Source organism: Esox lucius, chromosome 11 (genome assembly GCF_011004845.1).
Source record: "Esox lucius isolate fEsoLuc1 chromosome 11, fEsoLuc1.pri, whole genome shotgun sequence".
NCBI lineage: Eukaryota > Metazoa > Chordata > Actinopteri > Esociformes > Esocidae > Esox > Esox lucius.
The window spans coordinates 20,883,110-21,027,288 of NC_047579.1; the positions used below are offsets into that span (position 1 = coordinate 20,883,110).

The window sequence follows — 144,179 nt, forward strand, 5'->3', positions numbered from 1 at the left end:
TGCATTGATTTTGAAAATAAGTCTGATCAGGCAAATAAACTAAAACATTTTAAGGATAGAGCTCACACAAAGCCATTTATTATCACATAGCTATTTTATTAATAATAATGATAACAGAAATCACCCAAATGGCCCTGATCAAAAGTTGACATACCCTTGAATGTTTGGCCTTGTTACAGACACACAAGGTGACACACACAGGTGAAAATTGCAGTTAAAGGTGAATTTCCCACACCTGTGGCTTTTTAAATTGCAATTAGTGTCTGTGTATCAATTGTCAATGAGTTTGTTAGCTTTCTGTGGATGCACTGAGCAGGCTAGATACTGAGCCGTGGGGAGCAGAAAAGAACAGTCAAAAGAACTGCGTAACAAGGTAATGTAACTTTATACAAATGGAAAAGGATATAAAAAGATATCAAAAGTCTTGCAAATGCCAGTCAGTACTGTTCAATCGCTTATTAAGAAGTGGAACATTCAGGGATTTCTTGATACCAAGCCAAGGGCTGGTTGACCAAGAAAGATTTCAGCCAAAACTGCCAGAAGAATTGTTCGGGATACAAAGAAAAAACCACAGGTAACCTCAGGAGAAATACAGGCTTCTCTGGAAAAAGACGGTGTGGTTGTTTCAAGGAGCACTATACGATGATACTTGAACAAAAATGAGCTGCATGGTCGAGTTGCCAGAAAGAAGACTTTTATGCGCCAATGCCACAAAAAAGCTCAGTTACAATATGCCCCGACAACACCTTCCGACGCCTCACAGCCTCTGGCACACTGTAATTTGGAGTGACAATTGCGAAATAGAGCAATATGGTAAGAACCATAAGCGCTATGTTTGGAAAAGGGTCAACAAGGCCTATAGTGAACAGAATACCATCCCCACTGTGAAGCATGATGGTGGCTCACTGATGTTTTGGGGGTGTGTGATCTCTAAAGGCATGGGGAATCTTGTGAAAATTGATGGCAAGATGAATGCATGTTATCAGAAAATACTGGCAGACAATTTGCATTCTTCTGCATGAAAGCTGCGCATGGGACACTCTTGGACTTTCCAGCATGACAATGACCCTAAACACAAGGCCAAGTTGACCCTCCAGTGGTTACAGCAGAAAAAGGTGAAGGTTCTGGAGTGGCCATCACAGTCTCCTGATCTTAATTAATATCATCGAGCCACACTGGGTTCTTGCAAGACAGCCAAAGACTTTGCATGACCTGGAGGCATTTTACTAAGACGAATGGGCAGCTATACCACCTGCAAGAATTCAGGCCTTCATACAGTAGACAACTATTACAAAAGACTGCATGCTGTCATTGATACTAAAGGGGGAAGTACACAGTATCAAGAACTAAGGGTATGCATACTTTTGAACAGGAATCAGTTCATTTTTTTCTTTGTTATGTTTTATGATTGTGCAATGTGAATCCCATAAGAAATAAAAGACATGTGTTTTGCCTGCTCACTCATGTTTCTTCACAAATGGTACATATATTACCAATTCTCCAAAGGTATGCAAACTTTTGAGCACAACTGTATACAGGTTTTGGAGGAACATATACTGGCATCCAGACAATGTCTTTTTCAGGGAAGGCCTTGCTTATATCAGCAAGACAAAGCCAAACCACATTCTGCACGTATTACAACAGCATGGCTCCGTAGTAAATGAGTCCGGGTGCTAAACATGCCTGCCTGTAGTCTTGCAGTCTTTCCCCTTTGAAAACATTTGGCGCATTATGAAATGAAAAATATGACAAAGGACACCCTGAACCGTTGAGCAGCTACAATCCTATATCAAGCAAGAATGGGAAAACATTTCACTTTCAAAGCTTCAGCAATTGGTCTCCTCAGTTCCTAAACGCCTACAGAATATTTTTAAAAGAAGAGGTTATGCAACACTGTGGTAAACATGCCCCTGTCACAAAGTTTTTTGAAACATCCTGCTGGCATCAAATTCATCAAATTTTTCCAAAAACAAAGACATTACTCAGTTTCAACATTTTATATTTTGTCTGTACTATTTTCAAAGAAATATAGGGATAAATAATTTGCACATCATTGAATTCTGTTTTTATTTGTCTTTTAAATTGCCTCACTTAATACAGTTACGAATACCCTTTATATTAGTTTTATAGTGCTGCTAGTGGTAAAAAACATTTGATTACAGAATACACTAAATATATGTGAAGTTTACTTATACGTACAGTCACCTCAAAAGATATTGGCACCCTTCATGAAACTGAGTGAATAAAATAATGAACAACACAAATAATGAGTCATATTTGGGCCTCAAATATAAGAGGGAGCCATATACTTTCATTAAACAATACAGTTTCTCAAATACAAAACATTTTAGTTTTGAGTAGCATTTGAGTAGTAAGATTGTATCTGGTAAACATAGGTTTCAAAAGTATTGGCACCCCTACAGTCATTATGTGAATCCTCCCCTGCAGTGAATAACAACATTAAGCCTCTACCTTTAAAGTCTGACATGACTGCAGCAAACATTTGAAGGGATTTTGGACAACTTCTTCAAGCAGCACATTTCAAGATCCTTGATAGGGTTAGGTTTGTGCTTGTTGACTGCCCTCTTTAATTCAGGCCACAGGTTTTCAATTGTATTCAACTGCGGAGACTGAGATGACCATTGTAAAACAGTGATTTTGTGGTAATGCAACCATTTCTGTGTTAGTTTTGAAGTATATTTGAGGTCATTGTCTTGTTGAAAGGTCCATCCATGGCCAACTCTCAATCTCCCGGCGGAGGCAACCAGGTTTTGGGCCAAAATATCCTGGTACTTAGTGGAATTCAATATGCTATCGATCACTTCCAAAGCATCAATTATCAATACTTTTCCTGTGGGTATCAGATGCTTTTCCTTGTATGCTGTTCCCTTTTGTTACCAAACATGCCAATGGTGTGCTTGGCCAAAAGGTTCAATTATTGTCTCATCTGACCACAACAGTCAATTCCAGTTGTAGCTCTGATAATGCTTGGCAAAGTATCGGGGAGAGGCAATGTGTGGGTTGGGATTAGTAAGGACTAATTTCGTGCAACCCCTCCAATGAGCTTGCAGAGATGGAGGCTCTAACATGGAGGGTCTAACAGTTTATTTTTATATATATATCTTCAGACTTGGTAACCCCAAGATTCCACCAGACCGTGCAGTTCTGAATCTGTGAATCCTGGTTCCACCTTTGGCTCTTTTTCTATATCACCATGAAAGGGCCAATATGCATATGTGTCATCGTCTATGCAAATTTGCAACCCTTCCAGACTTCAATTATTGCCCTGACTGTATTTCGAAATGTAAATGCGTCATTATATCCTTTACCTGTGTTACCTGATCTGTGTTGCAACCACCTGTCTCTTTTCAGCTGATTCTCTTTGGTTTTACCTATAGCAAAGAATGACGTGTACAACTTCATATTTACATATGTGCAACCTCATATTTATACCCCAGGGAAACACAAACTAATGAAAACGTAGCATTACCGTTTCTGAAGACTAAAAAGCAATGAATTTCATGACTGACTATTCTCTGATTTATGTAAAGTTTCTGTGTGTGATAGAGAAATAAATGGCCTCTACTACCATACAGGGGTCCGGTTAAATGCTTAGCCTGTATGTATATTTCAACACAAAACTGTGTTAGCATTGCTAGCTATGTTGCCCTTTTGTCATCTGTACAATAGCCATGTACTCCACATTTGATACGAAGAACCGATAACATTCCTCTCATATGACACTTATAGATTTCCCCTGGCATAAGGTAACCCATAGATATCATCAATGATGATTGGAGACATTAACAATTCTTATTTTGCTTTATGTTAAATATTCTTTAGGCGTGCCAAATGTTTTGCAAAGAAACTCAGACTAATCAATGAAATGTTTTGAATTTGAGAAATGATTGTGATAAAATAAAAGTATATGATTCCCGGACTGGATGGACTGGGACCTATGTATAGCATAGTGCAGCAATTTAATTAGATACTATCAGCTAGGTGTCTCGATGTGTCCATCATGGTTATTTTAGTCACTGTGGAGGCAGTTGACTGGTTACTGAGGTCCACACCACTGGGAATGAAACTGCTCAGGTGGTGTGATTGTTTTTACCCTGATTGAGCTGCACTTGTGTGTGTGTGCTCTCTGCCTACCGGGGGGTTTTTTGGGATTCCCAGATTTACTAGGGTTTCAGCCCTGTACAGTACATAAATCAATGTGGAACCTTCAGAGAACAGAGTAGTTTACTTACCTATTACCTTTTATTTGTTAAAATGTTACGCCCTGTCAAATACGTATGGATTCCCCTTAAGGGACAAAGAGAAGTTCTTAGGGAGTTGTTTTAAAAATAAAAATAAATATCCTTATGCAAATAACTAGTCTCTACTGCAGGAGGTAGGCTGGAAAGGTGTGTGAGCTCAAACAGGCCTTGACTGTGTATGTGTGTGTGTGTGTGTGTGTGTGTGTGTGTGTGTGTATGTGTGTGTCTGTGTGTCTGTGTGTTTGCAAACACGTTTAGCCAAAAGCAACTGCTTCACACTGGCCAAACAGCTCAATTAAATGAGGAGTGGGCTTGAAGGAATAGCTATGTCAACAGGGCACAAAAAATGACATACACTCTAGCAATGATCAAACATGCAGACGCATAAACAGACCAACTCACATAGAAAAAGAAACTCACAAACGCCCACACGTGCATGTGTGAATGAGAGAGAGAGTGTCAGGATGCAGTTCGGTCATGAAACTACTTGTTTTTGTATTGGTGTGTGTGTGTACGTTCATCCGTGTGTCTTTTCCGTGCAACATCAATACAACAGTGAAAAACATTATCTTGTCCTGCAGGGACAGATTCAAGTGCTTTGCATAAAAAACAACAACGACCGTGTGACGGGGTTAAGAGGTCACCAGGCTTGTTGACCGGAGGACTGAGAATTCAGATGGTGAGACAGAGTATCTTCATGTATGTGTATGTTTCTGTGTGTGTAAGAGAGATAAATGACAAAGCCTCTACCACCATAAAAGGGCCCTGTTAAATGCTTAGCCTGTATGTATATGTCAACAGAAAACTGTGTTAGCATTGCCAGCTATGCTGCTGTTTTATCATCTGTACAATAGCCATGTACTCCACATTTGATAGAAAGAACAGATAACATTCTTCTCATATGACAGCTATAGAAATCCCCTGCCATAAGATAACCCATAGATATCATCAACGATGATTGGAGACATAAAGAATTCGTTGACTCTAGTGTGTTTGTGTGCTAGAGAGAAATACAGGATAGAGACGGAGAGACATGGAGAGAAGAAGGAGAGAGGAGAAAGTGGGCCTGGCAGACAGTCTGACTGACTGATAAACATTACCTACAGGTGTGTGCTTCAGGAAGGAGAACAGGTAGGGATTCATAGCACACCGCTACTGTGGACCAGAGAAGACAATGAGGTCATAGCACACCGCTACTGTGGACCAGAGAAGAAGATTAGGTCATAGCACACCTCTACTGTGGACCAGAGAATAAGATGAGGTCATAGCACACATTTACTGTGGGCCAGAGAAGAAGATGAGGTCATAGCCCACCTCTACTGTGGACCAGAGAAGAAGAGAAGGTCATAGCACACCTCTACTTTGGACCACAGAAGAAGATGAGGTCATAGCAGACCTCTACTGGGGACCAGAGAAGAAGAGGCGGTCATAGCACATCTCTACTGTGGACCAGAGAAGAAGATATGGTCATAGCAGACCTCTACTGGGGACCAGAGAAGAGGCGGTCATAGCACATCTCTACTGTGGACCAGAGAAGATGAGGTCATAGCACACCTCTACTGCAAACCAGAGAAGAACAGAAGGTCAAAGCACACCTCTACTGGGGACCCCAGAAGAAGAGAAGGTCATAGCACACCTCTACTGGGGACCCCAGAAGAAGAAAAGGTCATAGCACACCTCTACTGTGGACCCGAGAAGAAGATGAAGTCATAGCACACCTCTACAGAGAAGAAGATGAGGTCATAGCACACCTCTACAGAGAAGAAGATGAGGTCATAGCACACCTCTACAGAGAAGAAGATGAGGACGTGTGGCAAAAGTAATCCTGTATAGGAAAACACACTACATGTAGAGATTAACAGAATAGAGAATTTAGGATTTTTAGTTTTAGAACAACATTTCCAATTAGCCTTCACACGTGCATTAATGGACACACACACACACACACACACACATGCACACAAACACAGACTACTTAGTCCACTCCAAAATGTCAGCCAACCACAGATCAGTGTGTTGAGTCACTATAGGATGGAATCTTTTCATATTTTTCTAGTAAAATAATTGGTCATGAAATCCCCCTGAGCAGACAGAGTGGAAGCTCTGCAGTCAACAAGACGACAGCGGCTCAAATGGAGGCGGTGCCGGGTTTGGGAGCGACAACAACGTTCCTCGCCAGGACTTGAGGATACAGAGTGTTTGAGGTGGTCTGGCCAGCCGGAATTCTGAGCTCTGACGTGAAATTTGAATGGTAGAGTGATGCTGGATAGAGAGACAGAAAGAATGGGAAAGGAAAAACATTAGAGGAAGATAGACAGACTGAATCACTGACTGACTGACGGACAGACTGAATCACTGACTGACTGACGGACAGACTGAATCACTGACTGACTGACGGACATAATGAATCACTGACTGACTGACGGACAGACAGACTGAATCACTGACTGACGGACAGAAAGACTGAATCACTGACTGACTGACTGACATACTGAATCACTGACTGACTGACAGACAGACTGAATCACTGACTGTTTGACGGACAGACTGAATCATTGACTGACTAACTGACAGACTGAATCACTGACTGACTGACTGACAGACTGAATCACTGACTTTGCACAGGGAATGATGTGGTGCGAGAATATGCACTTGCATCAATATTTTTGTGATATATAGTGAAGCTATTAACTGAATGGTGAAATAGGAAAGAATGGATTTCTCAATTGTAATTACAATAACGTAGACCCTCTGGCACTGCTAAACAACTGAAAGTTAGGAATAAACCAATCCATCTTTGATTTCCCAGACTAAAATCACATAAACAACACATGAAATCATGCCCCATAATGTTCTGACACATGATTAGACGTCTGTCGATAACAGCGTCTCTATCCTTTTTTTTCTGACAAAAAAATAAATGTTTTCAGATGATCACTTCTCCAGAAACCAGACAGAAAGGAAACACTCATTTTAAACATGTGAGTTCTGCTAGGAGCGCTCATAAAGGTCATTTTTCAGGCATAAAGATGTCTGTACGTGTCAGATCTGAAAGTAAAACCATTTCACTTTCTTCCTTCTACAGTTACCTTTCTCATCTCTCTCTCTCTCTCTCTCTCTCCACAGTCCCAGCTCTTGGCTACTTTGGCACTTCATCATTCGGTTTCCATCGTGGCTGCCCAACCGCCCCGGTCCCACCCACTCTTCCACCCCCCAGGCCCCTCCTGGCCCTCCCCCTTGCGACGGCACCCAGTATTGACGCTAATAATTACCCCTGAATGGATGTGCAGATTCCCATGGATGTCCGTCGAGGCCCTTGGCCTGTTCTTCTGTGCCCCCCCCCCCCCCCACAAAAACACACTCTCTCATCCCCACTCAAAAGGGATTAGGAAGGGGAGGGGGAGGTGGAGGAGAGGGGGAGGCAGAGGAACGAAAGACAGAGGTAGAGTTTCGTGCTCTGATTCGGGGCTGGCATGTCCGTGTCAGCAAATTGACGAGGACGAAGGTATTCAGGTGGGTTATTAGTCACAAGCAATGTCGGACACACCAGCGATCTGCTCTTGACAGAACGCTAGGTCTTGCTGCGCAGATCCTAACGAGCCGCTTCCCTTTCTCGGGTTGATGGGATGACGTGTCATTCCAGACACCACCCCGGCGAGGGGGGAAGGCGAGGGGGACCTTGCTTGTTTACAGAAATTGCTTATTCATAAAGGTTTCCGACACAAAGAAAGGAAACGCATATATTAGGAGGCAACGAGCCGATTCCCAGATTCCCACCCTTTTCCGGGTGCAGGCACAGCGGTGTAGCTAGAACGCGCCAGTCAAACCCACGCACCCTTGCCCATGCCAGCTGTAACCGATACCCAGAGAGAGCTCGTCCAATCTGGCAGAGGTCTGCTCACTGAAGCCCTGCCCGTCTCTTCAAGGAACACCGAGCCAGCCGGGGCATACCACAATCACTCACCCTGCACAACCGCATTCAGAGAGAGGGAGAGAGGAGAAGGCCGAGTGGTTTGAGGGGAGCGATGGAGGGAAGAGAAGGGAGCAAAGTGAATGTGCCACAAAAGGACGGGTGGAGGAACAAGATAGAGGCTGAATAGCAGAGGGGAAGAGACGGAGAGAGGAGAGAGGGGGAACAGACTACTAGGGGAGAAGAAATGTACTGTGGAAAAGAAAGGGTGTGTGCCACGAGAAAGAGGCTGGAAAGAGAAGAGCGAGAGAGAAAGAGAGAGAGAAGGTGAAAACCACATGGTAAACAATAAGGAAATAAAAGTTGACAATGTCTTCCGCATTGAGTTAAGGCCAGGATTCAAAGGAGGCTACCGCGTACCTCGCCCTGTACAACGATGACAACCATTAATGGAGCACTTGAGATCTGGGCCCAGGCCAAGACCAAGTGTGGTAATTGTGCCGTTTAGTCTTTTTGGATGCGGATCCCATTTGAGGAAATGGTTTGGAATCTGGAGCTCGCTTCGAGTTGGGGTGTAAAGATTCTAGGGGGTGTTCGGGAAGGTTTGGAGCCAGCTAGGTTTGGCTCCTGGCCTCACCATCAACCTCACCACCTCAAATTATCCTCATTACCAGTTCTTCCAAGAGGAAAAGGGCCATTTGTTTGAGTGTGATGCTATGGTGTGCTGCGCTTTGAGGCTTGATATGGTCTTGGATGCAAACGATGGAGAAAAATAGGAAAGTGCAATTAATTAGCTAGGGTCAGATGTTATGTGCGGGGTGTGTGTGGTGTGTGTATGTGTGTTTGTGTGTGTGTCTGCGTGGAGTATATCAGACACATCCAGACAAACAATGATGTATTAAAGTTCAGAGTATGTTCTCCCTATCCATCACTGAGATGACACTGAACTCAACTGGACAGACACTCAAGGAACAGATTAAACGTTGAGACTTGTTCAAGGCTCATATTGTGATAATGAAGCAGTTCATAGTAATTACTTTTCCTCAGTGATTTTTTGGACCAATCAGAAATGGGCAAAGGTAGCGCTTAACGAGGTGCAGGGATTTTCAAGCCTGTGTTTGACTAGATTGGGCAGTAACAAACTGAGATTTGTCTGTATCGTGAACATTCATGAGAAAACCTCTTTGGCCACAGTAAACATGGGTGACATTAGTGGAGAGGTTTGGCTGAGAGTATATGGCATTCCCCAAGTAGAAGAGAAAATTACCAACTTTCATGAGTGATTTTGACTTGTAGATTACGGGGGAAACTGAAAATTACTCACTTTGGAATTCCCTGTATTTATTTGAAGACATTATTTATTTTAGTTTGCATTTGTCAAACAAAGATCCCAGGACATCTTTTTTGTCTTTCTAGACAAAATGTTAAGTTGTGATGATAAAATAAACCAATATTGTAAATAAAAGCACTAAAGCCAAATTCCAGTGCAAACCAAACCCGACATTTGACTGGATAACAGGACCGAAGGCGACAAATAAGTTAGGATTTCTTTTGAATAGACATTTGAGTCCTGATTTTTGTCATGCGATCAGTTGGATCCGTGATGAATAACAAAGGGTTAGAGGAAGGAGAGAAATTCCATTCAGTAGCTTCTACTAACTCTGGATTTTTCTCCCACAAACAAACACACACTGAAAAGCAAACCTCACTACTTTACCACTAACAAGAACCAAGTTACTCTGCCTACTACACTAGCAACAAGAATGACATTAGCCAGACTATGTTAGCAGCAACAAGAAGAAAGCTAGCCTGATTGACTGCCTCCCTTTCTTCCTCCTATCCTAAGTGCCTCACTGGGCCTATTAAACAATGCAGTCGGTAACAAAAGACAACATACTCTCTAGTGCACTAATTTGGACCATTATTCTACGAGTCCTACCAGCACTACTAGTTGAACGTAGTGCACTAACATGGACCTGGGTGCTATTTTGAACCTAGTACTCAGCTTTGTAAGTAAGCAGTGCCAAGGTCTGCCCGTAGGCCCCGGAATCAGAACTAACTAAGGCGGTTGTCACGGCAACCCCACATCCACCAAGGGGCAGAAGCGGGAGGGGCCATGATGTCATTCCGTGGCACTGTGGGGGCCAATCAAACCCTGAGAAAATTATGTCACCCTTTGTCGCGGCGGTCCATTCAGCCCTACAGAGGAGCAGTGAATTGAGCGCTGCCGAGAGGTCACTTTCCCTGTGTGAGAAAGGGAGGGGAAAAAAACGATTGGGGGAGGAATAAAACACGAGGTGGGCAAGTAGGGGAAGTGCATTGTGGACATGCTAATGTTGTTGACCGTGGGCAGGCCCATAAAGATGTCATGAAACACAAGTTCTGAAACGACGGAGCCAAGCCCCTCACACCCCGTTCGTTATAAAAGCGATGACCTCCGCCGCCCCACCATCCAGCGCCTTCATATGATCCATTGGAACGCTTTGAACAGCTTGTCAGAAAGTTGTCAAGCGCGCGTACAAAAGGCTGAAGCTCGGCGCGTTTTGTTTTATCTTCGCGGTGGACAACAATAAGCGAGCCCCCTTGAGGAATAATTGCAAGCCCCTAGTCACTACGGAAAGCACAACTCCCCCTCTACGGAAAAAGCCCTACCCACTACTCGATAATAAAACATCGTTCAAGGAGACCAGCAGTATCTGTGAATCATTCTCTCACCTTGTTTTACGGTCTATCCCACTGTCATAGACACGGGCACACACACACACCCACAGACACACACAAACACACACACACGCTTAATGCACTTGGGGAAGGACTTTCTAGAAGGCTGTTACGATTGATGCGAGTACACTGTCCACATCACCACTGTCCCAGTAAATCAGATTTGCCCTGTGCTGACCGAGGTTAAGACATTTAGCGTTTCACTGTACACAAAAATAAACTGAAACTGTCATATGTTGCCTTTATATCTGTTAAATGACATAAAGCTTCAAACACAAATCCTGATATTCATCACAAAATAATAAGCCAACACAACAGAAAACCAATCTGGGTAATATGACATCCAGAAGTTAACATCACAATGACCTTCGATGACCATATGCACATTAAAGGTCAATCAGTAGGTGACATCATGGGGAATTACATAACTAACAGTTCTTTAGGGAAGAGAAGTGGTTTGGAACGGCATTTCCTGACCTTCAAATGGTAGGTTCTGCCATTTTCAGGTGTGGTGACCGGTTCAACATACCACACATACCTTTTCAGAGATCCCATAGGTAATGTGTTCCAATAATCTATACGCCTATACCTTCACTTCATGAGCACCAGGATTTTCAGCAGGGGATTTGTCATGTCTTGATGACATAATCACAGCGCCCAGAAACAGACACCCTTAAAGGGAACAAGGCCTAAAACACAAACAGTACACCAATAGGATGGCCTGGAAATGGAGCTTCAGGGTAAACACAACTGAGAGATAGAGAAGTAATACGATAGGGTGAAGGATGTGAATTATGCCATGCTAATCAGTTTAAACTCCTACAGCACTGGGAAGCATGATGACAAACATGAGAACCAGGATGTTGACAGGCCAGAGCCGGTCTCTCTATACATATACATATGGATGTCTCTCTCATTCTTTCAGGATGTTGACAGGCCAGAGCCGGTCTCTCTATACATATACATATGGATGTCTCTCTCATTTTTTCAGGATTTTGACAGGCCAGAGCCGGTCTCTCTATACATATACATATGGATGTCTCTCTCATTTTTTCAGGATTTTGACAGGCCAGAGCCGGTCTCTCTATACATATACATGTCTCTCTCATTCTTTCAGGACGTTGACAGGCCAGAGCCGGTCTCTCTATACATATATATATGGATGTCTCTCTCATTCTTTCAGGATTTTGACAGGCCAGAGCCGGTCTCTCTATACATATATATATGGATGTCTCTCTCATTCTTTCAGGATTTTGACAGGCCAGAGCCGGTCTCTCTATACATATACATATGGATGTCTCTCTCATTCTTTCAGGATTTTGACAGGCCAGAGCCGGTCTCTCTATACATATACCTGTCTCTCTCATTCTTTCAGGATGTTGACAGGCCAGAGCCGGTCTCTCTTTATATATACATATATGGATGTCTCTCTCATTCTTTCAGGACGTTGACAGGCCAGAGCCGGTCTCTCTCTCTCTCTCTCTCTCTCTCTCTCTCTCTCTCTCTCTCTCTCTCTCTCTATATATATATATATATATATATATATATATATCTTTAATTCAAGTGAATAGAATCATGAATAAATCTCTGCCCTTTCTCCCAATCTCTCTCTCCCCCTGCCTTTCTCTCTGTGTTCGTCTGAGTCTCTCCAGACGACAAACAGAACACAGTGATCTCTCTCTTCTTTACTACATCTCTCTCTCTCTCTCTCTCTCTCTCTCTCTCCAGACAGAGAGATAAACACAAGATGACTGATCTGCCTCTCTCCCTCTCTCCCGCCAGACATGTAGAGGCAGACACTGATCCACTAATCCACTGTCGATAAGAAGATAAGGCCACCTGACAGCAGTAATTAAGAAATGTCAACATTTGCTTTTTGGATGAGCTATTTGCTTAGAGAGAGTTCCACCGGGGTGAACCCAATAGGATCCGTCGTCCAGGAGCATTTTATTATTGGTTTCATCTCATTTTTGTTTTCCTGGTTGGAAACACGGCTGCCTACAGTGGCTACATGACAAGGGGCGAGTGCTGAAATGAAGCGGTTCCCACTGGATCGGATGAGGGGACGCATGTCTGGTTGTGTTTTAATAGAGAGTGAACTAGTGCCATAGTGTGTTCAGGTGTCTTCAGTGGACCTGTTTAACGTCGTCTTTGAGATCCAATAATTCAACAGGATTGAGAAAAAGAATGACAGATGAGTCCAGTGCGTGTAGTAAGTTCAGAATGTATTTAATTAATTGACAATGTATATTACACATTTCTTTCATTTGACTGTGCAACAGAGTGGCATGATGTGCAGGAGAATAATCAATGAGATTGTGCTGCAATCTCATTGAATTAATTGCTGGAGGGGACCTCTTTTGTTCGAGAATAAATGTGAAACTGTACCATGTATGGTACATGACGGAGGACAAACTGGAGTGCGGACTGTGCCTTTAGGTTCATGTCAGAGGGTAGGTGAGTCCAGTGAACTGTTCCATCTTGTACCTGTCCGGAAAGGCGTGAGTTAATTGGCTGTTCCACCATGTACCTGTCCGGAAAGGCGTGAGTTATCATGTACCAATCCGGGAGGTACCTATCCAAAAGGGGGTGAGAAATGGTGGACTATAATCCTCCCATTCTTTCCCAGTAGTCCATAGAGCTGGATGTTAATCTCAATATCAAACTGGTGTTAGCTGGATAGAAACCCCAAAACATCTACTTCTGCTGAAACAGGAGCCAGTCCAAGGTAAGTGAAGGTTGTCTGCTTCTCTCCATCCCTGAAAAAAACAACAGGAAGAGCAGATTATTGACAGAGTCCATACATCCCTAAGAATGGATGCTGTGCATTAACTTCAATCCTCAACAGTGACCCATTTAACTATTCAGTAAGGTCTGTATGATGGACAATGGCTTATTACTGAACTTTAAAGAGCTTCCAAGGAAAACTAAGCAAAATGTGGGCTAAATCGTGTTCCAGGACACCAGTGCTCAAAATACATCTTCCTTGGCTACAACAAAACCAGAAATGATAGAAACCTCTGTTTTGGAAAGGAAAAGTACTTGTATTATGAGATCAGAAGACGGGTTTAGTTAATAAATCAAGACATCAGAAATGTTGATAGCTCTAGCAGAGCAGATCGCGTTGCCTTAGGACGGCTTCTGTCCAACAGGCCTTGAGTCAACGTGACGTCAAGAAGTCGTGGATGAATCAGAATATTGCGGGAAGTCGTAATTATCACATTACCAGTGTTGTGGAGATCAAGGCTCAAGCAATGGAGCAGCAGAGTTCTGCTTTCAGCTCGGAGAAACACATTCCGTAGCTCCACAATGTAAGCAGCCTGAGTCTCTGGTACCACAGCATAGTCCTGGGTTCAGTTATTTATTTTATTTCAAACATTTCTATAATTCAGTGGTACCCGGCCAAATGGACCCATCGGAAATAGCCAGAACAGAGAAAACGGCCACACTCAATGGATATTTTAAATATTTCAAACACTCTTAGAACCCGGAGTTGAGGTTACTCCAAATACTCCATGGACCCTCAGTGCTTTCTCCTCTAGAATGACTCAAAGCTCAATCAGAGCCAGGAGGCCAAACTGATCAAAGAAACCCAGTTGTATCTTGGGTAAACAAAGTCCCAGGCTACCAGGAACGTTGATGGAACAGCATTATGCTCTGTAAACGTTATATACACATGTGCTTCCAGTTCAATCCCGTAACCGAATGACTGGAAATCAGTTATTGCAAGATACAGCTGCGCTGAGACTATGGGATCTGTTTTGCTTGCTCATGATGGCCACCAATCCAACGAGGACCCGCAGAAATCAGCAGAGGATCACATCCTGGGGAGGGGCATCCTAGGTTTCCTGTACACAAATCAATGTTTGCCTGCGTCACACCTCTTACCGGACGCCACCCGCGCAACCACATTACTGGCGTTCAGAACCTATGGATCGTCGTGGCAGTTTGTGAGTCTGGCCGATCTCCTAGAGCCTCAGGCGACGAAGGACGTGTCAGCAGGGCGAGATTGAGCCATCAAAGCGTGGCTTAACTTTCCGCCCCGCCTGCACCAACCTGATTGTACCTGCTGGGAGTCACGTTCCACCACTACTTGCCTGCCTGCCTCCATCTTCGTCACCCACATCACCTCCCCCTATCAGGCACATCTCCCGCTCCTCTGTCCATCCGTACCCCCGTGCTGGCCTCCCTCGTTCCCTCTAACTTTCTCCTCCCTCCCCCACTATCTGCTCTAGTGCTCCCCCCCTCCCTGTGTGAAGCTATACCTGGGTCTGGTTCCTGGGACTCCTGTGCATTGGAGATGAGCCAGGATGGCAGCTGAATCAGCCTGACAAACCAGGCCCCAACCCGTCTGTGTTGCCTGCGGTTGGGGCTGGCTGGGGCCCATTGACGCTAAACTAGCCAAGGTAGCTTTTCATCGAGAGGGCCTGTACTTCCAATTGGTTCCGTGCATTCGGCTGTATTCCGACTCCCCGCTGGCTTCTCTACCTTTCTCCTTATCAGGGCATCGACCCATCTATCTGTTTGCTGGCATTCTGCCATCCACATTAACATCAACACACAGAGGAGAACAATGTTCCCCTTTTCCTACCCTGAGAGAGGGGGAGAGAGAGGGGAGGAGAGGGAGAGAGGTGAGGAAGGAGAAGGACAAGGGTGTACAAACAGAGTGGGGTGCAAATGGAAAGGGAGAGTGAAAGAGACATGGGTGACAGAAGATTATTTAGTATATGTTATGAGTGAAGTGTTCCGGTTAATTCTGTCAGCCCCGGGAGTCTCACCAGACTAACAGTGAAGCACGTAGACCTGCTGATCAGTACTGCGTGGTTCAGGCTGCCACCGCGCTCCACAACCCAGATATCAACAGTTTTGTTTGAGACGGGTGACTGCATGGCTTTGAGGTGGCCCATCAAAGCAGATCTCCACTCAACAAATACAATAAAAAAGTCTGAGTCTCCTCGCCGTGTTTGAAGTGATATCTCTTTGCATTCTTTTCCACGCTGTCATTAATTTGTGTGTTTGTATGTGTATGGGTTGGGTGGGTTGGGATGTGGTTGGCGACGCCCACCCACATATTTTTCCACCCTGATCATATCTCAAATGACAGCCGCAGGTGCCATATCTTAATTTGATCACACATATGCGCATGAGAGTCCAGGTTTCTGGATTTAAGAATTTTAAAGGATTTTTCAAGTTTGTAATTTCACCTTTAATTTGTCCAGCGTAATAAAAACTAGCTCAAATCAAAAGCGTCCCGGTTTGTCTGATTCACCATGATGACTTTCAATAACAGGAATCATAACTGTGCTATTGAATTCCACTGTGGATCCTGGCCATGCTTCAGAGGTTAACATGCTGTCATCCTTACCTTTGGAATCTCAATTGTCCGTATTCTAATGACCACATTCCGGCCTGATGGTTGCCGTCAGCTGATGGTTGCCGTCAACTGAAATGGAAAAGGACCATAAGTCAGTCTGTGGGACAACAGGAGTTCCTTATAGAGTCTTCACAAAAACACACAGGCACAGTCATAACCGCAGACAAACCATTAGATGATTAGTGATCTTCCCAGACACTGAGGAATTTGCCATTCTGTTGTTTTGTCTGAACTACCTGTATATAGCAGTAGTTTGGCTTCCGTATTGACCTCTTTAATTAGACTTCATCCATATTCCAGAAATACATATTCTATATTCCAGACATGCATATCCTATATTCCAGACATCTGTAACCTATATTTCAGACATCCAAATCCTTTATTTCAGACATCCAAATCCTAAATTCCAGACCTTCAAATCCCATATTCTAGAAATTCACATCTTATATTACAGACATCCATATCCTATAATCTAGACATCCATATATCAGCTTTCAGACATCCATATTCCAGACATTCACATCCTATTTTTCAGACATCCAGATATCATCTTCCAGACATCCTTAACCTATATTCAAGACATCCCTATCCCATATCCATGACATCCATATTCCATTTTCAAGACATCAATATCCCATATTCCAGACATCCACATTCCAGACATCCATATCCTATATTACAGACATCCATATGCCATATTCCAGACATCCATATCCCATATTCCAGACATCCATATACCATATTCCAGACATCCATATCCTATATTCCACACATCCATATCTCATATTACAGGCATCCATATCTCATATTCCAGGCATCCATATCTCATATTCCAGGCATCCATATCCTATATTCCAGACCCTCCCTGTTTCGTAATGTTTGATGGTGTTCGGTGAAAACCTTCTGCAGGTAAACATTATTTCTGAAAGGACCCCTGGTTGTGCAAACCACTGTCTGCTTCTCTGATTCCCTGGCTCCCTGCATTTCCTGTTTGCCTGTCTAACAATCTGTCGTCTCACTGTTTACCTGCCCGCATGACTGTCCTCCTGCATGCACCACTGCCCACCTCCATAATTGGAATGAGTGGCTGACTGCTGCCCGACTTAATGACTGCCTGACTCCTGTATGATTCAGTGTCGGTCACCTGGCTGGCTGACTGTATATTCGTAGAGCTCTATGAGCACACGCCCAGGATAAAACAGACGACAAATGCAGTCTCCTTTGCTAGATATCTATTAAGTGAACTGGGGCTCATACACTCGGTTGCCCTGACTGTCCGAGATACAAAGGCTGTCCCTTGAGTTTTAAGAGTAAAGAAGATTGGGAATTTAAAAGAATGGAATCAGTGTTTTTTCTTAATCTTTTAATCATGTTTCATTATGCCTAGACAGTACAGCAAAAAATTTAATAAAAATGTACTTCACTGTCCCAATACTTGTGGAGGACTTTATTTGTTTAAGAATATTGTTCATCTTTTCAACAAGCTCCTTCCATTAGGTTTGGTGTGTAATCCGTGCACCTAACGCCACTGTCATCAATGTTTAAAAACATACCACATTAAATAGTCTGTTTCACTGCATCACTGGTTGGCATTTCATGGATCCTGAAACAAGAATTCCATTCCACCATTTCAAAACTATTCGATGTGCTCATAATATTAAAAAGTTATTGGTTTATTCCTGCACTTGGGAATTAGAAATACTCCCAAAAAGACGTGTTTCATTGGGGGTGGGTTCTGGACTGAAGTTGCACCCTTCTGGACAAATGACAAGTCAGGCCCGCCCACGTCCAGTCCGAAACAGAGTTTCTGATTTTCGCCTGACCAGACTGATTACCTTGGCAACAAATGCACTGTTTCCAAGTGACACAATGCCTAGAGTTAAGAACCTCTTTTATACCGTATAGAGTCTGAGAGTCCAGGTCCGGGAAAACAGAAAAATAACAGGACAGCGGGGAGAGAAACTAAATCCAAGAGATATTGCTTCCCAGAGTTTCATGAGATGGTGGTAAAATGATTCCGTGTTTTGCTCCTTTTAAAATACCTTTAAGGTTGTTTCTGCTGGTACTGCTCAGACGCATTTGCCAGTCTGTTTTTTCAATAAGCACATTCCTGTTTTTTTTTTGTAAAGACAGAAAGTTTACATTAATGTCTATATTTACAGCTTATGGCTTGTACATAGGTAAACGGCTGGAGTAATGGGGGAGAACGGATGAGAGATGAAGGGTGAGGAGCTGAAGTTTCAGGGGTAAGGGGTGAAGGGTTTAGGAGTGAGGGCACAAGGGTTTAGGGGTGAGGGCTGAGGTGTGAGGTGATGGATTGGCCAGATCAATATTAGAACTGATGTATACCCTACAGGCAGCGAAGCCTGAACACTGCCTGGCAGAACTTCCTGAACACTGCCTGGCAGAACTTCCTGAACACTCTCTTAAAGCGTCTTAGGGCTTTCAGAACCCTGCCTGTTAGAGCTTACTGAACACAGCTTGTTAGCGCATCCTGAACAATGCCTGTTAGAGTTTCTTGAACACTAGGGCTGCAGATTAAACATAAAATATTGCAGTTACGATAATGTATTGACATTTTCCAACACTTGAGTAAAACCAGAAAAAAATAACCCCTTTTAAAATGAGATCTTATGAATCACAGCCTTATAAATCATAACCTACATAATGTGCTAACTGATAAAACAAATGAAGTGTTGTACTTGGTCCCTTGATGGAGAGCACAATGGTAGGAGATGGTAGAACTACGGAAACTATGGGATCTTCTATTTAGATTTACATGGGCTGCAAACAGACAAAAGCCAGCTGTTGTGATAACTTGGGGGATGTAACATGCATTTACATAGTTATATCTTTGAACCCTGTTCAGTTTTTCCTTTAGTTTTTTGAGCATTTGTCATAAGCTGTTCAACTTGCATGCCTGGCACATTCAGTCCTATCTGCCAACTGATTTAGCGTGTGCAAACAGGGGTTGGAAGGCCAGTAGGCGATAAAGAGCTACATGAGGGCCTAAACATGAAGACTAGCCCTGTGGCCTAAGGCAGGTTAAATCAGCCCTGACTGTTGTGTATGTGGGAATACATCTCGGTGCCACTCTCGCTGTCATAAAGCAGAAGTCTTCCCTAGCAGTGGTACCGTGAACTGCAGCATTCTAAAGCCATCTAAGATTGAAAAACCATCAAAAGCATTTGAACAATGCAAACAGCCAAGAAAAAACTATGACCAAGTCTCACTTCGGGGAGATAAAAAATGACCTTGTGCATAACAAATGTTACATCAGTCCACTTTCCAGGTGGCCTACTGTGTACTACCCAGTCTGCAGCTGCACCTTCTGCAGGTCATACATATAATTAAAGGATTAGGCGTAGTGTAGGTATGAAAGTAAATCACAAAAATACTTCCAAGACGGCTGAGACTGACTTTTTGTTATCCATGAGGAACAACGAGCCCTGACCACCAGGGGCAGACTTCAATTCTGATAGAGCTCCCGCATGATAACCAGATTCCAGATGGATGACGTGTGACCGTTGGCTCACGTGACCCACGTCTCATTCACCTTTTCAGTAAACCTGAAAATCGCAGATGTTTGCAATTGAAATAGTTTGTAGAAGTCTATATAGCAGACGAGGGATGTCATGAGAACCGATACTTGGGTACCAAGTCGATGCCAAAAACATGACGGTACTGGTTTTTGTACAGTACCGTAGGTACCGGGGATCCAACACGTGACAGGTGGTGGAATTTGCAGCTGCAGCTCCGCCTCCACTCGTCCAAAAGAAAAACGGTAAGAGTCGTGTATGGAAGTAACTTTGCGTTCGAGGCAGATGATCAGAGAGTAATAAATTCAGAAAAACCAGTATGCAAACAGTGTCTTCAAACTTTCGAGACTAAAGGAGGAAACACATCCAACTTAGCGAAGTAGCTCAAAGACAGACATCCAGATTTACTGTTGCTATTTTTATGAACAGCAATATAATTTGAGCACATATCATACAGTCCCTCGACTTGCATCAGGTGCTTTTCGTATTTTAAGGCTATATGCCAGTGCTGGACTTGATACTTGGGAGCCTGATTAGTGTTGTACATATTCTAATATATGGCCTATGTTTACCTTTTAATTACATTTTTTTCCTTTCTGGACGGCATACTGCAATTGAAATGCTGTGCCATAAAAAGTTGATTGATTGCATTTTAAGGACAGTACTGTTTGTTTACATGCTACTGCCCTTTTTTGTAATGTTAATAGTTGTTTATTTTTATGTATTACTTGAAGGCTACATGCCACTGTTGTTGTTTTTTGTAATGTTCAAAGGTTTTTATTAAAGGACTGTATGTTGAAATACATTAGATTTATTGTTTTGGATAGGTTTTTTACCGTGGTATCAAATTGGATATTGAGAATCTTGGAATTTCACTTGGTATTGGTATGGACTACTACATTTCTGGTATTGTGACATCCCTATAGCAGACGCAATTAAAATTTGATTCATCGTGCAGCCCTACTGAACACTGTCTCTTAGAGCTTCCTGAACACTGCCTCTTGGAGATTCCTGAACACTGTCTCTTAGAGCTTCTTGAACACTGCCTCTTGGAGATTCCTGAACACTGTCCCTTAGAACTTCATGAACACTGCCTCTTGGAGATTTCTGAACACTGTCTCTTAGAGCTTCTTGAACACTGCCTCTTGGAGATTCCTGAACACTGTCCCTTAGAACTTCATGAACACTGCCTCTTAGAGATTCCTGAACACTGTCTCTTAGAACTTCATGAACACTGCCTCATAGAGATTCCTGAATACTGCCTTCTAGAACTTCTGAGAAAACACACACCTGTAGGTACGCACACAAACACACACACACACACACACATAATACACACAAACACGTGATAACACACGTCATCTCCCAGCCTGCCCCCTGGCCTTGAATGATGAACACAGCTTATAATCCTTTCAGATGGAAAACAGTCTGTACTTGTCCACAAGCCCAATTACCAAGGTCCCCCACAAACACACACGTACACACACACACACACATACCAAAATGCACACAGGCGATTGCTCCTCCGGCCACCTTCCAATGAAAATCACATGATGGAGATCATCCAACCCAGAAAGAAACCTAGAATCGCCACCCCTAACAAACATCAACAAACAAACTAGAAAAAATCAAACTCAACAAACTGTAGTTCCATACGAAATATCACCCTATTTGCTAAACAGTACACCCCTTTTCACCAGATCCCTTTGAGCTGGGGATAAAAGTAGTGCACTAGAAACTGAATAGGGTGTTATCTGGAACGCCCAGATGGCGTCTCAACAGCCCATACTGAAGAATTGGAACCCAAGAAAGATTTCAATTATTTTTTGTAATTTCTGATGGTCCATTAGTTCAAAATAAAGCTCTGATTCTATGAGACGTGTAAACAACCCAATGTCCCGACAACATGAATATTAGACTTGAACACTGGAGCCATCTTTTCCAGATGCATGAACTGTCTGCAAATTTGCTGCATTTTTACTTTCAACTTTCCTGGATTTAAAATGTTACAAACAACAATAGAGAAGAGCCTATGTCAGGATTATGTTCCAGACCAACGACTGACACACCTTTACAGACACAAATACGCTGCCAAGGTCAAACCTACAACATCCGTTATTACACAGGACACAAACATAGAGAAACAAATAGAAATAGAAACACACACACCAACACGCAACTAGAGACATTGGCACAACCTTGCGCGATTACTTGGTTAAGTCAGTCATGTGAAACGACCCGCTCCCTTCTGCAAATCAGATTAGAATTCAGAGCTTAGATGCACACACACACACACACACACACACACACACTTACAGGAGTGGGCTCGGGCCATAAACAAACACACATACACACGCACACAGACGCACACTCTAGTTCCCTGAAGTCATATGTTTCTCCATATCCGGCAGACCACAAACTCGTTAATACCTAAGGATAAGCTACCTACATCTTGAACGCTTCTCTTGAGGAAATCTAGTTGTGATAATCAAGAGACATCCCTGACTGGGTTACTGTAGATAAGAGATGGAATCTACAAAGTGATACGGTGACACAATTAATCCAGTCCTGTACTGTAGACTTTCAGTCTTTAATCCAATCATCACAGGCAATCAACCAGCTTCCAGTATTCTTTAAAACCTACCTGAATGTTTTCAAAGAGTTTTGAAAAGCTACAAGATACTATTATTATCACTACCAATGTGACATCAAAACAATAAGACACAAGGCACATTGGGGACCTGATCCTAGACCACCAGATGAAATAGAAATAATGTACAACTTTTTTGCCATGTTGGCTCTATTATAAACAGTGCACGGTGATTTTCCAAAACGGTTAGTACAAAACTCCAAACGGATTACTCTTGTTACACATTACGTCTTGCATTCAAAAACAACTGGTTTCGCTTTCATTTGGTTTGTAAACATCTTTCACCAAGATCATTGATTCAACCACTACATTGTTGTTGAAATATAATGAGTGTAGTGGTTAAGTCATCAAAACATAACCCTCTCAGTTTAGTCATTGTAACAATCTTGTCCACGTGACAATGAACATCTTTTCATTTCGTCCACCGTGGGAAAGTTCTTTTGGCATTGCAAATAAAAACCTGACATGGGTCACAAGTGACCTCCTGGCCTGGCTTATCCATAGGCTGAAGGAGGGTGACATGCTAATGGGAATGGCGGTCATAGACCTTCCACCTCCATGATGAAAAGGGGATTATGGGGGCAGGTGTAGGGTAAGGAATCAGGGACTGGCCCAAACCCATTCCTGATTCACCTCTGAATGGTGGATTCTCATATTATCACACACAGTTTCGTTGAGGAACTCAGTGAGGTTTGCGGCTCCTACATTATAAATCCAGAGAATTGGCTGATGTCCTACCACCCCATCTCCGGATAAGGCTGCACACATGGATATATCTCCCCCACGTCCAGGCACTTCGATTGTTGATCAATGGCCAAAGATTTTGCGCCCACAATGCCGAGTATTGGCCAGGTAGAAGCCTGCTTTGTCAGTAAAGATGTACTTGTGACGGTTCACAGCAGTTCAGTCTGTAAAGTAGTTTTGACCCCGTCCAGGGGCTCTCTGATTTCATCCTCTGACTTGCTGTATATCCACACATCGCACTTGCTTCAACTCAATTTGCTACTCATATTCACTGTTGCTGTAAAACACTACACAACACTCTCAGTGTGAGCACAATTGTCATTGAGAAAACCCCCGTGCCATGTAATGGTAGGTCACGGCCTGTGCCGTGCCGGTCGTTGCAATTCCTTTCTGTGTGTTTTAGTCTAATTTTCCTGTTTCTATGTTTAGTCTTGTCATGGTAATTGGTTTCCCTAACCCTAATCCTGGTGTCTTGTTAACCCCTGATTAAGTCCCAATTTAACTTCTTCCTGTCCTACATGTTTCTTGTCTGTGATTGGTTGTTGTTTCATGTTCCGCATGATGTTTTATGTTCGTGAGGCTTTCAATTAAAGAAAGTTTGCTCAACGCCTCTGCGCCTGTGTTCTGACTTCTACAAACATGACATGCCATTTGTGAGAATACATGAGTCGCCAGACAAAACTCAGAGCTTTAATGCATTACAACCCACTTAACCAAAGTGTTCACCCAGTTCTCCTCGTTCTGTCAAGTATAAAAAGCGCACACAAGGACTCATGATTGTACATAAAAAATGAAGCAGCAAAGAGCAGAAAGCAGAAGAGGTAGGGGAAGACAGAGGACGAGGAAGGATTTGACCGGACCAAGAGGCAGCGCCGGGGAAGGAACATCATTGGCCACAGAGTAAAGGTGGAGCAAGTGCTGGTCCCTGCTGGCCAAAAGGGTGGAAACATCACCAAGGGTGAAGGTCCCTGGTCAAAGGAGTGGAAACCTCACCAAGGATGGAGGTCACTGGTCAAAGGAGTGGAAACCTCACCAAGGGTGGTGGTCCCTGGTCAAAAGGGTGGAAACATCCCCAAGGGTGGAGGTCCCTGGTCAAAAGGGTGGAAACATCACCAAGGGTGGAGGTCCCTGGTCAAAGGAGTGGAAACATCACCAAGGGTGGAGGTCCCTTGTCAAAGGAGTGGAAACCTCAACAAGGATGGAGGTCACTGGTCAAAGGAGTGGAAACCTCAACAAGGATGGAGGTCACTGGTCAAAGGAATGGGCATTGTGCTAACAGGGTGCTATTGGGGTATTGTTCTGGGAATAATGTGTATTCAATTGGGAAAAACTGTAAATTGTACATAAGCAATGCTGTGGTCTTTTGTGGCTTACACTACCAACACCAAGGTTGTGTGTTTGAATCTCACTTTAAGGTCCCATACCAAACAATGGGCTATGGTGGTGATTCTGTACTTTTCAACCTGCACATAGTAAGCAAAACAATTCTGATAATCTGTTGTGTTTTTTTGTGCTAAGCGTGGTGAAATATTACCACATACTTGTGTACACAGTACCAAAGCGACAACACATGTTTTCCAGCGACTTTGTCCGTCAAATCATCTCCCGAGATGTTTCATATAGGCCTTGGTTTAAATTTAACTGGTAACTATGCAGGCCATAGGGAATGTGGGAAAATGTGACAAACTGACACTCAGCGCGGATGGACTCGTGGCTTGGCATTTTCCTGGCAGTCTGAGCAACATGTGGCAACATGTTTATAGTTTGTCTGGTAGGTTCACGGAATTTGGAAATTACAAGTTCTACTTCCCGAACACTGATACCGCCTTGCAGCTAGGATTTACAGACACCATTGATTAGTTCTGACTCTAAACGTCCGAAACTGGGGGCTGTTTCATTGGACACAGTTTAATTCTATGTACAGGCGTACAACAAATTAAAGGAAGAACCAACGTAAAGCGTCTCAGTAGGTTGTTGGGTCACAATGAGACACCAGAACAGTTTCATTGCACCTTGGCATCGATTCTTCTAGTTTGTGGAACTCTACTGGAGGGATGGAATATTCTATCAAAAGATATTCCCTCATTTGGTGTTTTGAGGATGGTGGTGGACAGCACTGTCTGACACGTCGATCCAAAATCTCTTATATTTTCATTTGGGTTGCGATCGGGTGACTGCGAAGGCCATAGCGTATGATTAACATGATCCAGTGCCATCTGTTCCCCAATAATGAACCCTCTTTCAAAGTCACTTAGATCCTTTTCCTCTTGTCAGCTGGGCCTGCTCAGCCTTTTTTCACATGCCACAGAGCATGATAGGCTGATAATTGTTTAATTATATCACGCAGTTCACCTGTATGGATGCATCTGCTTTTGTTAGGTTCCTCCATTCATTTATTCAGGTTTTTCATTTAATTTGTCACCCGTCTGTGTGAATGAAAAAACTGTCAGTGTAGAGTCTCATTGGAGCTTGTTTTCTGGGCAACTGCTGTTTAAAATATTCTTCATTAAATTTTCCAAGGTATTGTATATTAAAGCAAGGCACAAGGGTTTGTGGTGGTGTGGTCAGAGCAGAGCATTAGTGTATTTACCATATAAGACATACCCTAACAAGGTATGAAGTCCCTCTCTTCAGCAAATTCAAATCAAAGATCACATCTTTCAGCCAATCAGGTTTCAGGGTTCGCACTTCTAACCACCCAGTTTTAAATTCCACATAACTTGGTACGATCTCCATCGTATCATTTTATGCTAGCAGGACGTTGAATTCATTGACAGCATTGTGATGGACTGTAGCCTAAACACAGCCGGTCCTAAACAGGCTCTGGGTTCTGTTCTGGTTTATTACTGGTTACATACAGCAAATGCAAACTAGAATATCAGGATTTCTGAGTTTATGAATACTGTCGTATCATTGAAAAAGCTCAGTAATTAATATCGAGACATTTTGGATCAGTGGAAACTCTCGTGTTGTAACATTTCCAGGAGGGATTAATCAACATGCAGACTTGACTGCCTGGCAGTGGGCTTTTATGTTTGTGTCCCAAACAGTACTCTGTTCCCTATTTGGTGCGCTACTTCTGAATGGGGTCATTTTGGCCCTGGAGAAAAGCAGTGCACTATCCAGGGAACAAGGTGCCATGTTGGGCGCCGATGTGAACGGGGCTGTTTAAATCAAACCCAGCCGCTTGGAGTAGGTACAAGTCTCCTTATCCTGAAGGCTCAACATTAGACTCCATGCTGCTAATCATTAGGCTCCATGCTATTAATTAGGAGGCCATGCACCATCGTAATTACCCTCCAACTGAATCAGCATGGCCCTCTTAGCTCACTAGGGCCCATCACAGCCTAGATAGCATTAGGACAAATCTAATGTCTACCGTTTTATCATTCACTGGTTACAGTAGTATTGCGAAATACCAGCGCGGGACGGCATTGGCAGGCAGCAGATCTGGGATACTCCCAGAAGTCAACAGTCTCGTGTTATAAATAGCTCTGCGTCTGTGTGTGTGTTTGTGGTAGAGAGATTATAAAAAAATTTTATCATCATTTTTACTATGTATGTGTGGCTTTCTTGTATAAAAAAATTAAGATGATAAGTAACTACTAAGATATACTTTGAACATACAGAATACGCTGGTCTTTGCGGTTTACCACTTTCGTAGTCAGCGATACATACAAAATTGCTTTTTGCATATTGTACTGTACAACGCATGCAAGCTTATGAATCCCTTAAACATGTTTAGTCATGTTGTCAATTTGTTGCTCCATAGACCATATTTCACTGTCATTTCAAATACATTTTGTGTATACTTTTATTCACCTACATAGATCCTAAAACTCAATATAAAACTACTAAATAATGGTATGTCTGTCTTTAAACAATTCCTTATGTTGCTTAGTAGAAATTGCAAAAGAATGGAAAAGAAGGGCAAACATTATCCTCAATTACCTCTAGCATAAGGCACAGCTGTATCATTTTGACTGGGTAAATATGACCACATGGCTTTCCAGGAGAGGAGAAAAGGGACTCCATGACACCACTGCTCAGCCATTGATGCTGACACTGTTTGATAACTGTGCTCTGTGTGGTGCAGCGTTAACACATGAAGGTCAGGGAGTGTGGAGAGTTGCCATGGCCCAGGGAGGCTGTCTGTCTCAGGGAGGGAGTGGAAAGGGCGCCCTGTCCCTCTGGAGAGTTCACAGACAGGGTCTCTCTCAATCAGCTGGGACCCGGCAGGTCATCTGAGATCAGGGCGTTGCGCGCGTGTATATCTCTCTACATCTGTGTGTACGTGACCGCATACATGTGTGTGTGGGTGTGTATGTGGGGGGGGCACACCCTAGTTCGAGTTGCAGAGGGCGCTGTCAGAAGAGCCGTGCCAATGACAGGCCCAGACGACAAATAGGAGGAGAGGGAGGGACTCGAGAAATGGGAAGTGGAGACAGTGGAAGCCCTCAGTCAACCCCAGATCACCTACGCGTCACACCCAGTCAGGACAGGGATTTCAAAGCAAGAACCAAGGCCTGCCGCCTCCCTCAAAGACAACGCTGAACTCAAGTACAACTTCCAACACACTAAGAGTAAAGCACCTCCCCCAACAAACGCACTACCCAAGACCTCATCTCAAAAATGATTGATCGAAAGATCAATAAATTAGACGATACATGCTTTGATGATTTGCAGTTGAATCTTCAAATGAGATGAATAGATTCTACTCTAGATGGATCTTAGTTCTTAGAGGACATTCCACAGCCCTAAAGCGGCGAAAAAAGAGACGTATCTTCATTGCATTTTCTACACTACACTTCACTACTATAGGTTAATCGCCCAGCCCCTGAAATCCAAAGTAGTCCTACGGTGATGACTGAACTGCATCAAAACATCCCAGATTCCAAAGCTGAGACAGTGACTGAAGAAATCTTGTTCGTTTGTATTGTTGACACGAGCGCGATTTGGTAAATATCTCCCGCATCTGGAAAGATCCAACATGGAAGATTGTTTTGTTTTAGGAGATGCCCATCCCCTCATCTTCACACAGTGGAGCCAAGTCCAATGATTATGGAAGTCAAAACTTTGACCTGTTACTGGCTGAGGTGCAGAATGAGACAGTGAGGACGGTAATAAAGTCAGAGCTCTGAGGCTTCAATAAAACGGAGAAATTAGACCTCGCTAACCTGCACTGTACTTTAACTTTGTAGCAAGATAATGTGGAAAGAAAACGCTCTTATTGGGAGTAAAGTTTTACGAGGTGAGAAGCCACTAGACGATGCCAAGGAGTAGGAATTTACCGTATACTTGCCGACTTTCTCGAGAAGAAGAATCTTTCATGGCCCAACTGGACCCGAGCGACCAAACCACAGCCTCCAATCGCCTAGCGTCTCAGAAAAGTAACGCCACGTCAGTAGGCCTGACCGGGGACCCACGGGCCAAAACGACACCCTGCCCTCCACCGACTTTGCTTGTCCAATAGCGTTGCAGGGATACAAGACACACTGCTTCTAAACCAATGACCAGGCCTCAGAGCCGGTCACAAGAGCAGTGAGATGCCAATTTTAAAGCCGGAGGTAAACAATGCCGGCAGTCACGGTGGGCCCGGTCCCCGGATCCCCTCGGAAGATTCAACACATGTTTTCCATTGTGGTTTAAAGGAACCAGGATGAGAACCAGGAGCAGAAGCAGGGGCGGCCCAACATGCACCACTCCCCTCCCCGGGTGTGATCGGAGTGTTCCTGAATCGGGTCCATCAGAGTAACGCTGACACCGTCGCGGCAGAAGGGGAGACGTTATATAGTTGTATATATTTACAACTGATATGTCAACTAAGGTGACCTATGAGTTCATTGGTTCCCCATCTGAATAAGCTCTATTCAAATCCTCGGACAGCCAGCGACCAATAGCGATAAAGGAAACCTCAGCGACTACACTGGTGAAACATCCCAATTGTGACGTATTACGGTGACACCGGGTTACAAATTGTGAATGTTTAGGGAAAACCGATTGGTTACATGGAGGGGCCGTGAAGTCCTGTTTAGGAACAGCAGTCCGGGCCGAGGGAGGCAGGCACATCCTCTCGCTGACAGGTCGGGTCAGCCAGGCTCTGGGGTTGCTGAGACTCGCTCTCACACAAACACTGGCTAGGTAAGGGATATGAAAAGGTGTTGAAACGGAGCGGATCTGGGTTTTCAGAGGCCTCGCTGACACTGCTTACTGGAAACAAGAATTACCTTCAAAGCTTCAATGACTGAGAGAGAAAGGGGAAAAGAAAGAAATACAGAAGAGGAGAAAGAGAATGAGAGGGGGGGGGGGTTTGGGTTAGTTTGGAGTTTTAAAAACCCTTTGTTGGGTCATAGACAACGACATTACGTTAAACAAAAACATGGCTAAATATGATTTAAAAAGACAACTCCAAATCTTTCTCCTCCTTTTACGTGGCAAAATGCCTCCTGAGGGCCCTATACGCTACAGGTCAAAGGTTTCCCACCAGTTTCTGACAGGGATACATTTAACCCTCTGTCCTGCTGCTATTCCCCCCTCAAATATGCCCACCACATCCACAGACCCCTGCTCCTTTATTAAATACTTCTGTGTCTTTCAAATACACAGTATAGCAGCCCCGATAACAAATGTAAGTATGGAGAGAGAGAGGAGACAGTAAGAGGTAGAGGGCCTGCAAACACAAAAATGAGGTAAAAAGAATGACACAAAAAGAAGGTTAAACGATGAGAGCTGGATGAGAGGTTTCCACTGTCTGGGTCGGACTGTCACGCCTCAAAGACACAGACAGGGTTTACCACCCAGAAATGCAAGGGCCCCCATTCAGGTAACCCTAGGGGACAGCTGAACCAGGAGACTGTGACTTTTAGAGCCAATTAAGGGCCTGTTTTAAAAGGCAGACAAGAGGATACCAGCATGTCACTAAGCAGGACACGCATAGCAGAGCACATCGACACTTGAAGCCCGACACCAATTAATCATGACCCAGAATAAGGCATCAGCTGCTATTCAGAGGGATGTTTGCATGGGAAGCCAGTCAAACTCACACTGACGCACGCACGTGAGGTCGGAAACAGGCCCGCGCACGTGCGCACACCCGGGGTGAAGAATCGAGGATAAAGGCGTGGTATCGAATGACGGCAGCGTGACAAAGCATCTATCCCCACATCCCAAGCGATTGTGCTGGCAACCTACTCCGTCACACGACAACTCAGGACGTGTTGCGCTGCCGTTAAATTCAGACCAAGTAACCATAAATCACGTCCGAGCGCACAAACCACAATTCCATGGTGAGAAGGGATTCATTTATTTTATGGTGTCAAAATATTCCAAACAAGCGCGAGTCACCCCCATTGACCCTGTGACCCCGCGCCTCCCGCACATAAACAGCAATAATTACACGCGTAGCTATCTGTCACTTTTTAATTGGGTTTGCGTGGGTTGTGTGCTCGTGCAGATGTGTCTCAAGAAATGTCTGTTGCATTCAGAATCAATTCTAATGATGCAATCAAAAAGGTCCTTCAACCAGGTTAGCAGTAAACAACAACATGTTCCATTTCACAATACAAGGCTAAGTCGTTATCTTCACAATGCTGATCCTGGCTAATTGCTGCGTTATCCCGTCTAATGGTAAAGGCTAGGTTTGGGAGAGGTGAAGCTGTTCCTGAATCGGAACTAAAAGGGAAACTTCACCTCGGAGCACTCTCCGGTCCTTGGATGTTGGCAAAGTCCATTTGAACCCCTTATCGCACGTCATGTCCTGTTTATGACAAAGGACGGTTCCGTTTGTCTTGGAGCTGAGCTGACTTTGATTAATAACGTAATACCAGTCATCTAGTCCTGTTACGTTCTAAAAAATCGAATACAGTTGTTAAGGCTAAGAGTCACTCCCAACCACTCAGCCACAGAGGACAGGAGAACATACAATCCTATGGCAGAGGATTAAACAATATCCATTCCAGTCCAGGGAGCCAGAGTATTCTTATCAACATCCAAGAAAGGGCTACAGAGGCAACTGTCTACATTCCAGAGGAACAGACACACACACCACCCTATCCAACTAAAGGACTCCACTGAAATGTACAGATGTCAGAGGCCAGTGGAAAATGGTAGGATGACGACCACGACCGTTAATCCAGACATGGGGGGGGGGATTAGGAATAAGGCAAACACCACAAATAAACAAACGACTAATGACCCAGGTTTGGACCGCGTGGTTATCCGGCCCTCCGGGCCACTGCCGGGCCTGGATCCAATGATCCAATCCCTCAGTGTTTATCAGAGAGAGTGAAAGAGCGGTGGAACAGTCGCAGAGAAAACACTTGCTTTGATTAAGACAAGAAGGTTGTCTGGACCTCACTCAGATCCACACAAAGAGTCTAAGTATCATGGGCCATCATTTTGCTGGTCTAGTCCTTAATAACGAATGCTAATCTATGAATGTATATATTTACATAAATGTGCGAAATGCTACGTTTTTGAGCTGGTGTCCTATTGGAAATAGATTCATCTGGCCCTCCTTGATATTTTATAGTATTTACCAGACTGCTTAATGCACCCCATTTATGTCAAGATGACTGATTTTCACCACTGAATGTTTGCTTTGTTACATGTGCAAGAAATTAGTCAAATCAACGCAGTTAGATGCACAAGTAAAATGTATTTTTTTACGTTTATTTATACAGAGCAAGCAAATGAGACCGAGGTCTCGTTTACAGCTGAGCTCTGTGTTACAACAATAAAAACATAGACAAAATTGAAATAAAACATACACTAAGAAAAACACAACTGACAAGAAAAAGAGCATTTATAAGAAATGTATGTCTTATAGACGCTAACACATTTAATTTAAGATCACTCAGAAGGACCTCTGAATGTACCTCCAGCACTATCTAGTTTTGAGATTGTTTAGCAATTGCTTTTCTTCCAACACATTTTCTCTATTAGATAATAAGTTTTCGCATGACTTCCTCATATAAAAACACCAACCAATGTCTGGCCCTTCTAGATGTCAACGACTTCCAGCCAACCGAAGCCTGTAACAGAGAGTGATGAGTGCAAATATTTGTACCAGTGATAAAACACAAGGTCGACTGATAGACTGCATCCAGATATTTGAGTACAGAAGCTGAGGATTGCATAGATAATAGAAAACCATAATCTATCGGCAACATAAAAGTTACTCGCACAGTATCTTATATATTCTGAAGTGACAGACTTGATTTGGTCCAATAGAATAAACCAATTTTAAACTTTTCACCAACTCAATGTGTTTTAAAAGACATATTTTAATCTAACCAAATCCCAAGGTCTTTGTATGAAGCAATTTGTTCTACAAAATAACTTTTTGTAGTTTAGGTTAGTAGTTTTGCAGCCATCCAAAGCCAGGTTAGAACCAACCAATGGTCCATAGCTGATTTTCTTTACAGATGGAAAACAGAGCACAGGTGTGTGAAAGTTTGCTCAAGAGAGGGAGCCTCATAGCATATAGTTCTGAGCCGTCAATTTCTAACAGTTACAGATTTCATGAATGTAAAGCGTGAACAATAATTATAGGACAGACAACTGAATTCTGTGGAACTCCTTTGCAGACTACGTGAAATGTAGATTCAATTCCATCAGCTACAATTACTTTTATTCTGTCACTAAGGTAACTTTGAAACTACAGGCAACTGGCCAGGCCCAATTAAGACCGCTTTTTCAATAAGATTGAGTAATCTACATTATTGGACGCCTTCAACAAACAGAGCAACACAGGTTTATCTACGGCTTTGACAGTATCATTTACAACCAGTGTAGCTGCTGTAATAGTACTGTGACCAGGTTTAAAACTAGATTGAAATCTGTTCAAAATGCAATATTCTAATGAAAAAGGAGTGTAACTGTTTATTTACCAATGCTTTAAGGATTTTAGCAAAAGACAATTTAGAGTTGGGGCGATACTAGTGTCCCCACCCTTATGCTGTGGGAGCACATGAGCGGTATTCCAAACTTTAGGGATAAGCCCCAACATTAATGTTAGATTAAATATTTGCGTTAGAGCTCCAGATATAATTGGAGCATCACTAACCAAAAACACTTGATCTATCATATCAGCCCCCCGGGGTTTACTTAGTGTCCATAACTGGCAATTAATCAAGGACCTCTTTTTCTGTGAAGACTCTACGAAAGCTCTTGGCTCTTAAATCTGAGTATTACTGCATAATTACGTCTGTCTATCCATTCCAATGAAAGGGCCTGGTAAATAAATGTATTTTTGTAACGATAGGATTCATTTTTTTCTGTACTAAGCATTTTCATGTAGTAATTTCAGCATTTAAAACTTTCCTTGTAGCCTCTATAATAGCATACATTACTACTTGGAGTAGATAGAATCATGTCATGCATGTGTTGACTTTGATGTACCACAGCATCTGAGTAGCCTAAAGCAGACATATGTATAAAAGGTTGCAACTTGCCCACTACAGTGTAGAACCATAGGCTGTAATATAGTCCAAAAATACAATTGTACTTATTACTGCGAAAAAATTAAAGGGGCATTACGTCACATTTTTACTATACTACCAGCATAAATACAAGCAAAACTGACCAGTAGACATCTGCAGTTAGTGTTTAAATTATATTTTTCTACATAATTGATCCAAATGCCTGAGATGTTCCTTATTTAAATTGTCTCTCAGTCTGTTCGTCAGTTTCCATTGACTTATAATCTCCTTATACTCACTCACAGTCATATTATTGTTATAGTCATGTTATTGTTATTGTTATAGTCATGTTATTGTTATTGTTATAGTCATGTTATTGTTATTGTTACAGTCATGCTATTGTTTAAAGAAATTATTCACAGTCCCCCTTTAAGTGAATATAGATTCTCCAGTTAAGAAACAACATAGAATTGCATGAAAAAAGATATAGATTTCCTTTCATGGGGGACACATTCAGACTTATATAAAGTCAGACGCCCATGGCAGGTTGAAAACCCGCCCCGATCAGTGTCCAGGAGTGCTATGTTGGTATGCAGTGCTAGCCGCTGTTATTGACCAAAATGTACTTGTTTGGCATCAGGTATCCATGGAGCTATTATACAGGAATGTTACACAGCGATAAGGCTGTCATAACTACATAATGTCTGTCATAAATTAACAACAACACCTCATAAAATGTAATTAGCAGAATTCAAACGCAACCAGATTAAAGGTTTGCAGTTCAAACAAAGGTCAGTTGCTCGAACGTTTGTTCCTTGATCAGGTACAACGGAAAGACAGACTGTTTCTTTCCAAGTGGGGCCAAGCCCATGGTTATCTTTTCACAAGCTGCTGTATGCGACAAAGTAGTGGGAAACTAGGAGCCCCAGCCTGGTGCGGACGAGGACGAGGGATTTTACAGAATAGCAGACGCAGCGACATTCCCCTCCGACACTCTGTCCCTTTCTTCTGGTTCGTCTTTTGTGCTGGAGGTGACATCAGGCTGCATGCTTCACTATGTCTTACCGGGGTGACTATTCAGAGGGCTTCTGCGGGAGCACAGGCCTGCTGGGCTAGAGTTGAGTCATGAAGACAGAACACACACAAACACACACACTCACACACTGCTTCTGTGGTGCGCGAGAACGTGTGTATTTGAACACGTACAGTGAATGCCGAAAGTATTTAGACGGTGACAATGAGAAAAGGGATGGAAATGCCTTCAAATTATCGTATTTTAGCGCATATAGCGTGCACCTGTGTAAAACACACACACTTGCATAGCGCGCGCCTTTCCAGTTTTGCGTGATAAACTGTCCGTATTACGTGCACTTTTACATAACGCACATGCATTGCCAAGCGATAGAAATAATATTTGTTTTCAAAGTGCCTAAACGCAAGTTGTACACCGCTGATTTTAAGTTGCAAGTAATAAAACATGCAATGCTGTAGATATTGTAAAAGAAGATAAATCGGTGGCGTCGTTACAATAGAAGACTGCACGTTGTTTACATGTACAAAATATACTATATAGCGCACACCAGCAGATAACGCGCAGTATGGGTGCACAGTTTGTAAAACCGTTACATGCGCTAAAATACAGCAAGGAAACCATTATATGCGCTAAAATACAGCAAAGAAACTGTTATATGCGCTAAAATCAGGAAAAGCTGACAGGCTTGACTTCAACCCCACAGTCGTCGTAGAACATTAAATCCAAAATGCTGGAACACCAGTGCTGAGAAAATGAACGAAACCGAAAATGTCACCGTCCAAATATTTTTGGAGTTCACTGTATGCAATCTATTGTGGGTCCATACACACGGCCTGATTAGTAACTCTGTCTCCCCACAACACATCTCGCCGCCCCTCATCCTTTGTCTTTAATCCCCCCTTTCTGTCTTTCTCTGCACCTTTCTAATCCAAGGTGAAAAAGTGCTGAGACATCGCTTCCCCCCTCCATGTCCTTCTCTGTCCCACAAAGCTGTACCTGCTGGGCCCCGAGGCCCTTATCCACAGCCTAGGTCCCCGGCCCCGTTCCCAGCGCCACCACAAAAGCCATCGAGGGGCCCGATTCAGGCCCTTCAGAGCCAGTCTGACACACAAGAACTCCTTTTAATCTTCACCCGGTGTGACTTTGACGGCAGGGCGCTAAGGTTGCCCACAACACCCACAACACCCACAACACCCCTCCACATGCCCCCTCCTCTAATCCCGGGCCTACACGACTGACTCGGTCTGAAAGGTCCACACGCCAGAGGTGACGGAAAAAATGCGCCGAAGGCAGGATTCAACAGAGACCACCTGCTCGTCAAACTAAATTGCCGCGACCCCAAAAAAAAAGAAGAGAGTAGTGGGATGAAGAAGAAGAAAAAAAAAAGCCGGCACAATCTCCCTCTGTGCTCCCGAGCCAGACAAAAGAACACATTGCATTTCCGCACGGCGGCATCCAAAGGTCAAGATGTACAGACGCGGGGCCACCGGGGGCCAATGATTGGACCACTCTGAGTCCATTTGTGCGCGAGCATGTTGTTACGAGGTCCATCAAATCCACGGGGAGAGGTGGGTGATCTCTCGTTCCGTCCCTCACCTCCCCCTTCCCTCTCTCCTTTCATCTTCTAGGTCTGCGTCCCACTCCGTCCCTCCGCGTGCGCAGGTTGTTTCTCTTCAATCTAGGTGGAGTGTTTTTATTCCGAACAATACGAGCGTTCTCTTTCTGAACGCCTCAGCTCCTTGAGCCGTCACGGTGCGGACGAGGGCTTAAGGTCCGCGGAATAAGAGCTCCCTAGATAAAAGGACACTGAGTCGACCAGGCAGGACGAGTCTTTGCCGTCCTCACCCTCCTCATCCTCGGTGTACAGAGGTAGCTCGAACAAAGACCATGGCGGTGGCTTTTATCTTGACACTTTCCGATGTACAATTACCATTTTGAAACCCATTCGGAAGGGCTGCCGTAAGACTGGGCGGCCGTGGAGGGGACCGACTGACATGTGAACAAACAAAGAAGGAAATGAAAAGGGAAACGTTTCTGGCCCATGATTGAATGGGATTGCTTCATTATCCCAGAAGGAACTGCCAGTGAGACAGGTCAGACAGGATATAGATACATATGCGGAAACATAAAAGGGCAGTAAGTTAAAAATATGTATTTCAATAAAGGGTTGTGTTACATAAGATAAACATGGATCACCAAAACATGTTTTCTTCTAAAAGCTGTGCTCACGCTCTCTTGGTGTTAAGAGTTCAAGTCTGAGCGCTGATGGTTGTACCTTTTGAATGTTTGGTGAGTGTAGAAGATCCTAAAGAGGTTAATTTACCTCTAACGTGTGCACTCTTTCTCAGTGGCTCAGAGAACCGAACCAGGCAACATTCTAAGACAGACCCAGTGAAGCATCTGTGAAATCCCTGGGTTCAAAAGTTTTTCACAGCTTGTTATCGACTATCGTCCGGAGGTACTTTTCCACTGTTCAGTGGTGATGTCTTCTGATGTCAATGATGAGGCAACTATTCTTGGAGCCATTCTTACCAGAACTACAGTGACAAACGCCCGTGTTGCGGCTGAAACGATAAGTCACCGCCTTTGAGCGTTGACCACAAAGTCTTCAGTCGGCTTCAAAACCAACGGAACTAATACTTAGGAGATTTCCCTAATGTTTCAACGTGGCAGACGTTTGTGTAGGTCCAGCTGTCCTGTGAGGCCATGCCGGTTGGTTAGATAACCGCGTGAGGGGCTGATGTGGGGCAACATCCGACGCCAGGTCCCGGTTCCGGTGTGGACCTCAGAGCCTCGCTCCTACGGTGGTCACGCAGCCCCTGACCCAAGCCCCAGCCTGCTACCCCTGGGCGGCCCAAAGCCCCTCGCTCCAGCCGGGACACTGATTTATGTGACAGAGGATTACAGTCAAGCCAGCCGTGAGGACCACCCACACTGTGGCACAGGACGACCCACATACATTCTCACACAACACACACACGCATACACAAAGAAACCAACAAATGAAACATACTATAGAAACATACTGTACTGCGCATGCTTCAGTAAGAACCCCGGAAAGATATAGAAAGACACACACACAGACACACACACGCGCACACATACAGAGAGCCCACATCGGGACTTAAGTCCAACAGGGATGAATAAAGAGCATGTTATTATGGTCAGTAGGGCTCGTTCGCCACCACACGACACACTGGGTGATTCCTAGATGACAGGCCTCTCCGTGTCGTGTGTAAAACCTCCAACCGGCGTCCTACTGGTGACTCAACAGGCCGTATGGTGACACTTTGACAAAGAAATGATATACCGTGGGGGTCAGGTCTCCTGCCAAAGTTCAAATCCACTGTAGGGAATGACTCCCATGAAGTTAATACTACCCTGAAATATCATACCCAGAAACCTCCCTCTATGCCTCTTTCTCTACCTGTCACTCACCCGCTTTCTTGCTATCTGTCGTACATGTAAACGTTGCATCATTTCAGCCCAAGAAGATGCGTCATATTTGTTCTAACCCAGGCCCCAAAGAATAACATCCGATGTTGCTATACAGATGGGAAGCAGAAGGACCATGTTGAGTCACGCCCCCCCCCCCCCCCCCCCCCCCCAAAAACAAAATGATTCCCAGAGCTTGGTGACATTTTAAATAGTTTGAATTCCACCTCTGCCGAGTTATTTGTTCCCCAACTTTCTATAATGTACTTCAAGGAATCACTGTTTTATTCTCAGATTCTATGTTTTATTATGCCTCAAACAACCCCTCCTCCATGTCACATTAACACAGAGAGGGGAAAACAGAGAGAGAATGAGAAAGGGAGAGATGGAGAGAAAGGGGTAGAAAGCAGGTAGAGGAAAGGATGTAAAGGGGTGAGAGAAAATTGAGAGCGATTAAGACAGAAAGACAGAAGGAGAAAAGCACACATTTCGCACTTGCCAGGACACAGCCAGGGTACAGCCAGGACACAGCCAGGACACAGTCAGGACACAGCCAGGAGACAGTCAGGACACAGCCAGGACACAGCCAGGGCACAGCCAGGGCACAGCCAGGGCACAGCCAGGGTACAGCCAGGACACAGCCAGGACACAGCCAGGGAACAGCCAGGACACAGCCAGGACACAGTCTGGACACACTCTGGACACAGCCAGGGCACAGCCAGGACACAGCCAGGGCACAGCCAGGACACAGCCAGGGTACAGCCAGGACACAGCCAGGGAACAGCCAGGACACAGCCAGGGCACAGCCAGGACACAATCAGGGCACAGCCAGGACACAGTCTGGACACAGCCAGGGCACAGCCAGGACACAGTCTGGACACAGCCAGGACACAGCCAGGACACAGTCAGGGCAACACTTGGATGAGCAACATAATGGGAGACAATGACAAATCGGACGTGGCACATTCCCTGAGCAAACAGTCAGCTCATGAAGAGAGATAGGTAGACAAACATTCACCTGCCCTGAGCTAACAACACACACACACGCAATCAAACACACACGCACACACACACAAACACACAGAACTGGAAATGCATATTTAGTGGAGTGATGTGAGGTCTCTCATATGAATGCCTCAGTGTAATCAATCGGCTCTCATGGAGCGTGTGGTTGTTCGCCAAACACAAAGATACAAACACACCGTTTGCCTCTGGACTGGTCTGGCAATGAATACAAGACGGGAATCTGCTGACTGAGTTTCGACGTCCGTGTTCCTCTGTGTTGTCTCACTGTGTTCGGCCAAGTGCGAAGACAAGTGTTGGTACAATCCTATGGCGCGCGTGTGAGCGCGTGACGGACGCCGCGTGGGGGCTGGGTCTGTGTTCGTGTGTACAAGTGCGTGTGTTTCATGTGGTTCAGGGTTTCTCTTCTCTAAACATCTACGAGACCAGGCCAAAGGCGATAACTTCAATGGTAGAGGCAACAAAACGTGAACTCAAGCAGACTTGCGCGTGCAAAGAAAAAACGTGAACAAACACGCGCACACGAACAGGGAGTCTTAAGACAATTGCAATCTGTGTGTGTGCTCTGCATGTACAGAGGGCAAACACTCTGAAAATACACATCCTTTCCAACCAAACCAAATCCCAGTCTCTCTCTCCCTCTCTCTCTCGCTCTGAGGCCCAGGTTCCCAGAACTCCCAGAACCTGTCACAGCCAAAACCTACATAGAGGACTCAGTGACAGTACACCTCCACTTCCCCGTCATGTGGCCTATTCTCGCGCCGTGATTGGACACTGAGAAGCCTAGGGATAAAGGGTTCACGGGCGGACAATGAGGGCGGTGAAGGGGGCGGCCAGCCAGTTCGGGTGCTTGCTGGCAGTGGAACGCACGAGGGGAAAACAGATTCCTGCAACCCGTTGGCATGGCAATCAAGAGCCGCAGAGGAGCTCCGGGGTCAACCCCGGGAGTCGTTAATGATTCATCCCCGCATCCGGCTCCCGAACGATCGGGCAAACCCAGACCAGTGCTGAGTCAAAAGCGCCATAGGACAGGCTGAGAGAGGGGTCCTTACCACTGCGCCTCTGCTCTGCAGCTAAAAAGGGTTGGCTTTGTGTTGGCAGCGAGATCGACAACGTCTCGCGAAATCAGGTCCTATATGTCGGGAGTTTACCCAAACAACGTGAGTCACATTTCACGAGGCGATCTTTGGCCTGATCCAGATCCCGACGAATGCCTCTGAAACAGTAAAGCACCCCGCGCGAAAAACAATCTGAGAGCGTCTAAAGCTCTGTCCCTGGCTGCATTAAAAGAGGTCTTTAGTGGAAGGAAAAACAGTGGTATTAAAACAAGTTAAATCGTTAATAGTGTTTGGCAAACAGTTCTGCCAGCAGCAAAGTAAGAGTTGCGTCAGGAGATAAAGTTTAATAAGCCTAAACCACAGCGACTCGTTTGGCATCAGCCGCACTCCAAACTTACAGTTTGAGAAATGAAGGAACGGATGAGTGAGGTTGTGAAACATGTACACTAGGGTTCAGAAGTTTAGGGTCACTTGGAAATGTCCTTGTTTTTGAATGAGAAGCTTGTTTTATGTCCATTAAAATAACATAGAATTGATCAGAAATACAGTGTAGACATGGTTAATGTTGTAAATGACTAAACTGCAGTTTTTTTCCTCTGTCCAGTTTCTGTGTTCTTTTGCCCATCTTAATATTCTATTTTTAATGGCCAGTCTGAGATATGGGTTTCTCATTGCAACTCTGCCTAGAAGGCCAGCATCCCGGAGTCACCTTTTTACTGTTCATGTTGAGACTGGTGTTATGCAGGTACTATTTAATGAAACTGCCAGTTGAGGACCTGTGAGGCATCTGTTTCTAAAACTTGACACTCTAATGTATTTGTCCTCTTACTCAGTTGTGCACCGGGGCCTCCCACTCCTCTCTCTATTCTGGTTAGAGCCAGTTTGCACTGCGTTATATGAGATCTTCAGTATCTTGGCAATTTCTCAGAACAAGAATAGACTGACGAGTATGAGAAGAAGGTTCTTTGTTTCTAGTCATTTTAAGCCTGTAATCGAACCCACAATCACTGATGCTGAAGATTCTGTACTAATCCAAAGAAGGCCCGTTTTATTGTTTCATTAATCAGCACAACAGTTTTCAGCGGTGCTAACATAATTGCAAAATGGTTTTCTAATGATCAATTATCCTTTTAAAATGTTAAACTTGCATTAGAAAAACACAATGTGCCACTGGAACACAGGACTGATGGTTGCTGATAATGGGCCTCTGTATGCCTATGTAGATATTCAATAAAAATCTGCGATTTCCAGCTACAATAGTCATTTTTAACAATGTCGAGACTGTATTTCTTATCAATCTGATGTAATGTTAATGGATAATAATTGTTGCTTTTCTTTCAAAAACAAGGACATTTCTAAGTGACCCCGACCATTTTAAAGGTAGTGCAGGTCCACGAGATAAAGACAGAATATCAACAGAACGACAACAACGTCAACCCAAACTACGGATTAGGATTAAAGGTGGTCGGGTCAGCTGAAGCCCACCCCTGGTTCGTCTTGTTGCTAGGTTACATTGAGGCACAGACTACAGAAAGGCCCACACAACTGCACATGGTTAGATGCTGTAAGGTTGACACAGTGGAGGCTTAGAGGCCAAAACTTTAGGACCGAGCAAGCGGAGCCCATTTGTAACATCTCAGGAAACAGACTATATATATATTTGTGACATGGTGCATTATCCTGCTGGAAGTAGCCATCAGAGGATGTGTACATGGTGGTCATAAAGGGATGGACATGGTCAGAAACAATGCTCAGGTAGGCCATGGCATTTAAACAATGCCCAATAGGCTCTAAGGGGCCTAAAGTGTGCCAAGAAAACATCCCCCACACCATTACACCACCACCACCAGCCTGCACAGTGGTAACAAGGCATGATGGATCCATGTTCTCATTCTGTTTACGCCAAATTCTTACTCTACCATCTGAATGTCTCAACAGAAATCGAGACTCATCAGACCAGGCAACATTCTTCCAGTCTTCAACTGTCCAATTTTGGTGAGCTTGTGCAAATTGTAGCCTCTTTTTCCTATTTGTAGTGGAGATGAGTGGTACCCGTTGGGGTCTTCTGCTGTTGTAGCCCATCCGCCTCAAGGCATGTTGTGGCTTCAGAAATGCTTTGCTGCATACCTCGGTTGTAACGAGTGGTTATTTCAGCTTGAAAAAAGCAGCTTCTATCAGCTTGAATCAGTCGGCCCATTCTCCTCTGACCTCTAGCATCAATAAAGGCATTTTCACCCACAGGACTGCTGCATACTGGATGTTTTCCCCTTTTCACACCATTCTTTGTAAACCCTTGAAATGGTTGTGCGTGAAAATCCCAGTAACTGAGCAGATTGTGAAATACTCAGACCGGCCCTTCTGGCACCAACAACCATGCCACACTCAAAATTGCTTAAATCACTTTCTTTCCCATTCTGACATTCAGTTTGGAGTTCAGGAGATTGTCTTCACCAGGACCACACCCCTAAATGCATTGAAGCAACTGCCATGTGATTGGTTGATTAGATTATTGCATTAATGAGAAATTGAACAGGCGTTCCTAATAATCCTTTAGGTGAGTGTATGTACTCACCACACAAAGGCCTGTGAGTACACAGAAAGACGTCTCTTTCTGTATTCCTGGAATTTGGAAGCTTCCTGTAGACCAAAAAAAAAGAAGAGGGAAAACGTCACTCACTTGACCCATTTTACAGCAACGCAGGGCCAAAAGCGATCGTACCAACAGGATTGTATTACATGCCTATATATCTGCTTAACTGTGCGCACTGAGAGTTATTCCGGCCGGGCTCTTTCTGACAGGTCTGTGGTGAAATAGCTAAGTTAAAGGGGACGGAACTGGAACACGATTTGAACCCGCTACCCGCAGCACCGCGGTCCAGAGCTTTGAGCAGTTCAGTGAAGAGCAGAGCGGAACCGCCTGACAACCGTGGCATGACAATAGAAACAACATCAGAGATCACAGAACAGCGAGCAAACGACTGTGCTCAATTGAGCGGGTTCGGATGAAAGCAGGTTTAGAATTAAGATACGCCAAAAGCGCTCCTCCACACAGAAAGGCCTGATCACACTTGTAGGTAATGTCAAATGAATGGCACTCCATTATATATTCCCTTGCATTCGGTATGTCAGTTTGTCATTTTCACATGATTGCATGGAAACGTGGTAGTAATAACAGTTTCAACAGTTGAACTTCAGACGCTGGATTCAAATCTAGGTTTTTCATTGAGATTTAGTCAGTGGTCCTTGTCACTATGGCCAGGGCTATGTACGCGCGGGTCATACCTACGATGCCCAGGGGTCTGGCTGGGCATTACGCAACAGGCAATGGCGCCGCCCGTGTTACGGTTGGGTGGCCTATTGTCTCCATTGTGGTTTTGTAGCTGAGGATTGCGTTACCTCAGCGCAAGTGTACCAGCCGAAGGCTTCCTGGTTGAGCGAGCAGTGGGATACGTTTTCTGAGCGGCTTGGTGATATTTGTTCGGAGGAAGCGCGTGACGAGGCAGGGTGGTAATCATGAATTGTACATCAAAAACCTTAAATAAACAATTCAACAGCTAAAGATGGATTTCTCACTCCTCCCATTAACCTTGGGATACTCTGGGCTGGTCCTATGTGTTGACTTTGCATCTTTTTTTGAAAGCTGGCTGATTGACGACATCTAACTATTCCATGGGTTCCGTTGCACAGACAAGACAAGCCCAGTCAAGTCAAGATGAACTACGTGAATCAAGTCCAACACTAGTCGAACGCATTCATGTCTGGTCAACATTCGACACAACATTGGGGAACCCCTCCGAAATAATGTAATATCTGAGTATTACTTCATGTTTAAAGAGGATCTCGTCTCATATGGGGAGACAAATCTCCATGTTGCACTGTTACTTTTCAATAAGCAGCTCCTCTTCAGTCAGAGTCACTGGGATCCACAGTCGTTGAAGAACACTCTGGTCATCCTCTCCTCTGTCGGTGCCTCTTTCACCTTCTCACATGCACACGGGCGAATCAAAAACGTCAACATCCTAACACGTCTTTCTTTGACTGGCTGGTGCGGTGAACAGGGCGTGACCTCAGTGATGACCTGTTACTCGTTCCCCAGTCCCCCCACCGCCCCCCACGTCAGAACAGAGTGTTTTAATAAACGCCACTGAAGCATGTCCCCCTTTTACTTGTAATTAGGGCTCCTTCTATCGAATCCCTCGCCGACAAATCATAGAAATTAGAAACAGATCTTGGAGTGGATTTATTCATTTATTTCAGCCGCTGTCAGTGTGTCTGTGTGTGTGTGTGTGTGTGTGTGTGTGTGTGCGTGCGCGCGTGCGTGTTTGAGTGTGAGAGAGAGAGGTGCAAACATACCAAAAAATACCAAATCTGGAGAGTCACTTCTCAAAACGTGTTTCACCAGGGGAGCTTGGGGTAAACCACGGCTTCGGTCAAAGCCAGGCTTCTATTTTCAGAGTATTTCCTAAAATAAAAACTGATTTAAACGATTGGCACAACAAAAGGCTTTTTCCTCCCCATCTGTGACCTTAGAGGCCTCGTCCACGTCACTTCTGACGAAATACCATATAAAATATCAGCAGAACAGAAAGGACCTCCTCAAATACCCTCAGTGTAGGAAACAGAAACAACAGAATGATCCTGGCCAAATTGCTCCGCATTAGAAGCTCTAATTACTGCTCATGTGAAAAACATACTTCTAAGATTGTAATTGTTACTTGAAGGGGAGTTAGAGGACAACAGACGACGAATCCAACCAGCAATTCCAATGTTATTTTTACAACAGAACAGCCTGGTTTTGCTTTCTCGAGCTTACAAATCCTTACTGTTTCTGACCATGAAATGGAAGCAAATGTAAATATATTGTGTGGAGAATACATATGTATGTGTGTGTCTGTGTTTTGCTATCCTTGTCTATCCACATTCTGCTTGTCTGTGTGTGGCGGGCTGAGGAGAATGCCTGGGGCCGGGCTGATCAACTAACAAGGCAGAAGTCCTAAGCAACTCTAAGCTCAACTTTCCTGTAACTAAAACAGACTGATAAACACAGATGATGTCAGGGATTACACCCCCGAAGAGAGAAAAACAAAACGCCACCGGCAGTTGGGAGAAAGCCGACAGGACAGGTGTAACCGCGACGATGGAGGAGGAATGCGACCGATGTGCTCGTTCCCGTTTCTGTCAATGGATATCTGACTGACAGAGAGGGACTGAGAGAACGTTGCGGGGAACTTGTGTAAACATCTCGAGGCGGTGTGTGTGTGTGTGTGTGTGGCAACCACAGGTAAGAGGACACAAACAGAGAGGGATTAGATGCGGGGGCTTTATCCACTTTTCACACATATCGGATACCTGGCGGCATGATACAAAACATTCACTTAAATGGTACCCTATTCCCTTTATAGGTCACTGTGTTTGACTAGTACAGTACGCCTAGTGCTTGAAGGGAAGTCAGAAACACTTTTCTCGTTCCTGTGTGTTGTTTTTTTGTTGAATATAAAACATGAATCTTGCTGTTTGTGAATCAAGTTAACGTTTTAATAACTGCGGTGTTACGACGTTGAGACAGGGAGAGAAGCGAATGAGAGACTGTGTGAGAGTGAGACGATGCGAGAGTGAGACAGCACATTTTAAAAAACAGATTTAGTGAACAGCACCCTCTAGAGCAGCGTCCTTCACCTATCCTACCCTGCATTGCTCTGTTCCCATATCTCTCTGTCCCTGTGCCTCTCTGTCCCTGTCTCTCTGTCCCCATATCTCTCTGTCCCCATATCTCTCTGTCCCCGTGCCTCTCTGTCCCTGCATGAACTCAAGAAATACATATTTCCACATTAGTCAATGCCTCTACACCTAGTAAATATTCTCATCTATCAGATGCAGTTCAGACTGAGAAACAATGACCCCTGTTTGGCCTTTGGCAGTCAAAATACAGTATGGTAATGTTCTCGGGATTTATGGTGTTTTTAGTAATTAGGACATATTCACAGAACACAAAGAGAGATTAAGGTAAGATGGGTCACACATGACTGTAAAGAACTTGATTGTGTCAAGACTGTGAACTTGACTGTGTGGTTAAGGAAGTGTCTGTGGCCCGCAACCACAACACTGGTGGAAAGAAGCACAACCCAACTGGACTCGCTACACGGTTCTTTCTCTCCTTTCCTTACATACTGTATTTCATTTTTTCTTCACATATAAGTTTTATCCCTTTCTACTTCTCCGCCTGTCTCACTTCCCATTTGTCGCTCCCTCTTTCGGTCTCTCCCTGACTATGTTTCTGTGTCTCTGTATCAGTCCCTTAATCAGGATCAAACCCCATGTAGGGTTACCTCAGGGGAAGGAACATTAGAGGCTGATTTAGAATAAGTAGAGGAAAGAATATATACTCATAGGATGATCCTATAGTATACATCCATTACGAGGGGTTCAAAGCTTTGCACTGAAGTAAATATTTCAAAAAGCTTTAAGCCTACAGGTACGTATATAACCATTGCCCTACAAACAAGCATAAACAAACCTACGCTACACTGTACTTAACATTATTGCCTTGAAGAACATAGTCAGTCCTTTCAATTCTATTCCTTTTTTTCTTTTCTTCCATGTCGCACTTGGACACAATGGTGTTCAATATGTATTTTGGAAATTAGGCATGTTTGAACTTTTTAGATTTCCCCCCAGTTTTCCACCAGTATTTCCATTGGATGTGACCCATGCACGTGAAAGTAGCACTCAATCATTACAAGTGGAATAAGCTTCAAGCTATAAACGGTGACCCACCATATGAAAGATGTGAATTACACTGAGGACTCCATTCAGTCACCTTTACTCATACTTCTACTGCTGAGGCTACTGTTACTTCTATGGACTGTAACTGAAGCTACTGGTGAACAGTTACTAATACTGTTACTGGTGAAATGTTACTAATAATGTTACTGCTACTGTTACTGTTGCGACTACACTGCTATAGTTTTTCTACTGATACTTTTACTTCTACTGCTACTAGCAGACTGCTACTTTTAGAATGCCACTGCAAATGCTACAGGTAATGATAATGCCACTTGTACATTGTAGTTGTTATGTATACTGCAACATAAGTTACTAGACAGGTCATTCAAATGCAACACATACTGGTAGTTCACTTTTCAGACTGTTACTGCTACTGATAGACCGATACTGTTACTTTTACTGCTATTCTTGTACTGCAACTGTTCCTTCTACTGCTACTTTTAGTAACAATGTTTTTGGATAGTCAGTCTGTAGATACTTTATAGAATATCTACAGAATATCACAAAATATTAAATAAACTATCTACTAACACTAATACTAACCGCAAAGCAAGTCTTACTTTATCAACCTAAACATAACAATAGCAATCATTTATTTGTTTTGTGACAGTTTGTGGATACTATGACTATCTGTAGAGCATATACAGACGGTATACTTAACTATACAAATAGTGGACAATATTACATTTAACCCTACATTTACTTCTACCGATACAGCTGCTGCTTCTTTCACTTATTCTGCAACTACAACACTGCTAGTGTTTCTTCTATTGCTACTAGGGTTAAGGTTATGTTTGGGGTTAAAGTTAGATGGAAATGCAGATGGGTTAAGTTTAGGTTTGGGGTTAAGTTTAGATGGAAATGCAGGTTGATAAAGGTTTGGGAAAGTCTTCAAAAACCTGGAACTACTTTGTTTGGCACACAGATTTACCATGCAATCGTTGGAGTCAGAGCTGGCAAACGACCCAGCGTTCCTACACACAACACCTTAGCCAGTCTAGTTAACTGAAATAGTGGGTCGAGTCACACGCCTCTAGGGCTTAAATCAGAGTCCCAGCTCTCGAGTCTTGGTCCAAGTGCTCGAGTCTGAGTCACCGGTTCCACATTCACTGTTAAATTGTTTGCAATCCACTTTAATGTCTTTCTGTACCACCAACTGTTTATATCTATGGAGTGGTAGAGTTACCAGGGGTGGACCTTTCAGGATTTATGCCTCCCACGTTATATTGGGCCTGCTGTTTCTCATGGTCTGTGGTAGTCACAGCGTTGCGGACATGTTCATCAGAATCCCACAGTTCTTAACCAACACATCAGGTAAGAGCATCCATTTGCAAAACATTGATTTAATTGGTCAGACCACAACATTACACATTGGTTCGAAAATTCCACCAGAAGGGGTCAGAGTTCAACAGGTTAACGGGGCCACGGTGAAGCAATAGGTACACCGGCACAATGTGTTTGAATGATGACTGAGTCAGATGGGAGCCTGTCTGTATGTCTGCCCCCACTCGCCCGCAGTTCACTAGCTGACGTAGGCTGTGTGTGTTGTGTGCCAGTGACTCAAACGTCCTACCGGTGAATGGAACTGCTCTGAGCATCTGCGCTGAGAATGGAAATTCTGCATATCATCCACACAGAAAACAAAAGCAATTAGAACGCAAAACTAATTTACCATTAGTCGATAAGCCAAGTCGATGTCATGAAAATCGACTGAAATTTGAGTAGTGGACTGGAGTACTAAAATACCGCCAAGTACTGCACTTGAAAGAAATATGTGAACCTGTATTCCGTCTGTATGAAGAGGTGCATCGTAATCATTCTAATTTAGAATCTTCACATTGCATGGCTTCATTGTATTTCTTCCATTTCCCTAACTGGAGGTCAGTCCGGTAAAGTATTAGAGCAGTGTTTTTGTTTGCCCTTCCCCAGTGTACTCTGGGAAATGGCCTGTTTGAGAGTTTGAACAGTGACTAACGAAACCAGTTAAAACAGGACATAGCGCCACTCTGTTTGCTTAAGAACACCCAAAGAATGGATTGCCAAAACAAAACACATCGCTACCTCAGCTACTCTGCATACCGCCTGTCCATCAAACATTACCTGCAGAACCACCACATCGAGGTGGCGGAGAGAGCGAAATGACAAAACAGAAATGGTTAGTCTGAGGAAGACATTACCTTGCTTCAGAGTTTGCGAAAGAAATTCAAGGATTTTTTTTTTACATGAATTACTTAATCTTTAAATCTTTAAGCTTAGGACTGGTGTTTGGGCACATTGACCCATGCACACACAGACACACTATGCCACTATCCACCCAATACCTACCAACACATCAGTTGGTTTACAAACAGCTCCAAAACCCTGACATCAGCTGCAAACCTACCGACACTCATGACTCTAAATTCACATTTTCACATCACAAAGCTAATGTCGTATGCAGTCACGACATTTATGACCATTTTGTTTGAGGTGAAAATTCTTTGAATCGCCATGGGAAAGCCTAGCACTGTGATGGTATTTTATAACTAGTCATGTTGGCAATAAAACACGCTTTCAAATGATCCCGGGCAGGGTTGGCTGACAGCACAGCTAGAAGATTTGAAGATAATTTCTTTGGGTTCATAAAACTATATTTAAATTGTAAGAAACTGTTCCCACATTCAAGAGGCGTGTGGCCATTTGGAGCCACACTAGATAGTTCTTAACTCACACCACTGCAAGCGTTTTTGATACATTCTGTTATTGAGTTACTGTGTTACAGCAAATGTAAAATGCATATTAAATCATTCAGTTTTGTATCTGGTGAACTGTTTAGTCATTAATGCAGCACTAACCGGGCCAATTCCTGTAAGTGTAAGAAATGAATACAGCCATTAGCTATCCAAATATGACCATCAGTTTTGACGACCCTCCCTTTGTCAGGTGAGAAGACCCCTGCCAAATTAAGCAGAACAACCAAGAAAGAAGTAGTATGATCACAATCAAATCTGAATCCCCCCCAACTCTAAGAAAGGCAGTGGTACCATCCAATCTGATTTGTATTTCTTTTTGAAAAGGGGGGTGCTCATAAACAGCCATGAAAGGGGCCCTTCTATTCAGTTCGGCTAGGTCGAGAAGCGCTTCACTGGGCCAAGTCTTTGTTGTCGCTCCCGTTAACAAACCTTTTAGCCAGAGAAAGGGGCCTGATTTTCTCTGTGTGTGAGGGCCCAAATGATGCCATTAGATTGGTACATGCCTGGGGGAAAAAGTGCTTCAGCTGTGCTTGGAAGTGATTTGGAAGCATAGGAGAAAAAGAGAGAGAGCAACAGAGAGAGAAAGAGAGAGAGAACAACAGAGAGAGAAAGAGAGAGAGATCAACAGAGAGAGAAAGAGGGAGAGAGAGAAAGAGGGAGATGCAAATCCTATTCCGGAGAACACGGGTGGAACCAAAGAGAACGGTGAGAAGAATGCCAGTGGAGTGATTGTCGCTCTATAGTATGTATGTAAAAAGCTCTCCAACTCCGTAAGTGCCGGAGCTTGAATAAACAACAAAAGCTGTGGAATAAAAGAAGTTGGAACATTACGCTGTCACATGTTCACGGTTCTGGGTCAATGTGGTGTAGCGATGCTGGGGGTCGGAGAGTTCAGTAAACTTCCCACGCTCCATGCTGTCCTGTCTTTAATGTCAGACCTTGGTCAACAAAAACAATAGTCTTCATGGTATTGGGTGAGGTTATTTTTCCAAATTGTTCTGGCCTCACCTTAACTGAAATGCCCACTTTAGAACTGCAAGCAGAGAAACAACTTCCTCTTTAGGGTGAAATGGCATAAGTAACATGAATCATGATAAGACAAAGCTGGCATTCAAGACCAATACAAATTCCTTGTTTTAAGAGATGTTAAGTTCCTCATAGATTTCCACCAAAAAACTTTGCCGAACTTGTCAACTTGTTGCTGATGAGGGGCAGAACAAATCTCAATGTAATAATAATAAAGAGAGAAAAATGCCCATGGGCATCTGGAGACAAAGCACTGACATCTATGGCCTAGCTCTTGAACATGTTGTAAACTGCCAGAATCTGTGTTGGCTGTATTAAAGGCAAAGCCCTGTGAGTGTGAGCCATGCTCTACAGTCCAGAGAAAACATGCCAGCTAAGCAAACAGGCGATAATTCGACAGTGACAAAATGCCAGCCAATGTAATTGTGCAGAGCATGCCATCGTCGACTGTGCTAGTCAACGACAGCCTAATAAGCCGGACAACCAAACAAACAGACGCTGCCATTCAAAATTTCTGAGGAAGATAAGTTTCCCTCCAGGTTGCAGTGCTTATAGGGTGGGAACCTGCTTTTGACCAGAGACCTATGGGTCACCGATGACAAAGCCACGCTTAAGTAATCTTGACATCTCAGCTATTTGAGCTCTCTCTCACATCTCGTAAATGTGTTTTCCTGACTTAGATTTGTTTGTTGATCTATTTTTATCAATGGATCTCTCATCGGTGTGTGAGGAACCGAGTCCTGACATGACCTTAATGTCTCTCACTAACAGAAAATGACACACCCATCTTCTGACTGCTGTCCATCTCATTCTCTGTTCCTTTTACTAGCAACGATCCAGTTCAAATGGTTTCCCATTAGCTAGGTCTCATGCTCGTGCCACACAATTTCCTTGTTGTTGGCCTTCTTTTTTTTTTTTTATCCATCCTGTTACCTCCTTTCTCCCAGCCTCCTACAAATAACCCATTGGAGGAGAATGCAAGGGAGGAGGGACTTCTGGTTTTCTGATCCAATGGGTTTTGAGAAGTAGGTATTGAGAAACGGCCCCGGACCTCCAGCAGCCTGGAGGACAGATGGCCCGATGGGGGGGGGGGGGGGGCTGGGGGCAGAGGAGGAAGGACGGTTGGAAGCAGTTGGGTCACCACGACGGACCAAATTCTCGAAGGAGGAACCAAAGGCTGTCGCTGCAGTACACAACAGACCCAGACGACCGCACCTTCCCTGTTTCTTAGTACGCCTGCTACCACTCTCGCTTTCAGAGAGGTTTGGGCTGGTAAGGCAGTGGGGGGCGGGGGGTGTTTGTGGGGTGGGGAGACCCTCTCTCTGCACCAACCGTCACCTCACATCCAACGTTAGGTCACCAGACAAGAGCAGAAGAATGTCAGAATGGCGGATGATCGGGTCCCTCCCGTAAACTCTCAACGACAAGATTGACGCAGAGACTCCGAATGATGCTGAAACCACAAATCAATTACAGCGAAGTGTAAAAGGCCGTGGTTTGTTTAACTTTGCATGCATTGTTTCTGTAGTGGCCTTGGTTGTTCAGTGTCAACTTGATTGATTGTTTTAAATTTTTTCTATGGAAATGCCTTAAGGTCAGTCATAAAATGAAAATGTCCAATGACACGAGAGTACCACAATGTCACGCTGCTTCTACACACATACAAATGTGTAGACTGACAAATACATCACATCAGTGATAACACCACAATGTTGGTAATGAGTGGTGATAACACACAACAAGGTGTGCTAAGATCACTAGGCTGCCCTAGTTAACATCATTATCACAACTCATTACCAACATTGTGGTTCAAGATAAAGATTTATTTCCCGGAGTGCTACAGCCACATCTAAGATGCATTGAATGTGAAGCTGAGCATGTGTTGAATTACAAAGTAAGAGGTGATATCTGTTCATCTTGTTGGCCAAGGCTTAGTACAGTAAGGCTTTGGGAGCCGTTTGACTGAGTAAATTGCTTATAATAACAATTTCAATTGGAAATTCTTGTCTGGCAGATATAACAGAGGAAATGGTTTCATATCCGCAATGCTATTACAATTGAATGGATTTCTTTTGACCAATTTCAATAATATTACAGTATGTTTATAGTGTACGGTACTGTGCAAAGTCTTAGGGACCTGAAAGTCAAACTAAAGCAATTTATTTTGGATAGTAAGAACCACACAACTCCTCGTATCATCCCAATGAAAGAATTGTAACGTACATTTTGTGTGCAAGATACAGTATGTGTGCATGTAAGTGACATTATAACCAAATGGTGAATTGCAATATTTATCATATAAGAAACAGATAATGACTCCAAAATGTGGGCCCAGTTTGTGGATGAGGCCCTCAGGGAGCTCCCCGGCCCATCTTCAAAATGCCGACGCATGCTGGGGTCCACGGCCCTAACTGTGGAGAACTGACGTGCCACAGAACCCAAGCTGATCAAGTCGGCTCAGGAGGAAGGTCCGTCTCGATCCCTGCATTCACTGCCCCCCTCCCATCAAGCCCCCTACCACCGATGCCCCAAGACCCATGTCTGAGGGTACCCAGAGCCAGAAAGGGAGCAAAAAGAGGATGTAGTGCTCCGACTGCGTAAGTTGGGGACACAAGGTGAATCATCATGTTCATGTAGGTACAGTTCATTCAGCCGCAACTGTTCACAAGCTATTACACATCCACTATACATACAATCAAATACATTTGACTCCATATTTTCACTGGGTCATCATTTATACCGTAGCTATTTTGGCTGGTGTGTGTTTGTGTTTGTTTTTTGTTCCAAGTCAAATCATGTCCCGCCCTAAGTGAAATAGCTCCACTGATCCATAACGAGTCGTGTAGAAGAACTAACTAAACAAAAGGTAATATGTACTTGGTCAAATGCCTAATCATCAACATCTTTTGCCTGAGCAAAAGGACTCATCCTCTCTGGGATGCTCTTTTTATACCCAATCCTGTTAATGATCAGTTGCCAATTAACCTAATTAGTTGTGAGAAGTTCCACCAGATTTTTTTTCATCATTACACTTTTCCAGTGTTTTGGTGCACCTGTCCCAGCATTTTCTTAAATGTATTGCTGGCATAAAATTCAAAGTGGGCATATATTTTTCAAGAAACAATAACATTTCTCGGTTTCCACATTTGATATGTTGTATTTGTAGTATTTTCTATTGAATACCAGGTTTAAATGTTCTGCACATCATCGCATTCTGTTTCCATTTTACGCAATGTCCCAACTTTTTTGGAAATGGGGTTGTTATTTCAAAATCTTGATGTGACCCTGAGCCAAAAGATTTGTCCTTCCCTTTCTTAGAGGCAGGTAGGTAAATACCATGTTTATTTTTGTTTGTTTACATGAGTATGTAATAGACAAACAAGAAATTATTACTTTTACCATCAAATATATATTTTATTCTAGACTCAATACATTACCTATATTTGCTCAAAGAACCTTCTGTTTACTGCTGAGATACACTAAACAAGTGTTGGAGATACACTAAACAAGTGTTGGAGATACACTAAAGAGGTGTTGGAGATACACTAAACAAGTGTTGGAGATACACTAAAGAGGTGTTGGAGATACACTAAACAAGTGTTGGAGATACACTAAACAAGTGTTGGAGATACACTAAAGAGGTGTTGGAGATACACTAAACAAGTGTTGGAGATACACTAAAGAGGTGTTGGAGATACACTAAACAAGTGTTGGAGATACACTAAACAAGTGTTGGAGATACACTAAAGAGGTGTTGGAGATACACTAAACAAGTGTTGGAGATACACTAAACAAGTGTTGGAGATACACTGAACAAATGTTGGAGATACACTAAACAAGTGTTGGAGATACACTAAACAAGTGTTGGAGATACACTAAACAAGTGTTGGAGATACACTAAACAAGTGTTGGAGATACACTAAACAAGTGTTGGAGATACACTAAACAAGTGTTGGAGATACACTAAAGAGGTGTTGGAGATACACTAAACAAGTGTTGGAGATACACTAAACAAGTGTTGGAGATACACTAAAGAGGTGTTGGAGATACACTAAACAAGTGTTGGAGATACACTAAAGAGGTGTTGGAGATACACTAAACAAGTGTTGGAGATACACTAAACAAGTGTTGGAGATACACTAAAGAGGTGTTGGAGATACACTAAACAAGTGTTGGAGATACACTAAACAAGTGTTGGAGATACACTGAACAAATGTTGGAGATACACTAAACAAGTGTTGGAGATACACTAAAGAAGTGTTGGAGATACACTGAACAAGTGTTGGAGATACACTAAACAAGTGTTGGAGATACACTAAACAAGTGTTGGAGATACACTAAACAAGTGTTGGAGATACACTAAAGAGGTGTTGGAGATACACTAAACAAGTGTTGGAGATACACTAAACAAGTGTTGGAGATACACTGAACAAATGTTGGAGATACACTAAACAAGTGTTGGAGATACACTAAAGAAGTGTTGGAGATACACTGAACAAGTGTTGGAGATACACTAAACAAGTGTTGGAGATACACTAAACAAGTGTTGGAGATACACTGAACAAGTGTTGGAGATACACTAAACAAGTGTTGGAGATACACTAAACAAGTGTTGGAGATACACTGAACAAGTGTTGGAGATACACTAGGTAAATGGACGTAATGACATACGTGGTTACTTTCACCATAACATTTGTTCAATTCAATATATTCCTTAAAAAAAAACATACTCATTCAGGGCTTTAGAATCAACCCCAAAATATAGAATATGTGTTCATAGCATGTTATAAAAATATACTCATCAAGACAATGTGGCAAAGGCTGTGGAAAACATACAAGGCAACAAATACAATGTTAGCATAGAAAACAGCTAGCAAGACGATAGAACTTGATTGACTCTTGACGGTGATATAATGTATTCACAGGCTGCACATTTTGTCACAACTGGGTCGTTTTAGGTCGATGTTCAACTGAACATTCTAGCTAACATAAATATGTGCGATGGAGGTGCAACCCACGATAGCCATAAGTAGAACAGCCAGCGTTGTTCAGGGAAATTCTAACTGCCGGACCTGTGTAGCATCAATTAGACTGATGCCGTACAGATGTTTTACCAGTAAAGTGTTATTATGGATGCTGTGATGTTTTTGTCTCTCATTATTGTATGTTACTATAATAGGTTCTGTCAGTCTCACATACAACGCTGTGTTCTCTTGGATAGCGGAGACTGTGTGTAGAATATAAACACTTGGAAAACATGATCCCCACAGACAGAACCTTCTGAAAACTACTAACAGGAATGATGCCATATTTATCCTTCACCGAATATGTCTCTTTATTTTATCCCATTTCTGTGGTGACTAATTTTGAGTCCTCTGTTAACAGGCTACAGCACTGGAATGCAACAGCCTAATGTTGGAGGGCTTGGGGGGTAGTAGGCCTCAAATGTTGCCCTTATCCTATATTCAAGATGTCCTATTGGTACACACAGGTTTATACTACAAAAAAGAATTACGGGAAATTAATTAAAATATAGTTATTTAGTTCCCATGGTGCCATGGGTCAGCCAAGGCAAAGCGTCTCTGTACATTTTGAAAACGTTCAATATTTCTGTTTGTTGTTTTGTTTGAATCTTTTAATTCCACATTTGGTTTTCATTAAATGAGTGTAGACAGAGTCATGTTTGCTATTTGCCTTCTGTCTGCCTGAGCTCTGAGTGACATAGTGAACAATTCTAGCAAGCTTAAGCTACTTGTGAGCTGTTTTGATTTCAACTGCATAGCTACACCACTGTATGTATTTGGCTGTTTAACCCAAGATCTCCTATTCCATGAGGAACACCAATGGACAGTGAAATGAAACACTGCTATAGTAGGTGTCCAATATTAATTCAGTCTGAGAATTCCTGCAAGTCTGTCATCACTGAGTGGGAACAAATCAATTAACTTTATCTCTTATATAAAAGAGTCACCAGATGCAGAGAATAAAGTGAGACGCCTTAAATGGGGAGTGAACTGTGCTGCCCGCCTGCCCCTGAACGACCTGTTAATCTCCCCCTTCTGACGAACCCCTCCCTCCTCTAACCCATGTGGATCCTTCTGGACCGTTGCTCCATCTTTTGGAGGCATAAAACAACTCGTTCACTTTCCACACTAACTGAACATGTCTTAAAGTAGTCCAGAGACACTCAATGTCCTGTAGATCTCTAAATGTTTTCATGCACATTTCTTTTTTTAAATGCAAGCACTTTTAGATCTGTTTTTGTAATGAAAAGCGCTATAGAAGCTGCATTAATTATTTCCATTATTATTATTATTATTATAATATCCTCTCAAAGTGGATGACACATTGCTGTTCTGACCGGAATGCAACTGCACTTTATAATTACAGCAGTCAATCAAAACAGGGGTGTTTCCCAACAGAAATATGACCTAGGCGTTTGCCAAGACCAAACTTAGTTCAGGAATGCTCTTTAGATAAAAAAAAACAACAAATATCATTTTTGTCATGCCAAAAAACCCACTGAAACCTGTCACCATCCCACCAATAACGGTGGAGGGGCGGGACCGAGCTGATGCTAATTGAAAAATTATTAGTGGCGGTTGAGACATATGCGTAGTCTTAGTCACTGTGTATATTTCGAAGAGCATTGAAGGCAATTGTATCCTGCAAAAGATAATTACTCTACAATATGATTCCGATGATGCAAATCAATACACAGTGACATTTACAGTGGGAATCATCCTCAACCCTACGTGGACTGAGCCAACAGCAGTCCTGTCCCAAGCCTACTGATTGTGTTTTCTCACAAGCTCTCTTTCTCTCTCTACAGGAGGCTATCTATTCTCCATCCCTCCTGACCCACACATTGGCCGATGTGAGTAAGGAGGAGGAGGAAAAGGGGAGCGGGAAGAGGAGAAAGAAGCGGATGACAAACATGAAGAGGAGAATGGTAGCGTGGCGAAACAACAGTGCTAGTAGAAGCGAAGACGGCAACACAGGGTTAAAAAGGTAGGCTTCACAGGGTTAAAAATGAACACAGGGTGGGTTAGTCCCAAATGGGACATGATGTCAGCGGCAGCCCTTCCACGGTTGATAATGACCTGTGGTCTCCCGCCCGATAAGATTCATGAGCAGGTTCCTCGGCAGATCCTCAGTCTGGCCGTTCGTCTCTCACAATGCTCCCTCAGTTCCAGCTATCTGGCCATCTTCGCCACAGTGGGTCACATGTGGGCAGGCCGGAGGCATGCAATCAAGCCTGTCGGGATAGAACTACTACTACTCATCCCTCAGAACGCAACCTAGCACGTCGCTGTTCGAAAGCAAAATTACCACAAAAAGGGATTTATGAATATGCGATTAATTGGCTGATGGACTAATGGAGACAGACAATCAGAGGCGTTGTAGCCATTCTACTTTTAGCTACTATTTGGTTTTGCCCATTCTTAAAACTCCTCAGGAGGCTGTCAAGGAGCACCACGCCGACTAAAACTTTCCGTCGAACCGGTCGGTGGCGAAACCCATTGCATCACCGCGGGTTGTTGTGCCACGTTGCCACAGCGACCATCCCCAGGTATTGCTCACAAGCAGAGCAGACGAACCAGAAGGCACTGCAGCGAGGAGCCTCTCTCTTATCCGCCCCTCAGCCGGTGTGTGTCAATAATCAGGAATGCACCGCTAACTAAAGTATTGTTCCGGGACCTAGGAAAAAAAAAACTGAAATCTCCAGCACAGTTCAAACATTGCCGTTGCCCCAGGGCTCGCCGTTGAGTATGTGAGTGTCTCAGTGTTCAACAGAAATTAACAGAAGCCTAAAAAGAAACGATAACTAGACCGGTGCTTTCATATCTCTTCAGATGTATTAAGGCCGCGATCTGAATTCTGAAGGTTCACACCGAGAGGCACCCGCCTCTGCCTTGGCGCTGCCAATGTCGGGAGATGGAGCGAGTGGGGGAGTGGGGTGAACGTCGTACAGTAAGACAGACAAAGACAATGTCGTCCAGAGTCAGACGCTTTCTCAACAGTGGGATGGCTTTCAACCCTCGTTGGAATCGCTAAGCTCCAAAACAGCAGGGGAGTGACACAACTGTCCTCTTCTTTGAACACAACGTGACCCCAGACACCGATACACATTCTATTTTGAAAAACACTGTCACGGGGAGACCTCAAGAAGCACATGAAAACACCCAGCAATCCTCCGTGACAAAAGCTACTGAGCTGTGGTACAGAAAAACATGGCCCGGTGTCTGGGGCAAAGCCACCTGTGCGTGGTTCACACGCCGATTGAGAACAGCACTCCAAGGCTTTTCACACGTGACTTAAAGAGGCGACTTACTGCAGACACCTCGGAAGCTAATCGGAGTCTGTAGAGCGGTCCGGTGGACAGCGAAGGCGGAAGACGCGCAGACACACACAGACACTGAGATATTCATAATCGGGTTTGATATGTCACTCAACTGTGGAGCGTCTGAGAGCCAAGACAATGGCTGGCCTGTGTTCTCTGTGTGCCTGTGTTCTCTGTGGTTCGGAGCACCTCAGGGTACAGGGGAAGGAGGAAACAGGACGGGCGGATGCGGCCGACGTGGTGAGCCCACTGTGGAACGCCCCACCACTGGAAAATGGTTCTTCTCAGACCTTTATTGTGTAGAGGAGACCGGTGCTCACCACACGCACAGTGCTTCTTCCCTGTGACTGAAGCATTTAAGCCTCCTGGAAAGCCACAACAATAATATCCATTGTTGTAGCGCGACCATTATTAGTGTGTGTGTGTGTGTGTGTGTGTCACTGTCTGTCTGTCTTTACAAATCATTGCTTTTCACATCGCAATGTGATGAGCTCAAAAGCGTAAAGAGATTAGCATTACATCCGAAGTTTATGGGAAGTGCCGATTAACACGTTTGAATAGAGAAAGGTGTCAAATGTGAATAGAAAACGAACGTCGATTTACAACTTTGTTGAACCAGTAATAATCGGCGTAAGGGTGAGGTTAAACCCTCTTAAGACAAGGTCATCGTAACACCTGAACTTGACTGGGGTGAAAGACTCTGAGGGTCAGAAAGGTCAAAGATGGAAATTAAGTTTAGCGAACAAGCTCTTGGGCTATGTTCATTAGGCACTAATATGGAGAAACTTGACTTGGAGGATTTGATCGAACAAGACATTTTGTTTTTACCTTTCTGTTACAAATATTCCAATTAAGAATATTTCAATGTGGGACAGACAAAACAAAATTTAGAAAAATGGAAATGTGCTTCTTACCATTTCTAAATATGAACTTATGAAAAGTGACTTTTTTTTTGGTGAGTAACAAATAAACTGTTGTATGGTCTTGTCCATATTTGAAGTTGTGAAATGTTTAAATAGACTAAGTTTAAATAGACTCTAGACTCAGCCCACATGGATTTATTAATTATTACAATTGTAATCTTAATATGTTCACCTGGCACAGCCAGAAGAGGACTTGTCACCCCTCTGAACCTGTGTCCTCTCTAGGTTTCTTCCTACATTTTGGCATTCTTAGGGAGTTTTTCCTAGCCACTGAAATTCAACACTACTGCTCCTTGGGGTTTAAGACCAGGTGTTTTGTAAAAACACTTTGTTACATCAGCTGATGTCAATTGATTGAAAATAAATTTGAAATAGCGTCTATGAACTGTTAGCTTTTGCCACAGGCTGTTTAGCCAGTAATAGGCTTTACCAGTATCTACTAACTTACTGGAATAGTCATAGGAATTGAGCAATTGCTAGCGAGCCTGCCAAAGCTATTTCATTTCATGGCATAAGAACCTATTTTTTTCTTTCATGGCATAACAACATACTTTTATCTTTCATTTGTGAATTACATTGATACAATAACTATCAAGAAAGGTGACAATAACTAATCTTTTCATCAAGTGAAACAATGCGAAAATTGTGGAAATAAAATAAATAAATGTCGTTGTTCACAATAGATTTGAACTTGAGCCCTCCATGTGAGAGGCATTAACTTTAACCATAATGCCAGGGCATTACGCATTTCACCTGTGGCTAAACACTATTGAGCCTTGTGTTAAACTGACTATTTCTTATTAAGTTTACCTCCACCAGAAATAGCGTCTATGAGCAATACTGGTATCTTTTTAGGAATAATCATAAGAATTGAGAAATTGCTAACGAGACTGAAGATGAACTTTTCCATGGCAGAAACAGTCGCAATACAATCGTATACAATTTCAGGTTTCAGCCAAGTTTTTGTCAATACAGAATAACTCACAATGCATACTTCGCCTCACCTGCAAAGAGATACAACCTCTACATTATTTAACAAGGGGTAGTCAGTCAGTCACTCAGTTAGAGACATTCACTCTTCTTAGCCGGCTCCGCTTACGTGGTCCGGCAAAACCAAAACATTCAATTTCAGTGTAGAATTTATTCAGTTACAGTGTCACATTTTTCACATAGCAGAGAGACTGCCAGATGTAAACAAATGTAGATAACTTATCCCTCAGAATAAATCTAATTCTTTCTAAATCGTCGAGCCATGATTAAGTTGAGATAATCAGAGAACCAACATCATATTTTGTCCCGAAATAAGACTAAAGACATTTGTTGTCGCTGGGGCGTGGTCAGCCTTGTCAGCGTTTCCAAATTCCCAGAATAATCATTAACAGGTCCAATTCTGTTAATGATCAGGTCCAAATCGGAATCACTAACACATTTGATAGGAGGTTAAAAATCCCAGACCAGGAGCCTTGTTTTCCCATTCACAGAATGACACACCTTTTTTTTAATGGTCTAACTCAGTGAACAGGCCCCTAGTTCGGTTTAGAGTTGAACCCAGTCCTTGGGAGTTGAGGAGAGAAGAGTCTTGACCGCAGGACTACGGTTCTCACCCCTCCTTTCTTGGCAAGTATACAGTCATCCTGAACTCTCTGATTGACTGTACTGTGTGGGATGTGCTGTCAGATATATGGTGCATTGTTGTGTATGTGGGTGAGTGTGTGTGTGTGTGTGTGTGTGTATGTGTGTGTGTTTGTGTGTTAGCGACTGTGTGCGTGTTTGCATGTGAGATTTGTTTTGTGTGTCTGCACTGACAGGGGCCGGGCCAACACACACTCGCAGGTGAACACACACACACAGACACACACACACAGACACACAGACACACAGACACAGACACACTCATGTCCTCACCCACCACAGCCTATCATTAGGCCCTGTCACGTTGCCACCTCCGCTGTGAGCCCCCACAAGCCTCGACAGCCACCGGCACACACACCTGGAGGGCTAAACACACCGATCCCAGCCCGCTCCTACGCACACACACACACACACACACACATAGAGACATGAACACCAAAAAACACGCACACAAACACAATCCTACTCCCATACCCCTATTCATTTCCTTCTCTCAAGGTATGTCTCACTTTTCTCCCTCCTCAACCGCAAACAGCTTTAGTGCTATTTAATGTATTTCCTTTGTTGGTATTCACCATTCCAGGAGAGTGAAGCAGTAGACGGAGCGAGAGGGCACACCGGCAGGACCGGGCAGGCCGCTCCGTCATCCTACATAAAACCCTGCAGCAGAGTACCGAACAGCAAACCTAGAATGCTTATTGTAGCCCTGAACAGGCACGTACGGCCTTGATTCAGGTCAGCCAATGGCTCGGTATTGGTTACTTGATTCGGACGTGCCAGTTTAAGTCGACGACAAATATGTGAATCCCGAGGAGAAGTCTGGGAAAAGTGTACAGACTTGACCGTTTGCTGAACGCCATTATGTTTTCCCTTCGGAACAGTAGACCCGGCCATTAAATGAATGTAATATGTTCAGGTAGGATTATGTGAAAAAAACAGGTCAACAGGCTTACAGAATATTTTGCAGACCTGATAACTACAAGATGAGATCTCACTGTGGGGGAAAAATCCACTGTATCTACTTTTATTTAAAAGTATTCTAGAAGAACAGTAACAATGCATTGGAAAGCCAAACAATTAAAATGGAGGAACCGCTCTGAACCGGTCATACTAGACCTGGAAACGCATTACTGATTAATGAATGATATTGATAACAATGAGGAGTACATAGCATGCAGATGGAAGGATCTTTTATGTAGGGTTGTGTTTATTACTGTTGGTGGAGGAATCCCTCAGTCCAGAGTCATGTTCATCAACGCACACTGTGGCCAACGGTGATGTAACGTTTAACGAATATCAACGCTTCAGGTAGTTCAGGTGAAACCTGTGTTTTCTTTTGTTTACTGCATAATGAAGCCCTGATCTGTGAATGATTGGACCTGTGCGGTTGGACGCCATCCAGTTAACAGCCACATGCCAATGGGAACTGAGAAGTGAAAGCGGCCATTTTAACCAATGTAAGGAACCAACCACTCGAAACTACAATGCATTGAGGTTTGGATTGGATCCTGGTTCAATCAAGAAAATAGACATCACTGTGGGAGTTTAACTTCTCTCTCATGTTTGCTCGTGCCAGGTTTGTAGAGCACAGAAGTGTTCCTTGGAGCAAAGGTGCCCGAGAACTGAACAAACACGGCATGTAACGCACCTGAGCAGAAGCCAGCAACAAACAAAAGTAACCACACACGCACATACAGCATCTCACAAAAGTGAGTCCACCACTCACATTTTTGCAAATATTTGATTATATCTTTTCATGTGACAACACTGAAGAAATGACACTTGGCTACAATGTAAAGTAGTGAGTGTACAGCTTGTATAACAGTGTACATTTGCTGTCCCCTCAAAATAACTCAACACACAGCCATTCATTTCTAAACCGCTGGCAACAAAAGTGAGTACACCCCTAAGTGAAAATGTCCAAATTGGGCCCAATTAGCCATTTTCCCTCCCTGGTGTCATGTGACTCGTTAGTGTTACAAGGTCTCAGGTGTGAATGGGGAACAGGTGTGTTAAATTTGGTAATATCGATTTCCTAGGCTATAAAAAGATTTCCAAGACCCTGAAACTGAGCTGCAGCACGGTGGCCAAGACCATACAGCGGTTTAATAGAACAGGCCTCGGCATGGTCGACCAAAGAACTTTAGTGCGAATGCTGCCAGCATTGCTGAAGAGGTTGAAGGGGTGGGGGGTCAGCCTGTCAGTGCTCAGACCATACGCTGCACACTGCATCAAATTAGTCTGCATGGCTGTCGTCCCAGAAGGAAGCCTCTTCTAAAGATGAGGCACAAGAAAGCCAGCAAACAGTTTGCTGAAGACAAGCAGACTAGGGACATGGATTACTGGAACCATGTCCTGTGATCTGATGAGACGACAAACTTATTTGGTTCAGATGGTTTCAAGTGTGTGTTGTGGCAACCAGGTGAGGAGTACAAAGACAAGTGTGTCTTGCCTACAGTCAAGCATGGTGGTGGGAGTGTCATGGTCTGGGGCTGCATGAGTGCTGCCGGCACTGGGGAGCTACAGTTCATTGAGGGAACCATGAATACCAACATGTACTGTGACATACTGAAGCAGAGCATGATCCCCTCCCTTCAGAGACTGGGCCGCAGGGCAGTATTTCAACATGATAACGACCCCAAACACACCTCCAAGATGACCACTGCCTTGCTAAAGAAGCTGAAGGTAAAGGTGATGGACTGGCCAAGCATGTCTCCAGACCTAAACCCTATTGAGCATCTGTGGGGCATCCTCAAACAGAAGGTGGAGGAGCGCAATGTCTCTAACATCCATCAGCTCACTACTTTACATTATAGCAAAGTGTCATTTCTTCAGTGTTGTCACATGAAAAGATATAATCAAATATTTACAAAAATGTGAGGGGTGTACTCACTTTTTGTGAGATACTGTACATAAACGAACGTCCACCACGAGCACAAAAACACATACACACACATGCATGCACGCGCACCTTCCCACTCTCTCAATCACGTAGACACAACCTTTTCAAAAGCTCTTGTCAATCTGATAAATTGACACGCTCATTAACACAGCGACCAGGCTGGTGTTTTAAGCTGCCCTCACAATGATCGAGAAACATAAAACTACAGACGCAAACAGCCGGAAAGATTTAACCGGTTGATCAACCTATCGGCCTATTGCGGCTTTTGAGCAGTCGAAAAGTCACACTGGTGTTTGACTTTGTTCGCCCGTCCTTTGTCGTGTTACTTCGCTCCGTGCTTGCTCAGCACAAGTGCCCATTCAACGACGGCTTACCATGTACACACGCCCGCCTTAGAGAACACAAAGCACTGAGCTGAGCGGAGCCCAGGTAGGTGAGGTGGGAGGCTGGATTAGTGCTCACCGATAGGTCAGCGACACCAGCCAATCAGAAAATCACAGCAGACTAAACAGTGAAACTGTCAAATAAAGACAACATCAAATGTTCAGCCATCCAGTATCACAGGTGTGAGCAAAGGCCTGGGCAAACATAGCGCATACCTTTTCAATAAATATACATTGTGCCAACTTAAGTAGCACAACAAAGGTATTTGTAGTTACGTTATAAGAGTCAGTGCTTTGGTATTCAGATACACTGATAATGAATGACACATATGGAGGTAGGATTATTACAAGCAAATGACCTGGGTGGCCTTTCTGGTTTGCTTTTTGGTTGACTTTCATTGTGCCCAGACGGTGGGAGAACACACAAGCAGACGCACATTCGGTACATACAGAACACACACACACACACGCACACAGAGGCACGAACACACAGGCCCACGCGCACCAGGGCTGAGCGTTGCGGCACAAAGCCAGTGCGGGGTGTGTTTGGCGTCAGTCTGAGGCTGAGAAGAGGAGGTAAGGTTATGAGGCTCCATATTAACTCACCCCCCACCACTCCTCACTTAGTCCGCTAATATAATGCTCTTTAACAAGCACACTGGGCTTTGAAGTGATACCTTAAAACATGGGCTCAAACTGCCCCCCCCCCCCCCGCCTACATACAGTATGGCTCATAAGAGAAAGAAATTGACATGTTTTGTTGCCTGACTAAAACTCACTGTTGAAAGCAAACACACACACGCACACAGTTTCAGCCTTACGAGCAGGCCTCGTTCATATTTAGATACGTGCAAAACGGCGAGGGTGTGAGAACCATACTGAAATACTGTACGACGGATGAGTTTCGCTCTGAGGAACGATGCCTCACAGAGTGTGGCTTCACAGGACCCACAGCGTTCGTACTGAGTCGCCTTATTGCTGTTATGAACTGGTTTCCAACCAAATTACAAGTTAGGTTTCATCAAACCCATGGTATATGGTCTGATATGTGTGCACATCGGAGCCCACAATGGAATTAGGAATTAACTGATCCCACACACGCCTGTCGGCCGTGTGTGTCTTCAGAATGATCTCATCAGGAGTACGGGCGCAGAAGAGGAGTCTGGGTAACATCAGGCTCACGTGGAGCCACGCAGCCCAGGCAGCTTCGACACCAGCTCGTCGCCTCATTTACATACAACAATATACAGGCGCACGGCCCGTTCCCAAACCCACTAACAAACCATTTAGTGTATGTTAAACTCAATCCCAGTCAAAGGCCCCCGTCTGTCCTACAGAAGCAGGGTGAAATACGGAAACACACAAGGAGGTAGACCTAACGCAGCGTCAGCACGAGAGAGAGAGAGAAAGGGATGAAGATATTAAGGGAAAGACCTGGAGACATGGTGATGGTGCAAGAGAAAGAGCGAGCGTTAGAGAGAGAGAGAGAGAGAGAGAGAGAGAGAAAGAGAAGGAGATTGAGTGAGAGAGAGATACGTTTAGAAACAGAGAGCGAGAGAGAGAATAGAAGAGGAGACAGGACACAAGGTGAACACTACTGTAGCCTACAAAGAACCCTTTGTTTGGAATCAATTAAGTATTTTCGTTCTCTTCCATGCCGTGGCACAACAAATGGGCCGTATGAGCTCCTATTATCTATTAGAACTACCATATCCCCACTCCTGTTCTATTGGCTAATACAAGCCGAGTGTGTGGTGTGAGAACTATGCAGAGCTGTCTGCTAGCATGGCTGGAACAACTTTCCGAGAGAAATGATGTGTCTGTGTGTCTGTGTGTGTGTGTGTGTGTGTGTGTGTGTGTGAGAGATGTGAACAAAGCACACAACACAGGTAAAGTTTGCCAGCTGTACTTTCCCCTCCACCCATTCACCACAACATATCTGGTCTTCTTGCGGTTCTGTCAGGATGAAAGACTCCTTGTCTAAGAGCCTAATCCCTGGACGATTAGTCAACGTGCCTCGATAAAAGCCAAGCGAACGCAACATGCCCCTTTCTCCTCTTTCCTCAACCCCCCCCCCCCCCAGGTAATGTTGGCCTGCAGGTGTCCGTACAATACGCTGCAGTACAGGTCGACGGATGACTTTCCCATGAGGGTGGAAATAAGAAGAACAAAGCCAGACAACAAGCTGCAGAGTTCTGTTCTGCGAGTGACAACAAGAATGTAGGCCCCGCGCTGTGTGATCAACGGGCCGACCAGAAACGACTGGCGGCTGGCCGACCGTCCACACATACACCTGGCTCGTGCGCATTAGTTAGCAAGTACGCTAACAACAAGTTCTTATTTACGTCCTGGGAGCAATTAGGGCATGCTGCATTTCAAAGGGACACGACAGGGTCTCTCAACTTGACGGCTCAGGAATAAGAACCAGCATCCTGTCGTTCACCGGCCCAAAGCTCTTGCCTACTAGGCCAACATGCTACTCTTAGCGCACGGCAGATCATGACCCGACTCGTCCATCCATCCCCACCCCAACATGCGTGGAAGTAAAAGCCAACGCAATCGCTTGCATTCATTCACCTAAAAGCATCTCCAGTTCAGTTCCCGATGCCAAGGGACAGCTTGTGTACATTTCGAAGTTTCCAAGAATTCGAAACTGGGAGCTCAGAAATATCGGACCTATGACGTCTGCGACCGCAAGACCACTGAGAGCTCTGGAAAAGAAACAGATGAGGTGTAAGGAAACGTCACAAAAAGCTTATTTCCCAGTAGATATAAAAGATAAAGAGGGCCACCATTCCTCGCTGGAGCATCAGAGGGAAAACTGGCCCAGGCTGCACATTCTATGGGGTGTTTTTATGGTGTTTTTATGTTTCTGTTTTTTCTGGGTTTTATGAGTTCTAATCAGAGGTGCTTATTAAGGGGGTGAGGTGTTTGGAGGGGGCTGACAACTGGGGCTGGGACGGCCAGCAAGCCGGAGGCCTGTGTTGTAGTATGGAGGAGAAATAGAGTGCATGGAGGCAGCCAACAGCTCCTGTTCCACAGCAGCTCTGGCTTTCATCCCTCCCTCCTTTCCTTCTTCCCGCTTTCTGGTCCTTCCTTTTCCCCCCACGTCCTGCGGTGTGTGGGTGTTTTGTGTGGGTGTGTGTGGGACTGCGTGTACGTCTTTAAGAACAAATAAATTAAAATGTAGGGTGTTGAGAGATTAGCCAGAAAACATGACACCCTTGGCCCGATCTGGGCATTTGCATTTGGTGAACAAGGTTGGCACTACCTAACAACTACCAACCCAACACGGGCCAGCCCACAACATGCCCACACCACCCAACAATAGCCCAACACAGCCTAGCTTGCACAAGCCCAACACAGCCTAGCCTGCACATGTCCAACACAGGCTAGCTCACATCAGTCCAACATGAGCCAGCCTACACAAAGCCCATCACAGGCTTGGCCAATATCAGGCCAAAATAGGACAGTCATAATCAGCCCAACACAGCCTCACAAACGCCCAAGACATACCTGCCAACACCAAACAAATTTAGCACAGGCTAGCCTGCACCAAACTGTTTTAAAAGAAAATGGCTTGGATCCAGTTTCAGTTGTTTTGTGTGATGTCAACAAAATAAACCAGCAGATATTACAGCTGATGCTGGAACACACTGGCCTTAAGAGAACCAACAAGGAGCCAATGAGCAAAGGTGCATTGTCCAATGTGGCTGCCTATGTAACGCCCACATTGGGCCCAAATCGTGCCAATTTGGATATTTTTACCGGGTGGTATTTCTCTTCGCAGCCAACAACAAACAGACACATAACTTTCTGTAGCTCATAAAAGACCAACACGAATTCAAACTTCTTGGAGCTTACGAAGACTAAAACAACTTTAACTATTCTATTGTGGTGGGGCTTCTGGAACATGAGGGGACTATTGCGACATTTGGATGTATCTCTCTTGAGAAAGCATTTCCAGTCGCATTTGTTGTCAGTCAAAAGACCATCGAAAATTGGTTTAGAGATGCTGTTTCTTAGCGGGAACATCCTGTTGTTGAAAGGATATTTTCTTACACTATGGTAAATGCTAACATTTAATCAATAGATAACAAAAACATGCACTTTGAAACTATTTAAACACATAAAGGACAATGTATCTTTATTGGCCACTAAATGTTTCTCCTCCGCATTCGCTTTGACTTAGCCCAGAACTACTATGTGAAACAGGAAATAACCGTTCACCCCAAGAGATGGGCTACTGTACTTCCCCAATCAGACAAGCCACGGGTTTAACCCCTTAGATGGAGTGCAGCAGCATCTCGGGAGACTGGAATTACCTTGCCAGTTTTTGGTGTACTTCCCCGGGGGACTACAGTGGGACGTGTGGCAGTCTGCAGGCTGGGGCGCGAATCACAATGACGGCAGGAAGGCCTGACATTTTAGAAACCTATCCTGAAATTCATCCCAGGTTATGGCTGTGTGTGTGTGTGTGTGTGTGTGTGAGTGTGTCAAGTCCACAACAGAGCAGACAAGCATGCAGGCAGGCAGTATGAATGTCGACCGGGTGTGAACACACATGGTTTGGATTAGGTCCATGTAGCGGAGCAGGAGTAGAAAGAGGAGGTGGAGGAAAGAGCGGGGCCCGGTAGCAGGAGTTCGCAGGAACCCTCCAATTCTCACTTCCTGCTTCTGGGCGTAAGGCGATCCATACGATGTTGCACACACACACACACACACACACACACACCCATACACACACACACAGACACAAACCGCCCACTGCTCGCCGTCCGCACGGCCAACACAGAGCGCACTGTTCCCTGGGCAGCCAATTGGGGATTCGGTGGGAATTATTGGACGCTCATGGGGCAACCAATCACATTAAATCAAGCTGTCACCGCCCTGAAACACAGGGTTTGTATGCCTAATGAGAGCGGGGAATACAGCTGAAGACATTCCCATTCAATCACACTGTCAGTTCCTGCCGACCCGGCGGCATGTCCAGTGACAAGTATGTCAGTGGTGAAATCCCAAACAGCACCCTAGTTCCTACGAAGTGTCCCACTTTTGAGCACTGCCCTTATGGATTCCCAATGAGCCCTGGTCAAAAGAAGGGCACTAGATAAGGAATAGAGCTATATTTGGCACACCTACCTGGTCAGTGCGTCTCATTCCTCACAGGAAAAGTTTTTTTTTCAAACCCAGGGAGGCTGATAATTAAGTTGCGGGGAAAATAAAGGGATACATATAGTCTTTTTTTCTCTCTCTTCCAGGAAGCTAATCTAGGGTGTTTAAAGTGATAGGCAAGCTGAGGTCCTTAAAGTGAGATGGAAGGGTGTGTTTTTCTTTTCTTTTTTTTTTCATGAGGAACTGAAGGAGTCAGTCAACAAGGTGTTGCACAATGTCTTGATGACCGGGTAGCAGACTAGACTAACTGACAGGTAAGGAAGTGAGGTACTAAACTCCGATAACAACCGTGTGTGTGTTTCTGAGTGCGTGCGTGCGTGCGTGCGAGCGTGAGGCGCATGTGTGCATACAGTACGTAAAGAGGGAACGGGCCCTAAAGCCTAGGTGACACATGGCAATAGGAAGCCATTATTATTAGGGCATGTGTAAAAGCTTTTTATCTCAGTACCACCGAAGACCAAACAATTGATTTTCATATCGCATGATAATGCATAAAAAACCAAAATGTGTCAAGTAAGATGTGTGTCTATAGTTGCGACATAATAACAAGCTCTACCGCTTCTGTCTAACAAACGATCATGTGAAAATGATGTTTAAATACCATAGTCGGGGAGGAGAAATGAACTGGATACCCTACCTTCAAATTGAGGAAGAGTCCAATTTAGATATTTTTTTATATGTTAAAGCTATGTAAATAGAATCTTAGCAAGGGACAATTTCTCAAGTAAGGCTTTTGCCAGGACTGCCTAGGACTGGGACAACAGTTTGTAAAAACTGAAAACTACCTGCAATTTTCAAAACGTTTTGGAAATCTGTTGTTGATCTAGTGGTGATATCACCAAGCAGATGAAAAAAGAAATCCTGCCGAAACATGCTGAATTGTCAATCGTTTTATATGTCCCTTGCACAAAAAGGCATTGTTCTAATTTATACAAATCAGAAGTATTATTCCTAATTCATATTCTTGGAAATACAGGACTGTATATACTGCATATCAAATATAGGAAAATTCACTTTCTGGCTGCGCTGGACCTTAAATACTTTGAAAACCTGATACCTGACAGCCCAAATCAATGTGACACTTGCTTATAGTATGGAGACCTTGAGTTGACCTAGGAGTCTCTCTCAGAAGATAGATGATTCACATGTCAGTATCCAGGTTAAACCGGAAAAAAATTATGTTGGTGTCTCAACCATTGAATGAATAAAAAAGCCTGCAACCTCTAACCTCATGTCATAAGTTAACTGATTAGGATGTCAGTGACTTGAATTGGAATGTCAGTTCTAGTCATTCTATTTCTATGGTCTCAATTACTGTGTGTATGTCAACTGACATATTTTCCTTGTATCCTCTCTGAAGAAATCAAAAGACTCCCAGGTAGTCCTCTCACTTGATAGACATCATGGGGGAAAGGTGCCAAGGAATGGAGTAGAAAGACTGACATTGAGACACAGCTGATGTCACAGACTGCACTGCACGGTCAATAAACCGTATGTCATCCGGGTGGCTTCACACTTGAGGGCCTTGAAAAAGACATTAGTTAGAAAAAGGCAGCTTCTGCTGCTTCAACACCACAACTCAGTGCCAGCCCAAGGCTTTTGAGGGGCATAAGCAACATTTGATTTTGGGGGCCCCTTTTCCCTTAGTGGCCCGGGGCCCCCTGGCAGTTGGGGGCCCTATGCTGTTTATGTCACTTATGCCAAGGCCGGCCCTGCCACTACTACTACTACTACTACTACTACTACTACTGTATTACATTAACACTGCTACTACTATTACCAGTACGACTACTGTATTACATTACCACTGCCACTACTACTGTTACTACTACTACTGTATTACATTACCACTGCTACTACTACTATTACTAGTACCACTACTGTATTACATTACCACCGCTACTACTGCTACTACTACTACTACTTCTACTACTACTGTATTACATTACCACTACTACTACTACTACTTCTACTACTACTACTACTGTATTACATTACCACTGTTACTACTACTATTACTACTACTGTATTACATTATCAATGCTACTACTACTACTATTACTACTAATACTGTATTACATTATCACTGTTACTACTACTATTACTACTACTGTATTACATTATCAATGCTACTACTACTACTACTATTACTACTAATACTGTATTACATTACCACTGCTACTACTACTACTGTATTACATTACCACTGCTACTACTACTATTAAAACAAATATTGTATTACATTACTACTGCTACCACTAATACTACCACTGTATTACATTACCACTGCTACTACTTCTATTACTACTACTACAACTGTATTACATTACCACTGCTACTACTACTATTACTACTAAGGCTAGTATTATTATTAAGGCAACAACAACAACTACTACTACTAAGGCTACTACTGCTACTATATAAATACTCTAGAGCTAGTACTGCTACTAATACTATTTTTACTGTTGCTGATACTACTTTTGTTCTTACTAACAATAGAACTCCTAATACTACTACCAATATGCCCTGTCTCCAGTATAAACCCCTGCTACTAGAGGCCTTCCCGAACCTGCCCAATATGCCCTGTCTCCTGTATAAACACCTGCTACTAGAGGCCTTCCCGATCCTGCCCAATATGCCCTGTCTCTTATATAAACACCTGCTACTAGAGGCCTTCCCGAACCTGCCCAATATGCCCTGTCTCCTATATAAACACCTGCTACTAGAGGCCTTCCCGAACCTGCCCAATATGCCCTGTCTCCTGTATAAACCCCTGCTTCTAGAGGCCTTCCCGAACCTGCCCAATATGCCCTGTCTCCTGTATAAACCCCTGCTACTAGAGGCCTTCCCGAACCTGCCCAATATGCCCTGTCTCCTGAATAAACCCCTGCTACTAGAGGCCTTCCCGAACCTGCCCAATATGCCCTGTCTCCTGTATAAACCCCTGCTACTAGAGGCCTTCCCGAACCTGCCCAATATGCCCTGTCTCCTGTATAAACCCCTGCACACTCCATGGGGTAGCCCCATAGGGCTCCCATTGCACTCTCTACCCCAGCCTTGTTTATTCTCCACTGTAACAGGGTCAGTGACAGGGCCTGCTCACTGAATTCCTGACCCGGCATCCACAACGTTTTAACAGTGTTGTTCTAAGTGAGGAATGATTACATTATTAAAATAGACTGCAACATATGTCCTAGAGAGAGTCCAAACCACGGGATGACATACAGTAGGAACCCGCCAAGGAGCCTTTAACCCACTAACTCCCACCACAAGAATATACAGTTCTGTAGGAGTTTGGTAAATTTAAGAATATGGTGATAAGGTTCTTTGGAACATTCTCTAGACAAGAAAGTTCCACAGGCTCTGTTTCTGGGTTAAAAGGATCCGTGCATCACTTTTAGTTTAAAAGTGAACACGAACCAACTATGTTAGCCAGCCAGTGGCGTGTGGTTAGTCAGCCCCTCTCCTCACCTGAAAATCGGTCTGAAAATAGATGTGTATCCCACCGCGCTTCGTTCTCTAGCCCTAGGCCGTTGGCAAACAGAAACAGGATGAAAAGCTTCAACGTCAGTTTCCAGGTTGGCCAAAAGTGTTGATTCAGCGAGCTGTTGTGATTGAAAAGGCCGAAAGGAAGAAAGACACACGTTGAGGTGCAGCCTGTGTTCAGGGTTAGGCATGCGTTAAAGACAAACAGTGAAGAGTGGCGACTGGGGCGTGGAGTGATTAGGTGCCTTCAAAAGAAATATTACAAACAAGCTCGTGGGTATTCTTTAGCGGGGTATAGGCAAATATATTCAAACATGCGAGCGAACGCAGGCACACATACACACACACACACACACACACACACAGGCGCACACAGGCACACGCTAGGCTGTCCTTTCCCCCAACTAATCTGAACTGGATCAGCCTGGTTAGGACCCCCAGCACGCCGGAGCCCAACCTCACTCCTCCCCTCCCCGGCTCTCTCCCTCCAATCTCCATTTCACTGACTCCCTCATAACAAGACAGAGCACGCTCACTGTAAGCCTCCGAGGGGGTAGGCGGAGGGGGGAGGCCAGATTTACTTTATTTTGAATTCCTTCCCCTTAATGTGGCAATTACAGCTCCCTCTCTCTCCCTCGTCTCACCCCCGTCTGCTGCAGCAACACAGCACGAGGCCTGTTCCAAGCACACCCAATATTTGTTTTGTACACAGGAACATATTTCAGCTTTCCTCTCCCTCCAAGTTCCCAAACTTTATAGCTGAGAGAGACACAGAGAGGGAAGGAGAGACAGAATGAGTGAGCGAGCGAGAGCGAGATAGACAGAACGAGAGACAGAGAGAGAGAGACAGAGAGAGACGGACAGACGGACAGAGAGAGAAAGACAGAGAGAAACAGAAAGAGAGAAAAGAATGAGAAATATATATATATATATATATATATATATATATATATATATATATATATATATATATATATATATACAGAGAGAGAGAGAGAGAGAGAGAGAGAGGGGAGAGGTTGAGAGGCAGATAAACAGAGAGAAAGCAAAAGCAGGAGAGAGTTAGGACCTGCTACAAAAATGTTTGCTATCTACAATCTAAAACCTGAAAGTGTGCTTTGGCTGTCCCTATTTAGCAGAACATTTTAGTTAACCCTTTTTTTGTTCCACGTAAAACCCTATTTGGTTTTGGGCATACTAATGTTTGCTTCCAAGAAGAATCCTACCCACAGAGTGCAACATACCTGGGGTTGAAAAATAAACTGAAAGATAAAGACCTATTTTCAGGGGAGGACAGAGACCAACTAACCACAGGCCACAGCCTGGTTACTCCAGCTGGGCTTCATGGCCGGGCCTGCTGGGCCCTGTACACTTCTAAACTAAAAGGTTACCTATAACTATACATGTTGTTTTGGTATTTCTTCTGCTGAATAATGCTTTAGAATGTTTTCTACCTGCGTACTAATTCCCCTCAGGGGAGTATGTTTAGAAAATCAGAACATGGTAGAGCCACACTGGGACTTCAAAAGTCTAAATACATATCAGTTTGTTTTAGACGTTTAAAAGTTGCCTGGAGTGTTTACATATTGTAACCTAAACCTCCCTAGAACCACATTTAGCAGACTGCTTAGCTTTTAAACACATAACTTAAAAACTGTACTTCATTTCCGTTGCTATAACTGACCAAACTACCACCATTAGCAGTTGATGAAGCTGAGCGAACATCGTGGCACATATATAAGCTTCTCCTTTAAATCTTTGGCTGACATCTGGTCCTTTAACACAAACGCTACTTCTTGTTCATCCAAATCGAACCACGCAATGCAACTTTAAGCACAGTCATCTGCATAGAACAGTCGGAGATCAGCGCGGCTGCTGCTTCGCCACAATCCGGTCGGTGCCGTAACAAAACCCAATGACCCCATGACCAGCAGCTGTAACATCCAACCCCCTGATCTAAACCAGTTGTGTAACAAAGTTAGGGGGATTTTTGAACTCTATTTTTATTTGTCAGAGTACTACTCTGGCCGAAGCCCAACTCCTCCCCTGTGCTGCGACTTCTGCTTGGGAGTCAAACTAAACCCAGAAACCCTTGTTCCTTTCTCTGGGATTTAATTGGCTGGAGAGCTAAGTAATGTCCAACCTTTTCACTGCATTCTCACACACTCCAAGCATTTAAAATAGCCTAGTTTCAATCAACTAAGCATCTTAATTGACTGCTGTACGGGTGGGAGATTACAAGGGCAGGGGGGAGACGGAGGAGTCGGTTACCGGGGTTGAACAGAGACAGAGAAAAGAATCGAAACACACAGCGAATTCCAAGGTGGCAGGACACTAAAGGATGTCCCATCTCTGTTATCTGTCGTAAAAATAGTAATTCAGTCCTTCATATGCGAACAAGTATGAGAAAGGCCTTTGTGAGGTCTCCAAAACAAATCCAAGTTATCTTCAGGCACCGTCAGGGGCGACCTCTCACTGGGATGGAGCGGAGGAAGGACCCCGTGGTGAGGAGTGAGGATTTCCTGCTCCTCCTTCTGTGGCTGGGACTGCATGGTACAGGGACTCTCGAGGAAATAAAAACCCACTGTCATGCTCCTTTAATCGGGCTACAGTCCCAGCGCTTCTCCCTTTCCATCACCTGGTCCGCCATGGAGGTGCCAATACCCTACCTGCCTGGTTATGTTTCACGTCCTGCCGATTTCTGGGTCAAGCATGGCACGACAAGAGCCATAGTCACAGAATCTGCATAACAAAACTGATCTGGGACCAGGCTTTCACACTGCCCTGCCACACATACCCCCACCACCCTCCCACTCCCTCCCCTCCTGCCCTCCCCTGCTGTGTTCTAGAACCATACGCAGCGCTCCAGAATGATCACAATGTTCCAATGTCATTAGAGTTGGCATCGATGAGACCAGGCTATGGACCTTTACTAATCGGCCCTACATAACCTACCATGTCCTGTCCTGTCCTGGAACAATCTGGAGCATTTCAGAGTGAGCATATTGTTCTAATGCCGTTTTGTCCTGTGGTTCCAACGAAATGTTTGCTGTGTTCTATCTATTCCCTTTTCCATTCCATTGTTTAACAAACTCTGCCAGGTTTTATGTTCCATGGTTCTGATTAACAAACAAGGAAGGGTATAGTGTTGGAAAGTAGTAATGAATGTAAACCATCGACACATTGTCTGCAAGTTGCTGCCTTGATATCCCCCAACGGAATGCTGGAAGTCCTTCACTGACAGCCATGAAGCCCCAGTCCACTAGCCTGATGTCCTAGTGGAGTGTGCAGTTGGTCACTTCCTTTCATCATGTATTCATATACAAATGACTGGCGAGAAAACATTCTGGTGGGAAGCCAAAAACAAGGTATCACGGAATCACTTCAGCATGAGACGTTGCAGTTCAAATCAGAATGTGACATTTTGCCAGTCCAGAACTGGGTGACATGGGTGACGTGGTAAAGTGTAGACATTATTACGTTAATTCGGTGAAATTCAGAGAAACAGAAACGTAATGATGACGTTGGCGCAGAATGGATTTTCAGTGTGGAAGCTAGGTGAATTGCATAAACAGTTCACATTCAAACCACCCCAGACCACCCTCCCAAGTAAAATGAAAGTGGTAAACTGGAAATGATCGATTTTGCTTTTCTGCCATTGTTCTTCAATGTGCATGAGAACGGATGACGGTGTCTCTTAGTGAGGCCAATGGAAGAAACAGTCCGAATTCTTACAGAATGCACTTTCTGGATTTAAACATACTGTGAAACACCAAAATTCGTCTGATATCAAGACAAATAAGACATATTGTTGCTTAGATTCTTGGGGGTTTACATTAAGGTTACGTTCGGGAAAGGCTTAAAACAAAAAATGCAAAGTGTCAGAACATAATACCAGTTTGTCTGGTCCTAGGATTGAACATAACCCTCAATGGCTAAGTCAGAAGCTTATTCGCTTATCCGACATCCCCGACCACAACGCCTTAGCAAACCGCCAACCTACTAAACACTAACAGCCCTAAACGGTTGCTTTCAAAGTTATACATAGAAATCCCCTCCTCCATTACTTTGGGAAAATAGCAGAGACTATGCCACTCTAGGAGCCATGAATTGCCTGTGACTTGCTGTGTACACGCCCAGTCGTTGTGCCAGCTTTTTGCTACGGGGATTGGTGGGGACTAGGGCCAAAGACAATGCGGAGGTTCAGAGGTGTGGTGCGCTGTGCAGTTGTACTGTATCTAATAACACGCAGCTGCAATCTTCACAGTGACATTACGTAACGTTCGACCAGGGGTGAAATAAACCGGTACGATCTGGTACGGTGTCCTGGCCAAATAAGAAGTAAGGCTAAGGCGCACGGGGTAAAAACTAAATTCCAAAAAAGCTACGGGAGGCAATTATAACATTATTTACCATTACAGCTGTATGAAAATGAGCAAATTGGGGTATACTGTAGTTGGAAATACTGTGGTATGATTTACTGTATGGTATATACTGTAGCATGATATTCTGTAATGGTATATAGTGTATTGAAATATATTGTAGTATGATATACTGTAGTGTGAGATACATATATATATATATAATTAATATGTTTAAGGCCCACAAGGCCCACAGAGGACATAGGCTAATAAATGAATAGAGACTGTATTTAACACAATTTATTCTATGATTTGACCCATGAAAGACTTCTGTGTACCACTACGAAACATAATCTTTCACCACTGCATAAGACCAGAAAGTTGTTAGGATATCAAATACAGAAGACCAGAATGTTGTTAGGATATCAAATACAGAAGACCAGAAAGTTGTTAGGATATCAAATACAGAAGACCAGAATGTTGTTAGGATATCAAATACAGAAGACCAGAAAGTTGTAAGGATATCAAATACATAAAGACCAGAATGCTGTTAGGATATCAAATACAGAAGACGAGAAAGCTGTTAAGATATCAAATACAGTGGATATAAAAACTCTACACACCCCTGTTAAAAAGTCAGAACTTTTTCTAACCTTTAATGTGACCTATACTGTGAACAATTCAATTGAAAAACAAACTGAAATCTTTGAGGGGGGAAAATTTAAAATAAAAAACTCACAATAACCTGGTTGCATAAGTGTGCACACCCTTAAACTAATATTTTGTTGAAACACCTTTAGATTTTATTACAGCACTCAGTAATTTTGGGTAGGAGTCTATTAGCATGGCACATCTTGACGTGGCAATATTTGCCCACTCGTCTTTGCAAAAGTGCCCCAAATCTGTTAGATTGCAAGGACATCTCCTGTGCACAGCCCTCTTCAGATCACCTTACATATGTTCAATTGGATTCAGGTCTGGGCTCTGGCTGGGCCATTCCAAAATGTTAATCTTCTTCTGGTAAAGCCATGCTTTCGTGGATTTGGATGTGTGCTTTGGGTCATTGTTGTGCTGAAAGGTGAATTTCCTCTTCATCTTCAGCTTTCTAACGGACGACTGAAGTTTTTGCGCCAAACTTGCCTGGTATTTGGAACTGTATTTGGAAGAAAAAAGCCCCAAAGCATAATGTTGCCACCACCATGCTTCACTGTGGGTTTGGTGTACTTTGGGTGATGTGCAGTGTTGCTTTTGCGCCAAACATATCTTTTGGGATTATGGCCAAAAAGTTCAAACTTGGTTTCATCAGACCAAAACACATTTTCCCACTTGCTTGTGAGGGACTTCAGATGGGTTTGGATGTTTTTCTTTGTAAGAAAAGGCTTCCGTTTTGCCACCCTACCCCATAGCCCATTTATATGAAGAATACAGGTGATTGTTGTTACATGTAGCACACAGCCAGCACCTGCCAGAAATTCCTGCAGTTCCTTAAATGTTGCTGTAGGCCTCTTGGAAGCCTCCCTGACCAGTTTTCTTCTCGTCTTTTCCTACATTTTGGAGGGACGTCCAGTTCTTGGTAATGTCTCTATTGTGCCATATTTTGTACCCTTCTCCTGACTGATATGTTTCAACAATGAGATCCCTCTGATGCTTTGGAAGCTCTCTGCCGAAAATTTATTTTGCTAGAACAGCTGAACTTTATTTGTGATTATTCAGAGTCACTTTAAATGATGGCAGGTGTTTAATGACTTTATTTAACATGAGTTTGAATGTGATTGGTTAATTCTGAACACAGCCACATCCCCAGGTTACTGTAAGGTTTTTATTTTTCATTTTTCCCCCTTAAAGATTTCAGTTTGTTTTCGATTAAATTGTTCACATTATAGGTCACATTAAAAGTGGAAAAAGTTCTGACATGATTTATCTTTATCTCATTCTTTTACATCACAAAAATTTGGTATTTTAACAGAGGTGTGTAAACTTTTTATATCAACTGTACATAAGACCAGAACGTTGTTAGGATATCAAATACAGAAGACCAGAATGTTGGAAGGATATCAAATACAGAAGAATAGATTTCATCTACAAATTCGACATTCGAGGAGTCATTGTTTTTTGTATTTTATTGTCTCTTGAGTTTCAATCACAGTAGCACAGGTATTGTTATTTCTACAGGAATTCTACTTTCTCTGGGGTTTAGTTTGTGTGTGTGTGTGTGTGTGTGCGTGTGTGCGTGTGTGTGTGTTTGACAAGTTAAAAGGCAGACAGGAAGTGCCTTCTTTTTTTCTTCTTAGCGCTCCTCTTTCTGGCTTATCTCTATTTTTTTTTTACTTTTCTCTCTCTCTTTCTCTCTCTCCATTCCTCCCTTTCTCTCTCCGCCGTTGATTTCGAAGGTGCACATTCCGTTTATCTACCACTGCCCAAACAAAGGTGCCATTAGTTGCTCGGGCCTCTGACAATATTTAATGAGGCTAAAACAGAGTGAAAACGGGGAATTCCATTCAGGGATCGGTGTATGTGTGAGCATACGTGCGTGCGAGAGAGCATGCGTGCACACGTACGTGCATGCGTGCAAGGAGAAGCTCAATTCTCTTTGGACAGATTAGTACAGACAGGGAAACTCAACACGCTGTTTATTCGACCACGCTTTCCGTACGCACAGATCATATTCAATACCACAAGTTGTTGGGAGTGGAGAGGAGGCAGAAAGAAGAAAGAGCTCTTTCCTTCCCCTCAACAATGCACAAGTTGTTCAGTCCTAAGTTACATAACACAGAGAGCAGTCTCAGTCTCACTTTCATGTGCCACTCGTATTACACACACAGATACACACACACACACCCACACACACACAGTTGTAATGGCTATTATAATCAACTTTATTTTCCGACACCTAAACGTCCACAAACGAGCAATGATTGACAAGTCAACCCACAACACTTCCTGGTTGTGACAGGGTCAAATGTCATAGGCATAGTTGCATCGTTATAAATGATAGATTGACAATAAAGGGATGACATAAAAAAATTATGAAGGGATCAATTAAGTAATCAACAAATGAAGACTTTGTCCAGGCAATAACTTGTGGAGTTAACTCCAGTCTTAAGGTCTCTGCTTGAATTACTGACTCCGTTCCACAGGGATAGGACTGCATCTACCAATCTGACTCTGTTCCACAGGAATAGGACTGAATCTACCAATCTGACTCTGTTCCACAGGAATAGGACTGAATCTACCAATAGGACTCTGTCCCACATGATAGGACCAAATCTACCAATAGGATTCTGTTCTACAGCAATAGGACTGAATCTACTAATATGACTCTCATCCACAGGGATAGGATTGAATCTACCAATCTGACTCTGATCCACAGGGATAGGCTTGAATCTACCGATATGACTCTGTTCCACAGGGATAGGACTGAATCTACTAATATGACTCTCTTCCACAGGGATAGGACTGAATCCACCAATCTGATTCTGATCCCCAGGGATAGGACTGAATCTACCAATCTGACTCTGTTCCACAGGGATAGGACTGAATCTACTAATATGACTCTCTTCCACAGGGATAGGACTGAATCTATCAATCTGATTCTGATCCACAGGGATAGGACTGAATCTACCAATCTGACTATGATCCACAGGGATAGGACTGAATCTACCAATAGGACTCTGTTCCACATGGATTGGACTGAATCTACCAATAGGACTCTGTTCCACAGGGATAGGACTGAATCTACCATGCTGACTCTTTTCCACAGGGATAAGACTGAATCTGCCAATCTGACCCTGTTCCACAGGGATAGGACTGAATCTACTAATATGACTCTCTTCCACAGGAATAGGACTGAATCTATCAATCTGACTCTGATTCACAGGGATAGGACTGAATATACTGAATATACCAATCTGATTCGTGAGTGAACCACAGACGGTAAGTTACTGTTGACTTTGGGATGAGTGACTGTATGTTTTAGGAATTAATAAAAAACTTGAATGAAAAAAAGCGGCCATATTAACCACTGAATTTACAGGTCACATTTACCGAAATTAGATTAGATTTAACTTTACTGTCATTGAACAAATACAAGTACAGTACAATGGAATGCTGTTAGCATCTAACCAGAATTGCAAATAGAAGATGGCAGAAAATTTGCGTATTTAAGTATTAAGTATGTGTATTACAAGTGGAATGTACAGATGTGAAAATAATGCAAATAGAGGTGGGCAGAAAATGTATCATTATTAAAAATAGTGTATGTTACTAGTGGGATAAACAGTTGCAGGTGCGGGTACAAATGGCAATTCTAAATGGGATTCTAAATGTGTGATTGAGGAAAATTGAAGGAATACGGTAGCATGTGCAGAGATAGCAGCAGTGAGGACCGGAGTTAGACATGTAAATGTAACAACATGCAAGTACGATGGCAATTCTAAGTGTGCAATGAAGGCAGGTTGAAGGTGCAAAATGCAAGTGAAACTGAAATTCAGGGATAGCAGCAGTGAGGTCCCCAAGGTAGATACCTACCTGTAACAACTGAAAACTTAATTATCAGACTTCGCAAGCCGGTGTCAGAAGTTGCCAAATTGGTTATATGTCACTTGCTGTACATACTGGCAGGGCCGGCCCTAGGCATAAGCAACATAGACGGTCACATAGGGCCCCAGACATCTACAGACTATTAATAAAGGGGGGCCCCAAAAATAATTTTGCTTAGGGCCCCCAAAAGGCAAGGTCCGGCTCTGCATACTACATAGGCAGTCAAATTCTAAATTATTGCCACCCTTGATAGAGATGAACACATAAGGCTATATAACATACGCACAGGTAATGAGCTATATGCTTTGGAAAAACTATAATATATTAGTACTGCCTACAAAGTTGCTTCAAGTTTATTGTTTGGGCAATACATTACTTAAGAAATGTGTACCTCTGGGTGATTTACCTTCAAGATTTCCAAAAAAGTTGGGACACTGTGTAAAATTTAAAGGAAAATATAATGCAATGATGTGCAAACAATTTAAATGCTATATTCTATAGAAAATAGGGCCAAGACAAAAAATCAAATGTTGAAACTGAGAAATGTTATTGTTTAATGGAAAATGCATGTTCACGTTGAATTTAATGCCAGCAACATGTTTCCAAAGACTGGGAGCGTGTAATGATAAAAAACTGAACTTGTTGGAATACCACACAAGTAATTTGGTCAATTGGCAACAGGTTAGTAACATGATTAGGTATTAAAAGGCATGGCATGGCATGGGTTACTTGCACTTCTGTGGAGACCCTATAAATGCTGAACAATATATACATGTTTTGGAGCAACATGTGCTGCCATTGTCCTTTTCAGGGAATGCCTTGCTTATTTCAGCAGGACAAAGCCAAACCACATTCTGCACATATTACAACAGCATGGCTCTGTAGTAAAAGAGTCCGGGTGCTAAACTGGCCTGCCTGCAAGTCCAGACCTGTCACCCATTGAAAACATTTAGCACATTATGAAATGACACATACAGCAAAGGAGACCCCGAACAGTTGAGCAGCCGCAATCCTATATCAAGCTACAATGGGACAACATTCCACTCTAAAAAATACTGGTCTCCTCAGTTACCAAACGCTTACAGAGAATTGTCAAAAGAACAGGTGATGCAACACAGTGGTAAATATGCCCCTGTCTTAAAAACAATAACATTTCTCAGTTTCAACATTTTCATGTTATCTTTGTACTATTTTCAATTAAATATAGGGATAAATAATTTGCATGTAATTGCATTCTGTTTTTAATTTGCATTTTACTCAGCGTCCCAACTTCTTTGGAAACGGGGTTGTGCAATATATTCAGATTTTACACAGCTCATAACATAACATAGCTCATTACCTGTTTTGTACACCCTTTTCATATACCCTTTTCATACACCCTTCTCTGGTGGTCTACATTAAGGTGATAATCATTTTGCTATACCTCCAAAATGTTCTTGGATGGATGATGTTGGTGATTAATGGATACCCAATCTGCCTTCGAACAATAAAAATAATCAGACAACTGGACGTCATTCAGAACTAGAGAAAGAGCACCCCCCCAAAAAAAAAACAGATACACGCAGAGTCTTTAACATATAAAACCGGGCATTCCTAACGTGTACGACAAAAGCTGTGAAGAGCAGCAGCAGCTGAGGCGGAGCATCCCATGTTTTCCAGCTGCAGCCATGTCCCAAAGGCTCTGGAAGGGAGTAGCGCGCATGCTCAGTAGGGAGTAGAGTGCTATTGGTGACCCCACCTTTGAATCATCAGGTACAAGTCAAACAAACAACTAGCGAGGGGATGTTTAGTTTGGACAGAAGGATCCAGCTCCTGGTAATTAAGTGTTCATTAGTTTTAATGGCCCGCTGGCTCCTGTTTGAAATGAAATGGAGACGAAAAGAACCGCGTTGAGGTTAACGCAAATAAACTTTAAATCTCTCTCACTTTCTCACATTCTTCTGGTTTCTCGCTCTCTCACACACACATCTTTCTAAATATATTTCTCTCTCTCTGTTTCTCTATCTTACCCATTCTATTTTCCTTGCCCCCCCCCCCCACCCCCCCCCCCCACGTTGCTCTCAGTCTTCGACATGTGCTGACCGGAGAGATGTGGGGGGCAGGTGAGAGAATGGGGGGAATGTTAAACCTTAAGCCAAAAGTGCAATTCGTATTGTTCTGCTGACTCTTTGCAATTTTCCATAATTTTTCCATGAAACGTGTGTTATTTAAACTTAACCAGTGGTAGGAATGGACCCACAAAGTACATACTAACTGGCTTCCTATGCCTCCTTAAAATATAGCTCTGGAGAGAGATGTAACAAGCAAAAAGCTCCTGTGAATTGTCTTTCCCCGAATGTAAACAGCGTATTCTTTAAGAACTCGTCTAGTAGGTATTGTAAATGAAGCCCTGAAAGTGTCATGCAGCTTTACTAAACAGTACTAAACAGGACCAATGTAGGGGGACGCTGTGGAGAAGTAATTGAGACGCAGTGGTCCACCTTGTCCACTGTTGGAAAAATATATTAGAAAAGGGTTATTTAATAGTCAGAAAAGGAACTCTATTTTTGGTTCCATGTGGAACCATTTTGGTTTAAATGAATGGCCCTCTGTTAAAGTGTTCTACCAAATAGGGTTCTACCTGGCACCAAAAGGGGTTCTTACCTGGAACCAAAAAAGGTTCAACGGTTCTCCCATAGGTGCAGATGGTCATTTAGGTCGTAGAAGAGTATAGCATGTTCCCGGGTTTGCGTATGCTGTCTTGCCAACTGCATGCACAACAACGACCATGGGATTTAGCAAACAGATCTGGGACCAGGCTACTCGGCGCTCAGAGTCCCAGACACCCACATCTTGGACCCACCTGAGCCCAGAAAGAGGCCTCGCAGGCCAGGCGGACCGGTCCAGATGGCCCCCTGAGCGTCAGGCTGGAACATAAACAAAGCACCACCAGAAGCAAAGGCTGGGTTGCGGGGGCGGCCGGGAAGACGGCGGAGGGGTGAGTGGCGAGAGACCGGCTAGCCTCCGTTTATTTTTGGACATGTCTGGGTCTGGTGTGCGTGCTACCTCCTGAGCCATATGGCCAGTGAGATGAGAGAGCGGAGAAACGAGAGGGAGGGCAAGGGAGAGACGAGAAATCGACAGATAAGCAGTGATGTTTTTTTCACTGGAAATAAACAGTCAGATGGTCCATCTACACTCAAACTGTATCTCTTCGCGCACGTGTATTTGTATGTTGCAGCGATGCAAACCCGCGTGTGCACGCGTCTATGTGCGCGCACGTGTTCGGAGGGCACATCTCCACGCGTCCGTGTCTGGGTTACGTGTGTAATGGTGTATGTGTGTGTGTGTGTGTGTGTGTGTGTGTGTGTGCACATTGAGAAATCGCTGCCCAGTATTTCTTCACACCTGTCCCCGGCCCAACCTGTAACACCAGAGCAACCAGGAACACATCCTGCAAACTGCAGCCAGCTTAGTCATCTAAGGAATCTAATTGAACTGTTAGTGACGTCCAACTCACAGAGCAAACTCGCCGAAGTTGCCAAAGACGTTGGCTACAGGACGGCAAAAATAGAGCCAAGGTGCGAGGCCGGGGGAATTCAGAGAATTCACAGTACGATTACCGGTAAAGAGGTAAAAACCCAGCCCAGTTTAAGAAGGTTTTCTGAAAAGCTTTTTTTCCCCTAATCTGGAGTCTACCCATTACCGGACACTGTCTACTCAAAACTTATCTGAGATGGAACACAAAAACAAGGGTTTCTTATTGGACAGTGCAAGCGAGTACGTCCAAACTTTGGTCGGTTTTCTTACGCTTAGCAGCCTAATACACGACCCACATCTCTTTTTCGATCGCTCTTTTTCGAGTTCACTTTACCCTATATCAGCTTAATCTAGGATTTTACAATAGGGCTTTACAGCTTAATGGCCCAGGCTACAGAAACCCAGACGTCGTAAGGAGTTTTTTACAACCCACGTCCATATATTTTATCCGTTGCCAAATGTCATGTTTTTTTTTGCCGCACAGTACAAAGCAGGTAGGGAGAAAGAAAACTGCAAGAACGTCCTGATACTTCATGGCTCCTGTGGATTTGCTATGCGGATCTGTGACAATGTAACAACAGCGCTCGGTGCGTTAATGATGTCACTTCACAAAGATGGCTCACTGAAGCGTTTGTAAATCAAGTGCAGCATGAGATCCCAGAGGAAATGAACGCCCAACCAACGTTGCGCTCTGACAAGCAGACCACACAGCACCGCCATCTGTGCTGCTGTACCTATGGGAAATAGGCATCAAAGCCTCCGGGAGACCCTGATCATCGCCCTGCTCATCTTTCCTCAAGGTTTTGACATAAAACCAGGCCTGCAACACAGTACAGTACATTGCCTTACAGAAGGCCTGCCAGCTCATGTGTTTTCTGTTGCTTCTCACAAGAAACAGAACAAAAACAACTAAGGGAGTGTTCAAAAGCCAAGTTACACATTCATCAAACCCTGAAGTCAACTCTCGGTTAAATTTCTCACTGTTAAGGCAAAACAATCAATTCAATGTAGTACTTTTCCTCTTTCTCGCCTCGTACTAATGTCGGTTTGCTCATCTGTATTTGGCGCTAACATATTGGCAGCAAAAAAATTAACTGTAAAAAAATTACTCAAATTAATACTGTATTGTCTATACAATTAAATCGCAAATTGAATTAGCTGTTAATGTTTTTTATTAAGGCACCTATTCAGTTCTAAGAGTGAATCTTCTTGTTGCTTTTCAGAACCAGTGTGGTTAAATGATTGAATAGTGCAATAAAACTTGGGCTAGGTCAAATGTATGCAAACTCCCACACAGTATCACCTAATAAAGACCACTCTGCTTTATAATGCCTGTTTATATTGAATGTGGTGCCTCGAGCTGCTTCCAGAACAGCAAAGAAGATTGAGAAAGAAAAGAAAAAAAAATGGAGAGAGATAAAGGAGAAAGAAATAACAAAAAAGAGATGAAGGCAGATAAAGAACGATAGAGAGGAGTCAGCAAAATAATCCGGAAGTAAATGCAAAAAAAATAAAAAATACCGGGTCTGCCACACCTTAATGAGAACGCCCCCATCTTCACCCTACCACGAAAGGAAACGCGACACCGCTATCAGGGAACTAATCAAATCATTTGGGTCAGAGAAAGTGGACTCCCGACTAACCAAGGCCATACTTTCTCCGTCAAGAATTCAGGACACGCATCACCATCTGCAATGAGCGGTGCCTTTGCTCCGACCAGGGCGTCTGCACGCCTATTTATGAGATGGCCATCACCAAAAGTTGAGGGCAGAGTAAAGGCAGAGTGAAGTGACAGACGAGCGGAGAGGTTTAAATCCAGGGACCTTCCTTAATCGGTACCATGTGGGTTTGGCTGGCGCCCTGTTCTCGGCCTCGTCGCTCTGCGTCTGGCGGGCGTGGAGGACACGGAGACCCGGGGGCACACAGGGACTGGCAATCGCCTCGCTTGCGTCGTTTAAGCCGATAAGCTGGCAGCAGAACACCGGGGAACAGGGCCATCAGCAATCACCAGAGCCCCGGACCGTCGCGCTAACATTTTCCAGACCCTTGGACGGATTTTCTCTTTTTCTCTTGTTCTCTGTGTTGCTCTTCATCTCTCACTCGCTCTCTCTATCTATACGTAGATATTGGACTCCCTCCCTCTCTCTCTCTTTCTCTCTCTCTTTCGATCTTTCTTTCTACCACTTTCTACGTCCACTCCGGAGCACTGCCAGTCCAACGTCCAAACAATATTGCCAATGTTCTGGGGAGGGATGGAAAAGCATGGACCTCGAACCGGGTCTGGATGACTCTCCAACCAGCCCATACAAGTCAGAGTGCCGCGGTCAACCGCCGGGCCCTCCTAGGGATGGTAAACCTTTTAAGACCTGCCATCTCGCCTTCACCGAGCGCCTTGTTTAACTGACACGCTGCCATACCGCCCCGGTATTTAACTGGCCTAGCCGAGCTAGTAAAGCACAATTAATACAGCAAAACTGGCTTTTATAAATGTCAAACTTTTACTAATGTATTTCAATGTGGATTTCCCCCGATTTCACTGCAGGTTTGAGACACCGAAATCCGTCGGATTTTGGGTTGAAGACCGAATCGTTGTAACTTTGGGGATTTTGTGAGAGTTTTATTTTTTTGCACGTAGCAACATTAGTAGATGTGCGGTAGAGAAGGACCGACGTGAGCCCGGCAGAGTTCACAGAAGAGTTCAGGCTCTGCAAACACAGCGGGAACACACACGGAACCAAAGTCACCGCGTGGCGTGAACGCGCAAGCATATGCACGCACACGTCCACGGGGCCTCCGAGGCAGGTCCTCAGCCCCACATCTGCGTCTGGTTTTGACCTGCTGATGACCAGCGGTGGGGGGGGGGCGGAGGCGCATGGTACAGCCGGCTGGCCGTTATTGTTCATTAAGGAAGGGTTCCCCCGCTCCACATTGAGTGCCGTCCCCACTCAATTTACATGGGAGGAACCCAAAGACGGAGGAGGACCGGCGGCGTGAGGTCGGCACCATTTCAGAGAGGCGGTAAACAGTTACGGCGTTAGAAAAAGAGCAAGAGACGCCTTCCAGCCATTATTTAGATGGTTTTCCTGTAGGCGAAGTACAAGTGCGCTGTACTGACGGGCGTTTGAGTCAGTGAGCGGCGGAGGAGAGCAGACGGCCGGCGTGAATGATTAACCCGGGAAACTGTAGACGGAAGTCGGGCTGAGCTGTGACCCCCATCCTTCAACCTGCCTGCTGGCCCTCCCTCCCCTCCCCTCATACCAGAACCCCAAGTCACTGTGCCCAGCCAGACCTCACCACATCCACCAGGGTGCACATTTTCTGCAATGTTTTGCAACAGAAAACCAGCATGTTCATATAGGATTAGTTAGGTTGTCTAGGGAGAAGGACAAAACTGTGTTCAGGACCGGTTTCAACCTGTGGTTTTCAACCACTAAAGGTGGTCCAGTGTTATTATCAGTGTTATCATTGGCGTGGACCCCAATGAATTGCACCTGCATGTTTTGATGGTTACGATACATTACTTACAAAAAAAAGAAAATACTATATTTTAGCTTCAAGATGTTTTATTTTGAACAATTCCACAACCATGAACGGTGGTCCTTAACAGATGGACAAATGGTGGTGCGCAAGAGTGGAAAAAGTTGGGAACCAGTGCTTTAGGAAAACACTATCTAGTAAAAGGCCACAGGGGAATAGCTATTGACTGACAGTCTGCCTGGACGTGTTTCATCAGGTAGAAGGGGAAGGCTGAAAAAGAGCCTGCGGTAAAGTGGTTAATCAAAATCTGAGTTACACAATCGATTGTTATGTTCAGAGGGTGATTCCATGGGAAAGTTAAAGGGACAGTCATTTATAAGCAAAGGAATGAATATGTGTCACTTTGTGGGTTTAATACCAATAGGTTTGACTAATTGAATCATGTCAACAGTTTGCCTCTTTGTATGCACTGGCAGGCAGGCACTTCACTGATCCGAGAAATAAAACAGGCCACAAGTGTGTGCATGAAAGATAGAGACTAGAAGAGTGGGTGAATGAAAGAATAGAAAAGTAAATCATCCCAAAAAGGACCAAACAAGATTTAATCCTTGATAAGCTAAAGTAAACATACGTTTGGATTCACCAGAGGATTGTAATAACCTCCTTGTGTATCTATGTGGTTGGTTCGGCTGGTGGAGCACAGCACTTGCACTGCCAGGGTTGTGGGTTTGATTCCCTCAGGGGACCAATAGAACAAAATGCATGCACTACTGTTCGTTGCTCTGGATGAGAGGGTCTGCGGAACTACTCAAATGCTCCCTGCAAAGGAGAGCTCTGAATGCTTGCCGACCAGGGCCAGTCTAAAACATGAAAGATGCATCTGGTCAAGAGATGGATGTGTGGTTAGAAAACACACACTTGCATGTAGGCATGCATAGATACTCTCTCTCTCTCTCTCTCTCTCTCTCTCTCGTCTTTCACAAAACATTGCTGAACACATGCATGAATGATAGTAATGCATTCGGGCACACACACATGAATTAATGTGAACAAAACCCAGACACTGTGGACACAGAGGGCTGCAGACACAGAGGGCTACCGACACAAAACACTGCAGACACAGAGGGCTACAGACACCGAATGCTGCAGACACAGAGGGCTACAGACTCAGAATGCTGCAGGCACAGAGGGCTACAGACACAGAGGGCTACAGACACAGAATGCTGCAGACACAGAGGGCTACAGGCACAGAATGCTGCAGACACAGAGGGCTACAGGCACAGAATGCTGCAGACACAGAGGGCTACAGATATAGAGGGCTACAGACACAGAATGCTACAGATACAGAGGGCTACAGACACAGAATGCTGCAGATACAGAGGGCTACAGACACAGAGTATGGCAGATACAGAGGGCTACAGACACAGAGTATGGCAGATACAGAGGGCTACAGACACAGAGTATGGGAGATACAGAGGGCTACAGACACAGAGTATGGCAGATACAGAGGGCTACAGACACAGAGGGCTACAGACACAGAATGCTGCAGATACAGAGGGCTACAGACACAGAGTATGGCAGATACAGAGGGCTACAGACACAGAGTATGGCAGATACAGAGGGCTACAGACACAGAGTATGGCAGATACAGAGGGCTACAGACACAGAGGGCTACAGACACAGAATGCTGCAGACACAGAGGGCTACAGACACAGAGTATGGCAGATACAGAGGGCTACAGACACAGAGTATGGCAGATACAGAGGGCTACAGACACAGAGTATGGGAGATACAGAGGGCTACAGACACAGAGTATGGCAGATACAGAGGGCTACAGACACAGAGGGCTACAGACACAGAATGCTGCAGATACAGAGGGCTACAGACACAGAGTATGGCAGATACAGAGGGCTACAGACACAGAGTATGGCAGATACAGAGGGCTACAGACACAGAGTATGGCAGATACAGAGGGCTACAGACACAGAGTATGGCAGATACAGAGGGCTACAGACACAGAGGGCTACAGACACAGAATGCTGCAGATACAGAGGGCTACAGACACCGAATGCTGCAGACACAGAGGGCTACAGACTCAGAATGCTGCAGGCACAGAGGGCTACAGACACAGAGGGCTACAGACACAGAATGCTGCAGACACAGAGGGCTACAGGCACAGAATGCTGCAGACACAGAGGGCTACAGGCACAGAATGCTGCAGACACAGAGGGCTACAGATATAGAGGGCTACAGACACAGAATGCTACAGATACAGAGGGCTACAGACACAGAATGCTGCAGATACAGAGGGCTACAGACACAGAGTATGGCAGATACAGAGGGCTACAGACACAGAGTATGGCAGATACAGAGGGCTACAGACACAGAGTATGGGAGATACAGAGGGCTACAGACACAGAGTATGGCAGATACAGAGGGCTACAGACACAGAGGGCTACAGACACAGAATGCTGCAGATACAGAGGGCTACAGACACAGAGTATGGCAGATACAGAGGGCTACAGACACAGAGTATGGCAGATACAGAGGGCTACAGACACAGAGTATGGCAGATACAGAGGGCTACAGACACAGAGGGCTACAGACACAGAATGCTGCAGATACAGAGGGCTACAGACACAGAGTATGGCAGATACAGAGGGCTACAGACACAGAGTATGGCAGATACAGAGGGCTACAGACACAGAGTATGGGAGATACAGAGGGCTACAGACACAGAGTATGGCAGATACAGAGGGCTACAGACACAGAGGGCTACAGACACAGAATGCTGCAGATACAGAGGGCTACAGACACAGAGTATGGCAGATACAGAGGGCTACAGACACAGAGTATGGCAGATACAGAGGGCTACAGACACAGAGTATGGCAGATACAGAGGGCTACAGACACAGAGTATGGCAGATACAGAGGGCTACAGACACAGAGGGCTACAGACACAGAATGCTGCAGATACAGAGGGCTACAGACACAGAGTATGGCAGATACAGAGGGCTACAGACACAGAGTATGGCAGATACAGAGGGCTACAGACACAGAGTATGGCAGATACAGAGGGCTACAGGCACAGAATGCTGCAGACACAGAGGGCTACAGGCACAGAATGCTGCAGACACAGAGGGCTACAGACACAGAATGCTGCAGATACAGAGGGCTACAGACACAGAATGCTGCAGATACAGAGGGCTACAGACACAGAATGCTGCAGATACAGAGGGCTACAGACACAGAGTATGGCAGATACAGAGGGCTACAGACACAGAGTATGGGAGATACAGAGGGCTACAGACACAGAATGCTGCAGATACAGAGGGCTACAGACACAGAGTATGGCAGATACAGAGGGCTACAGACACAGAGTATGGCAGATACAGAGGGCTACAGACACAGAGTATGGCAGATACAGAGGGCTACAGACAGAGAGTATGGGAGATACAGAGGGCTACAGACACAGAGTATGGCAGATACAGAGGGCTACAGACACAGAGGGCTACAGACACAGAATGCTGCAGATACAGAGGGCTACAGACACAGAGTATGGCAGATACAGAGGGCTACAGACACAGAGTATGGCAGATACAGAGGGCTACAGGCACAGAGTATGGCAGATACAGAGGGCTACAGACACAGAGTATGGCAGATACAGAGGGCTACAGGCACAGAATGCTGCAGACACAGAGGGCTACAGGCACAGAATGCTGCAGACACAGAGGGCTACAGACACAGAATGCTGCAGATACAGAGGGCTACAGACACAGAATGCTGCAGATACAGAGGGCTACAGACACAGAGGGCTACAGACACAGAGTATGGCAGATACAGAGGGCTACAGACACAGAGTATGGCAGATACAGAGGGCTACAGACACAGAGTATGGGAGATACAGAGGGCTACAGACACAGAATGCTGCAGATACAGAGGGCTACAGACACAGAGTATGGCAGATACAGAGGGCTACAGACACAGAGTATGGGAGATACAGAGGGCTACAGACACAGAGTATGGGAGATACAGAGGGCTACAGACACAGAATGCTGCAGATACAGAGGGCTACAGACACAGAGCATGGCAGATACAGAGGGCTACAGACACAGAGCATGGCAGATACAGAGGGCTACAGACACAGAGTATGGCAGATACAGAGGGCTACAGACACAGAGTATGGGAGATACAGAGGGCTACAGACACAGAGTATGGGAGATACAGAGGGCTACAGACACAGAATGCTGCAGATACAGAGGGCTACAGACACAGAGCATGGCAGATACAGAGGGCTACAGACACAGAGCATGGCAGATACAGAGGGCTACAGACACAGAGCATGGCAAGTACATGTCACTGCAACCTCTCTACCTCCCAAATCCCCTCCCCTGCTTCCTTCATGCTCCCTGACCTGCAAAACCAAGCAGTTTGAATCAAACCAAATCAGATTTATTGAAAGCAAAGTTGGTCTCAATTCAACTGTGTTCAGCTGCCAGAAACATTTCAATGTTTACCCTAAAAGACTTTGGCCTTCACAAACACATAATGCAACTTTTTTTTTTTATGTACTGAAAGAAATGGAACCAGTCTTGTCCTCATGTTCTTCCATTGCAGTGGAGTCGTGGCAGGAGTGGACAGAGAAGGAAAGAGACTGCATTGCTCAACTATGAAAGTTCACTCATTTGATTTTGTGTACTGAGTTAAATAAGTCAAGGGTTTACCAATGCACTGGACACACACAGGACACAATCAGCTTGGAACACACACACACACACAATCACGGGACACCTGTGGGAACTAGAGGCAACTGAACTATGAGTTGTATCGATGGCCAAGATATTAATGTCACTTAATCATAAGCTGTTCCACCTGCTTCCTTTCCGCCATGTCACCTGCAGCTTTCTATTCCTCCCTCTCATTCTCTCTCTCTCTCTCTCCCTCTCTCTCCCTCTCTCTCCCTGTCTCTCCCTCTCTTTCCCGCCATTTCACCTGTAGATCTCTATTCTTCCCTCTCATTCTCTCTCTCCCTCTCTCTCTCCCTCTCTCTCTCTCCCTCTCTCTCCCTCTCTCCCCCTCTCTCCCCCGCCATTTCACCTGTAGATCTCTATCTCGCTGTCTTTTCTGTCCCTTTCTCTGCGTTCTATGTCTGAAGTTCAGACAGAGAGCTGGATGAGGGCCAGAGGGACTGCTTGCCAAGTTTCCGTGTGTTGCAGCAGGGCATAGAGGACCATGCAGCTTCCCACCAAGCCAGACTGACTGGGCCTGTGCCACAACACTCGTTTCTGTACCTCCCACTCCACGACTTTAGTCACTATGATTAATTCGAGTAGTTTTTTTTTCATTTGACAAGTAGGCGAGACAGATATGAAATGAAAACAAATGTATTTCCCATAGTCTCCGATTTTGCCAAATCCCGTGGTGTCTTAACCAACGCCGACGGCGAAGCGTGTTGAATGTCTTTACCATGCCTCTGAGGCCATACGACTTTGACAGGAATGCATTCTGGGATGAGCATTGCCTCCTCAGGCTCCTAGCACTAGAAGTAGTCCTCTCGATGGGTCTGAGACTATGGATTATCCAGCGCGGTTAGCTACACAGCGTGGTTAGCTACACAACATGTACAAACAGACAAAGGCCTTGTGAGCCGGTGATACAAGACGAACAGGTCTGGGGCCGGCCTACGACAGACAGCCAATGCCCAGGGACTGATTTAAAGCTGAGACCGGTGCCGATGTACGGTATAGTTAGGTTTATTGAAGTTCACTCGGGGGTTATGAGTTATCAGTGGCGGTACACACAGACGAAGACCGCTCCTTTGATCTTCAAAGAGAGATGAGCTTCAATGAGGGGCAATAAGAAGATAATAATGCCAATCTAGGTCAGAGCCTCAAATGACAACCTATCCCCTACATAGTGATCCTCTTCGTCAAAGGCAGCGCACTGTGAAGGGAACAGGTCATTTTTTGGGAACGCCGACCGTGTCAATCTACAGCCATTATTCCATAGATCACAGAGTTGAGCTGTGCTTACAGCAACAGCAATGTCTTATCCCACCGAGGGCCTATGTCTTTACCATGGCACCACAGTACCACCTAGTGGTCACATTTGAGGTTAGCGTGTTGTCTTATGAGAGAGGGTCCCGTGAGTACTTTCGTGCAAAATATGTCTCAGGAAACACCTGAATAACTCACAGCATTCTTATGTAATTGTGCTGCAGTTTTCATTAAGTTCCTTTTGTCTAGTCATTCGTGACTGTTGTTAGTTGGTTAGTTTTTGGTTGACTGGAGGTTCAAACCAGAGAAGTCTACTCTACTTTCTTTGTTTTTCCACATGGTTTCACTTATTTCACAATATGTGGTAAACATCATAAGATTTTATCAAACCAGTTATTCAGAAGGTCACATCCATGAGTAGACAATAAAACCCACTCATTCTGACCAGGGCATTTTTCAACAAAATGACAGCTACAAATTCAAATCTTAGGCAAATATGCCACCATGTGGTGAATATGTAAAATGTCTGGCTTTTGAAATGAAATCAGTTGGCAAAGAAATTAAGAGACCACTGGCACCTTTTTCTTTGCTCTCCAAAAAAGTTGAAAAGGAAGGGTGAGGAACAGAAGCCTTCAATTTGCAGTGCAGTGATTTATATAAATATATTTGTATCTTGTCTGTTCCCTTCATCAGCAGTAACTCTGGAAGTGGATTATTAAGCTTGACATACGCCTGACTTTCACCTGCTCACAATTTTTGATCCGTGCAATGATACGAACGTACTTTGAAGAAATGTCAGAAACAGTAATCGTCTAACTTGGTCAAATAAGATAAATGCCTTTCGTATAATTAATAGATTCCACTGCTGTTCAAGGGACAGTACTGGTGGTACTAGTCATTGCAATGTACTGTGTTCTAGAAATTGTAATTTAAAGACGTGATCATGCCTACATAAAAATCAGTTAGTGTAGCACTAGGCTGCTCTTCACTGCAAAGTTGTACCTTTTATTTTCTCGGAGGCAGTCAATAAGCTGTTTATCCGGATTAGGGTATATCTAAAACAGGATTGAGGTCATGCTTCCTAGGCCAATTTCAACATTCAATGTTATTATAGTAATTAAGCATGATCATACCCGTGAACTGGATGTAACAAATTCAAGGAGGGTTGAAAAACTAGTCAAAAATGAATCAATAAAATAAATTAAAACAGTAACAATACTACAAAATGTAGAACAAAACACAGCAACAACACAACAAAATGCAGAACACAGCCAAAACATTTAAATCAAAACCTAAAACACAGTAGATCCAACTGTAACCCTACGAACGTTTAACAGCTACAGTAGAAAAAGGTTGTTTGCGTCTTACAATCCTAGTTTGTGTGCTGGGGACTGATTCTCTACATATGTAACATGCTACATTACCCCCAGAGAGCTTAAAAGGGGAGCAGCAGAGTGTCAAATGTAATCCTGTATTGAATAGGAAACCATCAGAGATTCAATAAAACGACGTTATTTTTTTTGTATACTTATTTTTGTTAGAGCGTTGTGGCAGCTGCATACTGGGTGATCTGGAGTCGAGATAGGAGCCCTGATGTGGTGGCTCTCAGTGCATTATAGAAGGCCAGTCAAGATGTTAACGGAGCATGTAAAAAAATGACCAGTTTCAGGTGATGTTAACCAGGGGAGAAAAATGGCACGTTTTTGATGTTACAGGTGCTTGCTTCAAATTAGTAAATAAAATCACACAAAGGTTTCTGGCAGATGTGGAAGCTGTCGTGGAAAAGGTGTGAGTGTGTGTGGGGGGATGAGGGAAAAGGTGCTCATCTTGTTCCCGTAGAGTCAATAAGCAATTTGTTTCAAGTCAATAAGCTTGAAAGAAATTGCCATTCAGTTTAAGGAAGTTCTTCAGTTTGTTGATGAGTATTTCAAGATTTACTGTGCCAAGGACTATTGTCATGTCCAGAGGTAAAAGGTTTGCACCAGTGTTTCCTGCACTGCTATGCTGCAGCCATGGCATAACGATGTTATATTTTGGCTGAAGTGTGCATTTCTGTCTTCATTGGCATCTACATTACAGTAACCTAGGTTCGATATGTGGTGCTCTCCAACTGGGTAAAGAAGTGCTTGCTACTCCTCAAGAAAAGGGCCGGTTGTTCCACTCTAGTCGTTTTAGGTGTTACTGAACGGCACAAGTAGGCTTAACAACAGGAAAGAGTAGTGAAAGCAGCACTTATCTCATGTAGCTGGTTAGCAACAGCAAACAGTAGCCGACACAAATATGGATGATTTTTCTGCTGTGTTTTTCAATGAAAAGGGAGTAGGAGCAAGTTCAGAAACAGTAGACAGTGTGGACAAGCTATCGCTATTACAACCATTCACAGCGACAGCAACAAAATGTGAGCGTTGTGGCCTCCCAGAGTAATGCTGAATAATAACATGCATGCCTGGTGATTATATTTTGAGTTATAATTAGTTTTTCTACATGTATGACTGGTGGTTATATTTTGAGTTATTTCATATTTTAAGTATACTAAAATAGTGGATCCATTGAAACCCACCTAAGGTATACTTAATAATATTGAGATAGCATGAACATTTTAATACTAAGTGGTGTACTTCAGTAAAAGAGAAAGTAATAGTTCCAAAATAATCCACGGGTATACTACTTTTTTACTTGGGGTGGTCAGGGTCTAATGATATGTCAGGGCCCTAGCATTAACAGTCAGATTTGTTAACCTCTGGATTGTATGCAGTTTGCACCCAATAGCATTGATGGAACTATGGTCCTTGTTAAACTATGGTCAAGAGCATTTGAAGGATTTCATGGTACACCACTGTGAAGGACTTTGCATTGCCTCTGGTTATATTGTTCATCTGCTCTGTCAAGTGCGGTTGAGGATGCAGCAAGTCACCAAACACAAGAGAACAACACTATTATGAATAAACTAGTGTGCGATGGACTTCAGATTCCAGACAGAAATAAGTTGTTTGTAGTAGTTCAGCATTAGTCACTCATAAAACCACAATAAGCAGCACCTATTTAGAGTTAGAGATCAGTTATAAAACTAAGCATTTTAAAAGGGTGTGGTTTTCTTTCAATCTGGAATTCACTTTACTTTTCCACCTTCTTTGTGGCCAGTATTGCGAGGCTAAGAAATGTAACAATTTCAAATGGTGTGGCCTGGTTTAGCAGCACTTAATAATGTGGTCGTTGCCAAGTCTCTATCAAGAAAGAAAATCTGTTTTTCTATATACAATGAAATCATCCAAACACTTAGTGATATTGTGTTAAAAAGTACTAGCAATTGGGGCTAGTCCCTATCAAGGCAGGCTTTAGGTGACCACCGTTTTTGTCCAATTCGAAAGGACATGATTATATTTGTTTGTGATCGATATCTGCTGGGGATGAGTTTGTGAAATCTTTGCCAAGGAACATGGCCAAACAGCTGAGAGCAGAACAGGCTGAAAGTAAGCTGGCCTTAGGGCTGTACCAACGGGCTCAGTTTTGCTGAGTCTACCTGGTTGAGACTCCTGCTGCCTGATGCTACTTTACGGGACCAAAGGGGCGAATAATGCCGGGTTTTATCAGTGCCAAAAGCCACCTGGTTGGGCGCGGCTCCTGTGGCAGGAGTTGAGGGGGTCCCATGGAGGGCCTTTCCTGGAGATGTCAGTAAGGAAGGTATCTAAATTAGGCCTGGGAGGGATATTGTGGAAGGAATTTAGGATGTTGGTGTGGAGGCATTTCAGTTGCCGACGCACCAGTCTCTTAATGGGGCCTGTTGGGCAGCTAACAGCTGGGGCATAGCTCAGTCTACAGTACATGGTACAGCTAATGGCTGGGGCGTAGCTCAGTCTACAGTACATGGGTACAGCTAACGGCTGAGGCATTGCTCAGTCTACAGTACCTGGGTACATGGTGCTGACTGGGTGCATAGCCAGTTCAGACAGGATGTGGTGATTGGCCAGCGACACTTTAGCTGACGTCGGGGATCGCTCCAATCATATTATTGTATTTCATGATGACTATTTAATCATCAGGTTACTCAGTCTGATGTGTGGTGGTCCTACTAGCATGCTCGTGCAAGCCCAACCACAACCCATGCCTACATCTTTTTTGTTCTCTTTGTCCTTTCTGGGATAGCGGTGAGTTACCCCAAAGGACCACCACCCCAGCCTCCATTTTTTTTTTTATACACAATAATGGGACGGCAGTGAGTTACCCAAAGGAGGGGAACCTAAAAACAAGACCTTGAAAAGAATGGCTGTGCATGTTCTCCAATAAAAGCTTGAACAAATATGTGACGCTTTCTGTATGAAGATATTACAAAAAAACTAAGATTTCGTTTCAATACCATCAATACTCATGTTATCATTCATTTTATGTTTCTTTAGTACATGTGAATATTTGTTAAGTTAGTCCCTGCAGTCATCTCAGAAAAATGTAAGGTAATAAACAACCGTTTTCCCTGTTGGCTTTCACTGTTACGTCTGCATTAAGTCAAAAATCCTCCTGAATCAGTTGGAATATTTTCTGAATATAATTTAGCGAGGTCTCAGAAACAATGCTTGGAGAGTACAACAATCCTCATATCCATGGTCGAGAGCTCTGTGCTACGGCTCCCAGAATTTAAAATGTTGGTGTAATCAATGCCATCTTCCACTAGAGAGCAGCAGCCATTAACTAGCACAGTCTAAAAGGGTTTGGAGGGACTGAGAAGACTGACTGCCTTAGGAACCAATCACTCCAGTTCATTCAACAGGTTAGGACTCTGTTCAAGAGGTTACGCCAAATCCTGTGTTTTATAGCAGTAGCAATCTATCATATCCAGTTGAAACTGGACATATTGGTGATAAAACAATGATACACACCCCTGCAAATGGAGACAAATGCCTTTGCATTTTTTCAACATTTAACTGCTATAACAACTAAGACACTCTCAGATATTAAGTTGCCATGTCTGAGGTTGGGAGGCCTGATGGAAGATAGTGTCTTCTACTTAACTGAAGTAGTAGGAGTTTCACCTGCTGACACTAGAGAGAATACTGGACCAAATGGATACTGGTAAACAAGATCTGCCAAAACATGTTACAGAAGGATGGTTGTGAGACCCGCTCAGTGAACCAGCTAGCATCAATCCCATGGGATCTTCCGTTTGCCTCTTTTAGCTGGAGTGGGATACTGATTTACACACACATGCAAGCGCACAGACAGGTACGCAGGCATAGACACATATTGTAATAATGTATGGATACCCCATGGCTATTTGTATTTTGACTAAATGGTTTTAATATGGATTAACAGTGAACAGAAACAGAACAGAAAGACCACTTTATTGAAAGTTTTGTTCAGTACCCACTTGGGATTTCTATGCTGTGGCCCTGAGGTCACAAACAAGTGTTACTCATGAAACATGCAGTGTTATGTGTAAACAAACAAAATGAATTAAGAAAGGCATTGTGAAATTGATCTTTGAGAAATATTGTCCGACCCAAACACACACGCGCACAAACACACAAACTGTCTTATTGGCAATCTGGGTGCCTTGGTGTCGAGGTCTGTGTTAGGGTCTCGGGTCATCCAGGACATTCCAAGCTCTTTTTCACACATCTCCTTTGTTCACTCCACAGAGATGTAAATGGCTCAGAGAAAGAGGGAACAATTGAGAAGGACCTTTCTGAATGGACATCATCTAGCTAGGTGCAACAAACCCACACTTGTTTTACTATACTTGTGAGGACGTTTTTGTGACCGAAATGTATTGCAATTTAGATTAATTCCAACTAAATCCTAACATCAACACTAAGCTTACCCCCTAAAAAAATAAACTTAAATCTAAACATAACTACTAAACCATAAACTAATTATAACTACCCCAAGAATATACTCTTATAAGTGAGGACTGACAAAATGATTTCACCTGATGTGCCATGGGTTGTATTCCTCTAACCAATGCATGTAACCACATTTTCTCAAACGTATACCAATGCATGCAACCACCGTAGGAACACACACACACTCACACACACACACACACACACACAACCACACCAGATCCCAAGGAATAAGACTAAGCAAGGAAGTCGGTTGTTGTCAGAGGTTGGGTGGAATGTGACATGTCGTGAGAAGGAAACAAAATGACACAAAGAACAAGAGAAGCCACAGAAAGAGAGAGTGTGTGTGTGTGTGTGTGTGTGTGTGTGTGTGTGTGTGTGCGTGTGTAAGACAGAGAGAGTCCTCTGTGTGTGACAGCAGATAGAATGCCCGGTATTAAGAATATCATCACCAGAACATAACCCCTCTGTTGTATACTCATGCAGACATACAGGTGTCCACACCCACAAGCCCTCCCCAGCCAACCGCTAAACACACACCTGCCTGGAAAAAAATAGAGATTTTTCAGAGCCTCCGAGTTCAACACATCCAGTCACTCAGACACAAGTCGCTCACTGTTCAGGGCTGCATCTTTCAGCGCTACCCCGCCGCCCCTGGGACAGCCTCTTCTATTGACCAGTGTTAGAATCCATAGGGTCCCTGTGTGCCTGGAGGTGGGAGGTGGCCACGGGTGAGCGGTGAGATCTGGCCTTCCTGTTGGCCGGTGGGGATGAAGCAGAGCCTCTGTCCTGTTCTGTCCTGACAGAGATGCCCCTGTACTCTGCTGTCAGACTGTCAAGTATCTTTTCTGACTGACTGATTGACTGGCTAGCTGACTAACAGACTCACTCACTCACTCACTCACTGGGTGACTGACTTACTGAATGACTGGCTGGTTCAACAACTGGCATGCTGGCTGAATCACTGACTGGCTGGTTGATAGACTCACTGACTGGCTTACTGGCTGACTCATTGATTGGCTGACTGACAGATACGCTGAATTATTGATTGACCGGATGGCTGATTCAATGGCTGACTGACTGGCTGGCTGGCTGGCTGACTGTGCTGAGATACTGAGTAGGGAGAAGGGGCACTGGTCTTCCCTCGGGCAAGAACTCAAGCTCCCTGCCTGTATATGACCCCTCCCCCCTCTGACCTAGCTCACTCTTATCAGACATTTCCCGCCCCTTTCACCTGCCTCACCTCTCTCATTCCTACTTCTCTTTAACTACTCCCCAAAGTTTGTATCTCAGCGACTTGACCTGTATCGAAGAGAGGCCCTGGTCAGGTCTGGGAAGAGGACTAAGAGATGAAAGGACCATAATGAAATGAAAGAAGAGGGCAGTCTCTCCTGGCGGCAGCCTCCCTGAAACCCTCACCATACCCCTCAGCGGAACTCTGACTATCCACGGACCGCCGTGCCCGCCCTCCACAGAGCATAACGCATGTGTTTCCCGAGGCAGGGGAGGGGGCTACACCCAACCCACTCAAGCTGTGGTTTTCCTGTAGGAAATCACCAATCTGGCTACCTCCCTCGTCTCCCGTTAGCCCCTGTTCAAACAAAGCCTCCCTCCTTCGCAGGCCACATCTGAGGGGAGAGGACAATGGGAGGGGATAGCCTCGTGGGTGGTGGGTCCTCTACTTAGAATCTGTCAACCAGCCAAGGTAAATGTAAGAGCCGGGGGGGGGTTATTGTGGGGGTTAGTCTACACACCCTCATACACCACTGACACAAGGCAGGCCAGTGGAATTGATCCTATCATACCTACAACCTGTCCCAAGGCTTTTACTGTTATCATTCATTACAACCATAGTCACTATGGGCGAAATATGAAGATTGAATTGAAATAAGTTGAATATGGTTGATCATTATGAATGGCATATTTGAAGGTTACAGTAGTAGTAGTAGTAATAGTAGTAGTAGTAGTAGTAGTAGTAGTAGTAGTAGTAGTAGTAGCAGTAGCATCCTAAAGTTTTGGTGGGCACACTGCAGGGGGAAGACTCCTGTACCCATTCATTACTCATACATTATTGGAGTTATTCTGTGCTCTGGTGTAGCATGGAATAATCTGGAGAATCACGCTCCTGATCTGAACATCAGTGGTTCTCAAACCTCACCTCTGGGACTCCCTGCTTCTACATGTACTTATCTACAGTACCCACTAAGGTTGTCAACTAATCATCAAATCCTTGAATAAGTGAATCGGGGGAGCTAGTTCAGGGCTACAGCAGAATTGCGATCCATCTCGAAGAGGAGAAGTGTGGGAACCGCCTCTGTAAACAACATGCGGGCACTGGGGAGTTCCTCCTCGACACACGACTTCTCCTGAAGCCATGGGGATCCGGTATAAAAATCAGTTTGTCTAGGCAGAAAACATCCACGGCATTACCATAAATGTCTGGAACAGCAGCGAAACCCAAGGAGGTAACTGAGCTGACTGATTCTCACTGAAGCAATACGGCAAACATTGAAAACTGGCAGCCAATAGAGGTCTTCCTCACCCAGCCCAATGGGTTTAGACCACCTAAACCGTGTCCGGCCAAGTCCTCACCTTCCACCCTGTAAGAGCATGCTGAGAGGGAGAAAGAAAGGGAAAGAGGGACATAGTTATAGAGAAGGAAAGAGGAGAAAGAAAGAGAGAGAGAGAGAGAAAGAGTGGAGCAAACACAGCTAAAAGGGCTACAAGAGAGAATCACAAATGGGGGGAAAATCACCAAAGTGCTGAAGAAAAAAAAACACGTCGCGGTTGCACAACCCTCCCCGTCTGTCAGACCCCCCTTATTCTCTCACACACACACACGCACACACACACGCACACACACACACACACACGCGCACACGCACACACACACACACACACGCGCACACACACACACACACACACACACGCACACACACACACACACACACACACACACACGCGCACACACACACACACACACACACACACACACACACACACACACGCGCACACACACACACACACGCGCACACACAAACTCAGCCTCTCACACACAAACACATACACCTCCGAACAAAGGTGCCATTTTGCTCAGGAAGGGTCAGCAGTTCCCTCCATCAGACGGGTGCTTGTTCTTGGTCGGAGGGTCGGAGGGAGCTGGACTGGCCCCCACCGCAGGCCCCCCTCCCACCCCAGAGACAAGCTCCCCATTGTTCCAGTACCACTAATAAATGACAGTTCTCCTGTTCAGAACCAACTTTAGAGCAATCCTAACATTCTACACACACAAACACACAAACTAAGAGAGAGAGAGAGACAGGGACAGGGGTGGAGAAAGACAGAAAAGAAAGAAGTGGGCAACAAATGTTAGACAACAAGATACAGTGGATTGAGTCATGGGTCAGTCATTTCTGGTATGGGGGATGATGTCAGTGGGAATACATATTTCTCTTCCTTTCTTACCCCTTACAGGCCGGCTAGTTTCCACAGTGTGGGAAACCAGTGTCCAACCCATAGATTAACTGTGCTGTGTACATGTACTGTGAACATGAGTAGATGAACCAATCCTTAACCTATAATTCCATTTCCCTTCAGTCATTTTTGGAGACTCAAGAGATCACCCGCTCTAACATTCACCGGGACGTCCTGAACGTCTGCGACCTACGCGCAAACACACGCGCGCACACGAATGCACGAATGACATGCCAGTGGACCAGAGACTGTGCAGCGCGCAACCCGAGGTAAACCTCTAGTCAGTTTGGACATGACAAATCACCACTCAGCCTTAAGCCTATAAACACGCCATTAACACGCTCTGCCAGCTCCACGGCCGCAAGGAGATCTGTGCGCCTCAACTACCACGCGTGCGGGGAGCGGGAGGGAGGGGGGGGGGGGGTACCACCGCGCCACCTCCTTCAGCAGGCCTGAGTTTACACAACAGCCCCCCTCGGGTCCCCGGCGCGCTGTCTCTGTGACTGAAGTTCACACCGCCCGTAACATTGAGTCGACGTCCCAGCGGCTGTCCTGCGTGACTCAATAGGAATTGAACGGTTGCGGGGTAGTTTCCCACGGGAGGGCCGGTATGAGAAAAAGCTCCGCTTTCTACAGTATCTGGAAAATGTGTAAAGGCCGGTCGTATGTCTCCCCAACCCTAATTTAGCCCACAACTCGAAAAATGTGACTATTAAATACTGTATGAGGATTGGAGGGTACATGAGGTCGGAGCTAAAACAACCAGGACAGCGGCTCGCCGTGATACAACTTCCTAGTCGAAGGGACTAGGAAATACAGCAATGGCTGCAGACAGCAACAAACCCCATCACTCAAAGAGCAACAGGTTCCTTCATCTCTGTTTGCTTGCTGTCACGGAAAGTGGCCCTGTCAGCCGCAGAGAGAGAGCGTCACAAAATACCTCTCACTTATTGTAACGGGAGAATGACTCGTAGGTAAACATCAGGGAGGGAGATGTCGCCTTCCTAACCGAAGAAAGTCGGTCATGTAGGCCCGGCCGTAGCGGTTCACCACAAGTGTATCGTATGACTCCGCAGCCAAGTCCTTTAGCTCTGCAAGAAAGCACATTCCAACTTTACTGCCTCCAGACTCATTTTCAAGCAGTTAAAGGCCAAGGGGAGGAGAGAAAAAGAAAGAAGAAAAACATACTCTAGCTCTTGATTTGCCAAAATGTTCTTCCTGCTTTTAGGGCTGCCCGTCACCTCTGCATGTGGAGCGTGATGTGTGGTGCTGTGGGAAGCTTTTGCTAGTTAAATGCGCCGGTCGAGCCCGCGCAAACCGGTAGACCTCGTCCAAGCCGGTAGACCTCATCCAAGCCTGAGCCGCACAGACGCCGGGAGCGAGAGGCATCCATTTTACAGGGCAGAGACGCACAACCTCACCGCTCCATCGGAGAAGACGTAAACGTACGGAAGAAGAACGAATCAAAAACAATAAAAATAAAAAAGAACCAGTTTCATCGAGGTCCGTTCACTGACACAAAGTCCGTCTTCCTGTCCCTTCCGGGGAGCCCCGATAAAGGAATTATTGTGTGTGTGTGTTGGGGGCGGCGGGGGGGGGGGGGGGGGGGTCGAGTTTATTTGACACTCCGGCTCCTTTTGTGGAGGCAAGTGTCCCTCTGTCAATGGCGTCCATGAGAGTCACTTGGCGTCAGACAGAGGGTCCCCCTTCAGAGGAGAATGGGGGTCTTGTTCGGGGAAGATTTTAATGGAGGAGCGGTTTGCAGTGCTGGGGGTCGGAGGGTTAGGGGTGCTCCTCTGTCCTCCGCGGTGGATACGGACGGACATATAGTGGGGTGTCTGTCCCCGGGCCTCAACAATAGACTGAATTCTTTACTGTTAAGGACCTGGGTGGGTGGGGGGTGGTGGTGGTGGGGGGGGGGGGGGGGTAGTGAATGTAAAGAGTGTGGGTTGGAGAATAGAGGACACAGGCGAAGCGTCTTGGGGGTGATACACAGAGAGAGGTAAAGAGGAAACGCATACAGCCTTAAAGCAGCGGTCGTTTACGTGCAACCCTGGGTTTAAAGGGGACATAGACTAAATACAGACATCAAACAGCTTTAAGCTGGCCAACCACGCAGACACTGAAAACATGCTGTCAGCGCTACTGTCAGCGCGAAATCCAGTTATCAAGCTGTTCCTGTCAAAAGTCCATGGGAAACATCTGCACCACACAGTGCTGCAACACCTGATAAGCTGATCATTGTCTCACACCTTTGAAGAGAAAATAAACCAACTTTTTGGTATGGTGACCAGTTCGTCCCAAATAAAATGCATTAAATAACTGAGCTAAGGTAGAGGCTGCACCTACTAAAGACAGCAAATAGACTACGTTTGATATCCTCTTTAATCAAGCAATTATAAATGTTTAACAATTGTGTAAGTCGGTATGCATACTCCTCTTGACAGCATAAACATGTGGGAATGACAGCTGCATTGAAAGGCTTCCCTGTGTCATGGCAACCACAACAAGTGGCTTAGTCACACTTGGTTAGAGTGATATGGGAGAGGTGACAAGCCTCGCAGGGCACAATAGGTCCTTAGAATATATAGCCTACATATATGAATATCCACTGGAAAGAAACAAGGACAACTTTACAGTAATCCTCTCTGTTCCTCTCACCCAACAACCAACCAGCACGCAGTAGTTTATTTGTTTTTTTCTAAATCAAAGCACACCTGGGTAGTTGTGACATAGCTCCCCGAGCGCAGGTGCATGCGTCAAGACAAGTGCTGTGAGAACATTTCAGTTATTCACACTGACGTTTGCTCATGACAGGTGTTTCAAATATATATTGTCCTTGCGAAGTTTACTACAGCGTATTTCCTATAGTGTTACCTAATGGCTTAATATGCAGACGTGTCATGAACAAGCATGTCCGCGACGGTTCAGCGCCAAATAACGGAAACCATAAGGTATAAAGTCAACTCACAGTATGATAAAGGCCATTAGATCCAGAGGTAATTGTCGCGTTAGAAGATGACCTTCCATTCTATAAGGGATCTATAATTTCACACAAATCTTAGAAAACACTTGCCTATTAATCAAAGCATTTAAAACATTTATAAAATACTCAAACAGCAAAAAATAGGAATAATAATTGCACTGTACCTCTCAGTTATCAATCCATTTGGGAATGCGTAATGGTCTATTCCATACCGTACAGACTAGCAAAACATGAGTACCTTCTCCATAATTAAGGAATTCCCCTCAAAAATGCCACTCAAAACATAGGCTACAATCCAATCCCATTGCACTGTTCCCAATTCTGCAGTCATCACAAAGTCGTAGTGATCCCAATTTGTGCGTCTTTTTATTTCCATTGGCGACAGCTGAAGTTCAGCCATCCTCAAGTAGCAGGCTATCCCCAAGAGACCCATAGGCCGGCATGTCGGTGTCGGACCACTGGCGTCCCTGAATGGGACCTCTTCTGTCCGGAGGCTATAGGTGTCAATGCGAATGCTGGAGCTTGAAATATATCCCTCGTAAAAGACAAAAAGCATACCCACTTGTTTGACTGTTTTAGTATACCCACTAAAACAATCAATAAACACGTATTAAATCCATACAAATTGCAAGTATATTCCACATCTTAATAATAACAATAACCGCATGTGTGCTCCGCTAAGCGGAGGGATAAATCCTTTCGCGTCCATCCTAATGATTTTTCAAAATGTTTCAGTGATAAATCCTTTTGTTAAATCCTTGTGAACAATTCAAACTGTGTCGCCCTTGTAATCCATTAATATTCATAGTAGGATATTCACACTGACTACTCTGCTTGGATTCACTGCTGTTCTTCATCCACACAGCGACAGACAACATTCTCCCGCAGAGCCGAAGCTACACTGAGCCATGCTTGGTATAGCACAGCTCACTGTATGCCAGGCTCACCTGACGTAAAGAAACTAAGCGCGATGGGAAATGTAGTGTAAAACTTGTAGTTGTTTGATACAGCTGCAAGTCCTACGCGCACACAGCAGAAAATGAATAGGCTTGACGCAAGTAATAGGGGAATGAGAAGAGGAATAAAAAAAAAAAAACGATTTCGTATTTACATAAATCCTTACAAATTGGCATATGCACATACAACTACATGCTGGCATATCAACATGAAACGAGTGTTTTCCCCCTGCATTTGCATTGTATTGTATTGAATTAAAGATGCTAAAACGTAAACCCTAGCCCTGAAATGTATCAAAGGATGCTCTTCAGCCACATGACTCCTCAACAAAACACCCCTTAATGTAGGCTACAATATTATTTATATTGCCCAGCAATATAAATGAACAAATGATATGCCAATGAGCAAAATAATGTTAACCTAAAACCGTATGAACACCTCTTGCAATGTAGCCAGCATTTAAAGGGGATTTCTTGAGGTGATTCATACATTTTGGAACATTGGGGATTGTAGAAGGAAGTAATGTATGAATTTTTCGTGAGCATAGTTTGACTCATTTCTACAGAAACAACAGCTGAGGATATGCTTTCTTACTGTTTCAAGCTCTGTTCTTGCTTTAAAGGAATATGTTTATGATTTAACAATTTGATGGTGATGGTTCCATACACTGAAACTCTAGCCAAGAGCAACTGTTATCCATGCTTACGGCAACACTAAACAACCATTTAGTTAAATTATATAAACTTGTAACTAGTGGTAACTAGTGGTGGCTAAGGCAATCTACAATATGTATGGCTGTTTCAGTAAAACCCATAGATTACAGATTCCCCTGGCCCATATATGTTTTCCAGGGCAAGGTATCACAAAAAAAAAATCCCCGCTAAAGACATTGTTAAAAAGCTAATGCTCTGCTCCAAAAAAAGAGTTTGGGTAAGATGCTTTCCAATACTGTACTTAACTATTTACTGTTAGGAATGCTTTCTTGCCTTCATCTGCAAATGCGATCGAAGATGTGCTTTTTTAAGGGATGTGATCACAAAGCTACAGAGAATGTGTAAGAAAGTTTTCAAATTTGATTGACATCTGTGTATTTTGCAATTATACAGCCTCAGTAAGCCATGAATCCTATAATTATTTCAACCCACTCTCTTCCCTTTGCGTACATATAACACGAGTTTACACTTCACAATTTCGTGCTATGCATACGCCAAAGTACTTTTTTGCGTGCAGTTCAGACGCGATCTCCTCCAATTAAGAACAATGGTGAATTAATGCGATATTAAAGTTTTACCTTTACCCTTTTACATTCTTTCAAGAAAAAGGTTAATCTACGGCTTTTAAACGATTAGTCACTCTTCGGGAAATCCGTGCCTCGATGATGGTGACGTCAAATAGGTTTCAGTTGGTGCGTGTCAATGAAACTATTTTATTGACCACCATTATTATTAATGGGATGAGATCGCGTCTCAACTGCACGCAAAAAAGGACTTTGGCGTATGCATAGCACGACATTGTGTGAACCCGTGTTATATGTACGCAAAAAGAAGAGAGTGGGTTGAATTATTTGCATTCTGTCCCTCATGCTGAAGTTACTATTCTCAAATGGTAAGTAAGATAAACATGCTCGCCCATGGAAATCACATGCCTGTCCAACACGTTTGTTCTAGCGCCCGGGCCTGTATATGTATATATATATAAAAAAAAATATATATATATATATATATATATATATATATATATATATATATATATATATATAATAGATAGGATAGTTTGATAGAATAACCTTTTGGCAATAGTAGACCAGTTTAACTTCTCAACCTAAAGTGACATAGCATTATGACATAACCTAGCGTGTGAGCTCCTAAGTTCACTTGAGTGACTAATGTTGATCTGCTGTTGTTCCAGGGAGATAGTGGGCTGTTGCAGTGCCTTGAATCACCTTGAATGAACCAATTGTTTTAATTCCTTCGTCACCCCACCACCGACTTTCATGTCTTAACCACCTCTAGGCTATACCTTTTATTTGTGGAATAAGGACTTCCAATACTGCAAGTAAAATAAGGAATGGATTGAATGGGAATGGATTCATTGAAGTTTCTACTATCATGGAAGAACATTTACTGAATGAACATACATTTTTTGACTTAAGGTAATAATGTGTAAGAGCAATGTATAAATAAAAATCAAGCACTAACTGTCAGGTTTTCTTTGATAGTGTTATGTTGGGTATTGACCTAAAGAGATGGAATTATGTAGACCGTTTCGACCATTAGCCTAGTAAATAAAAAAAAAATCAAATGGTATGAATGCTATGGACACATTATAAGATTGGTAACAATTTTGAATATATTTCACAAATAAGCATTAGGTTATTTATAAACCAATAACATACTCATATTTCATTATTCCTAAATATTAAATGAACATGACATTGGCATAATCATTGCAGGTTGTTAACATGATTTCCACTGATTGTAGAGTAGTCCTTATGTGTGACATAGGTAGTTACAACAGAACATTCCGGCTACAGCCACGGAAGAAAAATCCTATGCTGAGTTTCCCACATGCCCTCTGTGCAATCCTTGGGTACCTACATCGCACGCAATTCTGTTAATTGCAGGTGCTTGATCGTTTCTTGTGTGCCAGGTGGAAAAGTCGTCAACGGGTTGCTCACACAGCGTTGCGTGACAAGAGCTCTGGATGAAAACACAAAGACATTGTTTTCGGTGATCAAACCCCCTTTATAGTAACTCAACAGCATTCCTGTCTCGCATTCCTCAGCCACCGCTGCTGTGAAGCCTTTTTTTTTCACAGGAGTGGAGAAAAAAAAAAGCTGAGGGAAGAAGCTATTGGAAAGGTTTCCGTGCTCCAGTATGAAACATACTGTTCATTCATGAACAATTTGACCTTAAAAGGTTATGAACTCTTAAAATCTCCACCTGGCACAGTCGGAAGAGGACTGGCCAATCCCTAGAGCCCAATTCTCTAGATTGATTCCTTGTTTTGTTTTTACCTTTCCAGGTAGACTTTCCAAGCCAAAGTGGTTCAAAATCGTATTGCTTTTTCTTCAGAGTTTCAGGCTGGGTGTCTATGAGCTCATTGTCTCACTGCCGATGGTGAAACAGCAGGTCGTCAGCTAGAGTGGATTATTGTCGGTACATAGCAATAATAATAAATGTATCAAATGTAGCTGTGATAACAAATACAAAATATTATACTAATTAAAGACATGATTTGATTTGTGGCCATTGATAATTACAGCTTCCTTATAGATGCTAGCCAAGAAAGTAAGATTTCCACTTGGTGTTATAGCTCATTAGGGAGGTTACCATGGTAGGCATGCATGTTCTGTAAACAGGAAGTAGGAACAGTAGCATTAGTGCAGCTGGTGGGCAGTCAAAAGCACTTTCCTGTATATAAACACTGAGGTAGCCTATTAATATCAAATGAAATTGAATATCCTCTTTTTGCGGGCATAACAGTACATTAGCATGCTGTATATTGCAATTAATTCTAAAAGGATATAACATAATAACATTCTGTGCGTTTGAATAGGAGAGCAAGAGAGTGTGTGTGCAAGTGCGCGTGCACGTGCGTGAGCGCGCGCTGACATGAGCACAAATGTTTTCCAGATTGGAGTGACAAAGTAATCATAACCAGAGAGCGCTGTGAACGCTGTATGCACACAGACGGGAGGAAAAGGAGGAACACATCAGTGAAAAAAGAGAGCGGAACAGTAGCATCAAAACTCACAGAGCCAAAAAAAACAAATTGCCCTGGATACCATCACATTGAACGGGACTGAATGTATCAACTGGTGTGTTCGCAGTAGTTGCACAAAGAGGTTTCCATCTCCACTGGGCTCCATTCAACACAGATGGGATAAACTTTGTTTAGTTTGAGTACCTAGCACCCTTACAACAGGAGCGCTATTAGGATAGGATGTCCATGGGACTATCAGGATAGGTTGTCCATGGGACTATCAGGATAGGTAGTCAATGGGACTATCAGGATAGTTTGTCCATGGGACTATCAGGATAGGTTGTCCATGGGACTGTCAGGATAGGTTGTCCATGGGACTGTCAGGATAGGTTGTCCATGGGACTATCAGGATAGGTTGTCCATGGGACTATCAGGATAGGTTGTCCATGGGACTATCAGTATAGGTTGTCCATGGGACTATCAGGATAGGTTGTCCATGGGACTGTCAGGATAGGATGTCCATGGGACTATCAGGACAACCTCAAACTCATTTTGGTGCATCTTTTATATTCACTCTTGTTTGCAAAGAGAACTGGTGACCTCCAATAGCTGTTCTGTTAAAAGGTCTCCCTCTCTTTATTCTACCACTGCTCTTTGTGTGGCGTTGTTATTTCAACATCCGCTCAGGAATTACTTTGCAAATATCAGCCAGGATACCCGGGGTTGGGTTCTGTAGTGGCAGCACATGTAATTCTCCTGTATTGCCAATATTCTGAATTCTGCCAATTTTTTGTTTTTTTTCTAGTGCGAATAGTTGGTTTAGTGTGATGTCACACACAGAAAAGAACCCACAACTAGGGGAAACGACATAATCAATGACCCCTGGTCACTGTGTTATTCTTCACATGTGCCCAGCGTCAACCACACTGGTTTGGACGAATCACTTCCTCCAGCATCCAGATGACTCTTACCCCTTTACCACCCTTCACTTATGCATATCAAGAGGTGAAGTTCAACTCTTATTTCCGTGATGTATTTTCCATGTCCTCACAAGCCATTCAATTAACTTGGCTTGAACTGATGTGCGGAAAACGTTGAGCCTAGAGTGAAAACCTGTAAAAGAAAACATTCAATTGTTACTTTTCAAAACAGTGAAATAAAATAAATATCTTCTGTTCACTGAAACACGAAACAACCTGGACAGTAAAACACAGCGACGGAAAACATGAGAACAATGCAGATGTTGGGAACAACAAACCATCCGCTCATGTCAATGAGTGCCCCACCCCCCACCGCCGCCCGCTGTGTCACAACACGACATGACCCCTGACCCCAAGCACCACCTCCAGGCTCCTCAGTGGATTTGGTTGTCACAGGGGTAATCCGTTTAAAAACCGAACTGCACGGCATGGGTCACGGACAACAAGGCGACCGCAGGGACAGAAGTCGACCGTCGTCACGTTCCTCCGCACCGAAAGCCTCAACCCCAACGCACTCCCTGCACACTCGTAAAATACCGCCGGACCCCGGAACATGGTTGTCCTCGGCGGCAGGCAGGTTCGGGCCAGGTGTCAGCCAGCCAGCTGGCCAAAAAGGGGTGGAGTGAGAAAAAGGAGGGAGTGACGGAAGACGGGAGGGAGTGTGGCTGTGCGTGACTGGGAGAATTGCACCTGTCTCCGTGCTCAGGTAGAGCGAAGGGAGTTGGCACGCAGAGGCCTGCCTGCTGAACAATGCCCTCCATTGTAACCTGCCCTACGACTGCAGACGCTCACAGGGTGAGGAATCCCTGGGCCGTGTGTGTGTGTGTGTGTGAGTGCGTGCGAAGTATGTACACACAGGCCCGCGTGCACACACACACACACACACACACACGGACTGGAATACACGCGCTGTGCCGACTGCAGGCCCCCGGGGCTGAATCCGAAGACTCTTCCTTTAACACGCAATCAGCAAAAAATACAGACCGTGAGTGTCAGCCGGCCCCTCCAATCGCGAGGCGGGAATGGCCTGGCAGTGAAATGACTAGCTTCTATGTTTGTTTACGGTTGCCTTTAACCCCGTTTAGAGAAATGTGACACACGTGTCATTACCGGGTAATGACACTCCACCTCCTCACCGTGTTTCTCTTAGTCTTGCTTTATCCGTGGTGCTCATTAGTGCGTACTGCTCATTAGTGCGTAGTGCTCATTAGTGCTAAGTGTAGGTTACTGTACCATAGTGTAGGTTTTTCAAACAGATATCTTGAACATTTTGGTGGAACGTGTCCACATGTCCATTAAGCAATACAAATCAGAAATGAAGTGCTTGGACATCGAGGTATTTAATAACTCAAAAAGCAGTTATCTAGCCATGTCTAAATGTCAGCTTTTTTAAATGTAAACGTATTGTACTGTATAGAAGTGTTGAAAAACCTGCATAATTTCTTGGTAGACATCCTTATGTTAATTAAGGTCTACATGGCCCCTAGAACATAAAAATAGTAAACCAATAACTGCACAATATAGAGTATATTAAACTAAAACCACACATATTTGTTTAGCTGTGGCTGTGCCACATAGCACAATGATCAATGACAGAATCATTTTCCAAGTGCTGTGATTCATAAAATGTTTTTATAGCTTTACGAAAAGGTTTAGAGTTATTATTATTTTCTTGAATGTTTGCACAGAATGTTTGAACAGTTTGCTCACATCTTGGCAGAACACTGTTCACAACATCTGTTGTCACCTACCTTTTATCACTGTTATCTTAGTATATTAGTGATGTTTCATCAAGGTAACTCGACCCTTAGTTTGGGAACCACTGCCCAGACATTTTTCTTTTTGTTTTCTCTGTTGCTTCAGCTTATCTTCAGCCTCAACTAAGGGCCACCCCACTGTCTGTCTAACTAGTAGAACACGCTCTGTAAAGCAACATTATTATGAAAACATGGTAGGCAATTTAGGACATGCTGAAGTCAGGCTCCATTTACATTTGCTTCTTCTTAATTCCAGCTGGCGAACATGGCCAGAGCCCTTCAAAGCCTTACTGCAATAGAAATCCCTGCCAACAACTAAGCTAACATGATTGACATCTATTTATTAGTTGTAAAATCTCCAGTGAGGTATTGCTGCTCTCCATTAAGTTTGCTGAGACCAAAGCCAATCTTGGGTAGTATGTTTCAGGTCTCTCGCGGCAAGTTCTTACACTGTGGTGCCAGACTGCTGTTGCATTCAGAAAGCGGCGTCCTCATAGCAAAAATGATTCTGCCTAAGAGCGCAAGTCAGGGACAGCATTATGCAAACTCACAATAAAACATTTGAATAAATATTGTCAAACAATAGACTCGGGGCTCAAGCCCTGAAGCCCAGGTCTAATGATGCCACTGACATTGCCCCATACATAACATACTGCACAGTTTTTGGAGAACGGTTTTGGCGAAACAGCATCACTTTTACAACCAGTGGCTAAAAATCCCAAAATGCATACTGTAAATGTAAAAAAATAAAATAAATGCATACTGTAAATGTAAAAGCAACACCTACATGCAATAAAGGTAACAGAGCAGACACCACGACAATGCAGCAAACATGGAGACCTGGAACTATCTACAACCCCAGTTGCTGCGTGACCTCCTTCGCTCATTATTTACAAATCATCTCAGAGCAGGAGTCCTGATCTGGGATGCAGTCACCCCTCTTTTTCCTGATTTAAAAGTTTAAATAAATCAGCACTTTGGCAGACGCTTGGCGAATACTGGCCCCAGTGTATAATCAATAACGTAACTGGGCTATGGTTGCAAACCCGTTGAGGTGACTGTGAGGTGACTGATCAGTGCCACAGCCAGCCCAGCGTTCTCATCATGCCTATTGCTATCCTGGCAGACAACCACCCAGCAAACAGGCCGCGTCCTATTGCCTCTCTCCACAAATGAATGGCTGAGATATAAAGGCCTAACAGACCGCAGATATGTCAACGAGTCGTTTCGGTATTTGGAGGGCACGACCTGGAAATGACTGGCTGAGATGTAAAAGCTTAAGGTAGCGTAGGTTTCTCAATTAGTCATTTCTGTTTTAGAGGGCACGGCCCAGACTGGCTGAGATGTAAAAGCCTAACGTAGCGTAGATGTCTCAATTAGTCATTTCTGTTTTAGAGGGCACGGCCCGGACTGGCTGAGATGTAAAAGCTTAATGTGGCGTGTATGTCTCAGTGGGTCAGGTCTGTTTTGGAGCACACTGCCCAGAAATGAAGGGTTGAGATGAAATGCCTGATGAAGTCGAATTGCTGCTAAATCAAGTGTGTGTGTCTGCCTTCTGCCCTGCACATCACAGCAGTGTTAGTAATGTGTGATAGTGTGTGTTTTCCCCATGAATTCAGTTCCACTACATAGACTATTTTGGCTTTACTTGCAAGTCCATTAAAAAGATATACAATGGCCAAGTCAAAGTGAGGGTTGAGGGTATTCGAAGAATGTTAAGCACATCTGCTTCAGTTTGATCCCGTAAAGTGTGGCGAGACTGAACAAAACCAAAAACCCGCGCACACAAGGACTCCAGCAGTTCTGTACACTTTCACCGGCAAAAATGTTGCATGACATATCGACAACAATGTAATAACTTCCATAAATAGGCATTACATAAAGTATTCACACACATTCACAAAACCTATTCAATGTAATTCAACGTGTCGACTGCAAATGTTGGGCATCAATTCCTGTTGGCTATCAGCTATAGAACTACGGACTAAGAGCTGCCGTTCAGAGACAGCGGGAACTCTTCCTCCGAGTATCTGCATGCACATGCACACACACCGGCTAACGCAATACAGTCTTCATAAAGGTAGTATTGTTAAGGTGCGTGCGAAGCTCCTGCTTTAGGCTTTGGGTCCCCGCCCACCCCTGTAAACCACAGCCATTTCTTTCCTCCCCTCCCAAGCTTCCTCCCTCCTTTACACCTTCCCCTTTCTTTTTGTTACAGGTAAACATTTGATATCCGCACGCAATCCCAGGGGAGGCCCCGCCCTCTCGTTCTGTCCTTCATTCCTTACCAGTCAGTGTTACTCACACTCTCTCTCTCTCTCTCTCTCACAAACGCGCCTTCATGGACACAGATATAGGCACAAATACACACACACATACACACACACACACACACACATACAGACTGGCACACTTTCGCTCTCCTTTCCTTTCACACAGAAACAGTGCCGGCCCCGGCGGACCATTTGTGGTCTCAACTACTAATAGAACTAAGAAATTAATTTCAAAATGTGGTAGTCGATCAACAGTTTTGCTCATTTAAAATCAGTAACGGACAAATTCTTAATAAGCCATGTTAGGTAACAATGTTAATATGGGTAGTCAGCGCAGCCAGTATGTAAATACCGACCTCCAGAGGGCCCCGATGATTTTATAAATAATTTTCATTGTGACTTGTGGCAAAACATTTAGAATTCCAGGAAATTTGCTTTAAAACAACAATACTTTCCGCAACACCATGGCAACATTGGTAAAATTGCAGGCAATTGGCTGTAAAAAAAACCACAACATTAAAGCAAATTGTGTAAAACCTACAATACAAATAAATGTACGTTTTTCAGTAGGCCCCACATAGCCCAAACTGCTAAAGCTAACCCCATCTCATAATGCTGAAACCAGAAACCAACCCAGAATCTTACTCAATTAATGTTTATAAATGTTACAGTGAACTTAACCTCGGAAGACGGAAATTGCATTTTTGGTTTTGGAGATGGGCCAAAACAAAATTCTCATTCATTCCCCGTGACTCGACACCTGCTCTTTATGGCTCACTGTGCTGATGAATGGCTGACTTACGAATTATCCAGAATCCATGCAATTGGTTCATAGAGAAAGGAGAGTCATGCTTTTTTCAGTCTGATGGAATATTTAGTACTTTGAAAATCTAGTCATAGGGAGGATAATTTGTAATCAGTTCAATGTGAATATTGTTTAATTGTATTTGAATAACTTATAATTAAGTCTCCATCAAAGTAGCATGAATTTTTTATTACTTGTGCAGTGTGAAATGTATTATTAATAGGAAATGACATAACATGTTATAAAAGGAAATGGTAAAAGACTCCAGACCTCAAAACTCCTCAAAAGTATTAGACTTGTCCCAATACGTTCTGTAGTTCAAAAGCTAGGAATGCCAAGTTTTCAGATTTTAGCTGAAGTGATATATTTAATGGTAATCCCATGGTTTATGAAAACTACTACACACTTTATGGGAGGAGGGAGGTTGTATTCCTTAACTCAGCTTGTCCCAATTCCCAATGCAGTGGATATAAAATGGTGGGCATTCCTATGAATAAATAAGAAATCTGGGATGAATTAGAGGACATATACAATGCTAGCGCAAGCCACAATTTTAATACATTACCAAGTTGTTAAGCACTCCGGTCGAAATGTGTAATGTTATAAATGTTAATTTTTTTGGTAATCAATATCCTTACTTTAAATTAGGAACTTTTATTTTGAACGGTTAACTAGGTGAAGCTAAGAATGCACTATTGTGTCTAACTACAATTGTGGCTTGCTTCTTATACTTAGTGAGAGCTCATTATGCTAGAATGGCTGCTGCAAGAGATGACACTCCCTGAACAGTTGGACAATTGTAACTTTCTTCAAGAGTGGCAACATTTATGTTGGCAGAATGAGCCAGAATACATGAATGAAAAAAAATAAGATATTGACAATATCGGGCAAACTCTGACTCGTTTTGCTATGCATGAGGAAATCGCCCAAAGATATGGTGACGATCTGTTGTAAAGGGCATGAGTACAGGGTTCACTTATTGTATTTCAACAATCTCCAGCCAAGAACATGATATAATTTGTGTATTAAATCATCCAATTTCCAACATGCACACCAAAATGTATTGGTGACAATAATTTTCTGTTTCATAATTTATATCTGTATACATCTGTATAAAAATCTGGAGATTTCTTTTCAAATTTACTTGAGAACGTTTTTGGTGTTTATCAGTTGCAAACCTCCTTAATTAAATGTATCTTGATTTCATGTTTTTGCAGGTTTTCCCACTTACAAAGCATGTAGAAGTCTGTAATTTTTATCATAGGTACTCTTCAACAGCAAGTGACGGAATCTATTTTGTGCCCCCAGAAAATCAAATTGTATGATTTTTAAGTAATTCATTTGCATTTTATTGCATGACATAAGTATTTGATACATCAGAAAAGCAGAACTTAATATTTGGTACAGAAACCTTACAGTGCAATTACAGAGATCATATGTTTCCTGTAGTTCTTGACCAGGTTTGCACACACTGCAGCAGGGATTTTGGCCCACTCAGACACACAGACATTATTAGGTCCTTCAGGTTCCGGGGCTGTCGCTGGGCAATACGGACTTTCAGCTCCCGCCAAAGATTTTCTATTGGGTTCAGGTCTGGAGACTGGCTAGGCCACTCCAGGACCTTGAGACGCTTCTTACGGAGCCACTCCTTAGTTGCCCTGGCTGTGTGTTTCGGGTCGTTGTCATGCTGGAAGACCCAGCCACGACACATCTTCAATGCTCTTACTGAGGGAAGGAGGTTGTTGGCCAAGATCTCGCGATACATGGCCACATCCATCCTCCCCTCAATATGGTGCAGTCGTCCTCTTTGCAGAAAAGTATCCCCAAAGAATGATGTTTCCACCTCCATGCTTCACGTTTGGGATGGTGTTCTTGGGGTTGTACTCATCCTTCTTCTTCCTCCAAACACGACAAGTGGAGTTTAGACCAAAAAGCTCTATTTTTGTCTCATCAGACCACATCCTTTTCTGGATCATCCAGAGGGTCATTGGCAAACTTCAGACGGGCCTGGACATGCACTGGCTTGAGCAGGGGGACCTTGCGTTACTAATGGTTTTCTTTGAAACAATGGTCACAGCTCTCTTCAGGTCATTGGCCAAGTCCTGCCGTGTAGTTCTAGGCTGATCCCTCACCTTCCTCATGATCATTGATGCCCCACGAGGTGAGATCTTGCATGGAGCCCCAGACCGAGGGAGATTGACCGTCATCTTGAACTTCTTCCATTTTCTAATAATTGTGCCAGCTGTTGTTGCCTTCTCACCAAGCTGCTTGCCTATTGTCCTGTAGCCCATACCAGCTTTGTGCAGGTCTACAATTTTATCCCTGATGTCCTTACACAGCTCTCTGCTCTTGGCCATTGTGGAGAGGTCTTTTTGATTGAGTGTGTGGACAGGTGTCTTATATACAAGTAGTTAAAACTGGTGCAGTTAATACAGGTAAAAGTTGAGAACAGGAGGGCTTCTTAAAGAAAAAATAACAGGTCTGTGAGAGTCGGAATTCTTACTGGTTGATAGGTTATAAAATACTTATGTCATGCAATAAAATGCAGATTAATTATTTAAAAATCATACAATGTGATTTTCTGGATTTTCACACTTCACACTTGAAGTGTACCCATGATAAAAATTACAGACCCCTACATGCTTTGTAAGTATGAAAAATCGGCAGTGTATCAAATACTTGTTCTCCCCACTGTGTGTGTGTGTGTGTGTTTGAGTTCCCCTCCACAAATGATTCCTGACACCACAAGATTGATTGTCATGCCCAAGCACACAATAACACAAACCTTTCTGCGAGTACAATCAGAACCACATGACTTCAATCTGAGATAATGAAGTTATCGGGAATAGAAGAAGCCTTCAGCTCTCCGCCAATACCACACAAACTATGCTTGACCGCAATGGCGCATTTTGGTTTCAAGTTTGCCCGAAGATCCAAACCTGGCTGTAGAGGCAGCGGTCGCTCCTATATGAAGGCATGTAGGCCATAACATTTTTATAATATGAAGACATATATGGACATGCTGAACTGCCAAGAATTAGCATGACCACATCTGTAGATATCCGCCAGTAGATAAGATAGCTTGGCCCCTCTGTACAACACGTCTGGTTCTCAGCCTCACACGCAAAGAACCAGCAGATGACTTCCAGAACTGCATTTGAGCTAGAGGAATGTATCGAAGCCAGCCACTGGAGCTGTGGCCTTACGGGGCCTTAATATCGGCCTCTATATGTTCCTACAGTGGATCCAAGCCCCTGTTTCAGACCTATTGTGTTACAGCTTCCACAGTAAGACGTTGTGAGAGGAATTATTTCAATCCCTACATTGTTGTGTCTCATGTGATCATTGTTGAGGCTTTCAATCAAGCCTCTGGGAGCCTCTCCAAGCAGCACCAATTAGTGCCACCACACACCGAGGTATACAGTGTGTTACACAAATGCAAAACAGTTACTGTACAGGCACGAATGACGGCCGCGGCACGGCCCCACGGGTAGCCGACTAGCAATCCAAACCGGCAGCCTCGAATGAGAACATGCTAACTGGATATTAGATTTGTTTTGCCTACAACAAGTTACCTATTGTTGTGTTGGCCTTTCTGCTGCTCTGGAAAAGCCATTGAAAAGATAATCTGTCTGCGTCTAGTCAAGGTTCCCGGGCGCTCGGACGCAACGCTGAGACAATGGGGCCATTTGATTGGGGAATATAAAGCAATTGGTGTGAGAGAATAAAGGGATACTTCTTCCAGAGGAGCTCTGTGTGTTTATGGCACGGCCCGGGTTGCTACAGGAACAAACCCCCTTTGCCGGTTGTAATGGAGAAAGCAGCCTCTTTCTCTCAATCAGTTCTTACATACAGTATAATCCCACTTCCGTTTTCACTCTCTCTCTCTTTGTGTCTTTATTTCTATCTTTTGTTTATGTAGCTGTACTGAGTTTATTTATTTAGAGTTTCTAGAACCGACACGACAAGGTGTTCTGGAGTGCAGCGCCCTAATTGACAGCATCAAGACAGCTTTCATGTTCTTTTTTAACTGCCAGTAGAAGGAATTACGGAATAAACTGAATGGAAAATCGTGTAGTAAATCATTGTAGAAAAATCGATCTTTGTGAGGGATAATTGGGTATGACTATTTTACTTTCCATGTCCTGGTGCCTACACATGAAAGGCATGCATGTTATCCGAAGAATTTGTGTTGACAACATCAGGGTAGACTTTCATACTTTTACATTGTGTTTTAGTTCTATCACCTGAAGAATAAAATGCCATGTTGACAAGGTGCTGTTATGACATGTCTATTGTTGTTTGTGTCATAGCATCGGCAAGCTCTCTGTTTACTCATGGCCAGGAGTGATAATTTAGGTGCGCTGGGCAAAGTTAGATCCTGCCAGTATGCTGTTTGTAAACAGTGTGTGCACCTCAAATGGAATCCCCTTCCCTATACAGCCTGGTCAAAAGTAGTGTACTAAATAGTGAATAGGATGCCTTTTTTTTTTTTCAAACAGGGAGTTCTGCAAAATCTAGGCATAATGTATTTTTTTTTTACTTTTTAGAAAGAATTCAGAAACATTCTGTAAACATATCCAATGTTAAGCAGTTGGAAATGTTCATCATTATGTGTACGACACAATTAGCCCACCACTGTCTTTGTAGTTAGCTGCTGTTGAACAAGACCCAGGGTTTTATTTAGGACGCACACAAAGTGACACCTCAGCCGCAAACAGGAGCCGCCAAACAATAGGAGACAGGCTTGCCAAGCAGGAAACCAAAAACAAATTAATCAATGGACTTAATGTACCACTTCTCAATGTTTGTTTACTCGTTGCATCCATGCATGCCAACACACCATTGCCCAACATCCATAGATGTGGGATAGAATCCTGACATTTGCTTTGCGGTTTGCTTGCGGTTTAACATACAGTTAAGGATAACATTGAAGTATGCATCAGATGCGTACCTCTATTATTATGGTGCTGACGTCTGTATGGATGGTTGCTCACTCTGATGGAATCTTTTTTCGTAGAAAGGAAGATAAAAAAATAAAATACACCACCCAAATGGGCACTTACAAATTCAGTGTGAGGTTCCTTTGATGATGTCATTTTCCCATCACCCCAGAGCAGGAATGTAGGCACAGATTGAGGAACCATAGATTTTACAGTAAAATGAATATATGCATATTAATGTTCACCTTATTAATACACTTTAATTGTGTTTGAGAAAATCCTGACTATCAGTCCTGAAAAAGGTCTGATGTGTAACGTGTCACAAGGCAATCAGATTCTACCGCCACCCAATGCCGTATTACACAGAATTATCCATTTTCTACAGCAGACTAAAAAACAAAACGTAGGCTACATGATTGTTGGTCCTATTAACCACTCTTTGAAATGCTTAATACCTGTTCCAAATACATATTTTGTAAAATGGATAGCCTTCACTGAGTCATCCTTATTTTTCCCATTACCAGTTGCACTGTATAACATACAGTGGGGAGAACAAGTATTTGATACACTGCCGATTTTGCAGGTTTTCCTTCTTACAAAGCAGGTCTGTATTTTTATCATAGGTACACTTCAACTGTGAGAGATGGAATGTAAAACAAAAATCCAGAAAATCACATTGTATGATTTTTAAATAATTAATTAGCATTTTATTGCATGACATAAGAATTTGATCACCTACCAACCAGTAAGAATTCCAGCTCTCACAGACCTGTTAGTTTTTCTTTAAGAAGCCCTCCTGTTCTCCACTCATTACCTGTATTAACTGCACTTGTTTGAACTCGTTACCTGTATAAAAGACACCTGTCCACACATTCAATCAAACAGACTCCAACCTCTCCACAATGGCCAAGACCAGATTGCTGTGTAAGGACATCAGGGATAAAATTGTAGACCTGCACAAGGCTGGGATGGATTAAAATCCTGCAGCGCACGCAAGGTCCCCCTGCTCAAGCCAGCGCATGTCCGGGTCCGTCTGAAGTTTGCCAATGACCATCTGGATGATCCAGAGGAGGAATGGGAGAAGGTAATGTGGTCTGATGAGACAAAAATAGAGCTTTTTGGTCTAAACTCCACTCGCCGTGTTTGGAGGAAGAAGGATGAGTACAACCTCAAGAACACCATCCCAACTGTGAAGCATGGAGATAGAAGCATCATTCTTTGGGGATGCTTTTCTGCAAAGGGGACAGGACGACTGCACCGTATTGAGGGGAGGATGGATGGGCCCATGTATCGTGAGATCTTGGCCAACAACCTCCTTCCCTCAGTAAGAGCATTGAAGATGGATCGTGGCTGGGTCTTCCAGCATGACAATGACTCGAAACACAGAGCCGGGGCAACTAAGGAGTGGCTCCGTAAGAAGCGTCTCAAGGTCCTGGAGTGGCCTAGCCTGTCTCCAGACCTGAACCCAATAGAAAATCTTTGGAGGGAGCTGAAAGTCCGTATTGCCCAGCGACAGCCCGAAACCTGAATGATCTGGAGAAGGTCTGTATGGAGGAGTGGGCCAAAATCCCTGCTGCAGTGTGTGCAAACCTGGTCAAGAACTACAGGAAACGTATGATCTCTGTAATTGCACTGTAAGGTTTCTTTACCAAATATTAAGTTCTGCTTTTCTGATGTATCAAATACTTATGTCATGCAATAAAATGCAAATCAATTATTTAAAAATCATACAATGTGATTTTCTGGATTTTTGATTCCATCATCATTTTTAGATTCCGTCACTCACAGTTGAAGTGTACCTGTGATAAAAATGACAGACTTCTACATGCTTTGTAAATGGGAAAACCTGCAAATTCGGCAGTGTATCAAATACTTTTTCTCCCCACTGTATGTCTATACAATAAAAGTAAAATAGGACATCCAGGCTGCCAGGGCTTGTGAACAATTAATCCCACTGCCAGTGTGTGTGGAGTGGAGATGTAAAGGTGCAAGGAACAGAGTGTGGGTAATTTGGCCTGAGCACAGAGCCTTTTTAAAATATGTTGGAATGGTCTATACAGTTTTGGTCTGGCTTCACTCAGCCCTGAGCGCAGGGCTATATTGTTTCCTTAATCACCATGCCTTTGAGTTTGTCACAACCTGTACTATGCTGTTGAAACTTTGAGTGCTTATTCTTAGCAGGCCCGGCTGCTGGCATTATCGTAGGGGCACAGATGTAGCAACCAAAAATCAAAACCCTGTGATTGCTGTGTGTATCAGCACCGGCTCTTCATCATGAATACACCGGACGCCTCCTCTCTGCCTTCCCTGTGTGTTGTGACTCAACAGTGTCAGACGATTACATTGAGGGATGGGCAATGAGTCAATGCCTGCTTCTGAGCTGTGGCATCACTAAAATCTGACAGCTACCCAGCAGCCAGCACTGCAATGCAAGACAATTGCTAGTTTAAGTAACACATTTACAGACAATGACATCATGAGAAGATCAGCCAGACTGTCAGGTGCTCTGCGAAGAAAAGGATTTCCAAAACAGAGGTAGTCATCATGGCAGTTTAGCCATGCTCGTTTTCTAATCTCTTCTAAATATCACATCAAATGACTCTATCTGAGCTACAGCTTATCCATTATCCATTACTTTTATTATCAGTGCCAGCTGTATTACCTTTTACCGGGGATACGTTAATAAGATATGCTAAGGTAATTCATGGCTGTGGTCTACAATACCTGTGTTGATAGGCCCAAACCCTTTCATTTGTAATTTTGTTAACTGTTCTCTAGTCCTGTTAGTGTAACTTACACTGCAGTGGCACTATATTCTGTATATGCTACTACTACACAACAGTTTACATAACTCTTACATCTGTAACTCTTCAGGGGCACTATCAAAATAGCTGAGAGGAACATCAAGAAAATCCATGTCTACTTGTACCTATGAGTCTCATTCAGCACACCACCTCATCGACAGCCAGGGGTACAAGGACATCCAAAATGGAAATGTTTTCAGTGTTCTGATGCTGTTACTGATACATTGATGAGCCAAAACATCATGACATTCTGCCTAATATGCGGTTGGTCCTTTTTGTGCCACCCAAAACAGTGCCAACCGGCTGAGGCATGTCCCTTGAAAAGTGTCCCCTGAAAGTGCCCTGTGGTATCTGGCACCAAGACATTAGCAGAGGATCCTTTAAGTCCTGTAAGTCGCGAGGCAGAGGTGCCGTGGATCAGACTTGTTGGTCCAGCACAACACACAGATGCACATCGGATTGAGATCTGGGGAATTTGGAGGCCCGGGCAACACCGGGCAACTCTTTATCATGTTCTTCAAACCATTCCTGGACAATGTGTGCAGTGCAGCTGGGCGCATTATCCTGCAGAAAGAAGCCACTGCAATGATATTTAGGTAGGTGGCACGTGTCAAATTGACATCCACATAAATGCCTGGACCCAGGGTTTCCATGCAGAACATTGCCCAGAGCATCATACTCCCTCAACTGGCTTGTCGCCTTCCCAAAGTGCACCCTGCTGCCATCACTTCTTCTGTTAAACGGTACACATGTCCACAGCTGTCCATAGGATGTAAAAGAAAATGGGACTCATTGGATGAGGCAACCATCTTTCACTGTTCCAAGGTCCAGTTCTGACACCCGCGTGCCCATTGTCAGCGCTTTCGAGAGTGGACAGGGGTCATCATGGGCACTCTGACAAGTCTGTGGCTACACAACCCCATATGCAGCAGAGTGCCATGCCTTGTGTGTTATGACACATTCTTCCCATAAACATTTTCTGTGATTTTTGCCATAGTAGACATTTCAAACGAGAATATAGCCTTCGTTGCCCTCGCGTATCGATGAGCCTTGGGTGCCCAACACCCTTTTGTCTGTTTGTCGATTGTCCCTCCTCAGATCACTGTTGGTAAGTACTCACTACGGCTGACCTGGAGCACCCCACAAGACTTGTCAGTCGTTCAGCCATAACAATTTGGCAGCTCAGATCTTGACTACCACCCATTTCTACTGAATCAAACACATTGACTGATTGTTTGCTTACCATCTACTCTACATAGACCTTGACATGTGCCCTTGTTTGGAGATGATCAATGTTATTCACTTCACCTGTGACCGGTCACAATGTTTTGGCTCATCAGTGTATGTCTCAATGTATATTATTAGAGTTCATGAACTGGATGCTGAGAATCATGACTGCTGAATGGCAGATGGCCATGGATTTTGAGACTGTGTAACACAGGTATGATTCTGCAACATGTCTTGCCTAAGAACAGCTCTTTGCCAGCCGTGGTATATTGGCAATATACCAATCCTCATGCCTTATTGCTTAAATGATCAACCCAGCATCACAGGATCTTACGTGTTACCCGTGTTTATGTTCAGTATGAACATTATGCAGCTACATGCAATATCAGCATATCCCAGTGCTATCTGACTCGCAATTACTTTCAGTGTCAAGATGCGAGAACTGCCATTTCCCTAACATCGGAAACCGTCCACCAGGGGCAGTAATCAACATATTAATATTCAAATAGAGTGGCTGTTTCTAAGGGCGTTGTGGTCGGGGATGGTGGCCGGACATTTCTGCAACCAACTTTAATTCTGATGTTTGCGAGTTCTATTCCAGCGAGAGGCAAGACATTATTTTGTTGGGGAATTGTGTTGTTTAGACAGGCATTTTCTGTTTTCGTAACCCTACCCTAAACCTTTATCCTAACCCTAACCTCAGTACTGTGATGTCTAACCCTAACCGTACCCCAACCATAACCTTACTCCTGTCATGAATGCCAGTACCGTTATGCCTAACCTTAGCCCTAAGTTAACCATTAACTGAAAATGTTATTTCGTAATGAAGCATTTTTTATTTTCACTTGATTATATTAAGGACCAATATAATAGCAAACATTAAGGAGCAATGAATGGCACGTAATTTAGGACCAATAGCACTGGGGATACATTAACGAACAAAATTCCACTGATTTATTTTCATATGGAACATAATAGTGGTTTACATGTAAGCTGTATATGAATGTAATTCCTGAGAGGTACAGTTGCAAATAACATCACATGGAAAAGGAATAAATATTGAACAGCAATATTATTGACTCAAGAAAGAGTTGCCAAAACATGGATATTGTATTTTGTAACACAGCAAAATATATACCCAAAATGCCTTTGAAAAAAAAAATGAATTTGAATTACACAAGGATTGCTTCATAAGCCATTGGTCTACCTGCTGCAGCAGGTCTAGGTGCATTGGCAGAAACTCCAACAGTCTCACCCATACTACCGAAATCAGGAAGTGCAGCATTCCTGGCAGCACCCCTACTTCCCTCTGCACTCTTGTATGTACTGAGACCTATGTATTTTGTGAAATACAAGAACAATAAGTTTACACTGTAATAAATTACTGCCACAAAATATGGTGTTAGATGTTAGTATTTTATTTATATAGTAACATTCAGTAATAAGGTAGTCTTTATGTTATATAATAAATTAATAATTTTGTCATAGAGCTTACATTTTTGCCCAGCCAATATTTTCAGGCCCACCCACCATTGTATTTCTTTTGTTCAGAAAGAGGTGGATTTGAGGTCACATGAGAAGTTAAATATGTGAAAGAATGATGAACAATTTCCTGCTGACCTCATCTGTGGTCAGCTTATGCATCTGGAGTAACTTTAGCCTACCTTTGATGTGTGATAATTGTATTTGAGGTACATTGTGTAGGGCTGACTCACTCTGTGAGATAGCATGTCAGCAAAAGCGGGATTATAATTATTGTAAGAGTCAAATAAAGTGGACTGAAACAGAAAGTGGCAATAAGTTTTCCAACAAGAAATACATGTTATAAACATGTTTTGGGGGGTACTAATGTTTGGGTACATTATGCCTCTATGAAAATGAAAAATAAATACATAGAGGAAACAAATAAAACTGACTGCTCCTCATATTTATAATATTATTGTGTGGAGTTTTAATGAAATCCCTTTCAAATGAACGCCCTCTATCCAATTCCATATGAATGAGATTGTCTTTAGCACGTGGGACTGTTTTCGGGATAAAAGTTAAGCCATGAAGTGAAAGTAAACAGTTTGAAAGGGTTCAATTCAGGCATTCATAAGTGGTTAAGTAAAGTGTTAAGTTTTGGGACAAGGTTAACATACAAACAACTCGATTGTGTAGTTTAGGAATTAACACGAAGTGGTTCAGTTAAGATTTGGGAAAGGCTTTAAAAATCATGTACCCTAGGGTCTTGTAATGAGAATGAATATGAAACCCTTAGAGTCCACAATACCGCCCACACCCACCCACTATTTGATGTAGACAGTTTATTTAGGCATTTACTGACGTCCTGTGGAATTGGACAAACCCACACATCTGAAGTACATCTTTAATGGCACATCTGAACAGACACACACGGACATAGAGGCACCAAACTTGCACCACATGCTTACTTGTACAAGTGTGTATACACACTCACATGCACACAAGAGCTTACTCATTTAAACCAAAATGTCCCGCGGCCTGTTGACCTGTCACACAAGGGCTCTGGCTCAGACAAACAGACTGATTGGTACCTTGAACTGTCTGTCAAGCAGCACAGGTACATATGCAAAAACGAACACAGAACATCTGCACACAATCTCCACACACACACTCACAATGATTGACGTACCCTTGTGGGGACCAGAAAGAGGATTCTCGATTTTACCTATGACCTAAACATAAACCTAATCCTAACCTGGACCCTAATCTAAACCATAGCCCCACCCTAACCTTAACCTTGTTAACCTAACCTTAATTTTTAAGATTAAGGATTAAACCTAAACCAAACTCCTAAAGCCTAAGCCTTAAACACACCCCAGTTGTATGTTTTATTCTAAATCTAACAAACCCCTAAGCCGAAAACAGGTTTTTTTTCTTCTGGGTACTGGCTAAAAAAAACCTTTGGGTACACAAATGTCAGGGGACATGTATATTAATAAACTGGAGATTAAAACTAGGAAAAATACACAAACATACCTGCACAAATTAAGGCAGCTCTTCTATGGTGGTTGTCAAACCCTCAACTTTCAGCCCTGTAGCCCAGAATGGCAGTGATTCAACACAACCACTGTGCCACAAAATCACACTGTGGTGGTAAAGTGGATATGTAGTTTTATACACAATGTCCCTACAGTTATTGTAATATGTGGTTGATTTTTATGAGGGGGGAGGGTTTGCACACTATTTTCCCTAAAAAAGTTTTTGGGAATAAACACAAAACCCTGGCTGTCTTACTGGGAGTTCCTCAGGGTTCAATTCTCCAGACACCCTTATTCTATGCATACATCGATAATGTTGCACTTATTGACAGTGGTTCCCTTATCCACCTATCCAACTAAACCTGTCCTTGATATTCACATTACGCCTGACTCACAGGTACCAGCTTATCTACTTAATCCTACGTATTCTTAAAGTTCACACTTCCTTCAGTTATCATTATTTTCCGATTGCTGGAGTTAATGACTGGGGAAACATGCTTTTCTTGTTTATTTTTACACAATTTGTCTACCCAGTATGGTTGTGACCAATTCATATAAGGCCTTGCTTCATGGCATCAACTCACAACAGACCCAGGACAGTTGTAGAAATATGTGTACTCCGAAGCACTGATTCCCTTCTGGTTCTTATTACAGCGCTTGCTTAACAAGGAATATATATATATTTTTTTTTTCAGAGAAAATACATTTATTTTACAGCAAATGGTAAAGGAAATAAAAGGATACACAAACCGGACCTGAACTATAGGGTTACAATCAAATGTAATACAAACGTTTGTCATGAACCTTAGGTGCCGAAAAGGACGTACTCTCCAGACATCGTCCTTAATATAGCTCACAGATGCCCAAGCCGTCACATGGAGTTGCTAGAGCGTAACATAACAAGCCTATTTGGTTATCAGATGCTCCCAAACAGAACGTTGCTGCCCATTTGTGTCACCCTCTGTGGGACCCCTTAGCTAGTCCAAGAGCTGGACAGAAAACCTGTTTAACCAATTATGTAATTTACTGACAAGCAGTGAATGTACCACTGTGTAATTCAGGGGCCCTTAAACGACTCTGAAACTTGACATTTCCATTGCCCTTACTGAACAAATTGTCAAAGCTGCTACCTGTCCAGTACTAACCACCTTATTCATCTGTACATTTGGTTTCACCTCTTATGGAGAGCCCACATTATCCTTCTGGATATATTTATCCGTTCCTATGGTGTCATTTATATGTGTAATGTTTTGCATTCTTGTCTATGTCACTGCATCCAAATGAGCAGCCCGGTTTAACAATGAGCAGTTCCCTCTGCTCTCAGTCCACCATAACAACATCTGGTGTATTTGGTACACACATCATGATAATGAAACCAAGCTCTTCTTACAGAAGAATGTGTGTGCATGTGTGGCTACTTGTTGGTAAACTGTACAGGCCCCCTGTACAGCTTCCCTCTGCTGGTTTGTGACAGAACAATTCTGCGTGTCAAGAGATTTTATCTCTACACGACACCGGCATTTGATTTCATCAAACCCTATTGCAATTACAATGGAGTGAGAACAGTTGGAGCTCAGCTAAAGATCAGCTACAGGGTTGAAGTTCTGCGGGGAGCAAATGATTTAACATGGTTTCCGACCCTTACATCCCTATTTTTCAATCATGGATTTGTTAGAAACTCTTCTGAAGACCAGGGCTTGAATACAACCTGTTAGAATTGTTCCACTAATTAGTGGCTCATCTTGTGGAGAAAACCATTGCAGATTCACATCCTCAAAGGAATCAATGCCTGTTCATTTCGCACAGAGTTAAGTCAATCGTGGATCTTCTAGGTGTTAGATCAGGTTAGGTCATTAGACTGGGGACCACAGATGAAATAGATCAATATATAATAAAAATGTACATGGGTAAGATGCCAGCCTCTGTCCATGAATCACAGACAGAAAGTTAATATTCAAAAAAGCTAAACAGAGACTCCCATTAGCTAACTATTCCATATAATGAGACCCTTTGTCAGACAGTCTTTCTGTTCGGTTAGTCATACAGCCAAAAAGCCTTTCTTTTTCTCTTTCTCTTCTTTCTCATGTTCACCAGAGTTTATGGCCAACCGTTAACCTCGCAACTGACAGTTGTTTACAATAGTGTTGCTGATTCTTCTTGTTTTATTAGGGTCCATTGTGTGGATCCCTTTTCTATCATTTTCAACAACAGTGTTCTTGTGTGATGAGGGTAGATGTGTGTGAGTGAACCAAAGTCCAGAGTCTGCTTCCAGCACACAGCAAATGACGAGGAGAAGCGGCAGGACACTGGAGCACTGGCTGGAGCAGGCTAACAGGAACTAACCGGTAACTACTCTTAACAAGTAATGAAATCAACAGAGGTCAAATGTTTTGGAAAATTGCAATTATTTACACTACTATTTACACTACCGTTCAAAAGTGAAATGAGTCTGAATAGAAAATACAGCAAAATGAATAGGAAATATAGTCATTGACGAGGTTAGAAATAATGATTTTTAAGTAAAATAATAATTGTGTCCTTCAAACTTTGATTTCGTCAAACTTTGATTTCAGCTTTGCAGACCTTTGGCATTCTAGTTTTCAATTTGTTTAGGTAATCAGAAAAGATTTCACCCCATGTTTCATGAAGCACCTCCCACAGTTGGATTCACTTGATGGGCACTTCTTACGTATCATACGGTCAAGCTGCTTCCACGACAGCTCAATTGGATTGAGATATGATGACTGTGTCACCTCATTATAGAGAGAAAACCAGCTGAACGCTTCATCCCTAAATAGTCTTTGCATAGTTTGGAGCTGTGCTTTGGGTCATTGTCCTGTTGTAGGAGGAAATGGTCTCCAATGCCGTCCATAGGGTATGGCATGGTGTTGCAAAATGGAGTGATAGCCTTCCTTCTTCAAGATCCCGTTTACACTACACAAATATCCCACTTTACCACCAACAAAACCCCCCAGACCATCACATTGCCTCCATAATGCTTGACAGATGGTCTCCAGAATATTTTCTTCTTCTGTGTTCTGAACACCTCAAACATAGATTAGTTTGTCCATGACACTTCTTTTCAGTATCCAGTGTGTGTTCTTTAGCCCAATCTTGCCATTTTATTGGCCAGTCAATATATATGGCTTTTTCTTTGCAACTCTGTTGCCTCTTTACTAGTAACGTTGAGACTGGTGTTTTGTGGGTTCTATTTAATGAAGCTGCCAGTTGAGGACATGGGAGGAGTCTGTTTCTCAAACCAAACTCTCTAATAATTTTGTTCTCCTGCTCAGTTGTGCACCGGGGACTCCCACTCCTCTTTTTATTCAGGTTAGAGACAGTTTGCACTGTTCTGTGAAGGGAGTAGTACACCGCTTTTTATGAGATTTTCATTTTCTTCACAATATCTCGCATGCAAAAGGGTTTTCAAACAATGAAATAATCTTTTAAAAAGATTAACTTGGATTTGCAAACACAACATGCCTTCGGAACACAAGACTGATGGTTGCTGATATTGGGCCTCCATATGCCTATGTAGATATTCCTTTAAAAATCTGCTGTTTCCAGCTACAATAGTAATTTACCATATAAACAATGTCTACAATGTATTTCTGATCAACTGATTGTTATTTTAATAGATTAAATATTTGCTGTTCTTTCGAAAAAAAGGACATTTCTAAATGACCCCAAACCTTTGAATGAAAGTGTACATTTAAAATGTTTGATATTAAGTAAGAATATACAGCTCCGGAAAAAATTCAAAGACCAAGTCAAAAACAAAGGTTTTGACTTTGTTGAAAACCTTCCTTTTTGTTGAAAACCTTCCTTTTCAACTCTTTTGGAAAGGAAAGAAAAAGGTGCAGTGGTCTCTTAATTTTAATTAACAGACCAACTGAATTTTTTTCCAGAGCTATATATAATAAAAAAATGCTTACTGCAATTTGTGTTAATTCCTGTGCCCCTGTGCAAAAAGCGGGGTTCAACAAAGTAGTCTGTGCAGAGCCCTGACCTCAACCCTGCTGAAAACCTTTGGGATGAATTGGAATGGTGATTGCGAGTCAGGCCTTCTTGTCCAACATCAGTGCTTGACCTCACAAATGCTCTTTTGGTTGAATGGCCACAAATTCCCTCAGAGACACTCCAACATTTTGTGGAAGGCCTTCCCAGAAGAGTGGAGGCTGTTATTGCTGCAAAGGGGGCTCCAACTCTTTATTAATATACATGGTTTTGGAATGGGATGTCCAACATGCTCATATATGGTGGTCTGTCCACACATTTTTGGTCATAAAATCTTTGATTGAGATTAGGGAATGTTGGCTGACTTTTTTCAGTTTTGTTTAAAACTGATCTTTGTGAGAGAACTAGGGGCCGAATATTTCAGGGAGATCTTAAAAAAATATAATTTTCTGCTTTGCTTTTCACTTTGTTTGTCCTATAACTTTTTAGATTATTTTAAGTATTCTTTATTGACTATAAACTTAAGCATAACAAGATGACACTGTATGCCTCTATATTCACTAGATTTGGTTGAATTCATACTTATTCATAGTTATTTTTGTTGTCTTAATAACATAATAAAATACTATTTTGGAGGATGTACTGCATATCACATGAAAAAGTTTAACTTCTCTTGCTGAAGATGTGCAAATGCTTGCTCTGCATGACAATTGCTGTAAGCATTCCATTGTGCCTGGCAGGCAGCAGTCATTAGATGTTTAACCACTATGTTAAAGTAACTGCCCAGTGAAAATCTCATGGTTACCCTTTTTCAAAACAGATTGTATTGTTTTCACACCAAATACAAATGCTGAGCAAATTTGTGCAAAACAGGAAACACAAATGTCAACAACAATGAAAAACTAATTTCTACTACTTGCTTGTATGAGATCCTTTTCTGCATATTTGCAAAACTGATTTGCACAATTGTTTGATCAGCAATCAGTTCTTATTCATTCATTAAATAGGTCATATATGAGTTACTATTTCAAAAATATAGACCAAGCAATTGGAAGGGAAGAGTGATTTAGATTTGTGGTGGTGGAGTAGCTAAACATGTAATACCATGAACTATATTTTAAATGAAATTTGTTACACAACATTTGACCGTGTTCTCAATCATGGCCATTTCATGAGTGGGGTTGGGCAGCGTTTTAAGCTTAATTACAGTAAATCAACAATGGCATCATTGGTAAGAATATTGAATAATGTTTATAAGTAAGTAATAATGCTATAACACATAATACTTCACTCTTACTGTGATGCAAACACTATTTTCACATTGCTTGGTTTTTGCTGTGATTTTTTAGCTTAGTGTATTTTATTTTTATTTTCTGTGTATAAAGCGTAATTGAATTTGTCTGGAGAAAATGGAAGACATTTTGTAAAAATCTGTTTGTTTCTGGATATTCATGCACGAGTGACATTCTTTCAGCACTGGTCATCTTTGGACAAATAATTTTAGGGAAAAATATTTGCCTTTTATGGAACAGACTGTAATTATAGTATCAACAAATAGAACAGACATATGAAAGATGTTAACCATGTTAGGGTATATTATTAGTTGTAGTTAGCATTTCAAGGGTTATTGGGTAATTATTGTATGTTGTAAGTTTTAATGCAAGTAGTTCATTTTATGTCATGTATTCGATGTCTTTGTGTATTTTGCACATAACATTTGTAATTTTGGCCAACAATGTTTCAGTTTGGGCCTGTATTATAACTGTTTTATGCAAGCCCATCAGCAGTCAAGGTACACTGTAGGTACAAACCCTTCTGTACAAAAAAGCTCCTGTTTACATATTTAGTTCACCTTTCTGGGTGGAAACTATTTCACTAATATTGTTCAAGTTATTTAGTATTTCTAAGTCTTAGTTCATATTTTGATTTGGCACCATATGGCTCTGTAGGTGCACCTTGGTGTTTTAAAAAAGAGGAAGTTTTGAATATGTAAAAGCCTTCAGTCAACGACAACTATATTTAGTAAAAGTTTGTACAAAAACTCATTTTATTTGCTGAATGTAGAGAGCACCTAATAGTCTGGAAAGGATTAAAACAAGCTAGTGTGTGTACAGTCCATGTGAATGTGTGTGCATGTGTGTGAAGGAGTGACATGATCATCCTCACCATGTAAACTATTTAGCTGTATGAGACTGTGCAGCCCTGAGGGCTGAAGCGGTGTGTGTGTGTGTGTGTGCGCGCGCGCCATGCTGCGTTTCTGGAACAAGAAAAGTGGCTCTGTGTTTTTGGAAGGCTGTCTTGGCCTTCCCCGAGCACTTGTTGGCACACAGTCAAGATCCTGCCCCTGGAGAGAGAAGATTAATGACAGCTAGTCACGGAAAGGCTTTACAGAAGTAACCCAGAGAGAGAGAGGGAGGCACCGAGGGAGGGAAAGGTGAGTAACCAATGAGTTGGATGTTAATTGTGTGTGTGTGTGTGTGTGATGCTACCTTTTTGTTCTCTCGAAACAACTAATCCATTAACCAAAAGTAAGTCTTACCCGCCCTCTTGGATTAGCATGATGAACATATGTCATCAACCATGGGCACTGCTGTATCATGAATATATTATGTTCATATTTACAACACCCACCAGGTCATATTCAATCTTACAAACCAAAGACAGCTAATATACAGATAACATTAGGTCTAATCTGTAATCCTGCTTTGCCATTTCATACATGGGTCTAAATTTAAGCTTGATTTAACTTGCCTGGTACAATTGGACCTATAGAACCGGTTAAAGAAGAACAGCAACCACTCTACTTCACCCTTGTGGCACGTGGACTCAATCAAACCCTTATTATGGGATTTGAAAAATGTCCAAAGAAAAACTCTGGGGCTATCCGAACACTGGTCTGTTCAAACTGCAACACCTGTAATCACACTGATAGCTGAGGATGAACCAGCCAAACCCAGAGAGAATGACACGGTTGGGGGATAATTGCCCCATTCTTGTTTGATTTAGGTCTAGACGTTAGCTAGCTGTTATTTATGTCTTCTTAGTGTTGTAATGACCATTACAACCACTGCTGAGAGTGTTCACAGGTCTAGCTCGTCCTTACTGTATAGTCTATGATGACTAGAAAGTTGTTATGAAATTCTTGGGTACTCACCACTTAGCTCTGAAGTATGTAGCAATGTGCACGAGCCAACACATTGAAAGAAAGAACGTTTAAAAGACCACAGAGGTAGAGTCTGATTGGTCCAGTCTAGTGAGTGCTGGTGGAAAGAAAAGAGAGTTCTGGAAGAGTTCAGCAGGCCTGGTGAGGTTACAGTACCTTGCGAAAGTATTCACCCGTCTTGGCATTTTTCCAAATTCGCTGCCTTACAACCTAGAAGTAAAACTCTTTTATTTGGGGGGGTTGTATCATTTGATTTACACAACCTTCCTAACACTTTGAAGATTTTTTGCAAGATTTCTCTTGTTGTATGTCTGTATTAGCTTGGCACATTGAGCCATTCTTCAAGGCAAAACTGCTCCAACCCCTTCAAGGTGGATGGTTTCCGCTGGTGTAAAGTCATACCACATATACTCAATTGGATTTAGGTCTGGGCTTTGACTAAACCATTCCCAGACATTTAAATGTTTCCCCTTAAATCACTCCAGTGTTGCTTTAGCTGTATTCTTAGGGTGATTGTCCGGCTGGAAGGTGACCCTCCGTCCCAGACTCAAATCTCCGGAAGTCTGAAACAGGTTTCCCTTAAGAATATCCCTGCATTGAGCACAATCCATCATTCCTTTAATTCTGACCAGTCCATGCCAATGAAAAACATCCCCAGAGCATGATGCTGCCACCACCGTGCTTCACTGTGGGGATGGTTTTCTTGGGTTGATGAGAGGTGTTGGGTTTGCGCCAGACATAGCGTTTTGCTTGATGGCCAAAAAGCAACATTTTACTCTCATTGGACCAGAGTACCTTCTTCCATGTCTGCGCAGTATCCCACAGGCCTTTTGGCAAACACCATAGGTTTTTAAGCAATGTTTATTTTTCTGAAATGCCCAGTTCTGTGGAGCGTATTGCTTAAAGATACCCTATGAACAGATACTCCAATCCCTGTGGTGGAGGATTGCAGCTCCTTCAGGGTTATATTTGGTCTCTTTGTTTTTTCTCTGATAAATGCCCTGCTTGCCTGGTCCATAAGTTTTGGTTGGCAGCCCTTTCATGGCAAGTTTGTTATGGTGCCATATTCTTTCCATTTTTTAGTAACAGATTTAATGGTGCTCTCTGGGATATTCAAAGTTTATGAAATTTTTGCCTATATTTTTCAACCTTTCACACAAGCAACCGGTGTTGTGTCTCACCCCAGGCATAACAAATTGCACATTAGAATTTTTCCAGAATAGACAAAAACTTTGCTGGCTAAGTGCCATGAAATTAAATAGCTTTGGCAGTGTGAATTTCATCTTCAGTCTCACTAGCAATTGCTCAATTCTTTTGACTATTCCAAGTAATAAGTAGATACTAGTGGGCCTATTACTAGTTCATAAAAGCCATACAGTTCATAGATGCTATTTGTGGTGGAAGTATATTTAATAAGAAATGTTAGTCAGCTTAAAACAATGATTGAGTAATAGTGATGTTAATGCGTGACAAAATTATCTAATGTTGAGACGCAATTTTTGACAAGGCAGTATGTCCCATCGTAGTTCACATAGCGTAGTGGTTAGCTATTCAACTGTTATTGTATGGATGACCATCTATAATAATCTCCATTAATATGAAATATTAATATTATACGATTATTGTTTTCATTAAGTAACAAATCAGCCATGGAGTCATTGTTTTCATTATAGGTACTGTATAGATATTAGCTAGCCATCTACAGTAATCTTTGTACAAGAGTAAACTTTAGTTCCATTAATAAAAGTTCTGTTGTCCAGACTATTTCAGCAGAAATGTAATGGCTTAGGTAAAAGTTAAAATGTGTAATGGTTAAAGACAAAGTATGCCACATACTTATGAAACTGTGGATCAAAACCAGCCAGGGACAACAACCTTCTTCCTTTCTAATTGTGGGCTGGCTGAATTTCCTTTTCTGGTATTATAACCCAACCCTGATTTGTTCTTCTCCACAACTTTGTCCCTGACCTTTATGGAGAGGTCCTTGGTCTTTGTGGTTCCGCTTCCTTAGTGGTGTCCCTTGCTTAGTGGTGTTGCAAACTCTGGGGCCTTTCAGAACAGGTGTATATATATAATGAGATCATGTGGCACACAGGTGGACTTTATTTAACTAATTGTGTGACTTCTGAAGGTAATTGGTTACAGCAGATTTCATGTAGGGGCTTCATAGCAAAGGTTTCGGTTTTATGCCTTCATCAGTGCTATATATGTGAGACACACCCTTTATAGGAACATGGTTGACTGGCTCAGAAGTTGAAAGCAATTACATTTTCTTATAATTTATTTTAATAATCAGAACCATGTCTGAACTAAATTAGGGAGTATAGGTCTGTTTCTGTTCATATTGGGGTCAAGCTAGATACACCAGTCATAATTCAAATGGCAGAGCTTCTATTTCAGAGTACCAAGCAGGCAGTCATGACCACAAGAATGAATGGAAATCTATTCCAGAAATCTATTATTTTTTTAAATGTAGAGAAAATGATTGCACAGTTGACAGTATGTTGAAATATCAAACTTAAACCACGAGGCTTGTTATTATAATATGTCAAAACTCTTTCCCCATTATTTCCAGAATAAATAAATGATTGCCATAATTACCTTTGTGGTTTGTAAAAGTTATATTAGATAATTGCCACAAATAATTTCCAAAACTAGAAATAAGCCTACAGTTTAGGATGTAAGTAAGGGAGTCTATTCAGACCCAACCACAGACATGATGACTTTCATGTCACCTGGGACCACATGGCCAATGCAAAAATACTATGCCAGGCCTTCCCTTGGCAAAGAGAATGAAATGAATCTCTCTCTATTGCAATATCCAGATAATACTTTCAGATTGGTATAAATGGGATGAAAATGCCTTGGTCCTGTCTCTTTTCCCTGACACAATACATGGAATATACTTGCATTGACCAAGTCTATTTATCTAGGCCTCATCCTTAATAGACATCTACTTTGATGTTTGTAAATGCCAAGACCATGTCATTTTGGACGCATATGCCTTGAATGTAAATAGTTCATTTTAAAAGTTATTAAATACAAACCCGATTCCAAAAAAAGTTGGGACACTGTACAAATTGTGAGTAGAAAAGGAATGGAATAATTTAAAAATCTCATAAACTTATATTTGATTCACAGTAGAATATAGATAACATGTCGAATGTTGAAAGTGAGACATTTTGTAATGTCATGCCAAATATTGGCTCATTTTGGATTTCATGAGAGCTACACATTCCAAAAAAGTTGGGACAGGTAGCAATAAGAGGCCGGAAAAGTTAAATGTACAGATAAGGAACAGCTGGAGGACCAATTTGCAACTTATTATGTCAATTGGCAACATGATTGGGTATAAAAAGAGCCTCTCAGAGTGGCAGTGTCTCTCAGAAGTCAAGATGGGCAGAGGATCACCAATTCCCCCAATGCTGCGGCGAAAAAAAGTGGAGCAATATCAGAAAGGAGTTTTCAGAGAACAATTGCAAAGAGTTTGAAGTTATCATCATCTACAGTGCATAATATCATCCAAAGATTCAGAGAATCTGGAACAATCTCTGTGTGTAAAGGTCAAGGCCGAAAAACCATACTGGATGCCCGTGATCTTCGGGCCCTCAGACGGCACTGCATCACATACAGGAATGATACTGTTATGGAAATCACAAAATGGGCTCAGGAATACTTCCAGAAAACATTGTCGGTGAACACAATCCACCGTGCCATTCACAGTTGCCGGCTAAAACTCTATAGGTCAAAAAAGAAGCCGTATCTAAACAGGATCCAGAAGCGCAGGAGTTTTCTCTGGGCCAAGGATAATTTAAAATGGACTGTGGCAAAGTGGAAAAGTGTTCTGTGGTCAGACGAATCAAAATTTGAAGTTCATTTTGGAAAACTGGGACGCCATGTCATCTGGACTAAAGAGGACAAGGACAACCCAAGTTGTTATCAGCGCTCAGTTCAGAAGGCTGCATCTCTGATGGTATGGGGTTGCATGAGTGCATGTGGCATGGGCAGCCTACACATCTGGAAAGGCACCATCAATGCTGACAGTTATATTCAAGTTCTAGAACATATGCTCCCATCCAGACGCCGTCTCTTTCAGGGAAGACCTTGCATTTTCCAACATGACAATGCCAGACCACATACTGCATCAATTACAATGTCATGGCTGCATAGAAGAAGGATCCGGGTACTGAAATGGCCAGCCTGCAGTCCAGATCTTTCACCCATAGAAAACATTTGGCGCATCATAAAGAGGAAGGTGCAACAAAGTCTCCTCAGTCCCCAAATGTTTGCAGTCTGTTATTAAAAGAAGAGGGGATGCCACACAGTGGTGAACATGGCCTTGTCCCAACTTTTTTGAGATGTGTTGATGCCATGAAATTTAAAATCAACTTATTTTTCCCTTAAAGTGATACATTTTCTCACTTTAAACATTTGATATGTCATGTTGTATTCTGAATAAAATATTTAAATTTGAAACTTCCACATCATTGCATTCTGTTTTCATTCACAATTGTACAGTATCCAACTTTTTTGGAATCGGGTTTGTAATAGTGGGCGTTATTATTCTGAACATTTCTTAATATACCCTATATTTGGTCATGGACTAGAGGTGCATTAGGAAAGTATACATAGCCCTTCAGTTTTTCCTCATGTTGTTTTCTTATACTATAGCTTAATTCTCAAATTATTTTAGAAAAATCCTCATTCCAAAACCCCATAATGACCAAGCAAGACAGGTGTTAAAAAAAAAAAAAACATAAGCATTAAGTATTAGTCTATGCACAGCTGTTTAAGTTTCACTTCAGTTCAAGAAACAATTATCCTGAAGTATCATCAAGTTGTCTTTCAATCATATTCGTCAAAAAGTATTATATAAACAGCTTTTGCTTAAGCCAGAATTTTTCTTCGAAACACACTTGCTGAACGGATTGGGCGTAGGGATAACATTGTAAATAATCATGTTTCATATTTCTGACTATGATCCATTATATACAGTGGGGAAAACAAGCATTTGATACACTGCCGATTTTGCAGGTTTTCCTACTTACTAAGCATGTACAGGTCTGTAATATTTATCATCATCATCATTATGATTTTTCTCCGCTCATCCGGGGCCGGGTCGCGGGGGCAGCAGTCTAAGCAGAGATGCCCAGACTTCCCTCTCCCTAGACACTTCCTCCAGCTCTTCCGGGGAAACACCAAGGCGTTCCCAGGCCAGCCGGGAGACATAGTCCCTCCAGCGTGTCCTAGGTCTTCCCCGGGGTCTCCTCCCGGTGGGACGGGCCCAGAACACCTTCCCAGGAAGGCGTTCCGGAGGCATCCGAAACAGATGCCCAAGACACCTCAGCTGACCCCTCTCGATATGGAGGAGCAGCGGCTCAACTCTGAGCTCCTCCCAGGTGACGGAGCTTTTCACCCTATCTCTAAGGGATCGCCCAGCCACCCTGCGAAGAAAGTAGGAACGTAGATTGACCGGTAAATCGAGAGCTTTGTCTTGCGGCTCAGCTCTTTCTTCACCAAGACAGACCGATACATCGACCGCATTACTGCAGAATCTGCAATGATCCGTCTGTCAATCTCCCGTTCCATCCTTCCCTCACTCGTGAACAAGACCCCTAGATACTTAAACTCCTCCACTTGAGGCAGGCACTCTCCACCAAACTGAAGTGGGCAAGCCACCCTTTTCCGACTGAGGACTATGGCCTCGGATTTGGAGGTACTGATCCTCATCCCCACCGCTTCACACTCGGCTGCAAACCGTCCCAGTGCATGCCGAAGGTCCTGGTTTGAAGGGGCCAACACGACAACATCATCTGCAAAGAGCAGAGACGAAATCGTGTGGTCCCCAAACCTGACACCCTCCGGTCCCTGGTTGCGCCTAGAAATTCTGTCCATATAAATTATAAACAGAACCGGCGACAAAGGGCAGCCCTGCCGGAGTCCAACATGCACTGGGAACAAGTCTGACATACTGCCGGCAATGCGGACCAAGCTCCTGCTTCGGTCGTACAGGGACCTGACAGCCCTTAGCAAAGGACCCAGGACCCCATATTCCCGAAGCACTCTCCACAGGATGCCGCGAGGGACACAGTCGAATCCCTTCTCCAAATCCACAAAACACATGTGGATTGGTTGGGCAAACTCCCATGAACCCTCCAACACCCCGTAGAGGGTATAGAGCTGGTCCAGTGTTCCACGGCCCGGAAGAAAACCACACTGTTCCTCCTGAATCCGAGGTTCTACTATCGGCCGTATTCTGTTCTCCAGTACCGTGGCATAGACATTCCCGGGGAGGCTGAGAAGTGTGATCCCCCTATAGTTGGAACACACCCTCCGATCCCCCTTCTTAAAAAGAGGGACAACCACCCCGGTCTGCCATCCCAGAGGCACTGTCCCTGACCATGCACAGGCGTGTCAACCAAGACAGCCCCACAACATCCAGAGACTTGAGGTACTCAGGGCTGATCTCATCCACCCCCGGTGCCTTGCCTGCGCCTACGGGTCGGGGATAGGTCTCTCACTGTTGTTTGTGCCTACGGGCAGAACGGCAGTGTAGAGTACCTGACCTTCTTGGAGTCTCTGGGAGGGGTGCTGGAAAGTGCTCCGACTGGGGACTCTATCGTTCTACTGGGGGACTTCAACGCCCACGTGGCAACGACAGTGAGACCTGGAGGGGCGTGATTGGGAGGAACGGCCACCCTGATCTGAACCCAAGCGGTGTTCAGTTATTGGACTTCTGTGCTAGTCACAGTTTGTCCATAACAAACACCATGTTCAAGCATAAGGGTGTCCATCAGTGCATGTGGCACCAGGACACCCTAGGCCGTAGGTCGATGATCGACTTTGTTGTCATTTCATCTGACC

The 144,179-nt window shown here is 43.5% G+C and overlaps 1 long non-coding RNA gene across 3 annotated transcripts; it reads right to left on the bottom strand.

The window, feature by feature from the left end:
- Positions 1–13,103: 13,103 nt before the first annotated feature.
- LOC105029452 lies at positions 13,104–108,632 on the bottom strand. 3 transcript variants are annotated; one of them, XR_829488.2, is made up of 5 exons: positions 73,542–73,965; positions 44,524–44,632; positions 42,743–42,807; positions 16,259–16,336; positions 13,104–13,652 (listed from the first exon to the last, which is right to left on the bottom strand). It is a non-coding gene; the product is annotated as an uncharacterized LOC105029452 (long non-coding RNA). The 3 variants fall into 3 exon arrangements; XR_829487.2 differs by lacking the exons at positions 44,524–44,632; positions 73,542–73,965 and adding an exon at positions 107,907–108,632; XR_829489.2 differs by lacking the exon at positions 44,524–44,632.
- Positions 108,633–144,179: the final 35,547 nt, after the last annotated feature.